At 42.8% G+C, this 124,509-nt stretch overlaps 2 protein-coding genes across 3 annotated transcripts; one reads left to right on the forward strand and one right to left on the reverse strand.

Annotated features, from left to right (window-relative positions):
* Positions 1 to 14,991: 14,991 nt before the first annotated feature.
* adgrl1a (adhesion G protein-coupled receptor L1a) lies at positions 14,992 to 111,876 on the forward strand. The gene is made up of 25 exons (XM_034143916.1): positions 14,992 to 15,413; positions 54,150 to 54,334; positions 66,305 to 66,518; positions 67,577 to 67,686; positions 82,699 to 82,906; positions 83,125 to 83,389; positions 84,585 to 84,912; positions 86,153 to 86,446; positions 87,752 to 87,855; positions 88,907 to 89,092; positions 89,285 to 89,323; positions 90,905 to 91,085; positions 91,689 to 91,811; positions 92,706 to 92,914; positions 93,448 to 93,621; positions 94,202 to 94,411; positions 94,869 to 95,089; positions 95,358 to 95,424; positions 95,601 to 95,692; positions 95,844 to 96,012; positions 96,958 to 97,113; positions 98,217 to 98,313; positions 103,732 to 103,854; positions 105,374 to 105,391; positions 105,535 to 111,876. Exons 2-25 carry the CDS (start codon positions 54,265 to 54,267, stop codon positions 106,437 to 106,439), a joined length of 4,563 nt encoding a protein of 1,520 aa, XP_033999807.1. The 5' UTR covers positions 14,992 to 15,413; positions 54,150 to 54,264; the 3' UTR covers positions 106,440 to 111,876.
* A 2,003-nt stretch (positions 111,877 to 113,879) lies between these two features.
* Positions 113,880 to 118,643, reverse strand: LOC117493412. Of its 2 annotated transcripts, XM_034143953.1 has the most exons (16): positions 118,480 to 118,643; positions 118,233 to 118,274; positions 118,010 to 118,110; positions 117,678 to 117,806; positions 117,511 to 117,556; positions 117,356 to 117,412; positions 117,201 to 117,261; positions 116,993 to 117,085; positions 116,657 to 116,731; positions 116,491 to 116,580; positions 116,265 to 116,351; positions 116,081 to 116,137; positions 115,916 to 115,972; positions 115,317 to 115,406; positions 115,015 to 115,123; positions 113,880 to 114,917 (listed from the first exon to the last, which is right to left on the reverse strand). In XM_034143953.1, exons 1-16 carry the CDS (start codon positions 118,541 to 118,543, stop codon positions 114,870 to 114,872), a joined length of 1,206 nt encoding a protein of 401 aa, XP_033999844.1. In that variant the 5' UTR covers positions 118,544 to 118,643; the 3' UTR covers positions 113,880 to 114,869. The 2 variants fall into 2 exon arrangements, with proteins under 2 accessions (XP_033999844.1, XP_033999845.1); XM_034143954.1 differs by lacking the exon at positions 116,491 to 116,580 and having other exon boundaries at positions 118,480 to 118,638.
* Between the last annotated feature and the right edge of the window lie 5,866 nt (positions 118,644 to 124,509).

Genomic DNA, 124,509 nt, shown 5'->3' on the forward strand with positions numbered 1-124,509 from the left:
TCCCTTCTGGCCTCCCCTCCCCCTTTCAGGGACGGCACTAATGCCATTAAGTGTGGGACAGATCTGTTCCATGTCTGCAGGCCTGCCAGTCTACTGGTCTGCCCCGAGACCACTCTCCATCTAATCCTATCCTCTCTCTTGCTCTATCCTCCGCCTCCCCTCCACGCCAGAGACAGGAAGAGGCGGCTGGGAGAAAAATCTAATAAATAAATGAGAGGATGCAAGAGGAAAAAAAAATATATAAATTAAGTTCTCCGTTCTCGTAAATCATGTTGCCAACTTCCAGTAGACAGGAGGGCGGAGCTTATGGGAGAGAGAGAGGGAGACCATAGGAGGAAGAAGGAGGGAGAGGCAGGGGGAGAGAGAGATCACGAGAGGGAGAAAACAGAGAGAGAGTGCGGGAAGCGTTTCTGTTCCACCCTCAACCTAGGCTCAGCTCTGGAGACTTGGCGGCGAGGTGTTTTTAATTGATTTTTGATTAGATAGACATGAGGACGGGGGGGTGTCCATTAGCATGTGGGGAATGAACCTCTGAGAGGAAGTGAGTGAGAGAGGACGGTACACTGAAGGAGAGAGAGAGAGAGATAAGAAGAGAAGAATTGTCAGAGACACTGTGGAGGGAATGACAAGTAAATAAATGCAAAATGCATATTTAATAAGTACCGATGGGAAAGAAAATGTTCCTATAATTCAAAGTGCGTTGCAGCTTAATTGACTAAATTATCTGCTTTAATTATACTTGATTACCGTAAGGTTTTCACTGATATTTAACATTTTCAAACCTGGAGTTGAATCAGGCCAGGTACAAAAACCAGAATTTACTTTAGGATTGTCCTGATAACTTTACAAAATTCAGGTTATTTTTATTCTCTTCGGCCCTTCCTTCTAAGAAATTCTCATTTATGTTATACAATCAAGTAAACATATATGTATACATTATGTAACCAGCCAGTGGCAACACCCACCTGTTTTCCTGCATCTAGAGAGGATGTGGTGGATATTTAAATGCAAGTTCACCGAGAAGGCTCCATGACTCCTGGTGTCCGAGAGCTTCACGGATAGAGTTACATTAACCATTGTTGATCCAGAGCGGACTTGACAGGTAGTGAGTCTGGGAGTCCAGCTAACCATGCTAATCATCGGATACGAGTCATCATATAACAGGGAGATCCGTGGGGAATTGTGGGATAATTATATCCGATAGTAGGAACGAATTTTCTTTTCAAAAAATAAAATGAGATTAACAATAAAGAACAAATGTAACCAAGAGTGTATTGCAAGTGAGTGCATTGGGCATGGACAACTACAAGCAGGCCTATGTTTAAACAAAAAGTCATTCTCGTATAAATGAAAAATTGATTTTAGCAACAAAAGAAAACCATCAACAATTCAATACCATATAGTTAGACACAATACCTAAACTAGATAAATCTACAAGCAAGGGTTGTGCCTTCTCCAGAGGTTGTATGATTACTCCCAAAAGTTATAATATTAAAATTGTTTAAATTATGTTTTGGATTAGATTATTGTCCACGTTTCTTCAATGTGTTACATTAAAGGTCACCTATTATGGAAATTCAATTTTTTCATGTCTTTTATACATAAACATGTGTCCCCTCTGTGTAAAGAGATTATGAAAGTTTCAGGAAAAAAGATTCTCTCTCTTTTTGTCCTGATCCATTTATATAAAAACCTGTCTGAAAATGAGCTGATCAGATTTTGGCCACTTTATGATGTCATAACGTTTTTTTGGCTTGTGTAACCATTAGCCAATCACCACCCAAGGTAACACCCCCCCACCTTATCACCTGAATCTCCTCCTAGAGCAACATTGTGTTCTTTTTAACCAAATATCTCTCAGAGGGGCGTGGGGAGTGGCTCCTTATTTTCATCTAAAGTAACAGACAGAGAATCAGCACTTTTGAAACAGGGCTGAAACAGAGGGGTTTATGGGATGCTACAATGATCTGTTTGGTATTTCGAGCCAAACACTTCAGAGACATGTTTTGTATCTGAGACCTATAATATATTGATGAAAAACAGTATAATAGGGGACCTTTAACTCTCCATATAATTGTTACACTGATCCGGAGTCTGCCATTTCCCCGCTGTATTCAAATGAGCTATTCATGGTTGTATTATTATCTGACTTGTTTATGTGGGTTCTTTTGGCTGTGAACACATTAGTGATTACTGATATGACCATGGCGTTGAAAAATCAATCTGAACTTTTTGGCTTATATTCATCAGCAATGATAAAAGGAAAAGGTATAAAAGAGAGCTTAACTATGTGATGCAAAGTGAGTCATTACCAATAAGAATATAAAGAGTCTGTAATCTGTACTTCAGTTTACACATGTCTGTTGGAAGTGGCTTGTCTGTAGTCAACTGTGAAAGCAAACTACTTTGCAAGCACTGTTAATAGAGAGAGTGTCTCCTTCGATCACATATTCAGCCCTCCCTCAGTCTCAGCATAGTTATTTGCTGTTATTTGGAGAGTGAATGCCATTGTTCTGGCCCATTTAAATGATAAATACAACGTTTCCACAGTTCCAACAGACCGCTACAAACATGTTTGGTGTGATCACACTCTAAGTGTCCCCTCATGGTGACTGCAATTGACTGAAAAACTCTTGCCTCAGTCTCTGATAACTGAGAAGAGGCTGAAGCGAAATCATGGCCACTGTATTTCATACAAATGATCCATATTCATGAGCAAAACACATTTTGCACACACACCTTTCATCCCTTTGTAGGTTCAAGGTTCTTTATTGTCAAACTGACATAGCTACAGAGTAATTATGTTGTTGAAAATCTTATGTCACAGGCTTCTCCAACAATGCAACATAATAACAATACAGATAGCAAGAGCAATACAAAAAGAAAAATAGTTATAAAAAAAAGTGAGCATGTGGAATAGTGCAGTACGAGTCTATATACAAGTTATTGGAATGATATATATTAGATATTAGATACATATTACCTGTCAATAGATTCACATTTTCACCCTTAGACACAATCTTATTGATATTTTTCGTATTTTCACAAACCTTAATATCTACTACTTTGATAGATAGAGATGGCCAAAGGTGCATGAAGGCTCATCAATCTGATGCATTTGACTGTCTCTTTCTGTATAGATGCAAACTTCCTTTGACCTGCCAAAGTTCCATCGCAGTGAGAATTATTACTAACCTTAAAAACGAATCAATATTTACTTCTAATTAATTGTTTCCCTCAGCAGTCATGTATCTTTTCATGTTCTCTTTAAAAGCACTTACATGCATGCTAATATGATGAAAGCAGGAGGGAATTTACTGTAGCTACAATACAAGAACTCTGTTGTCGTAAAAGAAGAACCGTCCTTGCATAGAAACAGGCACTGACAAATGACCTCTCATGTATTGATTGCTTTTTTCCCAGACCTTCACGCACAGCATAATAACAACCAACTGCGAGCACAGTAGCGTTGATATTTGTTATTCTTTCCATATTTCCTATTTGTCCTTAGGTTTAGTTTTAATGGCTAAGCAAACCAAGGAGAGAAACAACACAGTATTCTCTAACCATAAATTAGATTTGCACCTCCAGCAGCAAACTTTCACTTTTCTACTTGGTAACTTATCTCGGTTCTCATAAGTCTTCTAGTCTTCAGATGCCCCCTTCCTCCATCCCTCGCCAACTCTCATCCTCCTGGTCAGTGAAACCGGTCCCAGCTGCACTTAAACAGAAACCCAGAGCTGCGGACGTAGACACATTCACACACTCCCACTCCCTCACCGATTCCCTCTGAGGCACATAGGGTTAGAGTAATATCCAAAGTGCAGGTGGGACCTTGCTTTGGTAGCGAGGCTGAAAAAAGCAGGGCGAGAGCACGAGCCAAGTAATGGAGTGATGATCACTGCAGAGATTGAACAATCAAAGTGGGGAGGCCGTTGGTGGGGGCACTCATGGACTTAGGGAACTTGCACACTAATTGTATCTTATGACTAATTGGTAAATTAGTGAAACCTATTTCAAGGCGCTAGGCTTAGCTTTGGGGGACACCCACAGCTCATTATAGACTCATATTCTGGGCAGAGGAGGAGAAAAATAAAGGAAATTATACAATTGCTCAGGTGAGAATGGCAATTAAGCAAGTGCTTAAGAAGAGGAGGAAATGAAGCCTCATACACGCATAATTTACTATACTCTCTTGTGTCTGGCTTTAAATCACCGCCGAGCCAGGGCACATATTTATGACGGCATGGAGAGGCAACAAGCACTGTATGTGTTTATGTATGCAGGCAAACGTGCATGATTCTGTTTTCATATGGTGCAAGTCAAATGCATAATTATGATAATAACTCAGTTAGCTTTAAGGAAATAAGGCAAATTAGACTGAGTCAAAAAGACACATTACAGAAGTATGAGGCTCTAGCAGTTCAGCTATTGGGGAGTGAACGTTGGAGCAGTTGGGAAGCAGGTGGCGCAATAAAGAGCTAAGAAATGTGTAATGGAGTTATTTTTCTTAGACTTCAATGAAAAAGTGTGCTTTTTACACAATCACAGAATGTGTCCTCAAACGCTGAAGAGGTGAGAGCTAAAGAGTTGTTCTGGATGGGTTCTTAACCTTCAGCCAACCATCTTATCCCTTCCCTTTCACAGATCCCCTTAACACATTATCACTGCATGTTGAGTATTGCTTCACCTGGCCCTGCCTCCTCTTATGCTTTTGTTCCCTTTCTTCATCACTATTTGGAGGACATTTAGGATATTTCCACAAGGACACCATCGATCCCTCCAAAACCCCTCCAACCACCCTCCCTATCCAATTTGCCAGCAGTAAAACTAATATTGTCTTTAATCAGATGCAATTAGGCCTGCAAGTTAAGATCTCCTCCCAATTAAAACTCATTAGGCCCATAATGTCATCAGGGGAGTCTTGAGTAACCACTGCTTGCATAGGCGGCCCACTCATCACAAACAACAGCACCAGTCAGTATGTGGCCCACGTGAACTGCTTCTTAAAGGGCAGCACAAAAGATAGACTGTTTAGGTGGTTTAGTAAAGAAATGTCAAGGCAAGGCAAGGCAACAGTTCAACCGTCGATCTGCGAAAAGAGCTTACAACAATGGGAATGTTGGCTAAAGAAGCCGAAGAAGGGCATTATTTTCGTACAATGTGTCACCTTGTGATTATAAAATGAAGATATTAAGTGCAAAGACTGCATGATTCACATTCATTCAGGTATACAAATGGAAATGCTCTGGTAGTAACAGGTGACTGGGCTGTCTGCTGTTCATTACATATCATTCATGAAATACGAATTAAATGGGGTAAGTCTTTGTATATTCATATTCTCAATGCAGATTTTCACGTGATTGTTGCACATAGGTTATGGAAATCTCACAATCAAGAATAACATCATTAAGATACTTTAATAAACTGGTGTCATTTGAAGTACAACATTCCAGTGTTTATTAGTATTTCAACGGTGATGATTCTGTGAATTCATCATGGTGTTGGTCATATAAAATGATCTATTTAGATACACTGCTTTAAATAAATTATGCAAATAAAGTGCTGACACATGGGAACTGAGAGGGGTGCATTTTCTAAAGTTTAAGTAACCCAAGGTGACTCTAAATGAAGCTGTATTGAAGGAGTGTTTTGAATTATTACACATTTGCGGAAGTGTCATGACAAGATAGTAAATAAAACAAAATTAAACATCACATTAGTTAAGCATTGACCATCCCCTTATTTGAGAAACTGACTCGTATATAAATGAACCATAACTGTTAGTTGTCTCCATAATTCCTCAAAGAAAAAACAATCAATAACACTGTACACCATGTCACTCCTGTAACAACAGTATTAACATTAATTACAGCCTCCATAATAAAGACATAAATACATTACTGCATACACAACCTAAGTAAGCACAGATGCACAGCAAAATGAAAATATATGAAGTAACTGATTTTCTATTTTGCCTGAACTATCCTATATTAAGGTTAAAAAAACAAAACCGCTGAAGGTATATTGAATTTGCCGGTTTCTCTGTCGTGCTCAAAAGCAGTTTATCATTGATTCCTGTGCCTACTGCTGAAGAGTTTTCTAAAGCCTTGAGCCAGCACTACCTTGAAGTTAATGTGCTAAAGGCACACAGACATGGTGCTCTTGGTAGACAGAAATTCACACCATCTCAACACTCCCTTTGAAAGCTCTCACAGTACTTCATTTTCCTTGAGCATGTAAAGAAACCTTATAGCACATCATTATGCCATTCTGCAAACAAGCTACCCAAGCAGGAACCCATTTCAAATATACAGTATGCTGGTGATAAGGCATGAGTGTATGTACTGTATAGTTAAAAGGATATCTATCAGTACAAGGGTTACTGCTCTGTGGGTAGGGCCTGTAAAACGTCTGTGTGACACCAATCAGCACTAATTACCGTAGGGGTTTGAGTTTTCCTCCCGCCTCTAATTGGCCTTTGCTGTCAATCAACAAGTGATTTCTGCTCAGAATTGAACTAAGGGGAATGATAGAAGCAGCGATGGCGGGATAATTGAAAATAATTGAGCAAATTGCGGATTTGAGAAGTTGGCTTCATCAGCACTGCGGGGGCGGAATGAGCATGTGGAGAGAAGAGAGGTGAACAGAGAAAAAAGCCAGATCTTAATGATAATGAACAAAACACTCGCCTCCATTTTGCCTCCACTCCTGAGGATAGACCTGCTTATCGGAATAATCAGCCTGTACATGTCTCAATGTCACATGCATGGGAGATGATGAGCACCTTTTGATCTCTGCATCCTGAGCTTCAGCAGCTATTCACCAGCCTGAGGGCTTACATCCTGGCCCCAGTCTGAAAAGCCTCTCCAGCACAGAGGAAGTGTACCTCTGGTGCAACTGTGTTGGAGCCTCTGCATATAATTAAACGTGTGAATTCGGCACTGCATGTGTGAGCCTGAGAGTGTGCTTTTCCGTATATGGAATATTTGAACATGTCAATTTTCACAACTCTGAGAGTGTCCACTATAAATATAATATAAAGACTTATCTATCCGCTTTCACCCAAACCTTATTCTGTCTTCACTGTCTGTATATGTGCAGCAGTATAAAATCAACCCCAGTCTATTAGATCTTCTTCCGTGGGTGGATTTGTGTATCTGATAAAGTAGCAATACTGACAAGCTATTGGGACTAAAGGCGGTCCCTCAGTTTCAGTTGTTTGTCATCTCTTCCTTTTCTTCCTCCTACTCTCCCTATCCTCAAGAGCTGCTTACCTTCCACAGCTTTGGAAAGAAAAAAAAAACATTTTGCCTGCAATTTACATTTCCATATGCTGCCAGTGGCGCCAGAGAGAGTGGATAATTGGGTTGAAAGTGGTGACGGTGAGAGTAGGATAGAAAGGGATACAGAGAAGGCCAACTGAAAAAAAAAACACAAGCCATTACAGAATGGTTCTCTTTTTTTCCCCCCCTTCACTCGTCTTTTTGCCGTGCTGCTCTTAACCACTTGTGTAGCTGAAAAGATTTACCTTGGCCTCACATTCTCTCTCACTCACGCAGAATCACTCTGTACTTGCCTCCCCCAGAGCCTCGCTCCCGCCCTGCTTCTGCCTCATCCATATTCAGCTTGCGTATTCCTCTCTCTCTTTCTCTCTCTCTCTCGATCTCTCTCTCTCACTGTGTCACCCACAGCATGGCGTTAATACACCAATTAGTACTAAGAGCAGATAATGGACTATGTCATATTGCAAAAGGGAAAGTGAGACACAGAGACACAGCGAGTGAAAAAGAGGAAAAAGAGAGCAAGATTGAGAGGGTGAGTGAAAAAGGGAGAGAGAGAGAGAGAGGGGGGGGGGGGGTGGTTGGGGTGTCTTTATGGATGTGGTCTCTGAAATTGTTGAAATGCTGCATTTGCTGTGAACATCCATCCAATGGAAAGAGCATGATGGGAAAAGCGCTTCGGCGGTCACAGGGTTGCTATATAAAAGCTGAGGTGTTACACCAACGCTTTGCTGGCTCCGAATACTGACGTCTGTTTGGCTTTGTTGGACTTTTAAAACCTTTTCATTGGTTTCTTCCCTTTCACTACTGGAAATGCCGTACAGTTTCCTTTCCTGCCACTGCGTTCATACAGTATCTACGCCTACAGGACTTGTACTACACTACACTGTATGTGCGATACAGGGCTTGTATGAAAGTCCACAGAGACTCCCTCCAGTGATAATGGTTCTGTAGTAGTTTATTTCATTTGATCACAAATAAGATATAGGCGGCTGCATATATGAAAAAAAAACACATTACCCCATAAATTGCAACAAAACGGTTTCTTTACAGTTGTGTGTAGTATTAGGTGTCCCTAATAACATACTAAAAGTCTACCAAAATATGACCACTAGAGATTTTTAATTTTCAAGATGGCGTCCAAGAGGGCCCGAAAATTCCTTAAAATACCATAACTGGAAGGCTTCTCAATTCTCTAATTTCCCCTCCTCGACTCCTCGACTCCTCGGTCCTCCGGTAGTGACCCGGAAATGGATTTCAGCGCGCCATGTTGAAGGACATCTCATTTCTCTAAATCCACATCGAGGACCGAGCACCGAGCACCGAGCATCGAGGAGGCTCTCTGGAGGAGCTATAATCGAGGATACACTGATGGGTCCTCCACGGCTCCTCCGCGGATGTATTTCCGGCAACAGTGATGTTTCAAAGAGTCGTGACGCACGGCCGGACTGATCTCAGCCAATGACAGCTCTGCATGCATCCCCTGGATATTATTTTATTAACTGCTTTCATGCGACGCGATTTTTACAGTGAGAACAGCTGTGAGGTCCGTGCAGAACGCAGAGCAGTGTGTATAATATATATCACTCAGTATAACAGGCCTACTCTCTTTATTTGTATGCTTTAGTTTAATAGATAGGCCTATCTACAAACAAAGAGTCAGAAAAATCGCAATTAGATTATTTCCCGAAATCGTGCAGCCCCGTTGTACAGTGCGTAGATGCGCCAGACAGACAGGTCTCAGTTGGTTTGGTGTCCTATGCTTACTTTTAATACTTGTAAATAAAACTTTTGGACCGTAATTTCAATTCCCCATTTCAGCGACCAGAGAGGGGGGGGGGGGTGCTCTTATATTTGTTTGATTCTGAAATTGTATATATTTATATAAATATATGTGTGTGTATATGTCCGCATCTGTAGCCTGTTATTGTCTCATTACACCGCACTGTGACTGAATTAAAAGTAAATATATAAGTCGTCATGAACATCTGTCCATCAGACAGAGGGCTGCTGTGCCTCCTGTCATCATTAATGGACGTCTCTTTAAAATGACCGCTCAGAGGAGAGGAGTTCTCATTTCTCTAACCGCCTGCTGCTTCCCCTCCTCTCTCCTCGGTTCCCCTCCTCGACTCCTCCGCTCGCATCTCCTGTGGGCGGGACTAAGACACGAGGATAGGAGTCGAGGGGGGGAGTCGAGGAGGGGAGTCGAGGAGGGGAAATTAGCTAATTGAGAAGCCTTCCTGGTAAGTAATTTTTTGGTCTAAACTTATGGACATCTATTGGACTTGTTCAAATTGCAATAATATGATTACATAATTTTTAAATCCAATATTTTGGTTCGCCAGTAAGTTCCTTATAAGAGAAACCTTTTGTTGCAATTTTTTGGGGTCAAACCATATATGCAGCTGACTATTATCGATTTTTCTAAACCTTAATCTTCATCCATGATTCAACAGTTTAGAAATGTGTCGAAAACAAATGCAGGTATTTTGGCGAATAGTGTGCCACCTATATAATACAATCAAAGTGCATAAAAAGGATTTGTATGGAACTGAATGTTTTAAAGTTATGGATTTAGGTTTGAGTATACACATGGCCATTCATATCAGTCCAGTTACAATAACTGTATTCTAACTCAAAAAATATATTCGTTTTTAAAATATTCCAGTGATTATTTGATACGGTTCTTTCCCAACAAGGTCTCATTACAACAAAAATACTTTTTTATATTTTGTGTGATAGAAGATTACAACTGTGGAAATAGGAGCTATTTGCAAATAGGGCAAGGTGTTATGTAAATAATGGTGCTGCATAAACATGAGCTCTGACTAGAAAAAAATGGCATTAATCAAACATGAGCTAGAACAAATTAAAATATGCCAGCTGTATGACTCCATTTTCTCCTTTCGAAAATAATACGAGATATTCAGGCAACCAGGACCACTGATGCTTTGTTGATAATGTATGTGTTATCATGCAAGACATCGCTCTATTGAGAATATAAATGCAACATGGAACACAAGTGAACAAAACGAATTATTATCAACAATGACGGAAATGTTCACAGTCATGGTCGAGTCTGAATGAATTGATTCAGAACGTCCCTGCACACCAGCACACAACCACTACAAAGCTACACAGTCGCAGGCCACTATCTTAGACTTCATTCAATGTTTTCCCATCTTCTGCATTTTAACCACTGCATTTATCAATACTTATCTAGATGATCTTATTAAGGCGGAAGTAGGAAAGCAATTATGATGTAGTCTCAATTTTTTTTGAAAAAAGCAGGACTTTGATTCAGTATATCCTCTCCAAGACAATCTGTTTTTTTATTCATGTTTCTGGGTTGCATCCATTTATTTGAGAGCCTCTTCAGACAATACAACCATTCTGAATACTAAAATGAGGAGCAATTTAATGTCATCCTTAACTTTGACTTTGAATCACTTTATATCGTATTATGTGGCCTGCAAAGGGACAACTGAAGTCTGGAAAGGTAGATGATACTAATATCTAAGGAACTTTGCACAGTGACAATCCATATATTTGGAAATGCCTTCATGTACATTTTGTTTTCCCTAGGCCAAGTAACAGTTGACCTATAGTGTATTTGTATACATGTGTAGAGGTTTCCCAAAAAGATATTCATTGTTAAAACTACCATATATGCAAATATTTAGCCTGCATTACTCGAAAATATTACTTGAACAAGTTAGATGCCGCCTATCACAGCGCACTGAGACTTGTCACAAATTGTAAAGCACTTACACATCACTGTACCCTGTATGCCAAGGCAGGTTTGCCATCACTTACTGTACGGAGGCTCAGTCATTGGTACACGTTCATTTATAAAGCTTTGTTGGGTAAACTCCCGTATTATATCTGCTCTCTGATAACACAGAGAATTGCAAGCAGCTATTGTCTGAGATCGCATGATGTAGTATTGTTACATGTGCCAAGAGCAAGGACTGTCTTAGGTAAGACAGCTTTTATGTGCGCAGCTCCACTTGCTTGGAACAATCTTCAGCAAGAATTGAAACTGAGCAATCTCATTCCTCTGCATGTTTTTAAAGCTAGGCTAAATGAAATGCTCGTTGATACTATGGGCACTTGTAAATGTCGATAACTATGTAAATGTAACCTGTAAATATAATGTATGATGTCCTTTATTGTTTTATGTTTCATGTGGAACCTATTTGCTGCAGGTCTCCCTTGAAAAAGAGATCTATGATCTCAATGAGACCAATCTGGTTAAATAAAGGTTTGAAATGTCATTAATGTCATTTTATCCAGGTTTGATAAACCACATTCAAAGCTATATTTAGATTTTTCTTTGACCATTTGACTTTCTATGATTATATTATTTTGGAGTTGAATGATCAAGCAGTGCAGCGTGCAGCATTTGTAACAAGGGACCACTGTTTCTGTTGAGCTGGTCAATCAGCACTTAATTATGTGCATTCACTATTGTTGTTGCTAAGAGACCGGGGTGAACAACTGCTTAGACTGTGCAAAGAATGCCCTGATGCTGTAAATCTGTCCACATTTGGTTCTCAGTGGTCCTTTCTGGACAGCAGCGTTGATGATGTTTGCATACAGTCTTGCCCAAAGCACTGTGACTTTGCATTAATAACATCTGATCTTGAAAATGAAATCCTGATAGAGTGTATGACTGCAAGAGAGCACAAACTACATTATGCTGTTTATTGCCACAATGAGTCAGGCGATCCATGAAGGTCAATTGACTGAATTGGAGAACAGCATAACAGAGTGGGGACTGTGTGACAGAAGGCTAACATGTAAGGGCGTGTAGAGCCCAATATTAGCTATCATAATGGAAACTGACAAAGGCATTTACAGCGTGGAGAGAAAAGTTGCAACATGCACTACGGACTGGTGCAATCATTGCAAAGAATATGTAGGTTAGAGGATCTCATCTGGTAGTGTAGCCGACGCACATAGACCAAACACTGCTATAAATCCACAATATCTAGTACTCCTGGCAAGGAATGAGATTTCTTTATGTAGCAGCATATATATACCTGCAGCTTTTAACATTTACAGCAACTGTTACACTATGTTTTCATATAGTATTTAAGTCAGGCTACTAAAGGAGCTAGTGAAAATGTATAGTGATGAAGGCTTAAGGAAGAAAACTTTTAAATATGATCATAACTCTATATTTCTTCCTCCTGTTGCAACACATTCCTCTGTGCTGCGATGTTTATCTTTTAGGTAGGATAAGTAAGGGATAAAGTGCAGCGAGGCGTTCATTAAACGGCTACCTTCTAAATTAAACAATGACTCACAATATTGATTACAAATTATTTTATTGATTTAAAAATGATCGATTACTTCCGCTATAATAGTCTGTTCCACGGCGTACCAACATTTGGAACTGCGGCGACAGCAATGCAACTTAAAGTGATTCACTGATCAAGTTTCTCTGTAAAGGTCCTCTTCACATTTTCTTATCCATTAATCATTACTTTAAACATCGCCAGAGCCCACCGTGTTCCCGTTAGTGTTTACTTCCTGTTTATCTTCTTCTGCTGATTTCTCTAACTTCCTGTGCTCTGTCTTTTAACCTCGTTCCTGGGGACATTTTATCATGAGAATAAACCAACATGACGTTTTGTGCTCTCTACATTTATACCAAATCATATTCAAAAAGTAGTCTTATGTTTGTTGTCCACAGCTGATGTTAATTTTCCTGGAATTCTTTCTGCGGATTGATATGCTCATAGTCCCTTGATCATCCTTAGCAACGGTCTCTTCTTTTTTTAGCAGCGGTCTAAAAACAAAAATGTTCAACCTCTGGATTGTCCCAATTGACCAATCAGAATCTAGTATTCAACTAAGCGGTATAATAAAATGTGATACAATATATGGAATAAATTATGCAGTGGACATAAAGGATATGCAGTTTGTAGAATGGGTATATTTTATATTATTATGTGGTTGTACATGGCTGATGTACCTACTATGTATCACACATATAGCCTTTGATGTATCACTTAAATGGCAAGAGAAATAAGGCAAGGTCGCTAATTACAAACAAACACTGTACGTAAGTGATTTATTGATTTGTCAATTACTTTGTGCAGTATAATAGTACCGACCTCCTGCACTGCCACTGTTTCTTAACACACAGTAGAATAAGACTATGGCGTCTGGCCAGTTTTCTATTTATACCTCCAGGAGAAAAACTATGAGAAACCTGACTGCTTAGTGTGGTAGTTCAGCAGGCCTAGGAACAACATGTACTTTCAAGAGTTTTAACATGGCTCAAAACTGTTGCTGAGTGTCATCCCCTCTCACTCACTTCTTCCCCATAGAGTATTTTGTATGTGCTGTAGTCATTTTGACAGTTCCAGTAACAGGTTTTTATATTGTTCTTAACTTTGTGTTAGTCAGATTATTTACATTTGCATTCTCACCTGTGAGCATCCTGACGAGCTCCTGAACTGTTATGACATTCCTTCAGCCCGGTCATCTTGGTTCTTCAGCATCTTGTCTGTCAGTGGAAGTACCGGAAAAGTATAATCTTTAGAAAACCCCAACTGTGCACAGGGGCAACACACAATCTTAAAAGGATTGTATTCCCTCTCAGAATCATTCTTTTGACACGGTGTCTGTAGTGCTGTAAAACGAAGGAAAACAAATCTGGAAAGCCCATTGAGATGCTTTTAAATTCAACATGGTGCACTTAAGTGGATAATTCACAAGTCTCATAATAGAGATGAATTTTTTGTTGTTGTACAGGTGCATGTAAGATTAACGCAAAAATGTTATGACAGCTTTGTTTATCAAATAACTGAGCGTAGATGGATCCATATGAAAAGGGTACAGTCTTTTCTAGCAAATATTCATCACTCACCTAAAATATTCTCTGAAATACAATGTACAAAACTGAGGTCTCTGTCTTATGAAATTGTGTCTACTTTTTCTCCCATTGAAAAACATCTTAAAGCAATGCAGTGGATGCAAATGTAATATAAGTGAAGGCTATTTGATTGCAAAAACATATAAGAAACCATAGAACATTTAATTTGATAGGCACTTTATATATTTACTTTATGTATTTCTGTAGAATTACCCCAATGAATTAGGTGCAGGGAAACCACAAATGACCCTCACCCAACTTGGGAAATCACATGCGTTTGGAAACCTAAAAAAGGAGAAAGAACTTAGTGTTATAGAGAGGAAGCAATGTAGTGGGCGGGCTGAAGTGGCACATTTTCCCGCTTTACGTCTGGGTTGGTTATAAAAACTGTCTTGAAACTGTCTCTCGGCCACCAAACTGTCTGTGAAAGGCAATGATGAATGCGCTAGGTTGCAATAGGCCTGATGCAGAACTGCAGCGTTTGAAAAATACGGTGTAAATGGTCCTGATGAGAGTGTGCGCTGCTTGCCGACGAAGAGGGAAACTATAGACTAGTGATCCGCTCGGTGCGTCAGGACGCACAACATAACCGCTGATGGCCTGTGTAGACTATCCGACTTTGAACGGGTGATTTCCAACCGTTTAGCTTTTTTGAGACTACAGCAGCACATAAAGGTGAAGAATAGACGACAGTTTGAAAAAGGAAGCGTCCTGCGAGCAGATTCATAGCAGACCTCCAAGAGTCTGATTTATATTACGCAGACGTTTTGCGACGGTGGCACATTTGCTCACATGCTTACCGAAGGACGGACAACACGATAACAACTTCATTTGTGTTATTATTCCACCGCAGTTTGACATTTCCTTGACCACGTAACACCGTAGAAACTCCCATGTTATTACTGTTGTTAAGCAGGACAATGGTGTCGTCGCTTTTATTTATTTTAATGCCCACACAGGCGCATTTTCGCGAGAATCTGCTCTGTCCATGAGGATTTCCCCCTACTGCCTTTATCATATTTGAAGTCGGGAGGATTTTTCCCCTCTCTCGTTTTTCGTCGGTTTGTCTTTAAGATAGCAGGCTATTAATTTTTAATTCTTATGCATCCGCACGAAGACGGGACCTGAGAGGAGAAAACGAGTGATAACCAGAGGGGAAGAGAAGGGGAAGGAGTGAGGAGGGAAGCGAGAATGAATGAGACACACTGAGGCATCAAGAAAAGGAGATTGGAGGAATCAAGGTAGGAACGAAGCACCGTTTTATATGTTCTTAATACCAGAGCGACAATAATACCATGTAATGTGCACCACGCAGGCTTCCAGCATCAAGCTGCATGAGGTGTTCAGGCATGTAAGCCGATGTATTTATTAATATTTTATGCTTTGACAGATACGGAGTTCGTGTTTACGGTGCGTCAACAGCAGTCGCCTCATATTAAACATGCGTGCTTGATACCCTAAATTAGTTGGATTTAAGAGTAGGGCTCTAGTTTATGGGCCTGTGCATTTCACTGTCGCGTGAACAGTAAATCGTTCGTTTTTTTTGTCCCATAAAAGCAGAGCAGTGGAAGAAATGTTCGGTTTAGTAAATGATGTGAGAAGGTGACACTGAAAAAAAACAGCCGTATGTTGAGGTTGTTAAATAGCCAATAATAAGTGATTCATTTAATTGTTCACCAGAAAAAAAGGAATACAAAAAAAGAGATGTGCTGGGATGTGGACTACACATTTTTACAACAACCCTCTCCATGGTTATCCTTTTTTTCTATCCGAGCACAAGTTCCTTAGAGTAGAGATATAGAGAAAGAAATAGGTACTTAATTGATTATTCGATAAATAAAAGCATCAGAACGAAATGAACAGCCTTAAAGTGAACTATGCTGTGTAGTTCCCTATTTCCCTATTTGCAGCATTATTCCTGTAACTTACAAAATTATTACCTGTAGGCCATGTTCTCTAAAAGTGTCTGTGGAGCCCCAGGAGGAATTCAGGATAGTTTGAGTGTGTCCCCAACAAAATGAGACATGGTTTAATTCCCCTCAACTTTTAATAATTTGAAATCCCAATTAAAGAATGTGTAGAATTGGCCACCATGATGTCTTAAATAATAAATGTATCACCTCGCAACAGCAAAAAGGCACAGCAAGAAAAATCCTCTCGTATCAATAACCAAATTTAATCAAATGTGAGTCATATTTAGGGGTCATATGATCAAAACTGAGGCCCCCTTATATTAATACTATTCTGAAATAATTCCCAATTTAATAATAAAACATCTAATAAAAGGCATCACATTGTATGATGGATTTTTCCCCCTCATTTTTTCTTTGTATGTTATTATGATCAAATTAAACCTTAGGAGGCAGACAAGAAAGACCCTAAAAAAACAGTTATTTTCTGCTGGTAAGCCTTTTCCTCATTTCACCGGGGCGCATTGTGTTTGTCCTGCCAATTCTTAGGGAAAAATTGGCATGTCTACTATTCTGAAGGGGCTGAATGAAATTCAAATTCTTCAGGTGGTAAAACAGCAATATTGCAACTGTCTGATTGCGTTATCTGGGCATTCAAGAAGCCGGACTTGGAATTGGTTTACTGCCAAACACTCTCCCCGGGAAGACAGAAGGATTTATTTCCCCCTTGTCTGTGTGTCACATCACCATCAGAAAAATTATTCTCAGCTTTCAATGGGTCAATAATAGTCATACATTAGCATGGCATTAATGATAGTCAGACTTTTAATAAGTCACTAATCATAATTAGTCTCTTTTTACTTTATAGTTTTGGGAGGCTCTGCGATACTGTGGTCAGGATTTGACGAGCATATTATTTAGTTGAATGCACTAGTTGTGAAGGAAATACTGTCAATAGAAACCTGAATTATTTGTATTTGTCAACTGCATTTAGTTAAAAAATATATGAGTTTTTGTACAAATGCACAGACTCATGCTTTCATATACATTTGTATGCAACACACACCAGCACATGCGTACACACACAATAGTAGAGTGAGTACTCTTATGTTTTCTCTGCACTTTTTCTCTTCTTCATGCAATATGTATGTCACCCTATAGCTCTTTGACAAGGCTGACTTAATGAATATGTTAATAGCAAATAAGCAGAAACATACTGCTCTGCTATGAATTTCAAAAAATGACCTATGTTGTTTCACTCCCTCAAGACAGTTACATGTATTGCACATATGCTGGTTCAAAGAATAATGTGAGAATAAAATAACCGGATTAAAAAAAAATGCTGAGGGCTTAAGGTGTTACGATAACATTTGACAATGTCTCAGTTTTCCCCTGCATGGTTATTAATAACAGCAAGGGACACATATTGAATACTACATGTCAATAAAGGATTGTTGATTTTGACACCGCATGGAAATGTGTCCTTAACCTGTGAAGGACACGGACATCTTTGTATTTTCATGCATGGTCTGAAATGGAAATGAGCGTGTTTTTCAGCAATAGCACATTATTGTACAGATGCAATTGGCTTCAGGCTTGAAAAATAACATAATTCAAAAGGGAGAAAATAACTGATTATCTAGACCGCTCTGAGAATTCACCAAACCCACAATTTAAGTTTATTTTAAATTTTTGAGAATAAAATAGTCTTCAATTTAATATTTTCTGCCCCAGCTCCAGAGACAATCAAAATGGTGTCCTTTATTGTTACCTTATCTGTTTCGATATGTTACAAAAATAAGAGTATATGCAAAACCACTGTCTAACCCTAACCCTACAAAATGAAGAGATTGTCCAATGATCTACTAATTTCAGTCAACTCAATTGTACGTATTTCTAAAATTCTGTTGCCCAACCAGGCAAAACGTACATTTAGGGGAAAACATGCTGCTGTTGAATTTTAGTACACAATAAAAAAAGGGATGATGAATGAATATAAACCTGCTTACATTTAGCTAAACTTAACAGCACATAATACGTTTCCATTAGACTTTTTCTCTCATTGTGTTTCCCTTTTGTTCGTCCTGTGAGTAAACTTGAACGCGTAAACACCGTTTTGGCAGTTATCCTGTGTCTGTTTGAGAGTCAAGTAGATAAAACATTAAAAAAAAATGTGATGCAAAGGTAAAGTTGTCACACACCCATATATATTTATCATATCAAGATGGTTGCTGATGTAGTAACACACATTCTTAACACAGTCGTACACTATTACCTGCTGTACACACATGCTGCCACTGTTTGCCTGTTCAACCTCCAGGAGGGGATCATGGGAGAATCTTAAGTGACAATACAGAACAGGCTACCTCGATGCTGGCACGGCAGTATATTCTGATGATAAACTTAATCTCATCATTGCCTTTTGATGATAAAAAGCTCCCAGATATGATATCTGATTAGGACTAAAGTACAAGCCTTCCAAGCTTCTTTGCCGATTCCCGGCTTCTCGTGGTACAATTTATTTTGAATAATCACGTTCATAATCCATATTTGCAATAATAATCCATTCAAAACAACCATCTGCAACATTGAATTGTATCTGGAACGTATTTTTCTTTTCAAAATGTCATTTTGACATTTCACTCAAAATCATGTTGATAACTGGACGACTGGCTGCGACCTTTACCACAATAACTTTGGTACTGCATTTGTCCCGCCATCATTTCATATTTGCTGACATTTGAAACAAAATGGATACACTTTGGTTGATACTTTTATCAGAATGGGTTCTAGATTAAAATGTTCTAATATCGTTTCATTTGAGTGGGTGATCCGTGTGCAGAGTGGAGGGATCCGTGTGCAGAGTGGAGGGATCTGTGTGCAGAATGGGTGATCTGTGTACAGAGTGGAGGGATCCAGGGATAGATGTGGCGTGTGTTTCTAATATTTTCTAGTAGCTTTCCCTCTCTGCTTCCCTTCGTATGCAGCACTGTTTACCTGGCAGCTGCAGCTACTGTATGTGGTTGTCACAAGATGACAAGGCTTGTCCTTACAGGAAAGCCATTATGATTATAATGACAGTTATTGTTGATCAGTGTTTTACCACTGCCGACAAAACACAGTGGAAATGGCTTTCTGTTGTTGCACTAGTTATTGCAATCAAAAATTCCCTATTATATTTTCTAAGACTTTTTGTAATGTGTTTTCCACTTAAATGCTAGATTACATTTTGGGAGCATGAACAGCCATTAATACATTGGAAAGAGACAGATAATTGATGACAACAGAGAGAAAGAAAATAGAAAAAGGGTGAAGAGTACAGAGTGTATAGCAGTAGGGGAGAGCGATTGGTACGAAGCAGAAATTGTCTTTGCTGTGGCGCCGAGTTTTTATAATGTTGGGCAGTGTTCGTCCATTTTGCAGCATTCTGTAACTACATGTCACTGTGATCTCTGCTAAATCTGAAGAAAGACTGAAGGTGAGAGCTTTGAGAAGCCAATCTTATAGGAACCCTACCACACTCTAATTCAATTCAGTTGCTGCCAGCCTTGAGCACGTGTAGGCGCCTGCATGGCGAAAATGAGCACAAGCAACTAGAGCACATGAACAGAAAAAATCGATGAGGACTCTTTTTCATAAATGGAGTGGGTGTTAAATTAGCTGGATGGGCCCATGTAGCAACACATTGGATTGAGTGCCTGGTGTATTTGGGTTGTGTCTATCGACTGAAAGACGACTTGGTGCTCAGCAGTGAAAAGACTCAGTGATGCTCAATCAATGTGACCAATCAGCCTCACCAGCAATTCATTCGGTTTTACACAGATTTGTCAGGGGGAAGGGGACTCTGAATTGGTGTTTAAAAAGTTTGTCACTGCAGTTTTTTTATCTGTTAATTAAGGTCGGCTTTGCCCTTTTGATCCTGCCAGATTTGTATATTCATGTTGTTAAAAGCAACTTTAAATACAAGTTATCAGCTCACTACGTGTTTCCGATTTCATTTCTTAACATATTTTTAATGAGTGTTCAAGGCCTTGTGTCACGATACTATTTTGAAGGCGCTTGGTAATAGTGATCACAAATCAATATCATTTTGCCCTGCTTGTTGTCTGGCATTTTGGGGAATCAGAGATGGGAGGGACTTGATCTTTCTGCACCTGTAGCAGTATGAATACTGATGGTATATGCCATTAGAGATACAGGAAACACAAAAACATGTTCATAAGTTCTAGTAAAGAAGAACAACTCTATTTCTGCAGGATTATGGCATCTCTTGACACAAATGTTTTGCTACATTTACACACAAGGTTACTGAGGATTGGAAGGGAGTGAGTTAGAAAGGAAGCCTCACACACAAAGAGAACACTGCTGAGAAGGTCCATCAGGCCATCTTCGTTAAATCCTTGTCCTCAGGTAATTGGAGTAGCTTTCCAGATCCAATCTGTCCATCTGAAAAAGGAGAAGCACACAGATGAAAGGAAACAGGGATCAATTGACCTAATAGCTTGTCCAATCAATCCTTATGTTTTTCTGATAGCTTGACGCAGGGTGCAGACCAGAGTGGCGGATGAACCCCTCTAATTGGCTCGGCCAAAGCGGGCAGAGTGGGAGTCTGAGTAGTAATGGCAGGAGTAGTCGTCGCCCCTCCTCACACCTGGCACTCTCACTCTTCCAGCGTCAATACTGACACCTTTGTCCTCATTACCTTCAGCTTAGTGCCATGTACAGGCCTTTCATCTGCTGCTCCTGGACTCCCATGTTCCTTCATTACACCTCAGTTTACACGATCCATTTCTCGCTTTTTGTCACTGATCCCTCACACTCAATGACTAATATCGGAGTTACTCAACATCGTCTAGGCTATCAACACATTCAGTCATGCAGCAGAATCAGGAAAGACGTGTACATAAACAGCGACTCCGTCTCTGTGTGTTTGTGTGTAGGTGTGTGTCTGGCTGTCTGGCCCCTACAAGCAGTGATGATCACCTGAGACTCACCTGAGTCTTCCACAGAGGACAGCTCTGGTGGGTTCGTATTTGTGTCAGCTGTACTCCCCTTGGAGTATCTGGTGTTTCACTGTAGTGAGCATGTTTGTGTTTGTGCGTCTCAGTGTTTGTGCGCATGTGTTTCCGTGCTGTGAAAGAGGCAACACCAAGAAACAACACTGGCACCAAAGAAAACTGTTTGTTTGCCCGTCTGCCAATATGGGTGTTGGATGGTGGCAGGTAGCAAAAAAAAAGAGACGGGAGGGGAGGTAAGGGAGGTAAGGGAGATGAAGCTCCTACACAGAGGTGTCAAAGGGCACGTATATTCATAAACAGCTGCAAAAACACCTAGAGCATAATGCATGCAGTAAGCAGATGCCAGATGAGACAGAAAGGGGGGAGGTGCACCGTGATGGAAAAAGTCCATAAACACCTAGAGCAAGGAACTTCAGCGGCGAGAGAGAGAGGGAGAGAGGGAGAGAGAGGGAGAGGAGCGTATCCAGAGTGGATTAATTAAGGATTATAATTATGTTGGGACTTTGCATGTCTCACCTGAGACTGCCCTGTGCCACTCCTCTCCAATCCTCATGCCCTCTGCTCCTCTGCACATATGGACACAAACCACAGGAAAATACAACCCACACTTGTGGTATCATAGGTTCACCTCTCTGACACTGTGCAGAAAAAGAGAGAAACAGTGCATTAACCTTTTTTGCTGCTATTTTTAATCAATCCACTACAACACTGATTTTAGTCTTTGTGATCACGCTGTAAATGTGCCAAATTAATCGGTGTGCTGCAAAAGTGCTGAGTATAAAAATATGTTTATTTTTTTAGGTTCGTGACCATACAAACAATTGTTAAAATCCCCAAACATTTAAGGAAATCAGGTTAGTGGCTTATAAACAAACTGGTGTTAAAGAGCAATTACACACATTTCTTTTCAAACTTAAATTTTCAGCCAACAGGGGGCAGTTGAACAACCTTAATGTACAGCATTGACATATTATCAACTTGTAAAGTTGTTATGGTGAACCGGCATATTTACCCATTTATAAACACGATAGCATTTATCTGGAGACATGTTTCTGGCTTCGTGACTCATAAGCCTAATATGCAAACCTCTTTTAGCTCTGTTCTTGATTTCCTGTTTAAATGATCCATTATGTGCATTAGCTAGCTATTACCTTGTTTTCTCTGTCATTCAGAGCAGGTAGCGTGCAGTGGGTATGTCGAGATATTTTCACATGCAGCTGCAAATATTGCCATCAGAATTCTGGACAAAGACTTCTTTTTTGGTGCGCTGCTCATCGTTATCAATCGGATTAGCAACTCTTTGAGTTGAGAGGCAGTGGCTAGAACTGTATTATTTATACAACAGACAGTTTACAAGCAGATTTTAAGATAATAAAAACTAGAGATGTCCCGATCCGATCACGTGATCGGGGATCGGAGCCGATCACGTGATTTTCAAAAGATCGGAATCGGGAGAAAAAAATCGGGGATCGGAATTTTTTATTTATTTTTTTATTTTTAATAATTTTTTTTTAATAATTTTATTTAATGTTACAAAACAAAAATGACCATGTTCACATCTTAAAGTCATCCTGAGGCCTTAGTTTTGGTTTAAAATTACACAACATCATGTATGTGTTGCTTCTTTTGGGCTTGTTTTCATAGACCTGGTTGCTTATTTCTCTCAAATCTGGCAACAGAGTGGGCGCAGTGTCTAATAGTAGCAGTAAGCTAACAAGAGGCTACGTTCAGCTGGTGACTCGGGAGTCGGGACAGAGAAAATGTCAGGAGTTTGGAAGTATTATAAAATTGAAAGCGAAGGCAGTGTAACAGCCAGATGCAATGTTTGCAAGGCGGAGGTTCCGCGTGGTGGAAAGAACAGAGCTACGTTCAACACGACCAATCTAATACAAACACCAACAACAACACGACGAGTACACAGCGGCCACTCAGGTAACGGCACTGAAACAACCAACACTTTCAGAGACTTTTAAAAGGAAAGAGAAACTGCCCCAGAACAGTGAAAAGGCCAAAAAAATAACAGCCAAGATAGCTGAATTCATCGCGTTGGATGACCAGCCGTTATCTGTTACCTTTTTTTTCTCTTAATGCATTGCATAAAGATCGGATCGGGAAAAATCGGTATCGGCAGATTGTCAAAATCAAATGATCGGAATCGGATCGGGAGCAAAAAAAGGTGATCGGGACATCCCTAATAAAAACCTTATCTTTAGAAGATAGCCGAAGGGTTTCGAGATTGCATTCCAGCCAATAGGTTCTGCCTCTGTTGCTCTCCACACGGACTATTTACCTGCATTGAACCAAAGCCAGCTCAAACATGATTGTCCGATACTACTAAGACTAAAAACAAAAAACGCACCACTATATATGACTCTTATCCACTTTACGTTGTAGAATCAATGGCAGGGCACCCATCATTGTTGTGTTATCCCTAAATGTTTTACTACAAAAAACCAGGTTACATAAATATTTTAGTCAGTATGCTCTAGAATATTACTATCAGGCACATTCTCTATGACCTGTATTACCTGCATATACTAGTGAAAAACAAGATGGAAGAATGATTTCTCTGTCGTCAAATTGTCAGGACATCTTGGACCTCCCTTGGAGATCAGACTACTAAATATGAGATAAATAGAGCATGTGATTCAAGCCAGACCACAGCCTGACTCCGACCCTGCTGTAGAGACGGGCAGTGCTAGCAAGCTCTGGGGACAGAGGCAGCAGAGGGAATACGGTGTCAGATTTTCTCCGTAAAAACAGGATTGAGAATGTAATATTCCAATCCATTGAGGGGATGAAGCTGTGTTTTTTTCAACAACTAGCATCCAGGTGTACATTTAACAGTATCACTGAGAAGTAAGATGCTGCTAAAAATGACCATGCATGCTCAGCAAATCTTCACTGGCCTTTTTGAAGTTTGTTTTTTGTTTGGTTCTAAATAAAACCTGTGCAATGCAGCATTTTTGCCATCACAATTTGAAGCACGGCAAAAAAGGGATAATGTTTTATCAAAACATAATCTAAATGATAGGCAACATAAAAAGGCTACACGGATGGTGATGTCTGTCAGGATATGAATGCGCTTATAATCCAATACCGATTACTATCACACCACTTGCTCTCATCTTTTAGTGCTATTAGAGTATGAACATAAACCACACATCATATGTCATCTGACCACACAATACACTTTCCAGACCACAGCTTAACCTCTGGTCATCTGACAGCCCCAGGACAACACACACACACACACACACACCACACACACACACACACACACACACACACACACACACACACACACACACACACACACACACACACACACACACACACACACACACACACACACACACACACACACACACAGAAAGGAAAAGGATTTAATTGAGTCTTTGATCATTATAGAATTACCATGTGCCTTCTTGGCACCCTGGTTATTGTTTCATGGATTAATCATTTTCATTCCACAAATTGTGGAATCCACATAGCAAATCAGTGCTGCCTGCATGACATAGATATATGCAGTTGTAGCAAGGGAATTTTAATGTGTTCTTGGCCTCCAATTGGCTCAAGCTGTCCATGCGACTTGATTTATTTGAAAGATTGGTTTTATTGATTTACTGAATTAATGTGAGCCAGTTTAATCAGTGTGCTATGGAACTATGCAGAATTTGACATCTCTGTGAACTCAGATGAATTGAGCGCACAGTATTGATCTGGTTACCCCCAGTATTTATTTAGCTATTTGTCTTAGAGCTGATTAATTCAGTGTGTACGAAATGATGTAGGTACGTGTTTATGAGGCTGTGTGAGCGTTTGTCTCCCTATCTCTTTGTGTATTCTCGCAACTAGTAATTGCATATGGTATGGACTGCAGATTTTAGCCTTGTATTGAAATAGCAACATTTCAATTTCTACCTTTTCTTTTCTGCACATGCGAAATCATGCTGCCACTGAACGTTATAAAATTACAGATGACAAGCAGGCTCAGTACATGCCCGTTCAGCATTAATGCACATGCGAACATGCACGCATACATAAACACACGGCACATAAACGTACAGTATGGGTATATGTATGTCCAATAACTGCGCTTTGATGTGTGCAGTGTGTGAGGTATCGTTGTGTAACAGCAGTGTGCTCTATAATTGCAGGCTGTATAATGTAGGTCTGCAGCAGCGTCCAGCACCGGTGTGATGATTGAGCAGTATCTGTCAAATAGGGCCAGAGGAGAGAGAGTAGTTCTCCAATTAAAGCTAAGGATAGATATGGATGCTTTCTGACAGCTGTCTTATCTGATTCAGCTGTATGTGGAAGAAGAACATTTGTTTGAAGATGTTTGTTTAGGCTCATTATGGATAAAAGCAGAAGCATCACTCAGATCTTTTCCCCCCTTTTCCAAATTACTGCTGAGATTTTACACAGTAGAACATCTCAGTATTAATTCTGGCTGCACATATTCATAAAGACCTTTTGCTGTCCTACCTGTAATACTACAATAGTATTTAAGTACAAAGGGGTACAAATAAATGCCTGGAATTAGGAGATTGTCACAAAAGAAACTGATGACTTTCTGAAGCCTTTAAGTCTAGAGAAGCATCTTTATAGTGTATCTATTTTAAAACAAGTGTTATACAACCTGATAGATCCAACAATGCAGTGTTATGTTGTTACTGAAGGGTAAAGTCAGCCATGTTATAATATACTGTACTGCAGAAATGTTGACTCCTATGCTATGTGTTTATTTAATCATATAACATGCAGTGTTTCCCCTACCATTGTCTTGGAGGGGCGATGTGCCAACGGAGCCCCGCGCCCCCCCCTGAAATTCAAGGTGTTTAAAAAAAAAAAAAAAAATTATAATTTTTTTTTTTTTTTTGTAATCTATATCTACTGTCACTTTTCACATTGAACATGTGATCTTTTATTAAATAAACTAAATGCTTTCATTTGAAGTTGTGAGTTTAGTGTTTTTGACCCTAAGAAACACTGATGCATTAATCAATAACAATAATCCAAAGCTCCTCTCTCTGCTCCAGAAGATTTAATATATCCCAATGCCACCCCACCCCCCCCCACCCCACGCTCAGGCAGCACCCCCCCAAAGCAGTAAACCTAGGAGCTCAGGCCATGATCAACATGCAAGTTCAAATAAATGCAATACTCTGTTCTACCGGCATTTCTGCTGTGCATTATATTACAGTGTACATCATATAGTTAACGACTTAAGATACTAAAGTGATTATCCTTGGATTTATAAGAAACTTAGATACCGAGGTCTACCCATTTTGTAAGAAATATATTTAAGTTAAACGGATTATGTTTTGTATTGGCGGTGTAGCATTGCAAGAAATATACTCTTGTGGATGCCTGAAATTCTATATATGTAATTAAAGATACACAAGGAAACATTAACCTTCAGAACTGTGCAGCATTTTTACATAATTTATTTGATTATAAATGAATTATAACTACTTCAAAGGTGACATGCATGCCAATAACTTCATTATTACCACATTAAGGCAATACTCAAATAATTGCAGCAGTCATGTTAACGTGTTAACATGATTATCTCAGTAGAATTGAATGCAGATAACTCAATTGTTTGACTCCAAAATCAACCTTTTGCACTACTCTGGCATACATCTGTATTCGGAGTTTTATTCCGTGCAAAGCAGTGTTTTTGTACAAACACCGACATGGCTAGCGGTGTAAAACAAAGGCAGACAAAGGGGAATGTTGGGCTACAGCGGAGCGTCTTTTATGTTACAACCAACTCTGCAAGTGACAGAGCCTGTGTTACAGGGCTCTGTGAATTCATCATCACAATAAAACATAGACACACATTCCCTCCGGTTTTTGTTGTTGTTAAAAAAATGTTTTGCTCGACTACTTTGCATCAAACAAACCATGTAAACACTGGCTACCCAGCAAATCGAGTGTATGCAAATCATAATCGTACAATTGCCTTGAGGTGGTAAACAGGTTATAGTGTCTATTTAAACAAACAGTTCCACACAAATCTACTGAATATCTGCAAGACTTCATATCATAAAGCCCTCTCACCATAAACTCTTGTTTTTTGGTTTAATATGATCTACATTAACATATTTTCTGTGCTCTGTTCTGTCTGTAACTGTTTATTCTGCCCTCACAGATTGTCAACTAGTCTAAATTATGAAGTGACTTCAGCCCACATAAATACCTGTTTGCTTACCTACCATTTGCCATTTACAGACTAAATGTCTATGTGCTCACTAGTTCTCCCAATATGTGCCTGTTTACACTTTTTTGCCCCTGTACATGTTTCTGTGTGGACTCCCCTTCCTCTGTGAGTGTACTAACGTTTGCCCTACACTCACCTTCTTTCCTGCTCGCGTGCCCCCCTCACTCACCCTCTGATGCTAGCAGATATGGATGGAAATACAAATGACCTCTGATGAACCGAGATATTGAGCTGTTTTAAAGCTGGAGGCTTTAGACAATATCCCTTCCTTGCTCTGACGTGCTGCAGAAGGATGGGGCTTGTGTTTCTCACTACATGGGGATTTATGACCCCCGTCCCCAGCAGCTATCTCCCCCTCTACTTGCACTTCTCCCACTGGCTGGAATTAGCATGCGAGGAAAACAAACAAATTACAAGGAAACAAACACGCCAGTTAATAAGCATGTGGTGACATAAAGAGAACGTTTTCAGCTGGATGCAGACTGAGAGAGGGGGAGGGGAGGAAGGGCAGCATATAATCTTCTCTCCCTCACCTCTGTCTTCTGTTTTTGCATTTCCCCCTCATTTTTCCTCCTGCGACTCTGTCCCCTCCACCCTCTGGAACTCGCCGGTGGGGCTTTCCGACAGAGATCATCTCTGAGCATGGGCAGTATGAGACAGATGGGCGGATGATGGATCTGACGTGATAGACAGCAGGGTGATGGATGGCTGGCTGGCTGATAGGGGATTAATGCAGTGCTGAGGCCGCTGCAGCACAGTGGATGGCTTAGTGATAGATAGATAAAACTGACGAGCAGATAAACAAGAGACTGCTAATCCACGCCCCCTTGATGGACAGAAAATCAAAGTGAGGGAAAAGAACCACCAAATGAGAGGTGGACCTTTTTATATTTCCATCATAGGGTGTAGAGCTTTAATGGAAGGACGCAAGGTGAGAGGAGGTAGGGGCCTAAGGAGAGTTAATGAGGAGCATCGGGTTGTAGGACTGTCCTAGCATGGGTCAGTGATAGCACATGTCTGTCAAGCCAGGCTCGATGCTGGATATATTGGACGAGGGCGGGAGTTTTGGTGATATGGCGTAGAGGGCGACTGCGATAGCTGGTGATGTGCCATTTTAAGTGACGGGGAACAGTCTGACTGCAAAGGAGAGATTGGGCATTGCGGTAAATTGGTCGTAGTGGGAGGTGATGGGATGATTGGACAGCAGAGAGTGTGCTGGTTGGGGATTGAAGATAGAAGTGCTTGTTATGTCTGTTTTTTTAATGCACTTCCCGCAGTGCAACAGCTTAACCTTTCATGTAATGTAAGTAAATAAAGGGTTTTGAGTCTCTATTTTTATGCAATTCTGCAAACTGCCGGGTTGGAAAGGCCTGTCATGATGAGAAAAAAAAAAGTCTGGCGAGTTGAGGACAGGCCCAGGGAGAGCTCCTCTGAAATAGGGAGCAAGCGGCCTATTCCTGCATTATTATCGAACGCTAAGCTTTGTCTCTGTTCACCGTTTCAGGGGACCCCAGGGGTTCTGGCATCGATCCGGTGTGCTCAGAATGCACTTCGGTGTCACCTATTTAAACACAGTGAGCCGCTAGCCAACAGAGACAAGCCTTTATTTATCAAGCCTCTGATTTTGGCTGCACGGATGACAACCTGATTAGCACTTAAAGGAGCTCTTAAATCTTTTATTGGAATGGGTAGAGGCTATCTATACAGAGAGGGAGACAGGAGTCCCAGCTTGGGAGAGTTATGGAGGATGAACAGTGGGGCGAGGTGAGGGACTGTATCATCCAGGGGGTTAATGAAGAAGAGGGACAGATTGGATGTGCATTGTGTTATGGATATAGTGCGAGAGAAAGACAGTGAGAGAAAAAGTGCGTGACCGGGAACAATGGGTGAGAAGAAGAAGGATGGAGTGGGCGATAGCAAGAGCGAGCATGTGACTGAGAAGTGGTGGCAGAGATCGGGGGACCAGATGAGGGCACAAGTGGCTGTGACAATGAATGAATGTCGAATGAGTGGGTGAGAATATTGTGATCAAGTGACAGCCTGAGCAAATGAACAAATTGCTGAACAAACAAGCGAGTGATAGCTGTGTGTTTGTGTATGTTTCTGGAGATTGCGGGGGCGTTGGTGCGGGTCTGCGCGTGCGGGCAAGTGAATGAGTGAGGCTTGATGGAAGAGACTAAGTGAGCGAGTAATGGGGGTTAGTGATGGGTGTGTTGACAGAAAGTGTCAGCTTTAACCACACTGACCCGCGTTTACAGGCTGCATGCACAAGTGGCTAAATTTGAGTGCCAGCTTGGACGTGAACTGACTGTAAAATTGGATGTGAATTTCGAGTTGGATGTGAAATGAATGCAAATTTGTAAAGTAGGTGGATGGTGTTTGCGCATCTATCTATGTGTCAGTCTCCCGTCAGTTCTACATCATTTCAGATGAGCCCTGGACATGAGCAGCTTTCAGTGTCTTGGCTCATAAATATAGCTTTAGTTGAATGCCTCATTTCATATCCTGTGTAATATAGCGAGTGGGATAGCGCTGTATTTTTTTTTTCTTCCAGGGAGCATCCTCCATGAGGCCTTTTGTCTCCATTGCGCTACCAAAATAAAGGTTTGCATATTTAGTTCCGATTGAATTATATTAAAGAATCCCAAATTCCCTGGCACGCTGTACACAGGAACCATTTTGTTTCGTGTAACAGATGAGCATATTTACTCTCGAAGGGAGAGGAACGCTAAGTGATACCAGTGCTCGATTAGAGAGAGGCTGTTACTAGAGAGCGGCAACATCATTTATTCTTGTTCTCTTTCTCTTGGGATGCCAATGGCGATTCACTTTCAACGCCAAATAATGTGTATACGTTTGTTTATGTGTGTGACACTGGCGGCATGTTGATTTACATTTGGGACGAGGCTATTGTCTGTGTTGAAGCCTGTGCTACACTCAAATTCTTCCCCCCCGCTCACCCCATCTCTGTCAGTAATGGCAGCACCTAGACAATACTGCCTGTTTAATGTCAAGAGAATTAGCATAACATAAATGGAGACGGATTGTTTACCGTTCCCTCTTCTATCCCAGCCTTTCACTTTTTCTGCTCGCCTGTCTCTCTCACCTTCTTGTCCGGCAGGGCCTTGTCTCATGCCTTGTCCACCACCCTTGGCTGCAGCATGCTTGTCTGACCCTGTCCTAGTCTCCTTCAGGGCCTGTCTCTTGGTGATCAAGCTCCATTATTTATGCTGTATATCGTGTTTCACCATCAATTCCTGCAATGGAACAATTGAGACAGATTCCCTTGACTGTCACAATAGCAGTGAGACTCGGCAGAGGTTGGAAATAGGATTAGTCTTAAATGGAATTTATATTTTACCTTTTTGTGTGTGTGTGTGTGTGTGTGTGTGTGTGTGTGTGTGTGTGTGTGTGTGTGTGTGTGTGTGTGTGTGTGTGTGTGTGTGTGTGTGTGTGTGTGTGTGTGTGTGTGTGTGTGTGTGTGTGTGTGTGTGTGTGTGTGTGTGTGTGTGTGTGTGTGTGTGTGTGTGTGTGTGTGTGTGTGTGTGTGTGTGATTACTCAAGTGTGCTGCACAATGGCCAGACAGTAATGCGATGCACATGCGCAAAAGTTTATAGTTTTTTTTTATAGCACCGTAATGCATCTGTGCTTTAGTTTGGCTCATCTTTCTCTGAGAAAGTCTTACATTGACAACATACAGTTACGATTACAAGATGTCAACGCTTCAGTCCATAATATAGCAGGAGATGGAGAGTCCTTTGAAAAAAATGTTTCTTTTGATTGATGGCAAACTAGTACACAGCCTTCCGTGACAAACAAGAAACTTTGCTCAAATGTTTGTGACAAATAAGTGTGAAATAAAAAAAAAAAATCAATTACAAGACTCCAGCCTCAGCAGATGGCACTTCTTTGATGTGAAATGTATAAGTGATTGAATGAGTAAATAGATAAATGAATAAGTGCTATCGAAGTGTGAATCAATGTTTATGGATTGGCATAAAAAGACCTGCTGTGCTGCAGATGAAATGAATGTAGTGGTGGCTGTGTGTGTCAGTGTGTGTTTGTCAGTAAGATGCGCTGGGAGCTTGGCTGTATAGGTGTGTATTATGTGTTTGTCATTGGGAGTTAAGACATGAACAGTGTGCAACATTTCTGTTTCCTGAATGGCAATGGTAGCTGCTGTTTCTGATTAATTCTGTTTGGATTTTTTCTGACTTCCCTGCTCTCTTTTTCCTCACTTTGAACACAAACATGATCAATACTTGAATTAAAGTCTAAGTAATAGTCAAAACATGTCGCACTGGCCTTGCTGCCCCGCCCACACCCAACAGCCTCCACCACAGCTGGGAGAGAAGAGAAGTCAAGGGAGGAGTGCAGAGACAGAAAAAGCTACATAGCATGTGGAGGAAAAATAAATAAGTGTTCATTCATAATGAACACATTATAGGGCTACTGTATATATACATATTGGAATACATTCAGCCTTAGGAACCTTTTTGTTGCATGGTTATTTTTGAAACGAATTATTAGTTGAGAGGTAATTACGTCTTGCTGCATTGGTGATAATTATTGTCAAGGAAGGCAGCGGTGTGTTGAATGACGTGCATGTTCAAGTGTTGCAGAAGTATGGAATGCTGGGCATAAAGAGCAGCAAATACAGAATGGCTCGACAGGCTACAGGTGTGGGTGTCGTCTCAGGGAAGGGTGTGTGTCTGTGTAGAAGCGAGTTAGTGTGTATGTATGTGCAAGTGACAGGGAGTGAGGCTCAAGAGGCAGAATGGTGATTTGTGAGTATTGTATATTCCTGTAATCTGCTCTGATCAGATCAACCAGAGCCAATAATGCAACACTGAGCCTAATACCACACTGCTCTTTCTACATCTCTCACTTCTCTTTCTCTTTCTTTCAGTCCCTGCACTCCCACCCTCTCTATAGCTTTTTCCCTTTTTTTTTACTGCAGTGGGAGCCAGTGTTGCTGCAGAGGGAAAGATGGCGTAAAGATGGAGAGGGGGAGAAAGACAGACTAGAAAGAGTCAGGAAGATGGATGGTGGGAAACGGAGATAGGACTGAGAAAGACGCTCAGAGAACAGAGGAAGGTGGACGAGGATTGAACAGTAAACGATTCCTGCTGTGCTTGTGTGTGCTCCTGGTAGAGCCTGATACTGAATCAAACAGTGCTCTTTCTTTTTATTGACACACACACATAAACAGACACACATACAAGCACATACACTGGCCACAAGCATTTGAGTTTGTTTTTGGCCAGTGCTGGGTGGTGCTTGGCACAAGAAATTAAGCCAAACAACCGTGGCATCTGTCTCAGCAGCAGGAGAGTCCCGCCTCCCCACCCACACATGACCTGCCCTGCTTTCATTCACTGAGCGCCTGCTGCCAGCCTCAGGATGGGCCGCTGCCTCGTCCACTGCCCGCCACCCCCCCTCCGTCCCCGCCTCTTTGCACTGCCAACCACTCGGTGCCCGCGCCCATGTTTCCCCCCTCAAGCAACAACCAGGAGCCGAGCGATATGGCTGCTTCAAATATTCATAACAGCCACACTGCAACGCGAGGCTCTCTGCTCCGTGTGGCAGCCTCTCCATTTTGAGAGGCAGTTCTCAGGCTGCAGCTGCAGTTCGCCTGAACACAGTGCTCAGACTCAACTACTCTGTGGTTAGTGTGTATTAACAGTGCGTACTATAAGTATTAAGCAGGGCTTTGAATCTTTAGAGGCCTACCAACTGTATGGAGCTAAATATAAACTATGATCTTTTCTCTCTCCATCCACTTCCAACCATCCCCCTCTGTGCACAACCACCCGCCTGCTAAAGGGGTCTTGCTGCTTTACAGTACACTGAAACATAGCCTGAGCTTGGGAAGAGCAAACAAGCACACATGCAAGAAGGACACCAATGCTATACTTAGACCACTGGTACAGGCACACAACAGGCGCACATACTAGGCCAGTATGTAATACAAACTATTAAGAACAGTAATGTATGCAGATTTTTCTGCACACACAAACACACAGGCCCAAAGAGTGATGTCAGTGGCAGCTTCTGTGGAGAAAACTTCTACTATGTGTCTCCCAGGAAGCTACAGGCTGCATAAACATCCATGTGGAGAAGCAGCAGATGCCTCCGTCTCCCTCTAATGCTCCTTCCTCTCCACTCTCTTGCCCTCACATCCTACCACCTACTCACTCCCTCCTTCTCCAATCCTCCTATCTCCGTTTTCTGCCTCCTTTAATGAAGACCACCCCCCACTTGTTCTTCCCTTCCCTCTCAATCTCCCTTTCATTCAGCCACCTCGCCTTCCTTTACTCACTTCCTATGTTGCTCCAAATTCTCTTTTTCTCTCTCTATCTCTGGCCCTCTTTCTTTTATTCTCCCTCTCCTCTCATCATGCAGGCCGCCTGCTAGCCCTGGGCCCTACTGCTTATCCTCAGTATTCGCTCGTTGTATCTGTAGATTATTTCTCAGGGGGGCCTCCTATGTGTGCTCTCCACCATACTGTGTTATCTAGCTCATCAAGTGAGTTGGAGTGGATCAGGATGGGTGGGGGTTGAGGCTTGATGCTCTGGCTTATGGCAAACAGGTGGCTCAAAAGGAATGAGCACTAACAGCGATTAGTACGAAGGAAAGGGACAATTTCAGCGTTTCTATAGCAATCTTTTCTGAACTGGCATAGTTTCTAAACAAGAAGCAATTATTTGTTAAAGCAAGCCATCAATATCATGACGTTGTGAAGCTACACAGTGAGCCCACCAACTGCTAGTGAGCTACAAGATGGATGGGATGGCTGCTGGAACTAATGTGGCAGCTGAGTCTCAAAGCATGAGCTTGAATAATATCCGATTTAGAAGTTAAGTTCCTCAGCTTTCTCTTCTAGGGTTATTTTAACGATGCTATAGCACCTGCACATTGGCATTGATTATTGTTGGATGGCTGGCTTTTAACGACTGAGCCACTGTTTAATGTTCCTATCACGAAGGGTTATCATGTTACCTGTTCTCCTGTCTCCTGTCCCTGCACCTGCTAACTGGCAAGCCATCTTCTTAAGGAGAGAAAGGAAGAGAGAGCATGAAAAAGAGAGGGGTGCAGCATTGAGCCCTTATTAAAGCTGTCCTCCAAGTATGCCCTCTGACTGATTCCCCCTGTAAATCTCCCCTTTAATTGGAGAGGGCACAAGAAAAGATGTGCTATCCTCAACTACAAATGTATTCTGGGTCTCTAAGGATAGATGGGAGAGAGAGGGGAAGGCAGGCAGACAGAAAGACAGACAGAAAGACAGACAGACAGACAGACAGACTGACAGACAGAGAGGCAGGCAGGCAGGCAGACAGACAGACAGACAGACAGACAGACAGACAGACAGACAGACAGACAGACAGACAGACAGACAGACAGACAGACAGACAGACAGACAGACAGACAGACAGACAGAGGTCTTCAGAATGCGTGGTTGCAGAGCAAACACGGTGAGACATATAAACACAATGAGGTTTTGTGGCTCGAAATGACATATTTACATGTGCCTGGGCAGTGGGAGGCGGTAGGTGAGAAGATGAAAAGGTAGCAGGGTAATGGAGAGAGGCGGGCAGAGAGGTGCGCCAAGGGTGATGCAAGGATAGGAGGAGAAGGACAATGGGCGAGGAAGAGAAAGTAATGGAGGGAGACAAATAGAAATGGCTGGCAGTGAAAGAAAAGGAAGGTGTGTGTGTGAAAGAAAGAGAGAGAGGTAGAAGAGAGTCGGGCTGATTTCACCAGAGTTGCAGCCTGTGTCCTCCCTTAATGGGGTTGCCATGACAACGGTGTATAAGAGAGTCAGGCTCCAGCAGAGTGTGTGGTATGTGGATGTGTGTGCGCGTGCTCTGTTCCTCAAGTGATTGATTGTCTGTGAGACAATATACAGTACGATACCGTAACACAAGTGCACCTTGGGTATTTTTTGTAAAAAAGGAGGGGGGCAGTTTATTTCCTTCCACTGTTTGTTTGGTCTTATGTCCTTGTATGAATGACTGAGGAAGGGATGGTGGGAGGGAGACGGAAAGGAGCAGCTTCTCTGTCTGTGTCGTTGCCCTTCCTGGCAGAGCCAAGTGGGTGTGCAGTAGCTGCTGTGTAATGGCCATGTCCCTTGTACCATTGGCAGCCATGTTGAATCAGGGTTAGGTGATGTCATGCCGGTCAGGTGACGTTGTTTGCAGGGCCCAGCTGTCACGGAGCAGAGGCAGTCCCACAGGAGCGCCAATCTGTCATCATTATATTAATGACACGCATAGCACTGCTAGCAATGTCATCTCTTGTGTGTGCCAAAGCTAACGAGCAGCACCCTAATTGTAAAATTAATTGAAAAACATTTTGATTAAAGACCACCCTCCCCACCCCGGCCCTCCTCCGTCTTCATCAGCTCTCCTTTCACTCTGCACCGCTATCTTTCTATCCCCCTGGTTATGTCCTGAAGGCCTAGCAGCTCTCACATTCACACACTCTTCTCACTTTCTTGTTCTCCTCCCACATTTGCATTTCTCCCAACTTCATCTCTTCCCTGTTTCCTTTTCAACTTTTTCTAACCTACCAGCACGTTCCCTAGCACATCATTTTCTCCTCCCTTCAACATACTCGTTTTCCACTATCTGTCACTCTCCTCTTTCGTTAGGCAAATTACAACTCTTTTATGTGCTAGATCTCCCTCCTCATCCACCCTCCCTCCCCTCATGTTTGTCTTTTCCCATCAGGCTCCCCTCTGCGCTGCTGTCTCTCTCGTCTTTTCTCCTCATGTCTCTATTACTATGGGTTTTACGCACTCAGTATGTCTATGTATGCAACTATATATGGAGTTATAGATGTAAATGATTTAATAAGGTGGTCGTCTCTGCCCAGCGTCGCCTTTTCACTCCATCAGCTATTCCCCCTACGCACTTTGTAGCCTCACAGACCGGTCTGTCTCTTTTCCCCGACTCTCATTTACTTGCACCGTTCTCCTTCCCCTCTCACCGGTGAAGCTCCAGAGCCAGAGGGGAAGAAGGAAAAGTGATACGGGTAGTGTACCTCTCCACTGGTCTCTTATTCTCTAGCCTCCCCTCTCATCTCTCCTCTCCCACTGCTGCTCGTCTTACTCTCCATCTCTCCCCTGTGTGGACTGTGGTCCGGGTTTATCATTCTGCAGACTCCACAGCAAGAGTTCTGCTTTTCTAGGCTTTGTGAATATGTGTGAATATGAACCCACACGTCACACACGTCACACACACACACACATTCACACACAAACAGACACATACATGCACACGCTTATGTGTGATCTAATTAAGTAAATGACACATTACTGTAGGTATTGTACATCCCTCTGTGTGCCTGAGCGCTTATAGTACAGTATGTGTGAGTGCCAAATACAAGGTGTGAGAGAGTGAGAGTATATATAGGCTGGGATAATGAGAGCACAAGGGCTCATTAATGTCACCCGTTGCAAAAATGATACAGACAAGAAGGAGACATTGATCATCAACGAATGATCGAGAACGGCCCCTATCGATCGGAAACAACAGTTTGTCACCATGCTGATCGACGTCCCTGCAGGACAACCGGCTCCCTGGGGACGGTGTGACTCACAACCGGCTCTTATGTTCATTTAATAAAGAGGAAACATGGGCACAATTAGGTAAACATATCTCATATTCAATAAGAGAATGTAGTCATGAATGAAATCTTCCTTTGTGATTAACAAGGTCTGGTTATTGAATAGCACAGGAGCTTCCAACATTCTTCATGTTAGCCTTAATAGCTAAGTTCAGAGAGAGAACAAAAGCATTAGGGGGGAAAAAGAAATCAATATCAGGTGCGTACATGAGAGACCTGAGCCTGCCCTATTTTCTTGGCTTGCTTTCCAGAGTCCACTCCTGTAGGCCCTTGTTCACAGGACCCAGACTGTCTCGGAGAAAAAGCTGGCAGGGAAAGACAAGACGGCAAAGTGACTGTAACAACGGGCGGAGCGTTGCCATAGAAACGCAGCGTCACAGCTCCAAAGCAGATAACACATTCAGCGCCATTCCCTTCATCGCTTTTCCCACATCCAAGGATGAAGCGGGAACAGGTGTGATCAACAGCTTTCTTAAGTATTAGAAGGAAGGGGAGCGGGTGTTTGGCACCAGGAGGAACGCTTTCTCTCTGAATTTAGAGCGAAGCTTTCTCTGTTGTAATGACGACCTTGGGGAAAGAGCGCGAGATGGGTCTGAAGCCTCGCCAGCATGCATTAAAATACAAAGCAAGGCGGTGTATATGGAGGTGCAGTCGCGTTGTGGTCGTTTTCTAATTTGTTACTTCGTGTTTATAGCTATATTAAATCAAACCCTGTCTGTGCTTGCAAACTGTGGCGAACCCTCCTCATTCACCCTCCCTTTCTCCCTTCTTGCTTTTATAGTCTAGAGAAAAGAGGAAATGGCAATGTCGGACAAGATGTTGAATGTGTTCCTCTTCACGAGTGTGTGTGTGGGGCTGGCCCAAAGGCAGATCACCAAACAGCTGTGTGTTAGTGCCAGTGAGTAGACATTTGGTCCACTCGACCCATAGCGCTGGCACACAGTTTGGGGAACGGCGTCCAAGTCCTCCTCTCAAATCCTCGGTCCATCCGTCCGTCCCCTCTCATTGTCCCCGGGGCAGCAGGCAGCCCCAGCTAAAGACTGATCTGCTTGAACGGGCACAGGTGCAGCAGGGGGGTTTGTCCCACTGCCAAATGTTGTGCTTCTGTTTCCTTTAGGCTTACGAGAGGGTTGTGCAGCTCTCTCTTTTGCTTCTGGGCGGATTGAAAAGGCTGCAGATGCAAGTGTTTGATCAGCTTGCTGGTGCAACAGGAAACGGGCTAGAGAGTGAGACTAAAGTGGATAAAGAAAAACCGAAGATATTGAAATAACTGGAAAAAAATACTGAGGAGGATTATACATTATGGAAATAAGAAAGATCAGTGTGTGGTAGTTTCACATGTGTTGTGCAGCTCTTGGTCTCAGTAGTAGCGGAGTGAAGGTCTGGATGTAGGTACGGACACTGCAGTGTGCCTGCAGCTGTCCTCAGGGGACTGTTTTTGGTGCGGATGTGCGTGCCATGGGTATCTTTAGAGCAGCATGCTGCAGGCATCCCTTTGGGAACACAAGAAGGGGAGGGAATATAGAGGAGTTGCCTTCGGTTTCATGGCTTCAATCAGGAAGCTTCAGGCCGTGCCTCTCAAGTCTCAAGTAGAAGCTACGTCCATTTGTAGTTGTATTTAAAAGAGAATGTCTGGCACTCTTAAGGTCTACTTATTGCTTCCACATAGCCAACAGTGAGGAACAGTGAATGAAAGTAGATTTACATGTGTTTGTTAAAAAGCCTTTGGTACACTCAAGGACTGACCACATAGCGCACAGCAAACCTTCTGGTCTTTTGTCTCTCTCTCTCTATCTCTCTCTCATTCTCTCTCTCTCTCTCCTCTCTCTCTCTCTCTCATCTCATCTTCTCTTCTCTCTCTCATCTCTCTCTTCTCTCTCTGTCTCTGTCTCTGTCTCTGTCTCTCTCTCTCTCCCTCTCTCTCTCTTTTCGAATGCCCTTGCTTTCTCATTCGCTTTATGTCTCCCAGGACAGTGCTCAGAAATGTTGAAATGGGGCCTAACCCACGAAGCAAAGAGGTAGAGTCGTTTAAGCTAAGTTAAACAAGGGCACTTAGATTTTAAAGGGCCATAATCTTCAAAAAGGGGCGCTTTAAAATCAATTGACAAGACATATAAAAGGTAAAGACAAATTGAGAGGAAAAGAAGGTGTTGTTGGCAGTTAAGTGACTTATTCTTATGAATGAGCATGTTTAATTGAATGTCATTGATAGTTGTTCTGTTAGTGCGTCTTTACTTATGTGGCCATGTCTCAAAGTGTGGGCTCTATGTGTGTGTTTGCTGCGCTGCGCAGGTGGGCTGGATCAGTATCCAGAGCAGCACTGAGCCAGTGATTCAGCCCGCACAGTTTGGGCCAGAATCCAATCAGGGCAGCCATCTGGTGACCAATCAGGGCCCTGGCTGTGATGTCACAGCAACAGAGCTCTGGGTTCCATGGGAGCAGGGAGGGGTAAATACCATGAATCACATCAGACCTCTGTGCTGGTGAAGCGCGCTGGTTGTGGCACAGAACACACTATCAGGCTTTAGCTAGCAGCTGATTGGATGAAGCGGTGTGAGGGGGCGAACTGTGCTGCTGACCAGGATGCTGGGTCACTGAAACCAGGCTGTTGTGATTTGTGTGCCTGCTTTATGTGGGAAGCATTGTGTTTACGCTTCTTTACTGACAAGAAGGATCTGTTGGCCGGTACACAAGCTCCCTTTTATTCATGGTTGAACAGTCTCGTGCACAATTCTTTGCTTTTTGTGTGTTTACAGTACTGTAGATACTTTGAATCTCTGTGGTAGTTCCACGTTGCAGATTGTGGCATTGACAATGGAGCCCTCTCAGTAAGGGCATGAGGCAAATGCTGTATTCAACATGATTGACAGCTCTGTTAACTCTAATGTGTTTAATATCTCCTCCTTGCAAATGCCTCTATAATGTTAAATAGTCTCAAAGAGCGCAAGCCAGTTCTCCAACACCCAGTGAGTCACCCTGACTATTCACCCTGGCTAGGAACATTTTCCACCACTTGCGGTTAGCAGGCCAGAGGGGTGGAGAATGGCTGGGTGACAGAGGGAAGGAAGTCTCTGGAGAATGGCTGTCACTACCGAAAGGCCCTCTGCAGGGCACCAGAGGGGAAACAGGAAAAGGTGACAGTCTCAGTGAAAGTTGACCTTAAAAGGCTTCACAGCGCCAGATATTGCTGTAACACTCAAGTCTGTGAATATTTCATCAGCCCTTAAGCGAGTTGTAGAATATAGCAGGTTGTCGACGCTGGTGAAGCTATAGTAGTAATGCAATACTTTGGTGTTTCTAAGGCTACATAGAAAAAGGGGATAACATTTATATGGGAGCAGAACCAAAATACCGTACAATATTAATGCAAATACACCAGATGTACAGTAGCGTGCTAGAGGATGGGGGGGGGGGATGTTCTGTTGTGATTACTAAAACCAGTTAAATCCACCCTTCTTCCCTCTGGTGCTTATCTGATCAGTGGAGCAACCAGCTAGCCCCTCAGCTGGGATTTAATATCAAACACAGGCCATAAGCCGTGTTCAATAAGCATGACAAGGATAAACATCAGTAGGAACACGCAACAAACTGTATTGCTGGCCCTGCCTGTCTATATAAGGCCAGCGTCTTGACATCAGCACCCGCATAGGTAAACAGGGGAGAGCCAACAAGCCAGACCTCACATGTACTTCACACGGAGAGTGTGAGTGCAACAAAGAGAATAAAATGAGGGGAAAAAGAAAAGGAGAGGTGGAGGCATTCATGCAGAGAGAGACAAATCTAAACGCTGTGCGTGTGTGTGTGTGTGTGTGTGTGTGTGTGTGTGTGTGTGTGTGTGTGTGTGTGTGTGTGTGTGTGTGTGTGTGTGTGTGTGTGTGTGTGTGTGTGTGTGTGTGTGTGTGTGTGTGTGTGTGTGTGTGTGTGTGTGTGTGTGTGTGTGTGTGTGTGTGCGCTTTGCCGCCCTGGTGGCTTCAGGTGTTATCTTCTTAGCCTCCAGACTTGACAGTGAGATAATTAGAAATGTTAACACTCACTGGAGCTTGTACTTCTATGAATTTCTTTCTCTCTCTCTCTCTCTCTCTCTCTCTCTCTCATTAGCTCTTTCCAGTCTATCTTTCACACACACACACACACACACACACACACACACACAGACACACACAGACACACACACACACACACACCAACCACCCTAGGATTCTATTATCTCCCTTAGCCCGTGTTATGAATGACACACTTAAAGCCTGGAATGACTTGGCCATGCAGCAGTGGATCACAATTAATGTCAACTCTAGCATCTGCGGAAATAATTGTCACAGCTCAATTTAAAGTGCTGATGACCTGTTTTGCTACTTTTAATAAGAAATACTTATTTTTGTTCACATCTACTTGTACGCAGGATTATCATTTTTTTTCATTGCATTGGCTATTTCATTAGAATTGCAAGGATAAGTTATTAAAGACTGTATTTTGAAAAGGAACATGTGATGTAATGATAGGTGGAAACATAAGTACATTAACAGTTGGAATAATCGGACTGACCTTAGGTTAAGAATTAAGGGTGGGAAATTGTTGCATTGTAATTCCTTGAAACAACACAAACAATAGACGTTTATATTTGAGGCGGAAAACAAACAGAGGCCAGTTTACTGAAGCATTATGAGGACACTGTTGAACATCTGACAAATGTCTTGGCTCAAGGAAATGGAGAGAGAAACAGAGAAAGACATGCTCACTGGAGTGTTTCACATAGAAAAATGAATAGTGACAGAAAGCTGACGTTGGGATGACAGCCTTGTTTGTCCTTTGCTGGATGATCAACATGTGTTACGCGGATATGGGTCCCCAAGGTGGACATAGGGCAGCTGATACACAGTGATCTACGCTCCACTGGAATTCCCATGCCTTTAAATTAGCATCCTAACTTCGCTTACTCAGCTAGCAGCACAAGCTGTGGAGCAGTGTGTGAACACTGGCGATAATGAAACGGCACACCGTCGACATCATTAAAGATAATCTTCGCTCATTTTGTGCTGGGACACATAATCCTAGGAAGATACCATGAACAACAGGAAGAGATCATTTTGCCAGAGAAATGCACATAAACACCTTCCTATTATAATCTTGCTGGCTCTCACACCTCTTATGCTTTGTTGGTTGGGGGGGGGGGAAACAAGCATTGTAGGTTAGTTTGCAGGAAACAGATCCCAGGTCAAGGAAAAGGCTTGTCTGAAGGCGTCTCCAGCGTGTGTCTAATTGAGCGCTGTGTAGTTAATTGTTTGTGCGTGGGAGGGGAGAAATCAATCTGTTTTCCCACTGCCGTGACTTCTAGGCCCTGGGGTGAGAGACTGGAGCTGGCAGACACAGACCCACACATACACACTCGTGCGCAGCTCTGCCAAAAATCCCTAAAACCATGCCTTGGAAACACATGCAGACCCAAACCCTTCCCCTACTGGCACACACACTCACACACGTAAAACACTCACTCCTCCGAGGAAGAGGATGTGCATGAGGGGTTATTGAGTCAGGGTAAAGTCAGATCCATCTATCGATCGGCTGCTTGCTGAGAGAGGAGTCAGGAACGTGAGCCCTGCACAGGTCAGAGGGCCAAGAGACGGGAGGGGTGAGAGACAGTGAAAGAGAGAGAGAGAGAGAACCCTACAGCGCTTACAGCTAGAAGTGTTCTAGCCCCCCCCCCCCCCCCCCCCCACACCCATGCTTTCTAAATGCGGAGCCAGCGTTCTGCTTTGACGTGGATAATCAGAGAAGCTCTTCTCAGCTTCATGAACATTAGAATAAGATTTCTTCAATTTGTATCCTGGGTCAGTGCCATGTTAAATCAATGAGAGAGACATATATGTACCAGCAGCAACTAATTGCTATCCTTATCTTTTATCTGCAGCCATTGATATAGATTATTCTATACTTAAAGTACAACATATATATATGTTTATATTTAATTAATCTACAGCAAACCACTGTGTCAATTAACATATAAATGCAAATAATTAGCCAATTTGCATTTTCTACTAATCAGCTCATTTGCATGTGTTTAGTTATCTTTAAGGGTGTTTCAATTTATGACGGAGAGCTGTTGTCAATGAATGCCTATTTGCATTTTAAATGTTTCGCTGTGCTTCAGTGCACATGGTTGTGCTAGTTTAGGGGACATTTGCAGCAAAAGAGTGTCACCTGAATAATTTACTTTTCCTTTCATTGGGATCAGAGCAGCGACTTACATCTGATCTCATTTGAGCCACCAGCCCTCCTGTCCCATTGGCTGCCAGAAGCTGGTGGAATGTCCGTAAGCCCTTTGATTGGCTGAGAGTTATTTATTTTCACTCAGTCAACAACTCTTCCATTATTGATGGGAATGAGGCAATCTGGGATCTGATGATGAGATGTGAAAAAAGGATGAGAACTGCAGAGGGATAGAGGGAGCATGAGAGTACAAACCAGGGGTATGGAGGGGCAGAGACATGAAGCTGAAGAAAGATATGAAGGGGGGGAGGGGTGATAAGGTGGATGAGTACAAACAGTGCTATCCTTCACTTGGATAGCAGCAGCAGGCGCCAGGAGATGTCTGTTGATTCATCTCCTTTTATGCGCTTGGTTCCCTTTCTCTACCGTACCTTTTTACCAGAACAAAAGCAGACGGAGGGAGTGATTCAGAGTGACCAGACGTCCGAGACTCCCAGTACGATGGGGGAAAAGGTCACATGAAACAGGAGGCTCCATGGAGACCACCGACCAGAACGAAATGTGTCGATGAACTGATTTACTCAGGCCCCCAGGGACAGGAGGAGATGGAGGGAAACATGAGTATTTTAAAAGAAAGAAAAAAAAAATGTTGGGTCGAGACAGAGCTGTGTGTGTGTGTGTGTGTGCATATTTAAAGGTGTGTGTCAGGGTGTACAAACATGTCTCAAGGCATAATCATTACAACAACACCAAAATAAACATCTTCATGTGCATGGGATTATAGCATGTGTGTGTGTGTTCTTGCTTACTGTAGCTTGGCACTATGAGCAGTAGTGGTCTGCACAGGCCCTCTGGATCCTTTCCATGCACTAATGGGTGTTCACCTGGTGTGGATGGCGGCAAAGCGTTTCCCAGCATGGCGCTGTTGGTAATGAACAGAAGCAGGCAGTGGAAAGCAGCACCTGTTACAGCCTGACTGACTGAGGCCCTGAGCTCTGTGTCTCCCCCCGCTCCTCTTTAATCAGACCACCACCGCCCATCAGTCCTCCGAGACCTCACAGCATGGATGCATGCACTTGTGTGTGTTTGTGTGATTACTTGTGTTGTTCAAAAGCACACAAAAAGAGGCAGATTAAGAGGAGGTGGGAACAAAGGGGGAGAGATTCTACAATCATGTCAGTAGTAATAGTATTTCCTAACATAGCCTCAGGCTCTCTGTGGGGTTCCAATTGTTATTTCTAGCAAATGTGCATGCTAGTGTCAAACATATACCTGTCTGGTTCCTACAGCTGAGCACAGCCAAGTGCAACGGCTGCTGTCCGATGATTAAACTACCTCCCCAGACTATATTTGACCTTTCTAGTATGAACATGTCGGTGTTCTTTTATTCTTATCTTCTTTAGTTCAGACTTCTTAATACAAACACAAGCAATTATTCAGTTATTTCAAATTGAGGATATAGATAATTAAACAGGAGTTTTTAGCAGCTAGCTAAGATTTAGCTTATGGAAATGTTGCACGCTTGCTCTTCTGCACGCTCTCACTTTTTTTCCTGTTGTTCTTGAGTAGGTATGAAGGCTGCTGGGCTGTATGTGGGACAGTGTCAGTGTTCATTTATGCATGTGTGTATATATGTGTGTGTGTATGGGGGGGGGGGGGGGGGGGGGGGATTGCATATGTGTGTGTGACAAAGGTAGACAGAGTGAGGAAGCAAGAGAGGAAGTGAGTGACAGCGATGCTTTAGAATTGGGGCATGTCAGCCAGGCCTGCTGTGTCAGAATCTCCTGATGCCCAGCGTTTCCATCCTAAAGCTGGATAACCTTGGCAGGCAGATTGGGGTCACTACTATCAAATTAGATACATCACTCACCCACACAGGCAGACATAAACACAAACCGTTGCACAACACAAATCGGTTGGACATTTGGAAAAGGTAGACATGTTTTGCATCAAGATAAACAAGCAAGCTCCTCTGCTCTTTTGATGCTCGACAAAATCATCTGGATAACTCCAGACAGATACAGAGGGTCAAGGAAAATTCACTTAAATGTTGGCATTTTGCTGATTTGCTCAAATTACCATAAATTGGGCTCTCTAATGCCCAGCTGTCACGATAAGAGAATGCACTGGGTTGATCAAAATCCAGATACACTAATCTGGGGTTTAATTAATGTGCGCTCACATTAAAGACTAGAAGCATACGCTCATGAGGCGCTCTGATTGCAAACTGCTCTGTGACTGTGTATGTGAGTCATTTGCATAGTGTGAAGCTCTGACATTAGTGGTATTGCTAATAAACAGCACTCTCATGTTATCGTGCCAGAAATTCAAACCCTGAAAACAAACGTAAACCTGAAAAACGAATCAGTTAGTATAATTTATTTGCACAATTTAAAGTACCCGTACATAACAACAATGATGACAAATGATCAGTGCAGGAAGTGGCAGATGCCTCTCTTGAAACCTCGTAAATGATGTTAAAATTGCACAATGTTATAGAGAACACAATATTAAAATACAGAAAATAATATCACATCAATATAGTCAGATATTCAATAAAAAGGCAGCTCTCTACCATCTGGCTGCCAAGGAATCAGAATACCTTTACCACAGAGGGGACATTTGCAGTTTAACCCATCCTAGTGTTAGGAGCAGTGTGTAGGGAACGGTGCCTTGCTCAGGGACACCTCGGTAGCACTTGGTCTTGCCGGGACTTGAACTGGTGACTTTCCAGTTGCCAACCCAAGTCCCTATCCACTTCACCGCCACCGCCTCAAAACCTGAATGTCCTTACAAACACTGAACACACTACATCACAATAACAATGTCAGCTTCATGTTCCAACAGCCTGCAGCACACTCCTTAAATAAAATGAATTGAAAGGAATGAAGCATGTTTGAAACCAATAAGAAAAAGGTAGAAACAATTCATTTAAGTCGGACATATAACACAATATCAGTATCTACATGTAGATGCTCCAACTACTAAGCTCACTTTATACACTTTGGATATAAATTGTGATTGACAGTGACAATAAGGCATTTCGTTTTTGATCTGTTAAACCCTCCCGACTTCACTAGCTGCACTGCCACAACCTTGTATAGAGAGTGGATCCCTAAATGGGCAGGTTAAAGATGTGACAGAATAATTAGTTGATGGTTCCACTGATTCAAAAGAAGGATGCTTTCATTGTATGGGTCCCAGCAATGAGATGAAAAGAATGTCAACCTATTTTTAAATGCCACTGTCTCTTTTTGTTCTGAATCCCTGCTCTACTTTTTGCCACAGATCTAAACTGGGTCAACATCACATGTGGCGCCCCGGTGGGCCCTTCTGTGTGTGTACATTTGTGAGTGTGTGCATGTGTGTGAACATGTATGTGACTCAAGGCACGATTTGTGTTGCCGTACACCAACATCAACACTGAGGAGGGGCTTTACAGTTTGCCTCGAGTGAGTCCCAATGGTAGCTAAACAATTACGAGTTTTTTCCACACGTAATTATTGTCTATCATCCCCAATTACAGTAGAAGTGAGCGTGCATTATCAGCAAATTGTTTAAGTCTATTGCTGTGCTCATTACTAGAGAGAGCTGTGGATAGGCGGGAGTCTAAAAGGATTGTGTGTGTTTGTGTAAGTGCATACAAACTTTCCATGTGTCTGTCTGTGTGGCTTGCATCCGTATTGTGTTCCAACAATAGCGTATGCTTGGCTATGGTGTACCGTAGCGCAACAGTGAGGCAGGGGTTGCCCTGCTGGAGCTTCCAGATTAATAGACATTGATAATAACACACACAACTCACAGCGCTTCTGCCCGTAATGAAGATGGATCTAGCCGGGCCTGGCGGTGCACAGGCACTCAGGGTGGCAGGCTGCCAGTCACAGCCAAGTGACATCTGGGAACAGCTCAATGCAAAGGGCGGGAGGGAGCAAGATTCACCAGAGAGTACAATTTCATAACATTATCATGTTATATCATAATCCATTGTTGGTGGCTCATAAGATTAATGTCAGGGCCGGCAGTTATCACTCTTGTTATGTAGACTTAATGGTTACAGTGAATTATTCATTTCCTCCTATTGATTTGCAACGCAACTCATGCTGACAAAGTTGACAGCGCAGGTTGACTGATATGGAGTCTATCTAATTTGACTGTGAGGTTGGGACGTCGGGGGAAATGAAACGGAGGAGAAAGTGAGAGAGGACGAAGTAAACTGGCAGAAACAAGGTGGATGTGAACAAACTAGGCTGCTCAACTTTCTTTTAGTTGGTTTTTAAAACAGATGTCCATGTTTTTGGATGACGAAAATTACATTGCACATTTATCATTTCCGAATTACAATTTTCTGTCTGAATTAATGAATATTTGTTTTCACTGGTTAGGGATTTGTTAGACTGCCTGGGTCAGAGGTTTTATCCATGGAAGATATTAGATCCCATTAGAGCAGGGCCGCAGCCAGTGTAAGAAGACAGGTGGGTGCTGAGGTCACTTCCTCTGGCAGCTGCGGCGGGCATCACAGGGCAAGCATTGATGAGTGGTGGCATTGCCTCCTGTTGCATCAGTAATAATGAACAGTGACAAGCCCTCTGCCGCCACAATAAATCACAAACCAAACTGGAGACACAGAAGAGCGGGCCGGGGAACACACTCTCCGCTGTGCCGTGTCATCGCTGACGAACAGACTGACTGGCTGGCTTGGGGCAGACTATCTCTATCACTCATTCACACATGAAGCCCTGTTATCACACACACTCAACACCCTTCAGATACTTCTGCGCTCTGGTTAGCATGCACAACCATTACTTAGGAATATTGAACTCTTACTCAGGGCTCTATAGGCACTGAGGCATTTTATTTTATTTTTTACAACTACTTCTGTTTTGGAAACATATAATAGTTCAAGTGTAAACTCTAGAGATGAGGAGGGTTTGTAGAGAGCTTCAGCTGAGGGTGGATGCTGGAGCAAGAAAATATGGTACAGGAGTGTCTATTGAATAAAGTGGAAGCCCCCCCTTCCTTCTCCTTTACCTCTTTGACAGCCACACTAGCCCTGTTTGATACCCCTCCGCTGTGTTCTGCAGCTCTGCAGATTCCCTTGTCTCATTTGCATTCCCTTAAAGCACACTTCCATTAAAGTCTCTCCCTGTTTTTCGTCTCTTCCCTCCTTCCTTCTGTTTCTTCAAATCGTTTTTTTTTTTTTCCCTTGGTTGCTGTTTTGGAAGGAGCCTTATTCCCTGTTGACTACACAGCCCATCCCCGCTCTCCCTGAGTCAGTAATCAAACACATTGGCCCTAATACACAGGCCATTACAAGGGCTCTGATGTTCCATCTGCACACAGCCGGCACAATGGTGTCATTATATAAACAGCCCTGCTGCTGCAGCCAGCCAGATACTACCACACCAGAGCTCCGGCCTTAACTGACCCAGCCCAGTAAATGGGAAAGTGTTGGGATGATCTGACCTGAATGTGCTTGTGTAGTCGCTGCTAGCCTAACAACATTATCCCATCCCGAATGAATGCTCTATTGTTAACATTATAGTTCTCATAGGACAGAGACCTTGTGGGCTGTTTAGCGTCAGTGAAACTGTAATAGAATCAGGTTGTTGTGAAAGAATCATATCTAATGCTCTTATGTTGCCTTTGCTAGTGATAGCCTCACCAAAAAGGATTAGGGAGATTAGTGATAGGCCCAACTAGAAGATAAGAATAACAGGAGGGAGGGCAGTGGTTTATACAAGCTGGATTGCTTTCTGTTTTTTTGCAGTGACATTGATGCGATCTTGTTTTGCAATAAGTGTGCAGAGGTGGGATTGTAAAATGAGGAGAAAATAATGTTATTCTCTGAGTTTAGAGCTTTAGGGCATTAAATATTAAAAATACATACTTTATGTTGTTTTGATTTCTTAGATAATGGAGTCAGATTTTGCAAGCTGTTGCCCTCGATGTTACTTTTAGCACAGTGACTCGTTCTCGTTATCAAAGTTAACTGATCCCATGCACTGCGTTAATGGGGCCTTTTGAAACACACACACACATACATAAACACACATTCATACACACACACATGCACTGAGAGTGAAAGTGTGTCCAAATCATCACTTTGACAAATTTGAATAATCATTGAATTAAATTCGACTGTCATACCTCGGCATCCTGGAAGGCAGGTTTGACAGTGGAAAACACAGCCTCCCACTCAGCAGAGCTCCATTACAGATGGGGATGGTAATGATATTTCATGGTATGTCTGTAACGTTTCGAAAGGAAAGGTAGGGTAATTATATTCAGTTTGGAGAGTGATTAGTTTTATGGAGGTGAAGAAGTAATTAATGAATTCATCCTCATTTATTGTTACACTTCCGTGTATTGCTCCCTCCTGCTTAACTCCAGAAAGTACAAAAGAGTATCTAGTGTGACAAAGCTTCAGCACAGATGAGTCAGAGGGAGAATTACTTAGAGCCCCCCAGGCGAAGCATACGTTTTTGTCGTTCTCTGCAGTCTCATCAAACTGTAATACTACATAGCTCGCCTTCACTGAGTCTAGTGATACTTTCCTCTGAAATAGAGTGCCTTTCTCAGACCTGACTGGGACCAAATCCCAACACTGAGTAAAGAAACTACTGTTTATAGTTGATTCCAATCTAAGTGGATGTTGGAAGTTTATTTCAACTGAATCTTTACTTGATTACAAATATTGAAAGCAGCAGTTTTCATCACTTTCTGATTTGTAAGAGAGACGTGATTGCCATTCAGTTTTACACGCTCTACTGTGTCGGTTGCTAGGAGGCAATCATTTCCTTCATAGCGGGAGCTTTGCTACTGAACCAACTATTTGTTGTTGAAGCATCTGAGGCATAAACATCAATCCTAATAGCATGGGAAATGCTGGTGCTTCATCATAGGATGCAAAGACTTCTCTTTTCACGAAGCAACAGAATGACAGAAGTTATGAATCTTTAAATCAATCAAAAAGTGTTTTTCTAACCAAATAAATGTGGTTTTCTGTTTTCGAGTTCCCCTGCTTTGCTCCCCAATGGCCTGCATGATTTTCACTTGTTCATACAACATAGCTCATATTTGTATATATAATAATGCTAAGTACATGCAAATCCTTGGAAAGCTCTTTGTAGAACATATACTTGAAGATGCAGTGTTCAATCAGTTGCAAATATATAGCCCTTTGACTAGTAAAACACTTGCACAAATGCATGAGTGGACTCACTTATCATACTCTTCCACCTTGATATCAGATTCCCCTAGGAGGGGGAAAAAACAGAGGAGAGAAAGTCTGACGCTGTGGCAGCTCTGAGAGTTGCACCAGCTTTTCTAATTCTACATCAAAAACTGTCTATGTGAATTCTTTGTTCTGCCTCCTTTTGATTCTGGTTGGGTAATGTTCCTAAATGCCTCTTTCTTTTGTACAGAAATGATTGTGTGTGATTGGGTAAACATGAATGGTTCTCGTGGCAAACACACACACAGCTTTTAACAGTATCCCCCAACCCGTATAAAAAGGACTAGTGACACCTCTCGATGAGCATCTCTGCTAAAGCAAACAGATCGTAATGATCATGGTGATTATCCTAATGATCCAATGGAAGTGGATAATGAGGTTATTTGCTTTGGATCAAGGCAGAATGGAAATGAATAGCCGTACGTAACTGAGGGAAGCATCCCAAACAGTATGACTGAGCTGTGCACTTAAGTGTAACTCTGCTACTACAGTAGGGATGGGTACGGTGGCCCAGAAGGTCAATACACAACAGCATTTCACCAAAAAGTTTTCTCTCGGTTCCAACAATCACCAACTCTGGTTTGGTCGCAAAAAGGTTACATGTGAAATTGTGCCGGCTCGACCCTCTGTTTCCCCCGCTGTCTCTCTCTCTCTGCCCTCAGAACAGCAGCTCTCACTCGCTCTTCAGTGGCAAATCATCTGAATTAGTCAAATCAATTAACAAAAATGCCTTAGAAACCCACAACATATCCATAATTACTCATCAAATTATATATTTGTCCAATCCCCCATCCATATCTGCCACCGCTTCATTAGGACAGCTGCATGTCTGGGTTTTATTTTTATTTTAATACAACGGACTGTTAATCTGCCTTCCTGCCCTCGTCACCTTTTTCCCCAGTGCAGATAAATTGCTGTCCGTTCTCCCATTTTTTCGGGCTCCGGTCTCAGGGGTTTGATGTTGTGCTCTATTACAAGAGAAACAGTGATGATAATAATGGCGGATGTGATCAGTGCAGAAGGTCAGCATCTGGCCTCGGGCGCGTAACATTCTCCAAGTAGGGAGAGCACAGAGGGTGAAGATACCCTTCTCACACCCTCCAAAGACTCCTAAACTTCCCCCAACCCAGAGGCAGACTGACTCAACACAGGCAGAAGCAATGTTTTCTCCTTTGACATTACTTCCAGTTTTCTTACAATTCATTTGCTGTTCTCACTTGGCTATTTTCCCGCTGTTTCTCCCCCCACTCTTTCTTATTTTTTCTCGTTATACAGAAAGCCATCCTTCTCTTACTTTGCGCTATACTTCTTTGGCTCCTTCTGTTCCTTGTTTAATAGTCACTCAGACGGCATAAAGCATTCCTCTCTTTTTTCAGTTTTCCTTCATTTTTGACATCCTTCTTTTCTCTGTATGTACTCCTTGCTTACCACATTGAAATAGTGTTCTGTAATGCTAGCTTTTTTTCTTCTCACAAAATGAAATCAATTTATCCACCCTGCACTTTTTCTCTCCCTCCCTCCTTCAATCACGTACCAGCCCTCCCTCCTCTCTCCTCATCTTCTGAGACCACAGGAGAGCTATTGTTAAAAAGTACAGTCAGAGGAAAGGAGAGGAAAGACAGATTTTTCTTATTAAAACCACAAAAGTTAGAAATGGAAAAAAAAAGACGGCCGGTCACTACACGGGAGGGAATCGCTTTTTTTGACCATTGATAATAGAGCACCAATGGAAGCGGGGGGGGGGGGGGAAAGGCCATGAGAGGGAGCACTGACGCCAAGGCTTCTACAGTACCACATCACATGTCTATTGCTATTTGTTTACTGCTTTTCCACTCTTTCTTTGTCTCCCCTGCCCTCCCTCTGAGCGTGTCCTTTTTCTCTCAGCTTCTGGTCATAGAGGGTGGTCGCAAACAAACTCAAATTAAGGCTGCAGCAATAGTGAAGAGGTTGTGTGTTTGTGCACATAATATAAATAAATGCTGGTGTGAAGAACGGCTGCTGCGGATATGCTTTGTACAGTACTCTGTGTCCTGTTTGCATTCTTTCTCCCTTTTCACTGTTTGCCCTCTCCTCGCCCACTCGGTCTTACTCGTACTCTACGACATCCAACATACTAATCCACACAGCGACACCCAGGCAAGACAGTGGCTGCGGGCCGGGCGTTGCCACTAGGGAGAAGGGTAAATATCAGAGAAGGTCAGGAAGGGGAGGGGCTGGAGAGGTGGAGGGGAAGCCAAATCAGTGGTGATAAAGACAGGCGGAAGCCACCCAGTCACTCAGGAACGGCCATCTTGGCTGCAAGGTATTCTAACTGTATCATTTCAATTTGAGATATATTTCAAAATTAAGATTAGTTTAAGCCATTTACCTTATTGTCCAAAATACTTTCTTTATTCTGAGCTTGTGTGGTGCCAAAAAAGGCTCCAGCCAACCACTTTGTGCAGAAAGCTTTATCTATATTTATGATTATTTTTATTTTCTATGTATTACATTACAAAAACATTGAGTCCAAGCAAAGAGTGCAACTATATATAAATACTTCAAACCTTGACAAAGGCCCTGCATACCAAATACCAGTGGTTCTTACATTTCACAGAAAAAGCCTTAAATATAAAATATAGTCAGGAAAGTATTTTGCACTTTTGTGTTATTGATTTATGAGTGGGTGTAAAGGCCTTTAGATTTACTTTTCAACATATCCATTATTTGTAAGATGTCTAACATTTGATCACTTTGTGTTGCTGAAACATGATAATATGGAAACGTCTAGCGCTGACTCGAACCTGTGTTTGTCTGTTTGTGAAAGAGGGCATATATGCTGATGTAGCCCTTTTACAGAATATGTTGTTAGCATCCATCATATAAAGGGAATAAGGGTTAGAGACATCAAAGTTAATCCTTTAAACTCCCTCAAAATAAAAATAAAAATGTGTACACACAACAGAAGACACACGCACACAAAGATATAGACAGATGCAGTCCAATCTGTCTGTTTCATCAGCAAGCTCAGCAGGAGGAGTATTAGCTCGAACAATACCATCTCTACTGTTTTCTGTCTAGAACCCCCTGCAGGGAAGAGCAGTTTCTACTTTCAAAAGATCAGAACTATAGTTCCAGATTATGATTTATTTCATTAGGCAAATGAGATGTTTGAGCCCTACGGCACTGCTGACTGAGTCACCACTTTTTACCGTCTTGCTTTGAGTGCGCTTGCCTGTACGCAAAGCACACACACACACACGCACTTAGAAGGCATGTAATTTTCACATGTCTCATATAGCCCCTTAACTGCCTCAAAACATATGTAGTCTGATTCAATCAAGCGTTAAACACTGTGGAGTGATGAGCTGGTAGTGGTAACAGCTGTTGCTATGCCATCCTGCACAAAATGGCCTCAGATCTCCCCGTCTGATCATTATACCTGTCCACCACAGGGGGAGCCTCTCCTCTCCTCTTCTCTCCTCTCCTCTCCTCTCCTCTCCTCTTCTATTCCTCCCATCCCATTTGCCGGCTGTGATACCATTTAGTATGCTATACCACTTGTGAGTCACTCAGTTTTCTGCAGTTATTATCACATATTCCAGTGATTAATGCAGAATAGATTAGTCAACACTGTCTAATTCAAATGCCATATTGAGAGGGGGAAGAATGAAAAAGCAGCACAGTCGAACAATTCCTCTGCATGGATGTACAGTCACATTCAAATGTTTATGTGTCACTTACCTTTCTGAATCTCTTTTTCTTGCAGGACCACCCTCAGGGAGGGTGTAAGCTGAGGACCTGCCGCCCCGCTCACCTGTGCCTGCTGACCGCCTCTACGCTTTACCCCCGCCCTTCGCCTTGCCCCCTGCTCAGCCTCCACCATGGCTCTGGCAGTGTGGATCATCTTAGCTTGTGCTGTGGCTTTCAACAATGTCGCCCCTTCCTCACCAGGTGTGTAACAAATACACATTTTATTTTAATATTGCATTTCAAACTAGAATGGCACTCGGAGATGGCCGACCTCCGCCAAGCCAATGGTTCTCCTGGGATGTTCAGGAAGTTGCTCTCCTGATTTTGGTGTGTTTATGAGTTTTAGGTCGTAATGTGAAAACAACATTGTATACTAAAAGATGTTTTTTATCTTATTACTCAGAGCATATAACAACTTGTTTTCCTGATTATTCCATCACCACATGAATGCAGTAAATGCCCTATCTCGCAATGTTAACGAGAGTTACTTTTAATTTGTGTATTCCCTCCGTAATCCGGATCTGCTCCAAAATGTATTAATGCGTTTTTCCTTGGCTCAGGCTACACACAGGGGTGTCATTGTGGGGGGAATAGTAGCACTGAATACCCAGGGCACCAATTTTGGATAAAAATAAATAAATAGTGAAGGCTTTCTGAGGTCCCTCTCCCTTGTTACGACAGTCTCATAATGGATCAGTCCGTCCTTATGCACTAGGATTTGTCTCTAAACGCAGCCTAGTGACAGCTGATGCTGCCTGGAGCACTCCTTATGAACACTGCCCATGTCAAATAAATTGTTTTTTTTTCTACTGAAAGTTATTACAAAACAAGAGAATCCTTTCATATGGACGTCTCACGAACCTAAAAGACAGTCGACACATTTTTTGCGATATTATGCCTATTTTCTAGGAAACTAGCATTTCATGTTTACTATTGGATATATCACAATCTCAAGATTCATTATGTAACCAGTAGGTTTTCGCTTTCTTAAAAAGCTGAAGGGGGATACTTGTGTACAGAGCCCAGGATTTGGTGCAACACCCTTGGCTACACCCTTCCACTAAGTTTAATGAACATCGTGCTAGTTGTTTTTTTAGTAATCCATTTGAAAGTCAGACAAACAAGCCGAAAAACCTAACTTCCCTTGGCAGAAATTACAACCGGGGGCCAACCGGCGGCCTAACAGGGTTAATAATTAAATTCCTGTCTATCTGCATTAAGTATTTACTGTATTTTATGTGTACAGTTTTGATTTATATCTATAAAGTAAATAAATACAATATGTATGATTTCTATTGCTTCACTAAGCCAGCTTCTAATGAATAACATAAGCTCCTGAGGGTTGGCTGTGCTCTGTAACTGGCCTGACCAGGTTATTGCAAATGAGGATGTAATATTTATACGTTCGCTACGTGATCAAGGTTGTAAGTATACTGACTTGCTGACCAGGCTAGAAACACTGCACTTGATTAACCAAACTGTCTCTACAGGAGACGGAGAGAGGTTTTATGTGTGGTACAGCGTGTATGTGTGAATGTCAATAAAATCTCTTGTCATTTCGATGTTAGTCGGAGCGTGGCAAGAATATAAGGGGGAATCCGTGCATGTAATAGTGCCATATGTGTGACCTCCTTGAATGTGACATGTACCATAAGATATTACATGTCGTGTTTTACTGTGTGTGTGTGTGGTATGTGTGTGCTAGTCATTGTAAGCGTGGCAGCAGGTGACCTGGATGGGCTGAAGTGATGCTGGGGGTGTGTGGGGTGTGTGGTGTGTGTGTGTGTGTGGTGTGTGTGTGTGTGTGTGTGTGTGTGTGTGTGTGTGTGTGGTGTGTGTGTGTGTGTGTGTGTGTGTGTGTGTGTGTGTGTGTGTGTGGTGTGTGTGTGTGTGTGTGTGTGTGTGTGTGTGTGTGTGTGTGTGTGTGTGTGTGTGTGTGTGTGTGTGTGTGTGTGTGTGTGTGGTGTGTGTGTGTGTGTGTGTGTGTGTGTGTGTGTGTGTGTGTGTGTGTGTGTGTGTGTGTGTGTGTGTTGGAAGATGTGGAAAGGAAAGGAGCAGGGATTGCATGGGGAGGCAGAGGGCCGAGGGGGGAAGGAGGGGCTGCAGGTGTCCTGCTAGTGGCCTGCCACACAGACAGCAGCACACCATCTGCTCTATGCTCTCGGTCAGCTCTCTGCCAACGAGCCGCTGGGTGACGGACAGCAAGGACGAGCAGGGGGAGGAGCATCAGGGCCAGACACGGCCGTCACAGGGAGGGGCCAATGAGTGAGCAGGAGGAGCCAAAGAAACTGAGCGAGGGAGGTCAAAATGAAAATGTGTTGTGTATGCCTGTGTCAGCATTGGTTTTAGCTTTCCCTCTGTGTCAGCTCTGATTGGCCGGGTGCAGTTCTAATTTGAGTATGTTTTTTTTCCCATATTAAGTTCTCCTCTTTTATAACATTGAATTTGAGCAGCATACAACTTGTTACAATCGGACACAATTTGCCTTTGTCACCGTGTGGCTTTGGTTTTGCGTTACAATAATCCAACTATCTATGTGACCTGGCACCTGGGACTATTAATAATGCGTTAATAATCAATTGACTGTTATCTGTATTAAGCGCAACATTTTATCCGATGAAATTACGAAATGTTGTTCGATCAGGCATGCGCGTAAACACATGCTCATGTACACCAACACGGTTTTGGTGCGGTTCATTTTGCCCGCCAAAGTTTGGCTGAAGTGTTATTCTCTTTATTCTACCGTGGTGTAATCAGGGGAGCAGGACAAAAGAGAAAAGAGCAAAGGAGGGAGAACCGGAAAGAAGAGGGTAGGGTTTTTATGTGACGAGCTGCTGAAATCACTCTCAGGCTAATCAGAGCTCATTTGGAAACCTGCAGGATCATCACACATGGCTTCACAGTCTAATGTGTACCCTTGCTCCTTCGTGGTGTGCCAACGATCTGCCATGCTTTAACCTCACTTTACTTCTGGCTGCAGATTCTAATATTTATCCGTTAAACGTACACATTTATTCCTCGGTGGAACCAGCTCTTTAAATGCAAATGTTCCTAACCAGCATGAGCTCGGTACACATACTTTTTTCCAGCTCTGTCCCGCCAACCGCACTCACCTGCCTTATTATCTCTTAAAATAACTATGCAATTCTCCATGTCTCTTTGGCTGTGTTAAACTAAGACAGTCTTTCCATCGGTCTATGCAAACCCATACTTGCCTTGGCAAAAAAAGTAAAGTTTTCCTAGACGCATATTCAAAACCGCTTCACCAGCCTGGCACGGCAGGCTCTCTGACGGAGTGACATGCAAACCCTGACAAACTAAATGTCCCGCTGATTCCACAGAACGCTCAAAAATGTACAACCCTTCATATGCGGTGTTGTTGCACTGAAAGCCCATTAGGCTTGCTTAATGTGGCAGGCATTGCAGGCAGCTGCTCCGTACGTGATGAAGCCCTGACACAGAGCTTTCATTTAGCATAACGCAAGCATTGGCATCTGCATGTGTGTGTACTTGTGTTTGTATTTATGTGCATCAGTGGGGGAAGCCAGATCATAACAAGGCTACAGTATGTATGGGTCCTTTCAGTTTGTAATGCATGAGAGCTGTCTTAACTGTCTGTGTGTTTTTGTGTTTGCATTATTGTATTGTATGTGTTAGCATTTGATGTGAGTGTAGCTTGTATCACGACACCAGCAAACTGACTGGGGAAATCTCCCCTGTATTTAAGCCTTTGCTCTCAGATCAGTCGTGTGGAAAGGCCCCTGGTCCTAAAGCACACGCTGACATTTTTATCTGTCTTTCCCTTCTCAGCGTTACCTTTTCTTCTGTGCATTTCCCCCTGAACAGAAGTTATTATTTAAGGGTGCGGGCTAGATGTTTTTTACACATCTCCTCAACAAAGTGCTTTAGTCTCTCAACTGTCCTTGGATGGTGACAATGTGTAAATGGAGACTGATCTCAATGCAGTATTTTTCTTTCTATAATGCAGGGACGGGTAGTTATATTTCATGGGTTTCCACATGAAGAATTCTCTATGCCATTGCAGGCCAGATGCTTTTTTATAACAGAGCTCTCATAAATTGTTGGTCAAAGTGTTGAGTTAAGATATTAAAAGAACCTTGACCTGAAACCATATCCCATATTGAATTTTTCCACATACAGTAGATGCTTAGTCGCACAATACTATAATATTAAAATGATAATTTCAAAACGGCAACCTACTCACTAATTCATAAGAATTGATTCTTTGACAGCCTTGTAGCAATAAGATCTTTAGAGGAGGCAATAAAGCCATAGTGCCGCTAACCTTGCTATGTGCTCTCGGCTTATTGTTGTATAATTTGTAAAGCACATTGTTTAATGTGTGTGTTTTGTGAACTCTTTGCTCTAAACCTTTGCTGCTATCAGACAGCATATATCTGGCAGAGCACTTTGTTTCTTACTTCTCCAACTCTCATTTTGATCCAATCTCCCTGTTTTTTCTCCTCCAACAACTGAGCTGTTATTCCATCCTGCGTCGTGATGTCCTTCGCCCAAACCCTCCTCTTTTTGCTGCCCTCCCCTCTCTCTTCGTATTCCTTTTACCCCTTCAATTTTATTCCTGTCTTAGCACACTCTCTTTCACCTCTGTCCTCTTCAGCCTTGCTACATTTTCTATCCAGCCACCCTGCTCTGTTTCTCTTTTCTCACCCTCTGCCTAATATATGATAACCACGACATCTGTTTTGTTATCATTCCCTCCTTTCCTTTTCCTTTCACTCATCTTTTGCCTCTATGTGTCTTTCGGTTGTTTGCCACCTCCCCTGCTGCCTCCCCTGGTGCTGGGGGTTTCTGTGCTCTTCAAAGCCCTTGGCTGAGAGCAGTAGATCACAGAGAGGCCTGTGTGAGTGAAAGGTTAATGGATGGCCTTTGAACATATATTGGTAGTCGGGGGCGGGCAGGAGACGGAGGGAGAGGCCTGGGCGGAGTGGCGGTGTGTTCTTTCAAACCTTCCTTTGAAGATGACGCACACTGCTCTCGTGTGTCGGTGCCTGTATACGGGGCCTGTGCCTTTTTTGTTTATTCATTTGTTCACAGTGTTGGTGTACGCGTGTTTGTGAGTGTGTGAGCCCATTCCATTTGTGTTTGCTTGTAGTTGTGTGCGTCGGGGTATGTTCATTTGAGTACATTGATTTGTGTGCCGCAAACAACCTCCTACATTAAGGACTGGGGATTGTGTTCCTGTTTGTGCAGTCGTGTGATAGCTGCCTCTTTTCTCTCAGGGCCTAGCAGCGTCACTTTGAGGCTTTGTAGCCTAGTGTGTGTGTGTCTGCTTGTGCGTGTCTCTGTGTGTCTGTTTGCATGTGTCTGTGTTTGTGTGTATGTGTCAAGCATGTCATGTGCTCGAGATCTGTGTGCATTTGCCTTTTTCGTGTGTTTTGTGGACTGCAGATTTATAATTACCAGCAGCAGCTTACGGCTGGCAGCCAAGGGCAGTAGAGGGGGGGGATGAGAGGGGGGAGAGAAGGGAAAATAGAGAACCGCAGGGAGAGAGATGGATGAGTGGAGAGGCTCAAAAAAAACTGTGTGCGGGGATAAAGGAGGACTAAGGGATGGGAAGCGAAGGGCAGAAAACAGGAGGTGAAAGGTCAGGACAAGAGAAAAAAACAAGGGGAGAGTGAAGGAAGCAGGCGGGGAGGGTAAATGAGACAGTTTCCAGGTGGATGGAATTGGATGAGGGATTGTGGGATGTTGCTGAGGTAAAATAAAAACACACAGAGTGGAGGAAGCGTACAGTATAGGCCACAGGTGAACAAGGTGGCCTTTAAAGATAAGAGGATAACATTTGTGTTTTATAGCCAAATGAAATTGTAATTCATATGTGAGAAATAGTAGATACAGCAGCACCACAAATGAAGCACACTAGCTCCCCAACAGATAAATCAGCTCATAAACATGCACAGTAAAAATACACACAGACACACACTCAGTGCACACGTCCAAGCCTTAGCCTTAGCATATAGAAGAAGGTTAATTAAGTGTCTAATGCACTGGCAGGGCTGGGCTTTGACACTCATCTTTGCTAACTGCTCTCTGGATGTGACTTTGCAACTCTTCTGAATGCACACGCATCTTTCTGACAGGAAGCCTTGCATGGCACTCACTCCCTCAGTCCGCCCTCTCTCCTTCACACCTTTTTTTCTCACTCTCCCTCCTTTTTCTTACCACTTTCTTCTCTTCTGTATCTCAACATCTTACTCACTTTCCTCTCCACTTCTCCCTTCATCCCTGTGGCTGTTTTCCTGCATCACCTGTAGTTTTACTCCATCACAATGTTTATGTGAATCTAGGTCTGACTCACTGTCTGCTGCTGGAAACAGAGAACACAATAGAGTTGTGTTAGGCCTGCAGCACAGCTCCTACCCCTTGGGAGATTGAGGATATCTTACACCCGGGTGAATCTCCTCGTTTTTAGGCAGGCTGATTTTCATTTTGGGCTATGCCGTTTCCCCCCCGCTGAGGCGCTTTTATTGCATAATTAGGCGCCAGGGCTGGCAATGAAGTGGCTTGACAGTATGAGCACGTCCCGTCTCGCCTCCTTCCTAAAGTTTGTGTGTGTGTTGCTCTGTGTCTCTTGGCCCTTTTTCCGCCTGTCTTCATTTCTATGCTATGCCTGCTAGTTCCCCCCACAGCAAAGTTTGTCAACACACTGAGAGTTCTTGAGGTTGAGGGTGGATGAGGGTTAGTGCTTATTTGTTTCTGACGGCAATATCTTTGGGGTGATCATCGCAAATGCATGAGTACAGTAAGGGTTGCATGAGGGTCTGTGCATATCCCATTACCAATGGGGGCATGTTTAATTCTCCAGAAAATGATGTAATGTTATTAGATGTGCTGTAATTCAGTTCAGTTAGGGGACTGGGTCACTGAGGAGGGAGGCTACCCGTTCTGATTGGATGGGCACAAAAGGAGGTCTTTTTCCCCACAAATGTTTGTCTGTCTCACTCCTTTTATGTTGGTGACCTTGTGCTTTCAAAAAGAAGAGTTGTGATGTTGATCTTCTGCCAGCATCTAGTTTGATGGTTTCTTTTTCCATTGTAACCCTGTCTCACTTGCTCTGCCTTCCACTTGTATCGCTCTGTGTTAGCTTGACTTGGCTCTATCACAGTGGATGTGTGTCATTTTTTCGCTGCTTTGTGTTCTGACCGTATAGCTTGGCTGGTGACTCCCTATACAGTCGCTCCTCATCTCATCTCCTCCGTCTCCTTTGCCTTTAGGAGACAGGCGGAAGAGTCAGAAGAGATGAGATAGCATCCTAGCTTTGAGGCCGGCGTTACTGCCACCCATTTACACACACACACACACACACACACACACACACACACACACACACACACACACACACACACACACACACACACACACACACACACACACACACACACACACACACACACACACACACACACACACATTGTCCCACAAGCTCACTCACACAGCACGCATCCCCTGCACCCTCATGTTAGGCATTTAGGTTTGTCTCGGGATGTCACTTTGTCACAACTCTTCAGCTTGAAGGCTGCCTGGATGTGACAGTTCTGGCCGCACTGCCTCAGCTTGTCTGGGATGACAGGCCATGCTCCAGCGAGTCATTACGCTAACTCCAAATGCTAAATGAGACGATAAGAAGATACCGCGCTAAACTGATAAAGTTCTGGAGACATTGGTCGGTATTATTCTGTGTGGGAGATGGATTCCCATCACTGAGACCTCTCCGTTCTGTCCAATGACGGTACAATGACTTGTTCTTCTTTGCCAGATTTACCTGAAACTCACGAGGGAGATGACTCTACTGGCCATAGCTGAATTTGATGGCATATGTAGATGAATGCAGTATCCTTTTTAATATTCCACTGCTATCTTCAGGCAAAAAGAAGATATTTACCTATGAGCCTTAATGCCACTTAAAGTTCATTATAAAGACGGTGCTATAACAAGAATCCCACCTCGTCAGAAGCATGCCCAGTGTCTCAACTACCGTTTGGCAAGAATGTTCTCTGGCACCATGCTTCAGTGCTATGCTAATGTGTAGCATTAGGAGATGACTCCTGGAACAGACAGAGGGCTAAAAGGGGCTGATCACATTTCGGCCCCAGAAAGACAGTCAGCCATCCAGTTAATAAGTCAGCCTTAGGCCCACAGAGCTCCACAAGTATAATCTCTTATTGTGACTCAATTGCAAAGTCGCTATCACAGTCTCTGCTACCTGCAAGGCCAAGCCTTTTAAATCAATTATTTCTGAAAAAACACATTATAGAGTGTCTGCGATAACACAGTCCAAGGTCAAACTGTCAGAGACATTGAAATCAAAGTGCAGTTATGTTTGAAGGCATGCTGCAGTTGATGGAGCCTTTCGTTTCGGTAAAAATAAACATTTTACAGTATGGATACAACAAACAAGATTTACTTTTCACTTTCCTCAAGTGCTGGTCACAGCTCTTAGTTGCAGGTCACGTCTCCTCATCTCCAAATTATGGTTTATCTTGGCAAACATTTGTGCGTATATTTTTTTGTGTGAGCATACATGTGAAGACTCTTATTGGCAAATAAAGAACGAGTAAGTGTAAAGACTGGCTTAGCTTCTTCAAAATATGTTCTTGTCTGAGGGTCCAAGCCACGATCCACCCTCAGGCTTTAATTACTGTGTGAGGATAATGAGTCAAATCCAATCAGTTCTCTCTCTTGCTCTTAATTTGTATGGAACTTCTATTATGAAGCCAACCGCTTCAGCCCCTCACACCAGCTGCCCTGGAGTGACACCAGGCCGTGTGCATGTGCGTGTGTGTTTGTGTGTGTGTGTGTGTGTGTGTGTCTTGCACACTGCCACGTATATTCATATCAGCTTGTGTAATTATCAAATTGGCTCATACCATTATCAGTATGTGGGAGAATTGTTAACAATTTCTTGCGGATGAAATATATGAACACAGTTTTATATACCACGGGAGATAATTCATATTCTCACAGTGAGAAATTAGATCCACCTATACATATGGCGTCTGCTGAGAAAGACTCTTTGTCATCCAGCAATTATGAGTCTGACAGGCAAGACTAAATGGCCACGTGTGTGTCTGTGTTTGTTGGCCAAAGAAACCCTGAAACCTTAATGGATTCCTGCTGAGTGAAGGACAAACGTAGCCCATGGCCAGTCCAAGCTTATCCTCTGCTCATCTCAGCTCAAAGCCAGCCTCTGCTTCAGCTAGGCCTCAGGCCATCTGGCACACACACACACACACACACACACACACACACACACACACACACACACACACACACACACACACACACACACACACACACCCTGAAATTAGGTTCCACACTTGTTTGTGAATGCATCATTCAAAAATCTTGCCATGTATCGGTATATAAACTGCTGTATTTACCTTAAACCTGGAACTTGTCAAACATTGAAATATGTTGGGGTGAAATACGATACATTATGGCAGTAGTAGAGAGTTGCAGTGCTGCCAGAAATAGGCTAGTTATCATGCTAGTTATCGCTGTCACCATTGAAGTGTACTGGCTCAATAATGGCTGTGTTCAATTATGGCTAAATTCTAACAGTGGGCCAGAAAAAAAATAACCTGAAAAACATAATGGATTAAGGTTCATACATCATAATCTCTCTAAAATGTGACTTGTGAAATTGGATCATTTTGATTCAAAACACTAATGACATTTACTTTGAGCCTTTACTCCAAAACATATCTGTCTTTATAAGATCAAGTTCAGCTTGACTAAATAAAGTCTTGGCGTGTCAACATCTAGTCAGTGAGCTCCTTGCTAAATACCAGACATGACAGTCATGGTAACAAGCAGAAATTATCTGTACAAAGACAAGCTGATCAGCATAACCACCAGAAATGAAACAGCAAATTATCGCTCAAAAACAATGCAGAAATAATTGTTACTGTTGAAACAGACTCCTAATGAAACCAACAGCTCATAAATTAATTAAACTGCCCCCTATGGCTGTTTTCAAAGAGATGAACCCTTCCACTGTAGCTATTTCCATTAGCGTTCAGGGGGCACAGCATTACAAGGCCATGAATATTTGGGATTAGTTATTATATAAGGTATGTTTGGTATGTAAAGTATGTTTAACTTGTGGTCTGCCCCCTCTGATGGGGGCTAAGTGGACTGAGCTTGATCACTCCTGGTGGCCCCCTTCAGTTTTACACTCCTCTTGGCTCACTGTGTGGCTCTAATAGCTGGCCAGCTGTACGCTGCTGTGTACTTACACCACAGGGTAGTTAAAAGAACAAGGCCACACACTGACACTATGCACTGCCACTGTGGCTACAAGACACCGCGAGTGCATGCGTGTATGTATGCAACGCAAGTATGAACGCACACACTCGTCTGCCCAGTATGTCCGTGTATGAGCTAATTTGCTCTTGTGGGTTTTTGCATTTGTGTGTGGACCAACTTGTCCGGCCTCGCCTGCTGTTTGCATCTCCATGTGCTTTAATTAGTATGCGCTTTTGCATCAAGGCCTTTGTGATTTGGCACTGGCACTGCATGCTGGCGAGGCATGAAAGATTTGAAGTCTGTCTGTACTAGTCATTCGGCCTTAATGGCGTTAGTTACACAACTGAACTCAAGTCCCTGCTGCATCAATTGGTGGCATTTGGAAATATGAGCAAGTCTGATTGCAGTGAATCATGTAGCGCACCACTGCAGAGCATGTCGGGGATGACTGACATTGACATTGACATTGACCCAGATGGGCACTCCTCCTGAATGGACAGCGGCTGAAACCTAAGCAGTGCTAGCTCAGTCTCAGGAAGGGAAAACAGCCCCGCTCTGTGGGTTTCAGCACTAACAGAGGTGGGAGAGAGGGGCTGACTCAGTGCCCTTAGTCTGCTGCTGAGCCCGTCTGGCACTGTGCGAGAACGCCTCAGTTTATAAAGACCTGCTAAATTACAGCCTGATTAAGTGAACTACTCTGTTTAGATTTGACAGAATGCCCACCAGCCTAATACATGTCATGGCCTCTACACTGACAATGAAGAGGAGAGCTCAGTCAAAACACCACCCTCCTACAGGACAGCAGACAGCTCCACACCTACCAAGCTCCAACACTTGTTATTTTCCCAGAATAAGTTGTGTAGTTCAGGACCATGGACAGCAGCTCTCACAGCCACTGGCATAAGTCTCAGCACGGACAAACACTGGCTGTCCTTCAACACCACGTACACCCTCACTGCCAGATCACTCACTCTGTCTCCACCTACATTCTGTTTCTTTGTCCCTGCTTCCACCTGTGCTGTAGAGAAAGTCTGCTGCCATTTTGTATTGATTTTATTTTTTGCGTGAGACTGAATATAGAGGAGAAGTTGGATAGGTATGCAGTTATGGAGAGAGCTTGAAAGACAACAAGTGTCTCTCTCAGTGCCTCTTCGCAGCCCTCTTCCATGCCTCTCAGCCTGGCTCAGCGATTAACCCAGAGTACCCCGCTGTCCCTGCTGACCCTCCCCCACACAGAGCCCCCGCTGCTGGCCCCGGCAGTGCATTGACTTTCCTCTCAGACGGCTGATTAACAGCAGTGGGTGTGCAAATGGTGTACACACCAGGGGTGAAGGTGTACAAAGCCACTAGTTCTCTTTTCTTTGCTTGTTCGACCACGACTTCCTCTGTTATTCAGAGAGAATCTTAAGGTGCTGCTCTGACACCTCGCTGGGGTGGAAAACACTAAAGGATGCTTGGAAGGACACTCAGTTCTTCTCTGGTGAGTGGATGAGCATGAGAAGCTGATGCCTGGCTGTGTGTAGGAGTTTGTTAACGTTTGAAACTCTCACAGTTTATTTCACAAGTGCCGCAATATCTTATTGAAGAAACTGGTAATGGCTGCAATTCATCATGCCAATATTTGATCTGTGATGTTCCAATGTGAAAACTGCATTGCCAGGCATCAACAGATCTGACACATTACTGATCTGTGAAGGCGACTCATTAATAGCTTATTTGGGCTTTACATAAGGACACTAGGAACCACTTTCATTCCGCCTGCGTTTGTCAAACTACTACACATCATATTTACAATGTGGTCGAATAATAAAGTGCCTCCTAAAAGTATGAAGGTTCGTTGAATTATCAATAACTTTGCCTCTCTCCCTCTTTCCATTCCAGCCCTGAGCCGGTCAATGATGCCCTTCGGCTTGATGCGCCGAGAGCTGGCGTGTGAAGGCTACCCGATCGAGCTGCGCTGCCCTGGAAGCGATGTCATCATGATCGAAACGGCCAACTACGGCCGCACTGATGACAAGATCTGTGACGCAGACCCCTTCCAGATGGAGAATGTGCAGTGCTACTTGCCCGACGCCTTCAAGATAATGTCGCAAAGGTAACTATTGATCTGTTTGGATTTTCAGTGTGTGCCAGAGCCAGAGCCTGTTGTTGGCCAGGTAAACAAGATCCTTTCTCACAACAGAATTTCCTGCTTTTCCTCCCGTGGTGTTGATACCTTGGTGAAATACTGAAGTCCTTGTTGTGTGTGGAACACCACTGTGTCTGTGCATGTGTATGGTGGTGTATATGTGTGTGTTCATTTCGTGTACGTGAGTGCGAGTATGTGAATGCGGAGGTTTGGGGTTTTTGAGTGTTTGTTGGGCTTCCTACAGCTGCTCTGTGTTTGCGCTGAGCGCCTGCTTCCTCCAAGCTCAGATCAATAGAAGCCCTCTCCCAGCTATCCATCACGCACGTAATGGAGGCACAGGGTGCTAGCTTGGGGAGAGAGCTAAGGAGGGAGGGAAATGGCAGGGGGTGAGGGAGAGAATTGACGGGGTAAAGGAAAGAGACACTGCTAGAACGGATAGGATGAGTGAGTTAAGGAGTGAGAAACAGCACAGGGGCTGGATAAAGCTGGATAGAGATTATGTGTTGAGAATGAGTGAGTGCATGTGTGTGTGGACAGCATATCTTTCTTGTGTGTGTTTCCTGGTGTGAGACGGCATGCAGCGAGCGCTTTAGATTTAGGTATAATGTGCAAATGAGTGTTTTCCTTGTGTGTATAGTGTAGAGTATTTGCCTTAGCCCCTCTCGTCCTTCCCTGTTCTCTCACCTCTAATTGCTCCCACTCACAATCCCCCAAGAGAGTAGCCTCTTACGTCACTCGCCCTCTCTCTGCCTCTCCCCTTCCTCCTTCTTTCTCTCTACCCTTCACCCCACTCCGTTTCCCCGTCTCTTCCTGCCTCTCTGTTTCCCACCTCCCCTCGGGTGCAGCTGTCACATGATCTAGTCTAGTGTGAAATTACTCCCTTCCCAACCGTTCCTTCCATCTTTCAGAGCCTGAAGATGGGTTTTTTTGGACACACATTTTTCTATCACTTACTTCCTCTATTTTCTCTCTTTTTCTCCCTTTGCCCCCCCCCCCCCCCCCCCCCCAACTGTCTCCACTCGCAGGTGTAATAACCGCACCCAGTGTGTGGTGGTAGCGGGGTCCGACGTGTTCCCAGACCCCTGTCCAGGGACCTACAAGTACCTTGAGATCCAGTACGAGTGTGTCCCCTACAGTGAGTACTGAGATCCTTTCACTCCCTCCCACCTTCCCAACTCCCTCACCCCATTCATCGTCCCCTCCCTTCCCTCTCTTTACCCCCCCCCCCCTCCCCCCACCTGAACCTCCTACCCCCTTATCAACCCCCAAAAGCCCTCGACAAATGACATTCTCCCTCTGACACGTGCTCACCTGCTCCCTATGGCTTTTTTTCAACACAAACAAAACAACACACACAGTCATCCTCACCTGCTTTCTCTCTCTCTCTCTCTTTTCTTTCTCTCTCATACACTTGCAATGCACCGACACACACATGCATCCACACACACACACACACACACAAACACACACAGGCCTCTAAACCCTTTTTTTCTTCATCGACAGAGCAACGCAACAGTAGCTGAGAGGGATTTTCACATGGGGGAAGGAAGCACGGGGTCCGATAAGCACTTCACACACCCCCACTGCAAACATTGGGTCAGCCCTTATTGGCGATCACAGCAGTGTAACACACACCGCCCCTGCACTCATACACTGACTGACCCAGGGGCATGCCGCTGCCTTTATCAGGTGACAAACACCTTGGCTGTCCCTCTGATTTCCAATGAAAATTAAAATTGGGTGCAGTGAGACAAGCAGGCAGGGGGGTGCAGCGTGTGTGTGTGTGTGTGTGTGTGTGTGTGTGTGTGTGTGTGTGTGTGTGTGTGTGTGTGTGTGTGTGTGTGTGTGTGTGTGTGTGTGTGTGTGTGTGTGTGTGCGTGTGCGTGTGCGCGTGTGTGTGTGTGTGTGTGCGCGTGTGTGTGTGCGCTGCACCTGAAAATAGGAATGTTAACACAAAACAGCAAAAGGCTTATTTTAGACCACATGACCTGGAGCGGCACACATTTCAATGTCCCCATGGTAACGGCTGACTTCCTCACGGCACTGCTCAAAGCTCCATGGCAGGTGTGACATGCACACACGTCTGCATACACACTCAAGTTTACCTCACACTCGCAAAAGGGACACACACAGTTGCTCTCTTTCTCTCTCCCCCTGAGCAAGCATGCACACACGGACGTGAGCACAGTCACTCACGCGGCCAAAAGAAGCAGACACAGAAAGGATGATATCTTGCCGTGTTGATCCTTGTACATGTGAAAATCTCCGCTCAGCCTCCCCTCCTCCCTCTCATGAATTATTACTCTCAGCATTGATCCCCTCACTGTGCAGGAACGCTTGTCTGGAGGGGAGGGGCAGTGGCGCTCACCTCTACCAGACACAAGCAGAATTGGGGTCCAGGAAGAGGTGATAATGGGGGGGGTGGGATACATAGATCCTCTGGGGCTGATTGCATGAAGGGGGTGGGGAAACTGGGTGTTTTTCTCTGCTTTTTCCTCAGGCTCTGTTGAGGCGAGCCATGGATCTAAGTCATCGCCAAGATTCTAACCTCCTATGCTCTCTTCTTCTTCCTTCTCATCTCTTCTCTCGTCTTCCTCTGGCTTATTATCTCTCAAAGTCAAGATCACCTTTATTCATGTCTCTCTTTCTGTACTCTGCTCTCTTTCACATCTCATCTATAGTCGAATGTCTTCTTCCACCGGAGCATTGCTCTTATTCTTCTATTTTGACTCTCTGTCCATCACTCTGCCTCAGTATCTTACCACTCTCTTCAGTCTCTGCTGCTGTCTCTGTCATTTTTTTTCTTTTACAGGTCGGACACATATTCAAATATCCAACTATCCAGCCCAGATGGAGAGGTTCGGAGAAACTCAGGGACTTCCATGCACCTTTTTCAGTTTTTCGCCCTACCTCTGCTCTGTGATTTTTGCCCTTGGATTAGCTTTTGAGAGACTTTGTTGAGTCAGTTTGCTGCCACAGTCACAGATAAGCAGAAGTTAAGAGTTTCTCTATGGTGTCTTTTTTTCTTCAACGCTTTAAAAGTGGCGACAAATCTTTTTCTCGAGTCTCCTCTACCTTCTGTACAGTCCGTCTGTCATTTAATAATAATAATACATTTAATTTTTATAGCGCTTTTCTAAACCCAAAGACGCTTTGATTTGATGTTAGCTGCTGACAGACTGCCCCTCTCAAGGTGCGTGACTTTGTTAGTTATTCTCTAGAAGTTCTGGTGTCCCGTATTATAGTTCATAGAGGGTCGAGGTAACATTTCTAAGTCGTACCTGCCTTCCTCATGTATTCTAACCTTGTTTTCTCCCCCTCTGACTGCACAAGGGAGCTTACTCTCTCTCTCCAAAGCAATCAAAGGGATGATTAAATAGCTGCTGACTTGCATTTTTCCTCCTTGTGTTTGGAAAAAAGTTTGTTGATTGTGTGTAAAGTACGCCACGGCTTAGAAAATTGGAAGTTGATCCCTCTCTGATGAAAAGTGCTGCCTGTCTGAGGTGACAAAGAAGAGCTAATTACCCCTGTCCTCTGCCACTCTTCTCGGCTGGAGAACACGTCCACGCTACACATGAGCGTATGCAGACAACTTATACTGCGGGCCGTCTGCGTTTTTGTTCTGATCTGAAGTAAATACGACCTGACACATTCAGACTCAAAGCTGAAACTGTTCATCCCAAAACCTAGTCACCATCGCACCACACGTCACTCAACTAGGCCAATTTTAATTACCAGGAGAGGGGGCGCGCCGCTCTCTTCAGTCCTGCCTCAGCAGAGATTGTCAAGATTAATTGAATTTGCTGCTTCTAATCGCTCTGGTAATGCCCCATCGTTCACGTCTGGCTGGGAATGCTGGGCATCACCCAAGGCTGACGCATGTTTTCCATCGCCTGTCCCTACAAAAAGGTTAACAACAGAGAGATGATATGTTAAGGTTGTGTGTCAAAACAGTTGAGATTGTGTGTAGCCACATTGATGGCTCCTGTCTGACAGGGGCCTCTATGTGCATGTTACACAGACATCATGTTTCCAGTCACCTGAGACAGCGAGGTGACAGCCAGAGCAAAACTGACACACACAGGCTTTTGTCAGCTGAGCTCAAGCAGGGGTCCGGAACGTGTGTGTTTGTTGCTGCGCGTGGGATCACTTTAAAAAAGAAATACAAATCCGCCAACAAGTCAAATCATATCTCACCGAGCCAAAAAGCCCTGCGAGGCCTCCCTGCCACGTAGCATTGTTTTTGCCAGCCAGAACAGAGCAAGACAAAACAGCTCAACAGAACCCTCATTTTGCACTGTCACAGCCTGCTGTAGACGGCTGGGTTCCATTAAGACATAACAAATCCATGCACACAACTGCAGCATGTATTTACTGCAGTGGAAACCCTACACTGCAGTTTTAGCCCAGATGTACACTGAGTCAGAGTAAATCTGCCCTGTGAGAGAACTCTACCTGTCCCCCCTCCTTCCCCAGGACACAGTAGTACATCATTATTGACTCCTAATGCTCTTCATTCGGGCCATCCATGCTGGCCATGCAAGAGCCATTAGACCTGGTGTTGTGCTCTGCTACTTCATCAGCTGTGATTTATCTTGTTGATATGCACAGTGCTGTAAGCAGAAGAACTGCCTACCCTTTAACTACCAGACCAAGAAAAACACTATGGAAAAATTATTTGTTTGCATTTTTTAATCAAATGGGCCACAAATAACCACAAACTATTTTTATTTTTTTGACTGACCACACAGTTTTGTTTTTATGAGCCTCTACCAAATGGTCGAGCTGGCCTTTTATGGTAAAAGTGCATTTTCAACAATCATCATATACAGTACAGTATTTGTATGCATCAAACTCAAATAAAACACAAACTCAAATACATTTTTTTTTGTTTTATGGAAAATGAGCAATATATACAACCAGATATATTCATAAAAGATAATAAATAATAATTGTAATAAAAAAAAAAATGGAAAAAAGTAATGTTAAAGGTAGGGTAGGTAAATTTGAGAAACCGGCTCGAGATACACTTTCTGTTATATTCCATGGAATGCTCTTAACATCCCGATAGCTATGAATATCTTAAGTGCTTTGACAAAAAATACATAAAAAATTCATCTGTGGAAGCCGTAGTACTGTAAAAAGCACGACCAATCATTTTAGCCGGCCCGGCTAAAATAACTGGATGGCCTACCTGCCTGTCAGCCTTCCATCTGTGCACAAACTTATCTCGTGCCCTCATTGGTCATGTGCGCGTTCGTGTGTGTTGGAGGAGGGGCTCTGTAAGGAAGTGGCAGATTTTTTCCGGTTGTGTATTTTCAAATTCTAGCGCACTCGAGCTGGTTTCTCCAAAATTACCTACCCTACCTTTAAGTGTTTTTCATAATAAAAAAAAGACTTGCTCATCTTACTGTATATGCTGAATTGGCCTAGCAAGAAACCACTGGTGCTGAAGGGCATTCTGTTCGAACCACAGTGACATCTAGAGGTTGTTTTGTGCATAACATGTCAACCAAATGGTAGAGCTGGCTGAATCAGATGGAGTTAAACCTTTTTTTTTTTTTTTTCAACAAGATATCAAGACACAAAATGTGCTCTACCAAATGGTGGTGCTGGCTGTTAAATGGTTAAAATGGCCTACTCGGGCTGTACAGAAGTGATTCTGCAGAGCTTCTTAGGTAACACCAAATTCTCCACTTTTACATTCATATCTTGTGGCCCTGCCACTGTTTTACTTTATAAAATGGATTCCTCCCCACAAATGTATTCAGCACTGCCTTTTCATTACAAGACTTGGCGTCTTGGACACTAAGCCGCTGGAAATGATAGTTGACTTGTTGCGAGAGTTTGTCAGTAGAAGGAATAATGGCATTGTAATATGTGAAGTTTTCAAGGGGAAGAAAAGGAAAGACTTTGATGTAGCTGAAAATGAAATTATATTAATATGTTTAGGGGCACCATTAGACACGGGGCTCATAAATGTTTGGTGAATGAGAAGCAGCCGAATTTGCTCAGGTCTTGGAAAGGGATGACTTTTTACCGTGAAAAATGTAAATTGAGAGACGGAACAAGAGGGAAGGAAGGATGCAGAGGGACACACACACACACACACACATCTCTAGGCTGCTTAAAAGAGAAAGGAAGGCACGGTACTCCTGCAGTCTAGCGTGTGTGTGTGTGTGTGTGTGTGTGTGTGTGTGTGTGTGTGTGTGTGTGTGTGTGTGTGTGTGTGTGGTGTGTGTGTGGTGTGTGTGTGTGTGTGTGTGTGTGTGTGTGTGTGTGTGTGTGTGTGTGTGTGTGTGTGTGTGTGTGTGTGTGTGGTGTGTGTGTGTGTGTGTGTGTGTTTGACTAGCTGTACTCATTAGTGTGGGAGTAATTGATAGGGTTGTAGAGAGCGCTGAGCAGAGTGATTAAGGGGAGGGAGGGCAGCGGCTTATTTCTCCAAAGGGCCGTGAAACAGAAATGCTGAATGAATCAGACAAACAGCCAAGGTGGCCTTAAACTAACCTCCTGCTCACTGTGACGACAATCTTTGAATTTGTGTCTCTTTTCTCTGTGTTTATGCGTGTGTGTTTTTAGATGATCTGTGTGTGTCTGTAATTGGTGTCTATTTTTCAGGACAACCAAGAGCAGAAGAAAGGAAGTCAACCGTCTTCAACCGACCCTATTGTTCTTCTCCCTCTCCGCAGCATTGAAGAAGTTTTCTTTTTTCTCTCTCTATCTCTCTACATGTCACTGCTGTGCATCACACCCATCATTTTCCTCCTTTTTAGGAATAAATACACAAAAGTCCATTTATTACATTTCGAATACCATCTTTTGAGGATACACTCGGGCAAGCTCTGCTGACAGTAAATGTCAAAATAAGTCCATATGTTCGAGCTCTGCTGGATTTTGGTATCGTCATGCACTCCTGCCCCCCGTAGTTGTTTCAGTGAGGATGAAAGCTCTGATGCTCCCTGGTCCGTCTCCCCCTACCCTAACCTTGGAGTTAATGATTGCACACGCAGTTAGTTGGTGGCGGGGATGTAATGCTTTCTTGCCCCCTGCCCCAGCTTCACAGGACTCGCAGTCATAGCTTGCCATGTTTACTCCTCTAGGCTACCATTCCCCCGGTCTTCATAGAGGTTGTTTGTCCATTTTGATCTTGGCATTAGATGATAAATGATCAGTGTTGCTGCTGATCCTGTGCTGTATCGCTGCCAAGATGCAAGGCCACCCCCCCCGCACTCCCTCTCTCTCTCCCCCCTCCCTCTCTCTCTCTCACCTTTCTTTCTTTATTAATGGGCAACACCGCAAGTTGTCGTGACAATTTCTCCCGGAGCTCCCCGGGGACATCAGACTTGCGTGACACACACATGACAATCTCGCCCGCAGCAGGGATCCACCACAGCCATGTGCCATTTGACGTGTGTGGTCCCCGAGAGACATGGCGATGCGCTTCTGCCTCAGCAAGGCGTGTGGCAGCGCTGTGAGAATGACGAAGGCGGAGCTGAGATCCTCGCTATCTTCTCCTGGGGTCTCCAGCTGCTCACAGACCTCCCCAGTCATGGCGACACGAGCAGGTGCAAAACAGCGTCATGGATGTGGAGGGAGCTTACCTGCTGGAGTCAGCTGAGGCCTTGGTGTGACTCAACAACACACCAACCTATTGATTTGTGTGTGATGAGCCCGCTGCAGACATTTCTCTCATCTCTCTTTTGTCTCTACCCGTTTATTTTGTTCTCCCCTCCCCCCCCCCCCCCGAACCATGTCTCTTGGTTTCTTTCTGTGTTTCTGAGGCGTTCCACTCTGTCAAGCCCTCCCTTTCCCCTGTTGTTTGTTCTCTTCTTCTTTGATGAGCCAGCCTCGGCCAGGCATGCCAGCAGCTCCCCATTGATTGGACGGTCGATGGGTTGAGTGTTTACGCTGGCTTCTATAGCGAGCATCCTGACTCTGTAAATTGAGCAAAGCCAAAAGCACCGCTTTCCTTAGATCAAGGGGCCGCTCCTAATGTCAACACAGACTGTACTATGAGAGAGAATATCAACAATCGCTCCGGCAGACAACTAACTACAGATAGAGTCATCCTCATCTCCACCTTTCCATCTGCCATCCCCTCATCGCTTTCTCAATCTTTGTTTACTCCCACAGCTGAAGAGGACTACAGCACAAAGAGGCTCTCCTTCAGTTTCTCTCCAACAGGTTCCCCGGAGCCGCACGTTTGGGGGGCGTAAGGGAAAGACGGAGGAATGTGGCAATAAGAGGGGTTGAGGTGGGGTCGAGAGTATGTGGTTGGGGGAGGATTGTGTTGTTGGGGGATTATTGATGAAGCCGAAATGAAATGGAAATGGATTTAAACCCAAGTCAGGCCATTTTCCCCTCCTCATTTTCCATTTGAGCCATCCTTTCTCTGAGTAGCCAACCGTAACACAGACAGATAACTTGCTTTCAAAAGAGAGAGAGAGAGAGAGAGAAAGGACAGCTTTTTATTTAATCTCAATTTTCTCTTTTTTCCTGCACCTGTTTTTCTTTCGTTCTCTTCACTTTCCCTCTCTCTCTCTCTCTCTCTCTCTCTCTCTCTCTCTTCCTCTCTTCCGTACTGTCTTTCTCTTTTCTCTTTCTTTTTCCGATGCTTGAATAGAAGTGGATCAAAAAGGTAAAAACCACAATGAACATAACAACCACAGCTCGCCCCTTCCTCCCTTCTCCTCCTCCTCCCTTGTCTCCCTTCCTCCCCCCCATACACCCCCCTAACCCAGCACCTTGTGTAGTGGTCATGTTTGATGTTGATCTCCCTCCCTTTTTCTTTCTCAATCTCTAATCGCCTCCTCTGCCCTTTTCTTTCTATCTCTCTTTGAACTATAACCAAAACTCTAAAATCCTTTTAGATTTCCTCCTTGGTTCTGATGACACCAGCCTGACCTGCACGCACGCACGCACACACACACACACACACACACACACAAACAAACACACACAACACACACAAACACACACACACAAACACAACACCACACACACACACACGCACACACGCACCACACACACACACCACACACACACACACACACACCACCCACACACACACACACACACACACACACACACACACACACACACACACACACACACACGCACGCACACACGCACACACACACACACACACACACACACACACACACACACACACACACACACACACACACACACACACACACACACACACACACACACACACACACGTCAGTCCAGTATCCAAGAGAGATAAACGAGAACTAACTTCATTCCTTTCGTGTGCAAAGTAGCTCTGACTTACAGAACACATGTATTCATACTGTATCATCTCATGAATGGCAAATCTCCTCATTTTGCATCCCTTTCAAAAAATGTGTCACACTGTTGCATCACATACACCTGACAATTCACATTTGTCATTACATTTGTCAAATATATTCCAGCTCATTTGGCTATTGCGATTTATTTGTCCCTCCAGTTCTTTTTACTTTATTCAGCTGCTCCTTTTCTCCATGCTATATGCTCTCTTTTTTTGTTTTTCTCAGGACAGATTCGAAGTTTGTTGTTGCTGTAATCTTGAAGCAAACTTTGTGTTATAACACAGTACATCACCAAAGATGCTCTCAGTATCATTTTTACAATATCCCATTTCCAGGTGCTTCAGTGTCTTTCCCTCATTCTGTCTCTTCCCTTTCAAAGTAACCATTCTTCCATTGAACTCCTTTCCTCTCACTGTCTCCTGACTTCTTATGCTCCTCTGTTGTGTTTCTCATCCTCCCTTTCTCTGGTCCTCCTTCTTTCGCCTACTTCTGATTGGTTTATCTCTCAGATCACATCTGGTTATCACAAGCAGCTGCAGGCTCTTTTGAGCATCTCTTACACTCCTCTTCCTCTTCCTCCTCCTCTTCCTCCTCTTCCTCTCTTTCTACAGTTTGTCACTGCCAAGTCTCTGTTCTCTTTATTGCACTGTGAACTTGTGCCCCTCTCCCCATACCTATCCACATCAGTCAATCCTGGTTCCTTATGTGTTCAGTGAGGTTCCGGAGGGGGGGGGGGGGGGGGGGAAATGGGGAGGGAATGGGGAAGGGAGGTGTATCCCCTGTAGGGAGTACTTCAGCTTCTTGTAATGGCCTCTCTGATACAGCAGGGCCTCGTCACAAGCACTCCTAAAGAGCCACAATCAGCATGGCCAGGCACCTCAATCACTTCTTGAAGAGGAGAGATAGACCTTACCCATACCCAAGGTCAGGGTGAGAGTAGTGGCCATCAGTGCCAGAGTCCCAATGAGCCTTAACTCCCTCTCTCGGGCCCTCACCCTCCCTTACTCTCTCTGAACCCCCTTACATCTGTCTCGGCCTCAGCCATTTCCCCGTCTGGCTCCATGGCTGGATCCATATGTTGGAGGAATTAACTACTATAGAGTTTGCCATTAACTGGTTTATGGACCCTTTGTCCGTCGTCATGTCCATGGCTTTTCATTAACATGGATCATTGTCTCACATATTTCTCCCACCGCAAGCAGACATTTTACTGTAGCTAACTCTCTTGCTTGCCGTTGAATAGCAAGCTACAAAACCATCCTCCTCCTCCTCCTCCTCCGCCTCCACCTCCTCCTCCTCCACCTGCTACCATCTCACCCAACTGGTTATTTTTTTACTACTCTTCCTCCCACTAACACTAAGATGAATACCCCTTTCCTCTGTCTGCATTCCTGCCCTTTCCTACCTTAATCCATGACTCCACTGCTGCTGAACTCACTTTGTTTCTCTGTAAATGAAATTCCCGACTTGTGCGTTTTCAATCAAAAATATTCCTTACTGATTGATCAGCTGATAGAAATATTTCGAATGGGATGATGTGCACCCGCTCAGTGATGTCACATGTGGAAGATCCTGTTGAATGAATGTCCATCACTCAGTCAACCAACATACTGTTAGGCTATTTTAAGACTATGTTGGCGTCAGCCGCCTCTCCTTCTTCCCATCACTCCCTCTGTCCCTTTTCTCACCCTTCGCTGACAGTCTAGCACGAGTACATTCCACATCTTTACAGTATTCCTTTTATCACTGCTCACAGGATCACACTAGTGTCCTCCATATATTTCACACATCTAGACTGTTTGGCAAGGGAAGAATGCAGTGCAACCCCTGCGAACAATCCTGGTATTTCTATAAAGGGTGGGTAGATGGAGGGGGGGGGGGCAGACTCTACAAGGACACAGCCATCGCTCACACCAACAGAAAAGTGAGAGGGAATGAGTGAGAAACCACTGCATCGTGTGACAGGAGAACACAAAGAATGGCTGTGCATTGAGGAAGAGAGGGAGTGCGGTCGCTATAGAGACGATGAGTCAGGCAGCATTGCCTCATTAGGAATGACCCACCACACATGAGCACTGTCATGTGACCAAGGCAGTGCAGACACTATTCAGTGGCAAGGGGAGATAGGTAAGAGTGTGGGGATTGACTGAACATGCAGAACTCATTGCATTGTTAGAGCAAAAGAAACAGAGGTGAGTGAGTGAGGCTACTGGCCATGAATGTAAATCACAGGCCCTTTGTGGAGAGACAGCACATCTGGGACGCCTGATACAGAGTAGGAACAGGCAGGGCTGTGGTAGGCTAGGCTAGGCTAACGTTGCAGCGATGTAGGCCAACTGTTTCCCCATATCTCAACCCTCAGTCAGTATAGTCTACTCCTGTATCTGCAGCCTATAGCCTTTGTAGCCATGTCCTGACCAACTTCCCTGTCACTCAGTGTCAGCTCCACTCCTAAGCAGATAAGACTTTGCTTTCAATGGACGCCATCTCTAGCTGTTGCAAGCTTTTGGTCTCAGTGAAGGGTATTCTCTGGGGTGAATGTGTGGGTTGATAAGGGTGCAAGTTTGACACCTGCCTCTTCCACTGTCGGGACAGTGTATGTGTGTGCACTGTCTGAGAGTCTGTGTGTGTGTCCTAAGGTTGTATGTCTGTGTGTAAATGTCTGTGCACGGTTGTGTGTTTTGTATTGTGTATTTACTCCTACGACTTGACCCCCCTTGTAGTCTAAAAGGAAGCAGAAACTCAATGGGAGCCCCTACTGTCTCTGTCCTTATTCCTCTCTGCTCTCTGTCACTTTAAATGTCACTCCTCAGCAGATTAACTCCTAATTCTCATTTCACAGGAAATAACCTATTTACTCTCTGTTACTCCACTCCTTTCTCTCTTCTTGTTTGCACACAGAACACACTCACATCCTATTTCACGACTTCTCCTCTCTCCCTGCCTCTATGTCTCTCTGCACTGCACACATGGATGCCTACACACACAAACACACACACAGCTACACACACAGCTACACACATTAATGGGCTGATGAATGCACATCAACATACCATTAGAACACACTGCAGACACACTAACCCTTTAAGCCCATTAACTGTCCAGAATGGACGCGCGGTACCATGACATGCTCCATTCTGCCCCCTGCTGCATGCGTGCGGCACCTGCCAGTAACAGGTGTGGGATTCAATTACAGCAGCATGTTCTCAGCAGTCAATCCTGTGAGCAGGCCATCAATGAGGACTGGGCAAAGGCTTGGGGCAGCAGAGCCTTCAGATCCTCGTAGCATAAGATTAGAAAAAACCCAAACAACAAAAATGACGCCTCTTTAACAGCTGCCCACCATGACGCTGTCACATCAAGCGTAGAAACACCATGGATTGCGAAAGACAACCAAAATGAGGAGACTAAAATTAGCCTAAAGCTGTCAGCGCTCACTTTTAATTGCGATACCAGTCGATCAGACATTGCTGGAAGACACTAATGGGAGATATTTGCTGTCATTTTCAGGAAAGTACTGGCACTTTAATCATTGTATACTGCTGCTTCATATTGACAAGTAACAGCTGACCTGTGCCTGGGAAAGGGATTATGGTGATAAATAGTCAATTATTATAGCAGCATTTCCCTGTATGTGTGGCAGTAATTGGCAAGCTAGAGTGTGATAGCTACAGCCTGGGTCTTAATCCCTGATAAGGTAAATTTCATTCGCCATCTGGCTAGTTCGTAGGGTAAGGAAGTGTTTTGCCCGCGCTGACTTCACTGGGGTGATCATGACTGCAAGATTTCCATCCGCACCGAAACAGAAATTCATCTATTAATCTCACATAATCCCAGATGGCTCTTACTCCTGCTAACCTGCTCTAGCCAGACTAGAATAATGCCTAATCTCAAGATCTACGCTTAATGCCTATTGCCTAATACCTCATTCATATGGTGGTCATAATAGCCTATTGTACAGTAGACTCCTGTTAGGGCTCAGCTGCTCCGGCTTCCCACTGCTACAATCACCCTTCACAGTTAGCAGGAGATAGGGGGAGGCAAAGGAAAGGAAAGGAAGGGTGATCTCGTAAACAGGAAGGCAGTTGGGAAGGCTGGGGAGCGCAGGTCAGAGTTAATGAAGCCCCCTAGGCAGGGTTTGCAGGGTGTGAAGCGAGACCACTGTTTCGGTTTGGCCCATTGAGTATATGTGCATGTGTGTCTATACATGTATGTGTTCTAATGGAGTGTGTGTCCAATAGAGTACAGACTGCTACCAATGCAGGAAAGAGCCGGATGGTTAGGTGCAATAATGAACAAAATCATATAGTATTTTTGGGGGGACAATGTTGCGGGCAAAATGTAGTGCCAATAAGTTGTTTTGCAGGCAACAACCTATTTTGTTGCAGTGATAGATTGTAGTGCATTCTTGTCACTTACTTCCTATATAGTCATGACTCAGTACATTACCCCTCTTTTGAAGCTCCAGATCTAAATCTTAATGTTTACAATGGTTTATAATCTAGCATTTAAAAATGAAAGTAATACCACAATATTTACAGTGTTGTATCATAAAAAAATAGGAGGTTTTTTTTCTGCGTTGGCTTGAGGTTTTAAGGTACAGTTTGGTAAACACCACTACTATGTTTTATAGAGTATCTTCACACACTGAAACCAGCCACATAACTCATGCAGTATTACTGTACACTTTGGGCACATATCCTTCCGTGACACCCTTTATGATAAATCCAGCCAATCCCATCAGCCATAGGTTCCGTGTTCAGTCCAGTGGCACACCAACAGCTCATGTTTCTTTGTCTTTTATTCTACCTCGAGGCAGAGTTCCTGGCTTTGTTTATGGGTCACCTACATGGAGAGCCACTGCATGCTGTTTATTTAGCTATTTACAGTAGCATTGTACTTTTGAGGCAATGTCCTACTTTTAGTAGTTGTTTTTTGACTGTATTGCTTTTCTGCTAATCCTTTACGGCCTTTATTTGCAATGCGTTGGAGCACCACGTTCGGTTATTTTGCAGTGAAGTCACGCTGTGTCACAAATAATGAAAATATAATTTTATTGTGGCATGAGGGAGAGCTGGCATTGATGTATGTCAAGAAATTAATTGTGCAGCTGTCTGAAAGCGCCAGATTTAACTATTTCTCTGAACGTTATTTTGCATATTTCCGTCACCCAGGTTCATATTTGCAAAGCAAACACCTCAAGCGTCTCTGCCTTCGAGGGAGCTTTTTGGTTTGACAAAGGAGCATGACAAGCCTTCTCCTAGTGAAGATTATGTATTCAGAGTGTTTGATTAGATTCCTCTTTGGTGGCCAGTCTCAATCCCTGTTGGACCCCCTCAAACAAAAGAGGCTAATTCCATATTATCACCAGCTACTAACACAACAGCAACACGACAGACAGGCAGCAAAAAAAATATTTCCACAAGCCTGAAGCCTCTCCATCTCTCTATTGGGATTTTCCTCCTGACTCCATGCATTCACTCTAACATTCACTGTGTGTGTGTGTGTGTGTGTGTGTGTGTGTGTGTGTGTGTGTGTGTGTGTGTGTGTGTGTGTGTGTGTGTGTGTGTGTGTGTGTGTGTGTGTGTGTGTGTGTGTGTGTGTGTGTGTGTGTGTGTGTGGTGTGTGTGTGTGTGTGTGTGTGTGTGTGTGTGTGTGTGTGTGGGTGTGTGTGTGTGTTCGTGTGTGTGTGTGTGTGTGTGTTGTATGTCATCTGTGTCCAAATGCCCCTGCAGTGTCCAATTAGTTCAGAGATGCGTTCAATCACGAGGTGACCAGCAGGTGCCTGATTCTTTCGCAACCCCAAGCCAGAGAGCCACATAAATAAACTGGCAGAGGAGACTCCTCAGCTGTTTTATTCTGTAGTGCTTCCAACTCTCTCTCTCTCTGTCTTTTCTCTCTGTCTTTGTCGCCGGTACCCTTATGATGTCAGAGTGGCGAGGATGCCAGCAGCTTTCCTCATATATCACCTGACAAACCCAGTAGTCCCAGGCCACTCTGTGTGTCAGGCAGGGACACACTGCGTCAGACAGCCAATTTACATCAGTCCCCAGAGGATGCCCTCCACCTGCCTAAAGAAAGCATCCTGTGTGTGGACGCTTGTTTAGTTTACAGATTGTTTGTAAGGGTTCCCATGTATTTTTGTGTGTGTGCCTATGTCTGTTTGGAATGAGGACTGTTGTTTGTGTGTGTGAAGCCAAGAATCAGTTGCGAATGAAGGGGAGGCCCTGCCAAACTCGCATCTTTACCCCAGAATACTTTCTTCTTTCAAGCATTACTCTTGACTGAGAGCCAAATTTGAGTCCTAATAAAACAAGCTGTACAATTACTGTTTTACCACCCAGTGGCGGAGCAGAGAAGCAGAAGCCTTTGAAATATAAAATGCACAATCAAATACAAAGTAGGCCAAGATAAATTAGATTAGAGACTACATCTAAGCCGCGGCAGCAGCCAGAAATCTCCCATTTATCATATCCAGACGCTTTCCGGCCACAATGCTGATGTTCTACAAATGAGCTTTTATATTTTCCTTCATTTTAAATCTGATATTGTACCTCACCTCACTACCCACAATCCCCCTCTCTCCCATTCTCCTCCTACTCTTTGTCTCCTTTTCAATTCTCAACTTACTTGTATCTACTCACATCTTTCATCCGTCTCCTACATGTCTCTCTCCTAATCTATATTCCATAGTCTTTGGCCTTTTCCCATTTCCTCTCTCCCTCCCCTGCCATTTCCATGATATCTTTCATTTTTACAATGCTTTGTTTTCATTTTCAATCTCTTCCTTTTTTTCCCTCTTCTGCTCCAACACACCTCTTCTGCTCCAGTCTTTGTGTGTCCGGGGACACTTCTGCGGATTCAGACGGCCAGCTCTCTGCAGGAGGCTGAGCATCAGGCAGGCGCGTGGTGTAAGGACCCGCTGCAGTCTGGAGACCGTCTGTACATCATGCCCTGGACTCCCTATCGCACCGACATGCTGTTTGAGTATGCCTCCTGGGAAGACTTCAAACAGAACCGAGCCACCACCACCTACAAGTGAGGGCGCCTCCCACTGTCCTGGATGATCAAATAGCATCTGTTGCTATATTGATTTATTGGCTTTTCGTGTGTGTGTGTGTATATGGATCATGATAGCAGAATGATCCCACTGTGGTGTCAGGTGGCTCACAGTCAGGCCATCTTGTAGGATTGTGTCATGCAGAGTAGATGGATTGACTTGTTCTCCTGAATACCATGTGATTCTTTCTCTACAGGTTGCCCAACAGAGTTGACGGCACAGGGTTTGTTGTGTACGATGGTGCGGTATTTTACAACAAAGAACGCACACGAAACATTGTCAAGTATGACCTAAGGACGCGCATCAAGAGCGGCGAGGCCATTATCACAAACGCTAACTACCATGACACCTCGCCTTACCGCTGGGGAGGGAAATCGGACATCGACTTGGCTGTGGATGAGAGCGGCCTGTGGGTGATCTACGCCACCGAGTCCAACAACGGACGACTGGTGGTCAGCCAGGTAGGAGAGCAGCGGTGCACAGCAGGGGATGAGATGTGGATTATAAATGCAGATTATATCAAAATCACATGAGACTAGTCAGGGAAAAGGTCATATGTCACAAATTAGTTACTACAGAGATTACACACTTGTACTGAAAAATTAGATGTTGGCCAAAAAAAGTCGCATAAGAAAATGATCTGCAAAACGAAAAAAATATATATATATTTTTAAAATCCTGTCCTATCCAAAATCCCCTCTTCACTCGTAAACTAAATATTGCAGTTGTTTTTTTAGGTTCACAACCAGTGTCTTCCTGATTCTAACATTTGATGTATATGTCTTTTTAGTATATTAATTGTTTAGAATCATATATTGTGCATACTGTTAATCATATCACATTACTTTGCCATGCTTCCTTGAAAAACTTAAAGCACGATTTTAAAAGTTGCTTCTTTGTTTCTTAACAAACAAAACTGCAATCAGGCAGCAAGTTTCCAAACAAACAAGAGTTTGAATAATGTGCTGTTCGGATAGACGGGTCCCATTTATTATCACTATCTTGACCCAACCAGGAAATTGTTTTTCTAACTGTATAAGTTAAACTATCCATCTAAAATATCAAACCCTGCATGAGCAATGAGGGTGTAGAATAATGGAGCAACAAAGTAATAAATAAAAAAAGTGATCACTTTCATCATCAAGGAATTGTTTGGGTTCTGGGGAGTTTTATTATTTTAGAGTGCAACACACACCAAGGTTTCTATTATATATACAGTTTGGAGGTATAATGAGCAGAAGCAGCTTTGCATAAAAGCAACGAAATATCTCTTCTCCAGAGCTGAGAGTTTAATTACTTTTTCAATATGTTTTGAACTTCTTATAAATCTTTACATTATTGCACAGAAGTACCATTTGTGCCGCTGCGGGCTCATGTAAACATGGGTAATATGAAAAATGTTACATCAAATCATTTTCAAAGTTTAATGATAAATACAACTGCACACAGAGAAATAAAAATAGGATATCAGAAATCAAATAAAAGTAGACCTGCTTTTTTAGTCGTGAGGACATTTGAACTTTATCAACTTATAACTGTAAATCTAAGAATAAAATAAAATCCCTCTAAAACCAAACTGGCACTTCAAGCTTCTGAGAATGATCATTTATACCTAGGCCTTTCCCCAGTTCAACATTATTTCCTCCTTGCCTTTAGGTGAATCCTTACACCCTGCGCTTTGAAGGCACCTGGGAGACCACCTTTGACAAGAGGATGGCATCCAATGCCTTCATGGCGTGCGGTGTGCTGTACGCAGTGCGGTCCGTCTACCAGGACGATGACAGCGAGGCGGGCGGCGACCTGATCATGTACGCCTACAACACAAACCACGGCCGCGAGGAATCCGTCAACATGCCTTTCCCCAACCCCTATCAGTATATTTCCTCTGTGGACTACAACCCTCGGGACAACCAGCTCTATGTGTGGAACAACTATAACGTGCTGCGCTACTCGCTGGAGTTTGGACCCCCAGATCCCACCACAGGTCAGGAGCCATCCCACTCAAAGATATACAGAAACACAGCGTGGGAAAAAGCATCTTACAGATTTTGTGATTTGTTTTGCATTTGCTAATTGGTGAAAAAACTAATCACAAAAATGCATACCGATTTTTTTGCCAAGATTATACTTGAGATGTATAAATTGGTAATAAGGTATTATGGTAAATATAATTTATCGTACATTGTTTTAATGAATACTTGCTTTTGGTCAGTATAATACAAGTTAAAAAAGTATTATCTGAATAGACTCTCCAGACCTCACCATCTTCTCTTCCAGGATAAATTAATATGGTTTACAGATTTATTTATGTACTTGCAATGACTATAGTTTCCATTTATGCTTATTTCATATTCATATCCAAGAACCATTTGCAGTGGTTGGCAAATTATGTTTTTCCTGATCAAGGCACACTTTAAACCGCCCACGCAGAAAGGGTTTGTGACTACTTCTTGTCTGACATTTAGGAGCTTTAGATTTCAAATCATTGTATTTCCATCCCAGCCATAGTTACAGTAAAGAGCAGCCTCTCAGGTATGACTGCTAAAGCACTTCGTATCAACTTCTCTGTGTCATGGATAATGAAAACGTCATTCTGAAATGATAAGGGGGAGGATGAAATGAGAACCCCACACTGCCTTTTGGCCGTCCATCAATTTAAAAGGGAAGTTTGGATGTATTGTATATCTGAATAAAGGCCGGTATAAAGCTCGAATTAGGCCCAGAGAGAGAAGAGGCAGAGACACAGGGGCGCGGCAATCACAGTTTGCACGCTGCCTCTGCGTTTGATCAGCTAGGATTTTGTAGTTGTGATGTGATTCTTTTATCTTGGCATTAGGTTTGGTTGTTAGCGATGGTGACTTCTCTGATACATTTGATCAATTATTTACTTCTTCCTGACTTGTGTCGATGCGTTCTCTCCATCTCTTCAATCGCATCTCTCATCTCTTAGGAGAGCACGCTTTGAGGGGCTCCAAAAAGTATTTGTCACCCCAATTATTGTCAGGCAAACTTTTGAACTCAACTTCGGAGAGACATATTTAATTCACATGCTTATGTACTTCACTCTCTTGATCTCTGTTTCTGGCTTCTGCCGCCGCCTCTGCTGCTCTCTAACAAATCCCTTACATCCTTTATAACTCTCTAAATGTCTCTCACTCACTCTGGGTCTCATTGGTGGCCTCTCACTCTTCTGTTCTCTCTCTTTTACTCTTGTGTTTCCTCAGGCCCTCTGACCACCCCCCAAGTGGCCACCACTCTTCCAGCCAGGCCCTCCTCTTCCAGTGCCAGCCCCTCTACGGCTCGCCCTCTGGCCCCCACCTCGCGCCCAATCGGCTCAATCAACAAGCACCCTGATCTTCGACCAATCACAGCCACTGTGCCTGTCACCCGCCGGCCCCCCCTCCCTCCTCAAGACCTGGAGCCACATGTCTGCGAGTCCAAGCTGGTGCGAGGTGTCCAGTGGCCCACCACCCAGAGAGGAGAAACTGTAGACCGCCCATGCCCCAAAGGGTCTCTCGGTGAGGACAGGTCCATGTGTTTATATTTAAACGTGTTTGCATTTTTTCCTCTTCATGAAACAAACAGGGGCGTTTCATGTTGAAGCAGGGGTGTCCTCCATGCATGTGGGTGTTTGTGCATGCAATGTATCTTTCAGCATGTAGCCAAGTGATGAGCATGTTTGTGCTCTCACGCTTGTTTTTTTCCACTGTTGTCTTCTTCTGTCCCTGCGTTGATCCCTCCAGCAGGCACATTCCCTGTGGACTCACAGATGAAAGCACGTCCTCCCCATATGAAAGGCTCATCTCCCATGGAAACAGAGCTGATTGAAAGTAGCGAATAATGAAATGAAAGGCTAGACAGCACAGGCTTTACCTCCCTTCATGCTAGTTTCTATACCTCCAAACATGTAGCGCACTTTTGTCACAAAAAAGGTCTTCCTCCATTCTCTTACGCCTTTCAGGATTTCTGTATGTTCTCTCTGTGAACGGCAGAAACATTAAATTAGCAGCTAGCTTAATTGCCGCGTCTTGGCAGAGCTATCAAACCCAATCTGCGGTCAGTGGAGGAGAGTACTGTATAGAGAAAAGAGGGAGAGACGGGAAAACAATCGGTGGGAGAGCGAGAAGAAGCGGTTATAAAATGCCACGCCACATCTGCTCTGATCCTTCTACAACTGTGAAGCGCTGCTGCAGTGTTTCTGTCATCTCTGTTTTTCGCCTCCCTCTGCTGTCCCTCTCTCTCTATCTGTCGTCTCTCTTCTCATTTCCTCGTCTCTTTGACATGACGTTGGTTATTTGTGTTAGCAGCAGTATATAGACCACTCTCTCGTTATATCCCTGCATGGTGTCCTTCCTCTGAACCCAAAACCTAGCTAGAAATGAGAGTTCCTTTTATTTTAAAAATGACTCATCTAACCTGAAGTCTTTAGTCTGTGAGCACAAGGTAAATTGTATGTGGTACGTCTGAATGTATTCCTTTGTAAATGGTTCATTCAGAGCATGAAAGCCTGTTCCATCCCTGCCGTCTTCTTCCTTACTTCCTCTTGCCTCACTTTCTCACTGCCCGTTCCTCCATTATTGAACCTTTTCCACTTCTGACCCATTTTTACTCTACCTCCTCCCTCCGTCTTCCCACTCACCTTCAAACACTTTGCGTATTACATTTTTAAAATTCATTTTATTCCGTTTTTCTTGGGTTGAGAACATTTTTAGTGCTCATCCCTCTCCTGCACACTTCCCCCCTTTAATTGCAGACACCTAATGCTTATTATCTCTCCACTGCTCCCCCCTCCTCTGTTTCCTCTTCCTTTTGCTCGTCTCCAGGCATCGCTTCGTTCCAGTGCTTGGCGGAGCAGGTCATGTGGAACCCGCGGGGTCCTGACCTGAGTAACTGCACCTCCCCGTGGGTCAACCAGGTGGCCCAGAAGGTGAGACCTGGAGCCGTACCCCCTGGCCGCTGGACCGTCCCCTTGCTCTGCCCCGCTGCCCCGACCCTCCTCCCTGTCCACCTCCACACACATTAACATATCTCCAAGGCTGACCTGATTAAAATACAGACTCATTTCAACTGGCCCTTCATTACAAGGCATCTGCTCTTGATACTTAATTAACTCAGTAAATTATTTTCAGTAATATACTTTAATCACAGCTAGGTTGAATCATTTAAAAAAAATCAGGCTTAGTGCCTCTCAGCTTGCAAAGTACTCCGCCAGTTCAATTTCTCCACCTCAGTTTTATATAAGGCATTATGCCTTTCCGGTAGCTAAACATCATGGTCTTTAGATGAGGCACGATTTTTACTAAGCTCACTGCTATTTAAATCTCTAAACTGTGTTATTATATACACTGTAGTGATCGGATCAACCCTGATTTGGGTAGTAGAGATTGGGTAGTAGATTTCAGTCCATATCAATTTGAATTATAAGTAACCTGCTAAACCCAGATACAATACTAAATGTGAGTGATAGATTTGAAAAAGAAGGATAGATGGGCTTACACGTGTAAAGGTATCGCAGGCCGGATTCAAACATGTGTTCGCCGCAGCATGGACTCAGCCTCCACCGTCTCTACAAACTGAGCTAATATATGCAGAGGCCCCTGATTGGCTTTCTTAAAGGGTTTTAAGTGTGTGCCTGGGTGGGAAAGCAGCATCCCAGTGAATAGTTACATCATTGGAAAAATCTATTATACCTTCTCCTTTTGGCAAAAATCAATTGCAATTGCAAAGTGGTTGCTAAGGGTGTGATTTGCAAGTGAAACAGCACTAGGGAGAAAATCTGCTCTACAAGGTCCGTCTTTGTTTACCACGATGTAAGAAGGGCTGATTATTAAGATCCTTAAGACTTTTTGTTACTATTGAGACTAATTCAAAACATGAGGTTTCTGTTTTCTAAACACTTAAAATAGGGTTCAACTAATTAGAGCAGATCTGTTTTATCATACTTTCACTTAATTGTGTTTGCATGTGTTCACGTGCAGATAAAGAGCGGGGAGAATGCTGCCAACATAGCAGGAGAGCTGGTGAACCACACGCGCAGCCGGATCCAGGCGGGCGATGTCAGCTCGTCCGTGCGGCTGATCGAGCAACTACTGGACATCCTGGACGCCCAGCTCCAGGCCCTGAGGCCCGGAAACAAGGAGTCAGCTGCACGGAACTACAACAAGGTAGAACGAAGCATAAACACACGCACAAGCACACACACATGCCCAAGTATTCATTTGATTCAAGCATAAGAAAAGGATGCTAAGGTTAATGCGATTTTACCCCCTTAGTGCACATGCAAGGATGAATGAGTTTTTAATTTGCAGCTGTTTTGTTTGGCTGCTTAACGCCATGCTTTGTTTTCTCCCTTCCAGCTCCAGAAGCGAGAGCGGACCTGTCGGGCCTACATCCAGGTAGCTTTTCTCTTTTATCTGCCTGCTTTACATGCCTGTGGAGTAGGACTGCTCTGCGACTTAGAATAACTGAGGGAAGATAAATCCTTGAGCAGACTAGGACTGTGGATGAGATTCTTTGGCTCAATGCTCTGTAAAATGATTTATTTGGCCTTCGGAATAATCACTTATAGAATTTCTGGGTCTTTTTTGAAGAGCAGTGCGATTTTTTTGGTATATCTCCTGGCAGACGTTGTATTTCCCACAGCAGGGAAAACTCATTTGTAATTTTTAAATTGCTCATGGTGTGTACGCGTTTGAAATATGGGTTTAGCAAATGTGGAAGTCATCGGGCTTGACGTAATCTTAGTTGTGTTGGACTGTGATTGAGCCTAAGTGTGTAATATTGCCCTTGCCCTCATTGTGTTGCACAATAAGATACTATATCTGCGGCTCTAAAATTTAATTTGACGATAGTACTGTATGAAAGGCAACAGTTTGTCGTACTACACCCTTCTGTTCTTTTCCAATATTTGTGCAATATCTCTGCTTCTGAGAAAGCTGTAATCTAATATCATAAAAAGGCCTTGTGTACGCTTCTCTGTAATGATGAAATGCGGCACTCTGCAGCACACAGTCTTTTGTGTATCTCGACCTGTCTGCAGCATACTGTAATATGACGCCACATCTTCTGATCTCTGCTGGTGCAAGATGAATTTAAAGGCTGCTGTGTCGCATGTAACCGACCACTATATTTTGTGACTAGTTGCAAGTTACCGCAGGACTGTTGAAGAAGATGATCCAACAAAGACACCCTTAGTCTTTTTTTCTCTTAGTAGCGCATGGAGTGCATTGTGATGGTAAATTCATTCTGTTAACGGCGATGCTCTTTATTCCACACAGCAGTCAATCCTTCATTTTGAGAGGCCTGAGCAAGAGAATTACATGATTCATCAAGCAGGCTACTCCAATAAATTGGATAGCTGATACAACCATCAAAATTGCCATTAAATGAATTGTAAGTGTGAAATAGAAAGGTAATAAGTCTGACATAGCTCAGTAATAAAAGGCAGTGCAGGAGAGTGGTGAGTTTCTAAGAAATGATAGTTGAATCCTATTGGTTTAAAGTGGTCAAGTAATATGTTGGAACAAGATGAATTACCAACGAACAGGTTATAAAGAAATTAAGAACTTACTTATCATTACTTAATAGCTAATACATAAATAATAGTTGCTACTGAAGATGAACAATCTACATATTTACTTCCCAAACATTAGAAACATGTGATTGTGTCCCCCCTCATGTGCAGTACTCAATGGTTAACTTACGGCTAACATATGTTTGTGTCTTTGGCTTCTAATAACAAAGAAGGAATGAGCTGGTACATCTAGAGCCGAGAAATAATACTCTAAATACTCAAATAATATATCATAAGCATTTATTTGTACTCATATATTTACATTAAAGCTGTGACTTCCTACGAGTGATTCATCCATTATTAGTTCTTGATTTGTTTGTTACCCGTTACTTAACTACTCAGTGTTTTGTGCATCTTGTTGTGAAGTTTTCTCCGTTATAGTAATGAATGCTTTGTTTTCCAGGCGGTGGTGCAGACGGTGGACAACCTGCTGCGTCCCGAAGCCCTGGAGTCGTGGCAGGACATGAACACCACAGAGCAGGCGCACACGGCCACCATGCTACTGGACGTCCTGGAGAAGGGAGCTTTCCTATTGGCCAACAACATGTACGGGTTACGCTTTTCTGATCGAGCGCCCAGCATTGGTAAGACAACAGTATTGATGGTGTTAATTATGATTGATGTATGGTAGGGCGTGTCACGATTATTAATGTTGTTGGACGATTAATTGTCCCTGAAATAAATGCGAAAAAATTGTATTATGCGATTTTAAGACCATTTTATGCCACTGTTTTAATGATAATATAAGAGCATAATTTAAATGAGCAATATACTTCTATTTATTTTAATAATGAATATTCAGACATTGCAATTGGATTGTGCAAGTTCTCTAAAACATGTATTAAAAACCACACAACCAAAACAATAGATTACATTTTTTGTGTACTAGGGAAATCCTGCTATTTATTCTAGCATTATGTAGACTCAAATGTTGATGTCATTCTGATACGAACAAACATGCATATATACAACAATCAATATCAGGTCAAATGTAAGAACAAATGTCCGAAAAAAATAATCAAGGTCATTATTTTGTGCATTACATGTATTGCGTTAATGTCAGTCAATAACGTCATTATTATGACTTGCTGTATCTATTGATAAACCACCGTGTTTTGGACTAATATTGTTATTTATTGCATCTTTGACAAAGGTTTTCATATATTTTGTGCGGCTGTGTGTTTCAGATCTGGAGGTGCATGTTTTAAACACAGAGATGGACCAGCAGGACTTATCCTTCCCACAGAACTACGCCAGCGACAGCACCATCCAGCTCTCAGCCTCCACCATCAAACAGTACAGCCGCAACGGTCAGCAGCCCCCCTTCCTCACCCCATCCTCACCCCGAGGCCTGAAGAATGTTACTGTCCTGTGCAGGCCCGCTCTTATGTCTCCGTTTGCATTTCCACGCACGCTTAAAACAATCTGCATGCAGTTGACTAAGTTATTGGTTCATAATAATAGGCTAATCAGATTAACAAAAGTGCTGAGACAATTTCTTTTCTTGATGGTTTCTTAACAGCAGTCTTAATAGAATAGCTGGGGAGGCGTGTAGATTACAATCGGCCCCAGTCTGACAGAGCAATCTCAGCACTCCCTCTCTCCCCCATTCCATTCCCTCGCACCGTCTCTTTGCCATCTTATCCCCCTCTCTCATCTCTCTTGTTTCTACCCCCCCTCTCTGTCATCCCCCTCTCCATCGCTCCCCTCCTCCCTTCATGGCCCCTCATCCCATTCCCTTTTCTGTTTTCTGTCTCCGCTCGGCTCTGCATCGGGAACGAGATTAGAATGATTGAAACAAACGCACATGAAATATTCATATGGAATAATAAGAGATCTGTGAATGCTTGAGGGATGAATGTTCCATTGCCCTCCACATTAAATCTCGCTCTCTTCCACCAGTCAAAATGAAACGGTCCTTACCATCATTCTAACCTTCACTAACTCTCTCTCTCTGTCTCCCTCTCGCTCACCCTGTCACTCCCCACCCTCTATCTCTGCCACTCGTGCTGCCTAAACCATATTATGCTCCCATTTCTGTATTTCCTTTTTTTCCAAGCATCCTCCTCCTCCCCCCTTTATCGCTCCGTCTGCCTTTTTATTTTTGTTGCTTTCTTTCTTTCTTTTTGCTCTTGTTCTGACATTCTCCCTCTTTTATTCTCTACCTCTTCATCTCACAATGTATTTCTCCTCTTCATGTGCAGGACAAGTCAAGGTGGTGTTCATCTTATATAAAAACGTGGGATCCTTCCTGTCCACGGAGAACGCCACAGTGAAGATGGAGGTGGATGGGCTGAGCCACGATAAGAAGCGCCTGGCAGTCAACTCCCATGTGATCGCTGCCTCCATCAACAAAGAGTCCAGCCGAGTGTTTCTCATTGAGCCCGTTGTCTTCACGCTCAAACACCTACAGGTGACCTCATTTAGGCGCTATCATGCTTATTACACATTCTGACACGGAGACTTCTGTTGGGAAAATACTGAATGTACTCTTCCAATATCAGAGTAGCACATGATAACAAAGGCCCTACGTAGCTGTGTACGTAACCAGATGTATGATTACCTAGAAGAGCGTCAGGACTGTTTTAGGCATATGATAGCTATGTGACAACGATTAACCTCAGCCTCTATGGAGATAGACATATGACAAGTATGATCATTTCTGAAGTGGGTCTTAGAAAAACTAAACATTGTATACTGCTTTGAACCAGTATTCCTCCATCTTGTGACTGTGTAACACCCTCTCTTGTATACAAAGCATGTGAAGGACACTGTTCAGGAACTAGTTGTACCATATGCTCTGTATGTGATGACTACTTCCATTCTTGTAAGGATAATAAAAACATGTATCCTGATTATTGAAGCTCAAGCCGGTGACGAGAGATATTTTCTAACAACTTCCCATCAACATTATCTGTCATTCCTCTCTTTGTTGTTTCTCCGCAGTTGGACAATTATTACTCTCCAAATTGCTCCTTCTGGAACTACTCTGAGCGCTCCATGACGGGCCAGTGGTCGTCGCAGGGCTGCAAGCTGCTGGACACCAACAGCACACACACCACCTGCTCCTGCAGCCACCTCACCAACTTCGCCGTGCTTATGGCTCATCACGAGCCCGATGTGAGTAAACCAGGGCGTGGCAGACTCGCGCTTAAAACAGAAGCTGTTTAATTTATGCAGACGTTCGTTCGTGCGAGCATTAGCGCTCACTCTCTCTGTCACACACCCTCACACACACACATGCACATTAATGTACCCACTCAAGGCTGACAAGCTCTTTGTTTTGAATTTTCTCTTTTCCTCCTTTCACTCCGACATTCTGGGAGGCACATGCTTACAAATTCATGTCCTGCTACTTGGAGCTGACATTCACATGAATTTGAATGTCATCAATTTTTTTTCAGGACGTCTTGTCTCTTGTCTCTACACTTTAGCTCCTTGCATATATTTACAAATAATAAACAAAACAATTTTGCTCTTTTCTCCCCTCCCCCTTGTTTTGTATATCTATCGCCCTATTGTTCTCATCTATCTCCGTACTCCTCATCTCCCCCATACCCCTGTCTTGTCCAATATTTTCCCCTTTTTATTTGTCTGATTCTGTTGTGTATCTGTGTCCTTCTGCCTTCTGTTTTCATCCTGTCCCCCTCCACACTCCCAACCCGCCATTTTTGTTTCTGTGCCACCACCCGGACCTCAGTACCAGGGGCGAATGCATGAACTGATCCTGTTTGTGATCACCTGGGTTGGGATTGTCATCTCCCTAGTGTGTCTAGCCATCTGCATCTCCACCTTCTGCTTCCTGCGAGGCCTGCAGACCGACCGCAACACCATCCACAAGAACCTCTGCATCAACCTCTTCATCGCAGAGCTGCTCTTCCTCATCGGCATCGACAAGACAGAATACCAGGTGGGTTAATAGCCACAATTCAGTCCGATACATGCTGACTTTGAAAAAAGGAATTGCATTACATCTCCCTTATAAAAGTGAATCACAAGATCCGGTGGAAGTCTTTCATATTTTCCAACTTGAAAATGACAGAGAGGTAAAGAATAATACAAAAATGTTTTTATTATATTAATAGTGACTGTAAAAGTACAATTGACATAGTGTCTCATTACGTTACTCTATGAAACATACCCTGCACTGAGTAATCTCTGAGTAATGAATTACCACTCACAGAGACAATCACTCAGGGGGCTGCTTATAGTTTTTCCTCTATAAATGTCCACTTCCTAATACTCTGGACTGTCCTCTGCTGTTTTTCAGTCAGTTACATGTCTGGATCTTAACTATTTCTTCTCCTTCATTTTAATGTTTCCACATCTTTTTCTTCTCCTTCTCCCTCCCTTGCTACTGTCCTCAGATTGCCTGTCCCATCTTTGCTGGCCTTCTGCATTTCTTCTTCTTGGCTGCCTTCTCCTGGATGTGTCTGGAGGGTGTGCAACTCTATCTCATGCTGGTGGAAGTCTTTGAAAGCGAATACTCCCGCAAAAAGTACTACTATCTGTGCGGCTACTGCTTCCCCGCACTAGTGGTGGGCATCTCTGCGGCCATAGACTACAGGAGCTACGGGACCAAGAAAGCGTACGTGTGAAGACAGATCTTTTGCACCTGCAGATTGAGAAGGAGGATTATGCTATTCCCCCAGCTGGAAATGTAATATGCAGTGCTGTGTGAACAGCTCTTGCACCTCCCTGCGGACTGGCTTTTCTGAACACACTTAGCCAAAGCCTGATGATTAGCCTTCATAAGATAATCCGCTGAGACAGGGAAATATTGTGTGTGTGTGTGTGTGTGTGTGTGTGTGTGTGTGTGTGTGTGTAACTCCCTCTTCTCCTTTGTGCCACTCCAGATGCTGGCTGCGAGTGGATAACTACTTCATCTGGAGCTTCATTGGACCTGTTTCATTTGTTATTATGGTATTAGCATTACTGTCAGACAGTATTATTCCCCTCATCATTTTTGATTTAACCCAGACGAACCAAAAATATTTCACCACACTTGATGAGGTTATTCACAGTGCAAAGTCAGTATTTTGGTACAGACTGTAAAATTCACAACACGTTTTATTTATCCTCCTATCTTCTGTCCCTAGCTCAACCTCATTTTCCTCATGATCACTTTACACAAGATGGTACGCAACTCTTCAGCACTCAAACCTGACTCCAGCCGCCTGGATAACATTAGGTGAGTTCAAAATCTTTAAATGGGAGTCATACTCCTGGAAATAAATGTTGTTTTTTTCTGAAAGCATAAGCTTATGATTACTAAACTACACTGCTGGATGCATTTCTAAATTGATTCTGTTTTTTTTAATTTTATTTTCCACTGCCATCAGGTCATGGGCTCTGGGGGCCATTGCTCTGCTGTTCCTGCTGGGGATGACGTGGGCGTTCGGCCTCCTCTTCATCAATGAAAACACAGTTATTATGGCTTACCTCTTTACCACCTTCAACGCCTTTCAGGGCATGTTCATCTTCATCTTCCACTGTGCCCTGCAAAAGAAGGTAACAACACAATGCCAGTCTTTAAGACCTACTTCAAATCATAGATGTAATATATATGACTAAGCAGATGTATTTTTGAGGAGATAAATAGATTGATTTGCATGCGTTGTTAAAGGTCTCCTATCATGCAAAATGCACTTTTTTTTACACGCTTTTCCTCCGTACCCAAATCTCTAAAAACGGGGGTACAACGGAGCTGATCCAGATTTGCTGCCGATAGGACGTAATATCGGAAATGTGGGCTGGCTTTACACCCAAGGCCCTTTCAGAAACATCACTATCAGAAACAATGCGCAACGTGTTTTGGACGTAATATGGTCTTTGTTTACATTAGCAAGCATCGCTAACACTCAGAGCTACCCTTTGCTGGAGAGAGTATGTGTAAAAAAGCAGGATATAAAAAAGTACTCACCCACCTTGTGGTCAACCCGCAAGAGAAAACGCATTTGAGCTCCATACTGTTTCAGAAATAATCCTTGATGTGGTTTTGAACATGATATGGCGTTTCATCACGGCAGCATTTAGCTGAGTATCTGGGTAGAATTCTGAGCAGGCACAAGCTCCCCCCCCCCCCACTTTTTTTTTCTCTTTTCAAATATATATATTTTTTAAAGCTACGGACCCAGAATCAGCGCTTCTCTAACAGGGCGGAAATAGAGGGGTATGAGGCAGGGCTAGAATGGGTGATCTGTTTGGTATTTTGAGCAAAACACTTCATAGACATGTTTTTTATATATTTTATATATCTGAGACCAATAATATATGCCTAAAAATAGTATAATAGGAGACCTTTAATATTCAGCATAAAGTGCTTGAATCTTTATGTTGCCGTGTTTTAAAAGCTTGTGCCGCTCTACATTGGGTCCAGGCTGTTGAATCTAAGTGTTTGTGTTTATGAGTGGCTTTGAAACCTGCCGCTGTGCCGTTGGTGTTATTTCTTAACAGGTCCATAAGGAGTACAGTAAGTGTCTGCGTCACTCCTACTGCTGCAGCCGTACCTCCACCACCAGCTCCCACGGCTCCCTGAAGAACTCGGGCCTGCGTGCCAACAACCGCTACTACAGCGGCAGCCAAGCCCGCCACGCAGCGGCCCACCGACAGGTGCGAACAGGACAGACCCACACATAGAGGATGGCACATGCAAAACAGTACCCTTAGATGCAGGCTCACTTGTTTGTTTATCTTTACACAACAACTAGACCACTGATGAATTTAAAAATAGTATTTTTCTTCAAACAAATGAAGAGTAAATCTGCCTTAGCTTTCGGTGAAAATCTGCTTGTTTCGGTGGAATGAAACAAAAAATCAATTTTCTTGAATCAAATGACTCCCTTGGTACTATCTGAACACTTTCAAAAAGAGTGTCAAAACAAAATGAATAGCTTTGGAAACAAGGGACATTTTAAAAGCTCTGTTATGTAACATTCTAGAGTACAAAATGAGAGCGTCTGTGAGGATTTGACTGCTAATCAATAACAATGATTCAGCGATTACTTTGCAAAGCTTTGAATTGATTTACTAACTTACTGACAGTCATGTTTCTTTCTTTTGCCCTGAAAAAAAAATTGTGAAGTGAAACACCGGTGTTACAATACATTTTGTTCTCAGTGACAGATCAGGATAAGAGTGTGTTACATCATGATATATGAGGCGTTCATTAGTCGTGGCAAAGCTGCTCTAATCATCTGCCGTGCTCACCTCTCTTGTGAAGTTTTTACTTTCATGTTTCCATACATTACTGCCAGGCCTATGCTTACTAGAATGACTCATTAATACATATTTCCTTTGAAGTCCATGTGCTATATTTAAACAAGGCACCCAAAAATGCTGTGCATGCTGGTATATTCACTGTCACAGACACATACTGTACACACATTGACAGTCTACACAATCAACAAACCAGCTTTCCCACACTGTAATGAGAGGCTTCTTAATAACAATAGTATCAGCTACTGCAATCATGTTCTACACAGCTCCAGATTATTAGCCCCCCTCATGATTACATGACATAGCACTGTGCCTCTTTACCCCACGCCTCTCTGTCATTGTCTGCCATGTTTGCCTATTGTTCTTTACGGATTAGATCGAGCCCCACCGTTTTGATTACAGGAGCCCCACTGAGATACAAAGTCTACCCGTCGTGTTTCTATATTTAACTTGTTGTCTGTTTGCTGCCACTCACTGAGCTCTGCTCCTTCTTCCAGAGTCGGATCCGCAGGATGTGGAACGACACGGTTCGAAAGCAGACGGAATCTTCTTTCATGGCGGGAGATATCAATAACACCCCAACACTCAACCGCGGTGAGGCCTCCCTCTATCACTGCTCTGCTCCCCCTCTGTTACGATATGCATGCTCTGATGCACACAAACATATAGACTACAGCTAGGGATGGGTATCGTTAAGGTTTCAACGGTACTACTACTTTTATCGATACCGCTTATCGATCCCCTCTTTTAACGGTACTCTTATCGGTTCTTTTGGAGAAAAAAATAAGGTAAACTAACTAAACAAATTGTGAACAAAATTAACATTGCTTTTTATTTAAATAAATAATATTTCACATCAAAAGAAACAACAGTGTTTTAACAAATCGTATTAAATAATGTGATGACAGAATTGTAAACAGAATAGCTGAAACTTTAACAACATAAATAACTCAGTTCCCTCTAATCATTAACCCATGTTTGTATCATTGAGTTAACTCCGTGTGTTCCTGCTAGCATACATAACACCTGACGTGGAAACGTTACTCGTGGATGGGGCTACAGAGCTACTAGAAAGACAGTTGAAAACGGTGCATTTCTCCGTCTGAATGTGGGGCACTTTTGCAAGATGTTTAGACTAGGGCTGTCAAGTTAACGCGTTAATAACGCGTTAACGCAAAAAAAAATTAACGCCACTAATTATTTTAACGCGATTAACGCATGTGTATTTTTTGTCCTCGGCCGCCGTAGTTTCAGAGCGCATCGAGTTTAAAATACCATCTACAAGCTGATGCTGACAGCCCCGCTCCTGCTGCCCGCTTGTGGCAGATCACACTTCCACGCTCACCGGCAGGCCCGGACTGGCCATCGGGAGGACCGGGAGGGTGTGTGTATGTGTGGCGCGAGCGAAGCACACCTTACGTGTTGTTGTTAGCATCTGGTGCTAGCTAGCTGAGCTAACGGATATAAGGAGCTGTTTCAATGAAAACAGAGGAGCGACATTTCGCCGACAACTGCGCCGAGCACTTGACTTTATGCAGGTAGCCAGACAGCACACTCAGCACGGATAGTGCCGCAACACAGCTCATACACACAGGCATATATGCCTTGAGCTGCACATAGCTCCAACGATCCATCACAGTGTCTCCACATTCTCACACACACACACACACACACACACACACACACACACACACACACACACACACACACACACACACACACACACACACACACACACACACACACACAGTATTGTATGAGAGAGGTTCTAGGTTGAATTGAGGTGAATATTTGTAATGTTCAGGTTGTTGTGTTTAATATTCATGAGAATATTTGTCATTGTTCAAATGATAATAAACAAACATATAAAGCATATTTGTCCACTCATATGTTGATAAGAGTATTAAAAACTTGAAAGATATCCCTCTAAGGTACATTTAGAACAGATAAAAAATGTGCGATTAATTTGCGATTAATCGCGATTAACTATGGACAATCATGCGATTAATCGCGATTAAATATTTTAATCGACTGACAGCCCTAGTTTAGACAAATTGCTCGTGTTACCGCCCTTACATGCAAAACTCTTATTGCACTTTTGGTAACAAGCTTTGTCCACATCGAGACGGGTAACATTTAACCACACCTTGGAGCGCTTTCTCTCCGCCATCTCCTCCGTGTGTGTGTGTTGCTGCATGTAGCAGCTGCGTGTGTGTAAACTGCCCCGCCCCCTCGCACACAGACAGGAGAGAGAGAGATCTCTCGTCTGGATTGGAAAGATCGAAAATACTAAAAATAATCATAGACGCATTTTGTAGTCTTATTGCATATTAGAAACGGAGTTGGCGACACTAAAACTGCAATATAATGTTTGTGTAGCATAATATATATGACATCTTTTTTTAGATGTCTCCAGTACCGATAAAAAGACGGATAACGTCGGAGCTTAACGGTACCACGGTCTTTAATAATTCAGCCCCGGGGCCCGTTTAATACCGGGGCTCGGTACCCACCCCTAACTATAGCACACACATTTAGATAAACTCCACAGAAATAACTAAAGCAAAGGGAAGGGTGGACATAGCCAAGGCAAGGTGCTGTTACCCAGCAGGATATGTGCACATGTGACAGTATACAAGATGTTGAAATACATGCCTGGTGTACAAAGGTTACCTAATGATTCACATCGCCCTGCAGCTACTGGCAAATAGCTGTCAGAGCAGTAATAGCGTACATTTAATAACATACAGTTGATGTCTGGTTGGTGAATTTCAGTTTGCAGTGCAGTGGCAGCCGCTGGTCTTTAAAAGCACTTCTACCCAATATATGAAGCTCAACCCATTTAATATGTGAATCTGTGTGTGGGTTGGTCGCAATTAACTCCTCTTACTGTTATTAAGCTGATTTGAGTGTATCTTTACTACTTTAGTATACAGAAAATAGTCAGTAATATTTTACTTGAGCCCAGGGGTAGGGTAGCTACTTCATCACATCATAAATCACTTCTTGAACAGAGTTTAAAGCTTTGAATAACTGTTTGCAGTCAGCTGCTGTGAAATATTTAATAATGTTAGAATAGTCATCCGTCTTTGCTTTATTTGTTCATTTTGTTTCCTGATTTCCAGTTTTAAATTAAATAAAAAATGTATTTGAGCAAGGATGGAGACGAATATAACAATATCAGGTAAACACCAAACCAGACAGTTTATAAAAACTAATAAACCTATAAAACTAATATGGTTTTGCCTTTTCGTTTTTTTATAATCTTCCACATTAATTACAAAGAGGTCTTGACATGGCAATATATCACGGAGATGCATGTGTTGAGATCCCATTATTATAACCCGTGAACATTAATGCGATAATGCTTGAGATTAATCTGGAAACCTAAATGCGTTAAACCTTTTTAACAAAAAGTAATCCCTTTACACAGTTACCCTAAGTTGCTCCCATCCAGTGCCGAGGTTTTCGATAAACCAAAAGTAGTAAAAAGACAAAGAAAGCCGTGGAATTATCCGGAGAGACGTGTATAGCACTGGCAGGAGATTGATGGACATCAGTAAGAGCCCTAAAGGCACAACTGCACTTGTTTGCTTTACAGTAGGTGTGGTGAAAATAGAGGAAAGGCATTTTACTGAAGCATGAGCCAGTGTCTTGAAGTTGCACATGAGTGGGAGTAGCGTCAGAGATAATAAGCTCTTAGTAGAGGAAATGCACAGCGGCTCTTTGTGCCTTTGTCGAGGCTTTAGCTAAATGTCGGAGAATTGTAGGACGGCAATTTTTCTGAAATCTTGTTATTATAAAGTATAAACCCTCTGATTTCTCTTTCCAGTGAATACTTGTATTTGAAACGTGTGATTAATAATATGATGAGGAGTATTACTGTGATGCACTGTGTGTGATTCTTTTAATCGATTGAGAAAACTTGAAAGAAACCTATTGTAAAAACTGCTAGATGACCTCAGAATCCTTTTTATAGAGTCATCGGATCGATTGCACCCACATTTCTTGGATGCAGTGACGCATGCTGTCCCCTCTGAACTCCACACAGCACTTAGAGGTTATTTAAAAAGTCAAACAAATGCATTGAGTCACTGATTATCTCAGCCTCAGCAACTGGTGGCGTCACCGCTGCAGCCGTCAGTAACACGGAGACGACGGAGGTTGGCTCAGGTTTAGATTGAGAGGGGTGTGGTGTTGATGATGACAACAGAGGCAGTTGCTAAATCAGCCGTCACTCTGTATGCTAATTTCATCCATTTTGTTTTTAATGAACTGATTAGCGTGTGAGCGAACAGGGGGTAATTATTCTAATTGAGGAGAGTGACAGGAGGAATGCAGGGGGTGAGGAAGAGGGTGCTACGAGTGAGCTGCATGGATGAGAGGTTTGTGTGTGTGTGTGTGTGTGTGTGTGTGTGTGTGTGTGTGTGTGTGTGTGTGTGTGTGTGTGTGTGTGTGTGTGTGTGTGTGTGTGTGTGTGTGTGTGTGTGTGTGTGTGTGTGTGTGTGTGTGTGTGTGTGTGTGTGTGTGTGTGTGTGTGTGTGTGTGTGTGTGTGTGTGTGTGTGTGTGTGTGTGTGTGTGTGTGTGTGTGAGATCGGCGGGCGGACAGGCGGCTCAGGGGGCTTTTTTTCACGACAGACTTATCACCAAGGCTGTTGGAGACACATAATGTAGATCATTCCATGATGCACTGTCACACACAAACAACTGTGCTGGGAAACCTTTAGTTTCTGTGCCTCCAAGTGAAGTTTGTCAGTTGGCAGAAAATGAAAGACAAAAGGAGAGTGGGAGCGGAAAAAGTGTGAGTCATGAAGGAGTAATTAAAGAGGCCAAATCTGCAGAAAAGACGCTGCAGCCTTATCACTGGCATCTCGGATTTCTTTGATTTCACCACTTAATTTCTTTATGAACCTAACTCTCATACTAAAGCACAATAGTAATGTGCTGCACACACACACACCCACACACACACACACACAGACACACACACCACACACACACACACACACACACACACACACACACACACACACACACACACACACACACACACACACACACACACACACACACACAGCCTCCCATGATTCCTCTTGCCCTACTTTATCTCACCACTTAAAGCTTACTTCCTTCTCCACAGGATATTCCTATGAGGTACACACACATATCTAATCCCAGCTAATTTGGTGTTGTTTGTTAAATTCTGGCGTGAGCAACTGTGGAAATGTGGTTGAGTAAAGACACAGCAGAACAAGCCAGAAAATAGAGGGAGAGGGGTTTGTGTGGCATGCCAAATAGATGGACGGGACGAGAAAGAGGAGGGAAAATGACAAATAAAAAGCTGTGTGTGAGGTGCATATTTTACTTTTTTTGAATTCCCTGCTCCCTTGCTGTGTGATGAACGGCGGGCGTGAGACCTGAAGGTTGTGCTTTGCCTTGGACTACTCTCCGTCATGCTGTCCTATTTTTAATTTCATGGCATTTCTGTTTGAGGTGCCTCAGGCTGGAGCCATACATGGGCATTATACAACATTCTCTCTGCCATTTCTTTGAATTATATTTGTCTTGTAGTGGCATTCACATTGCACTGGGAAATTAAGTGTGTTTCAATGGCTGCACCCCTCGACTACATAATGACATGCATTACTGTTCTACCCCATCTGACTACATTGTCAGGAGCCAAAATAAAAAATAAATAATGGCAATGCTCCAAACAGTTCCTTTCCCATGCAATTGTATTTTTACTCAAAGGTTACAATCAGTAGTCATAAACATTGAGGAGAACTGTGAAATGCATTACTCCGTAAAGCACCGGCATAACAAAAATAACCCCATCTGAATAAACAGTAAATATTTTTATGATTCCAGATGTTATTACTGAGTCTGGAAATGTGAATTTCAGAGCGCTACACCTATCGTGTGCAGTGTTCTCGCTTGTGATTGCTTTGCATACATTTGAGGAGAAGATAAGAGCCCATGTGTGATTCTGTTTATTTTTTAAATGTTTACAGCGACCATGGGCAACCACCTTTTGACGAACCCAGTTTTACAGACTCGCACTGGCACCTCTCCTTACAACACGCTGCTGGCCGAGAGCTTCACCCCCCCCTCACCTGGCGTCTTCAACTCTACTGGTTAGCTCCTCTTTAATACTCTGTGTGTGCAGTGATGTCAGCACATGTGTCGTATTCAGTATTCAAGCAGCTTGCTGTCACCATTTAGACGAGGTTTACACCAACTCATTCATGTTTTTGAATGATTTTGCACATGTGTGTGGTTTGTTCAGACTTTCTATCCTTCAGACATATTCACAAAGCTGAACAGGAACGAGCCAAACAGTGCTTACAGCCTAACCAGCCATCTGGTCAGATCTTAAATCTTCACGAGAACAGCCACAAACTGATTTAGAAGTTTAGCTACAGCTGTGACTGCCAGAAATCGACAGGACCGTTTTCCTATTTTCAAAGTAGAGAAAGTAGTCGGCTTGAATCATGACGGCCGTAGAAAAAGGGGATCCGACAGCTCGGTGGCCAGGGGACGTTCCATCTGGCTTTTGGATGGTCAGGTGTGAGTGTCAGTGTGTGTTTGTATACTTAATCAAACTGTAGGTATATTAAAACATTTACATTTACAGTTTGATGCATACAGCTGCTGTATTAGACATGTTGATTGATTGATTGATTGATTGATTGATTGATTGATTGATTGATTGATACATTGATACATTTATTTCGAACAAGTAAAATAAATCAAAACAAAACAAATGTTGCAGTGCATAGTCATGTAAGAGAAATCAAAACAAATGTCAGGTTGTTCAGATTGTTGCTCCACTGCAGTATCAATATTCACTTGGTAAGTGACTGAGTGTGTCTCCTTGCCGACTGAGTGTGCATTCGCAGAGTATCAGGCCTCGTGTCTGAGGACTGAAATTTAAAGCGGCGTTTCTATTAAATATTTTAAAGCCTTTCCGCACAATACGTCAAGCCTGATGGCCACAGGCCTGGCAGCCGAGACATTTTTAGAAGAGTGTGGGAGAGGAAGTAGGGAGAGCACTTCATTAGAATGTCTAATTACCCACACCACCACCGAAGAACGTTGATTAAAGTCACACTAAGCATTACATTTAAAAAATGAACATTTCACATTTTGAGATACTGCGGCTTTTGCTTTGTTCCTTGATGTTTTTTTTCGGGAAAAATCCCAACATCTGTGCTGTGTGGACGGAAAGTAGTAAAATAAAAATTGTGGCTGCTGTGCAAAGTTTTATATGAATTATGTATGTATCCAGGTATCAGTGACAGTAGTAAACAAATATCCAGTATTTTATGTGGCTTAGAAGTAAATGTAGGAGGAACATGATGTCAAACCAACAGGACCAAGTCTGCATAAATCAGAGTTAATTTGACGTGCTGTGTGTGTGTGTGTTTGTGTGTGTGTGTGTGGGAGGGGTTGAGGGTTCAATGTTGAGTCTGAGAGAGACGGAGAGAAAATAAAAACAGTTCGATGGACAAGGATTTAATTTATTCTGTTATCGCTCCTCTTTCAAATGTCTTAAAAATAATGCAACAAGTGAATGTTGCACCATTAAAGAACGCTTACTGACGAGTGTCTTTCATTTTATTCACTCCACATGACTTTCTCTGGGACTCACAGGAACCTTCCGCGACCCGAGTAAGTATAATTCACCTCAGTTCACATCATTTTACCATCTGATATTTATTGTTCTTCTGTATCTTGCGCTTTAATCTAAGTGTATGATAATAATACCAAACCCCTCTGTCCCCTGTGTCTCTTCTCTTTGTGTTATGGTCCAGAAAGCACGTTATCAAAGGCCCGCGATCCCTGTGGGATGGAAACCCTGCCCTTGAATGGTAACTTCAACAACAGCTACTCCCTGCGCAGCGGCCCAGGGGGTGTAGGCGGGGGCAGCTGTGACTTCCTTGGTGGTGGGGGAGGAGAAAGTTCCCCACCCCTCCTCAATCCTCGCAGCTCAGAGGCCCTTGGAGGCGGGGGCATACGACGAAACCTCTCCGATGCCGCGGCCTTCGAGAAAATGATCATCTCTGAGCTTGTGCACAACAACCTGAGAGGGAGTGGAGGAGGATGCGACGTAGGGGACAGGGTGTGTGGCAGCCTGGCCAGGGGACGTCCTCATGGAGGGGTCGGTCGGGGGACAACAGGGGCCGGGCCAGAGCCATCTATCAGCATGGATGAAGAGGAGGACTATATGAGAGAGGGGCGGCAGCGCACCCCACAGGATGTGGAGCTGCTCTACAAAGCTCTGGAGGAGCCCCTGCTGTTGCAGCGCGCGCAGTCCGTCCTCTACCAGAGCGACCCCGAGGAGTCCGAGAGCTACACGGCCGACCTCACCGAGAGCCTGGGCCACAGCGGCCACAGCGGCCAGAGTGCTGGGGGGCAGACGGGCAGCAGAGCGCCAGACTCCCCCGCCCGTGACTCCCTGTACACCAGCATCACCAACCTGCGAGACTCTCCATACCCCGACAGCAGCCCCGAACCCCTGGAGGTGGTCTCCCGCTCAGCCCAGCCCCCCGAGGAGCTGTACTACAGCTCTGGGAGGCCCGCCCTGGGCTCCCGCGGGGCCCCAATGCAGACCTTCTACCAGGCCACACACCGGAGACCGAGTGGGGAGGGACACCAGGGTCAAGAGCCCGCCCATAATGAGGGAGACGGACAGATGCAGCTGGTCACCAGCCTGTGACTGGAGGCTGAAGGAGGAAGTTGGAGACATATGTGATGGCCAAAGCCGCCTCCTAGCCTGCCTCGTTTTGCGTCTCTCCACTTTCTGCTTGTTTGGTTGCCTTTCTTTCACTTGACTTTTATTTAGCTAACAGATGAGCAAACAGAGTGCCCTTCATGGGGGAGTCATGGCTGAGTCAGCCTTTATCTTAAACCCTCCCCAGTCTTCTGGAGATGAGTGATGGGAGTTTTGTCGCAGAGCATTCGTTATGCTTTCTTTAACTCTGTTCCCCCCCAAAGTTCTTTTGTGACCCTAAGGCCAAGTCCAGCACTCTGAATGTACCACAATCTACCCCGTTTACCTTCAGATATTTCAGAAACTTTAAAACTTTGTAAAAGTTTTTTTTATTGTTATTACTCATCAGACCTGCCTCCGGAGATGGGAATATTATTTTGTATTTTATCTCATTTCCCTTTCGTAACATCCATTGGTCTTTTTTTATGTCATCAATTGATAGGAGTAGCTAGCTGTGGAGACAGGGAATATAATACACTATTATAACCTAAAAAGAAGTCTCACAGAAAGCTCTTCATTGTTGCCAAAAATATATTTTATTGAGCCAGAACAGAAACTAGAACATTCACATACACATTCACATATATGCTCACTTATCCAGAAGTGCTCATTACTGAACATCAAAAGTCAAAATCGTACTTCATCTAAGTAAAGGGAACACGCTTTTGTTCCAAGCAGGCAGTGGGAGCTGATTCAGTTGCCTTCATTTTCTCTTGCTGTGAATCGACGACTATGTACAGAAGTGGAGTAAAAGCAGAGACTGAAACGCTGCCCCTCCCCCCCCCCCCCCCCCCCCTCCAGAGCAGAAGAATCTGCATCCGAAAGACTGGCCACTCCTCTCCACTGTTCTCTCTGGTTGTTTGCTTTAGGCATTTGAAAAGTTAAATGACTGCCTTGCTATTGTTTTTATGAGAGTATTCAATTTCTTGACTTTTGGTCTGCATCCTTTGGGTGCTGCGAGGGCCCCCTGTACTTTGCTATTAGAGCCTAGCCAGTTGAAGTGGACTTGTTTCCTGTGTGTGGTTGTGACAAGCAAGACTATAAACACCGCGAAAGCACTGGTCGACCAATTGGTATAGCCGTGTACATAGGAACCACACATGAATCTACTTTATTCCTACTATGTAAATAGACACAACAGATGATCAAAAGCAACAAAATTAACAAATACTATGAAAAATGACTTCTTGTACTGCAACAAACCAACGAAAGAAAAAAATAAAATGTTTTGGAGTTTGTGAACTGAATGATAATGGTCTCTCTCCCCGGTAGCGTGATCTATTGCTTTTCTGTGCCATTCAGTGACAAATCTAGGGATCCAATGGAGATGTAAATGCAGAGAGAGAGACAGATTATAATGTCTAGTAGATTTTATTTATATATAAATATATGAAAAACGGAAAACGAAAAAATCCTGGCACCATTTTAATGTAATATAATACACCCAGGTTGTTAATGTTTGACCTTTGACATTCCCAGGGTGGGATTGCCAAAGGCAGCGGGAGGTGTGAGGGAAGCGAGATAGATGTTGCCAAATGTCATTCTGTGCCTCAAGGGCACGATAAAGCATTGTGAGTAACGGCAGCATCCATAAAGTGATTTTGTTTGTATTATTTGGAAGATGTAACCAGATAACACTTACTTACGACATGGGTTTTAGCATGTATGATAATGACATTTGTTTCGCTATCTGGAAAAATTGCATTTAGCTGTTTCTTAAAGGTAGTTTCAGCACTTCTCAAAAGCTTAATGTGACAATTCATCGATTACCTGTGTGCATGTGTTTGTGTGCATGTGTGTAATTATGAATGCGTCTGAATGGCTGGTTGTGTGTGTCCGGTGTGTGTGTCTGTGAGTGTGTGTGAGTCCCGTGCACCAGACTTTTGTGCACAAACATTTGAAAAGCTATTTTTCCGTGACATGACTTGCACATTAGACAAGGGGGATACTCATCTCCAAGAGCGACCTTAACTTCCTCGCCTCAAATAGGAGTTTATGTTGCTATGGTGTTGAGGCACAAGGAGGACAGGAGAAATCAGACCGCCTCGGGAGACGTGAGATAACCATACACCATGAAAATGACAAGCAGGGTTGACTGATCGGAAGGAACATGTTTCCAATATGCCACCTTATGCAAGCTATACATTTGAGAAATTAGCTGTCAAGAGAGAGCTGCTCATGAGGCTCCTTTCATCCAGCTGAAATCTGTCTGACCTTTAAAAATACTGAGAATTCGCCTTCTCAAATGCTGTATTTATAGGTATTTATTATGGTTTATTTATCAGTTTTTATGTATGTTTTTGGAATATTTATTCATGGCATTGTCATTTATTTTATTTATTTCAAATGTCCTCCTTGTAAACCTGTGACGAGCGAGAGAGTGTGCTGTGAGGACAGAACGTGAGCAGAAAACAGATGCATCCACTGCAGTGTGACATTTGGCTGGGCCCGACTGTCCCACTTCTAAAGAGAGAACCCAAAGGACAGCTTTTAGCGGTGTCTCCTGGGGCTGAAAGAGAGAGAGGGTTAAAGACTGATAAGGGAGAGGGATTACAAGGATTTACCACCATTTATTCTTGTTATTCAAATCACTTTTGTAAGTATCATTGTAAAGGCTGCAGAGCGCGATGAGGCTCAGAACGAAGGCCCCCCGGAATCATCACTTGAGCCATAGAGGGAACATGTGCAATACTGCTGATGGTACATGACTTAGATGTGAACCTGGGAGCTGCCTGTGTTTACAAATGAAAGACAACATGCTCATGTTTTGCGGCGCTGCTGGACAATGTGAAGCACAGATCTAATGGCTTGATGATTGGGCACCGTACTCAGGCAGCACCCATTGGTCAACTGAGGACAACTGAATGTACTTTAACAAACACGACTGAAGATAAAACAATTCACTCCAGGGCGGAACTGTTAATAGGAAACACAAGTCGGCCATCATCATCTTAATCTCCATCATTCTCATCACCATCATCATTAGCTCCATGCCTCCCTCATTGAATTTGATATAATGTGCTGATGCTGATCTTTGCCAGGGGAAAAGCAGTGTTCAGACAGGCCTTCCCCATGAGGGGGGGAATGTGCGTCACCTTGGGCCTGCTTCTCTCCTTTCCAGCACCTCCTACCTCCTTTTCTTTTCCTCCCTATCTCTCCCATCTCATCCACATTTTAATATCAATCTCAATGGACTCCTTTAGTGCAGCACTTCTTTGAGAGTGTTAATTTGTTTTGTCAAAAGCTTTGTTTATCCCAGATTAATATCTCAATAAACAGAGTGCAGTACTGTGGTAAATGATGGTGATTATACAGTAGAAGGTCCGCAGCCCATGCTGTGGGACGGAGGCTCACACAACAGGAGTTTCTCCGCCATTCAAAGTCCTCTCAACCTGTGATTACAATAATAACACGGTGGCTTCTAATTCGCTGCAGCGGACTGGCTTCGCTCTCTTCTTTTCTACTTTCTTTTTCCATCTCCGTGTGTTTCACAACATTTATCTTCTGTGCCAGTTGCAACCTAACATGCATGTGCTCCAGTTGTTTAAAAGGTGGGATGCCCGACCTTTGACCCAGTAGTGGCGCACCCTTTGTCCGCTTTGTGTCAGTGGAGAGTGAACTATTGCTCGGTCTATCATTAAACAGCGGAGGTCCCAGCAGGCCTACAGTCAGTTTACTCACAGTCCACACTTTAACACACAGACCTTTCTTCTTTTTTTTTTTTTAACCGGTGATTTGTGAGGCCAATATCACACCAGGAGGGTGGAAGGGAAAGGGGGAGGGGAGGATGGGAAGGGGAGTACTGGTGTGTGAGTTCAACAGCAGCAGAGGAGCAGGGGGTCATTATTGTATGTCTTTATAAACTGACCCAAGAGGGGGCATAGTGGGGACAACTTCGGCATACATGTCCCTGATGTCACAAATTCATAGCCATAAGCAGTCATTGCGAGAGAGAGGGGGAAGGGGGGATGGTGGGGGAGGCAGTGAGACTGTGCAGGGCTGGATCTGGAGATGAGGAGAAGGATGTGCTGCTTTGTGAGAGCCTTTTCTGTTTGTGGTTTGAAGTCCAGAGCTTATCACTTTATTTGTTTTATTTGATCAAGCTGGCATGTCATATTTTGAGTTTGTTCATTGAATAAAACGATTCTGCCTGTAGAGGAAGATAGATGACGTGATTGTTTTTTGGTCTAATGGATGCTTCCATAAATAAATGTGAAAAAAATGAATCCACTGCCGGATTTTTAGAGTGCTAACAAACGCAAGATGATTTTCCTATACAGATTTTTTAAAAGCAAATGTTAACACTGATAAAGTAGTACTATTTTGTTATTGGTCTCTTGTTGTGTGTCCACATGACTACTGAATACAGTACTTATAGAGTAGTTTGAACAGTATGTAGGGGTATGGCATAAACCCAGTGATGAGGATTGTGCTGTTTCTCTTTGGTGTCGAATATGTGTTCGTGGAGCTGTGCCAGCAATTCGGGCCATCTTTGATGCACAGGGTGGGACCAACATCAGAGGGGCTTTGTGTGGGATGAGCTTCTCCAAATGTTAAACCTGTGAGGCACATTCTACATAGAAACCCCCAGGTCCAAACAAACATATCTTTTGACACACATATAATAACCATCTTCAATCAGGTTAGGTAGTTTTATACACTGAAGTGAAGACTTGTATCAGCTGTTTACTTGTTAACATTTATACACATACAGCAGGAGCAGCTTGATCTGTAGGCATGTTTTTTTCTATGTCTTCCTCTTCCTCCAATGAGTCTCTGAAAGTAGGGAGGGGCTGAACTGTGCCTGCATGTGGCTGTCCACGGCTGTAGTGATATCCATCCCATGATCGTCTACGGGACGAGTCAGTAAATGTTGCCCAAGATGATCTGTCTCCATCATCAGAGGAAGAATAGCTGGCTATAGCAGGCGTGAATGGGATATTCTGAGTATCAGCTAATGGCTGTATTATTAACTCAGTACAATGGAACCTGGTCAGTATTGGACATCCCTGAAATGCTTTTGTTTCTGGGAATAAGTTATTGAGTGCTAATGGTTTTACATAACAGGCTGTAGGCATTGAAAGAACTGTCATTGTGCCATGTTGGGCTCTACATATAGCACCATTTCCAGAGCTTTCTGTGATTTTTCTATAAAATAAATAATTTGTCATGTACCACTGAAACATTTGTAAACTGAGGATATATAACACCTTGATACTGTTTCTATTTTGTTTGAAGGATAATGTTCTTCTTGTTTATTTTCTCAAGACCACTGCTTTGACAGCTGTCCGGCCAAAGGGGATGATTTTCTGTGTGTGTTTGCATCATCGCAGGTCAGAGCGACCTTGTATCAGCACATATTAATAAAAAACTATTGAAAATATACACTGTTCATGCTTCAGGCTTTCTCTGGCAACATCTTAAAGAGGCTCAATTGTTTTGTGGTTGTATGCGTGTGCAGCATAATTGCTTATGTGCTTATGCATGTGTCGGTGCAATAAAAGCATAACTGCGCACAGAGATTATTAAAAAATCAATCTTTCGCTGTGCCATATGCATATTAACTCCAATATACCTACGCTGGGATTCAAACTGGAAATGAAAAGACATCTTTAAGCAGTAATACAGTGGTTATGTTTTATTCATGGGGTGCCCTGCAGGTTACAAGAGCATTGTGCTGCTCCTCTGTATACCATGGGAAGCAGGGGACAGAAGCCAAGCAACCAAGCCCCTTCCTGAGTCACCGCCCCTTTGAACCACACACTGTACTGTAGTATGCATATGCAGATGAGTCAAAGACTGTCCAAAGCATACCACACAAAGTGATCAAAGAGATTCAGTAAAACGCAAGTTGTCACTTTAGGAGGGAAAACCCAAAAATCTTGGTGTTTTGACAGGGGCTAAAGAGCTTTACGCGCGTTTCACTCGAGTAACCCTGAGTCAGTATGACGAGACCCGCTACAATGGTGCTTTCAACCATCTCATATGTTGTATGTACATGCAGACCTGTTGGCATACTTGCTCAGCTGGATTCTCCTTTACCAAGCATCAGTCAAGGTTAATTAATCATACAGTGTAGTGTGATCCCTGATGTAATCTTTTAATAACTGCCACGTGAGTGCAGCTTACTGGCTTCCGATTGAAGCACTGTTTGATGCTGTCTGTAAAGCTGCAGCGGCACACAACTGTTTGCGACCTTTAGTACGCTCCAGAGTAAGCGTAAAGATTGTGATCAACTAGAGATCAGTTAGGGATAACACAACTAAGCGTCAGGCCTGGGTTGTTGCAGCACATCTAGCTTCCCTTAAGCCTTCTTATCCCTGATGTGGGCTGATCAGTGTTCCACCCACTTTTGTTTCCTTGACTGCTCATAATACCGTTCAATGAGGAGTGTGATTGGTAACTAATTAGCTGATTTCTAATTATTATGTGCATCAGAGCATTCAGCCATAATTACAGCCTCTCCCATGTCCTTTTCCCCCGTGTCACACTGTACAGTGTACATGTATGATGGCATGTATTGAGCCGCCCCCTACTCATCGACCTCGCTCATGTCCCCTCAGTGAAACTCCCTGAGAGGGGAGGCTCTGAAGCCATGACCATTCAATCACCCTGTTTTCACTGGTAGTAGAGTAACACTTTAACACACTAACACACCAAAAATGAATAACAAAGCCTCTAACCCCTGACACAATTTCTTCTTCGTACTCAGCCCATCTGAGAGGTAAAAAGGGGTCTCTTTCAAGGTCATTGAACATTTAGGGAAGCTTAAAATAGAATCAGACATTGACTAACAGCAACTATCAGCAGATCCTAAGAGATAGAGAAAAGAGATGGATTATATTCAGCCTGAACCCCCGTGTGTAACCGTGATTACTACCATACATCAAGCCTTGCAGGCAACACATCTTTTAAATACTGTAAGATACATTTAAATGAACAAGTACTGTGTAATTTATTTACTGTTTATTCATTGGTTGATTAATAGATGGAAATGGTATACTGGAAAATAGAGATCAACTGAAACATAGCCACTAATTGCAAAAGGGAGTCACACAATAGTCAATCAGCTGCTCTATAAGGGCGGACTTGGTTTATTTAAAAAAAACAAAAGCCTTTTATCCCCACTCATAATGGTTCATCACAGAAATACAGCATATGAATGTATATTTTGTGGGTGAAGATACAATCATGAATTTTGAAGCTATTGCCATGTATACGTAAATACAAGTTAATCGCTTAACTAAAGTAATAAGAGGTGTAATTATGTTTCCTGTATACCTCGGTGGTAGAAACCGATGACCATTTACTGCCCCCTTGTGGTAAAAAAAGGATACTTCCAATAGTTTAGAAAGCAAGTTCTAACAAAAAGACCAGGCAGTGAAATCCAGGGTGGATATAGCATTTTATTTAAAAGACAAAAATTCATAATTTGTAATGCACTTACAATTGTATTCTTTCTCATTTATATATAAATTGATTAATAATAAAAGCACGTAAGCAAGAAAAGAACAATCTCAATATAATCTGAATTTGCATATGCGGAGTAAAATGCTTTAAAATGACAAAATAGTGAAGGCACTTGAATAAATGTTATATGATAAACAAGAATTAATAGCAGACTTACTTATAACAGAATGGATACATACGATATTACAACTCCAATAAAAAAGAGGAAACATTCTTTATAATGTTTTTTCATTTCATTTCAAACCTTTATTTAACCAGATTGGTCCCATTGAGATCATAGATCTCTTTTTCAAGGGAGACCTGCAGCATATACAGTAGGTTCCACATGAAACATAAAACAATAAAGGACATCATACATTATATGTATATGTTTTCCATTCATGTCTCATTAAAATGAAATATTTTAACAAGTCATTGTATAATATGATATATCTATAGCTTATACAAATGTATTTCATCCGTAGATTATAAACATAGTATAAGTATTATTATATTTTTTAGTCTCGCAGCTGAGAATGTGGTACATTTTCTGATATTTGGTTCACCCATACTTTGGTCAAGCCATGCACTATGTATCTCAATAACAAAGCACACGCGTGTCTTTGTGTTTGTTGCTGTAATAACTAATATTAGTTTAAATGTAATAAGCCAAATTAAGATGTATCCATCTGTGACTGATCACATATGTCAACAGAATGATTTGAATAGGATGCAATTGTATACAATTTGGTAGAGAGGGCTTTTAGATGATGATGAAAGTTTTGATTTAAATGAAAGTGCTGGGCTTGATTACAAAGAAGCTGCCAGTAAATGTACCACATACCTTGTGAGACATATAGTTATAGTGTATATATATATATATATATATATATATATATGTTATTATTTTATCTATAATAATAGTTATCAATATTGATAGTTCCCCATGTTGGTGGTTGACTTCACGCCATTTTCCTGAAGCAAAGAAAACAAACAATGACCATGTTAAACGAAAACAAAATAATACAAGCATTTAAACAGAAAATATATACAGTAGAAAGCTTTTACTTACCGGTGCAGTAGAGCACATTCTGGGCTGGTTTGACTCAAAGCCGGCCTTGTTCACCAAAGCTCTGGCTTCATCCGTCATGTCAGGAGGTTGGAGGGCTTGCCTGTCAGCGCTGGAGACAGAAACAAGGAATGGCGATATAAGCCTCTGGACAGAAATAGTATAACTTGGTAATGCTCACTTTCCAAGCAGACAACACACAAGTTCTGCTGTTGAAAAGCAGACTGGAAATTGCAGAGCGACAGAGATTTGTCTTTGGGCTCAGTTCTGAGTGCAGAGTGTCTGAGAGCAGGAAGAAGTCTCACCTCTCAGGAGGCAGCAGGCGGTGTCCTTCATTCTCACAAGCTTCAGGACCCCCACAACCAGGAGCACATCCATTGTGCGTTTCCTCGTTCCTAGAGAAGTATTCACAGATGGGGATAGAAAAACCTGAGGGTGAGTACTTCCCCTCATTTGTTATTTTCACTGCTGCATTGCATTTCTTTGCACTGTTTACACGATTAAAGTTTATTATTAATATATAGTCATCACAGTTTTGCCTGTCAGCTATTATATGTGATAAATAAGTCCTTATATGCATGCTGTTTAACAAGCTCTATATTACTGTATGTTTTTATTAATCTTCTTGTTTTTATCATATTGTATCACTGGATATTTGTTCACTTTATTTGATTTTTGTTTAATAATTTTGCGAACATTCAATACATCACCTAACATCACAGTACTTTACTTGCTGTAAATGATTATATTTAATGCAATTAACAAATTCTGTATTTCCTTCTAAGCTAATAAGAAGTGATTAGCCCCTTCTTGGCATAAAGTATAACAAGGTAAACATAAAACATTTTCAAGATATAATTACAGTATATCTACGAATATCTAAATTGTTAGAATACAGACTTACCTCACGAAGTGTTCTCCATTGTTGTCATTAATTCCTCCTGGATCATCCCTCACACTTCTGAAGCAAACAAACACAACAGTTGTTAAATAACAGTGCTGACTGAACTTTAAAAAGAAAAAAATAATAATAAACACACTGACAATCCATCCAACACCAAAAGCTTACCCGTTCATAGCTCGATGATTGGGGTCTTTAATTACGACAGGTGCATGTATGTTCCCACTGCAAAACACAATTCAAATAAAATGGCATTGAATCTCACCTGAGGAATGTTATTCAAAACCTGCTCAAGCCATAAAAGGAAAGTAAGCAACAGGCGCAAGAAAAAGTTAACAACCCTCATTCTCACTTTTTAGTGGGCTGGACACCCTCGCAGCTCAAATTGTGGTCCAGACTAGAGACTGGAGCAGACCTGCCATCAGCTTCACGATCAATACTATGGAGACAATGGTAGCTTTTAGCAAATGATAGTCTAGACTTCCAATTGCTATTTAAAAAAACACTTTAACGGTTTTGACAAAGGCTAAACAGAGATCTGTGGATGAAGATGTTATATTGATAACATGACAACTAAGCTGGGAACATGCACACTTTCAAGTGTTTTATCGTACTCTATATCATTTTCAACGCTTCCATCTAGATCGGTGGCAGCTATTTCACACAGCCTGTAATAACAAAGAAAAGATGGAAATCTATTCAACTTCACTTATCTCTGGTAAAAGTATTCTAATGTAAGCTTACCTTATATCACCGTTGAGTTGTTGTCCTTCCAAATCACCAGCTATGTTCTCCTGGAATCCACTTCCTGCAGGGTGTCTTAAAGAGACATTCAAACATAGAATTACATTCAGCAGCACTAAATAAGCACAAAGAAGTAGACCTAATGTGTTGAATGGAGCAAGACGATTATTATTATTTATATATACTGTATATTTTATACTTTAATTCACCCTTTCTCTCTGGCAACATTTGACTTTGACCAACTTTTTGTTTGTGTTTAACCATTTGAAACGTAATGCCAGAAGTGTATTTAAGTGCAGCGGTGCCAGCTGTAATGTATTTGGAAGAAATACATACCTAGTTACCTGTGCTCCTTCCCTCTTTGTTATTCTGAGACAAGAGCATAGGTACGTTGAAAACTGCGACACTTTACGTGCACAGTATTGCTTCCTGATACAAGAAACAAACCACAAACAAATGTTTCTCAGTTCATGCAGGATACTGTGTTAGTAAATGTGTATTAAAACTAACCGTAAATTGTTAGTGCAAATAGAATATAACTCACTTGTTCCAACAGAGCAGCACCACAATGATCACAATTAGCCCCACAACAACACAAAGTCCAACTGTACAACAAACCAAAAAATAACATGTTATGATCAAATATTAACTTGAGTTATTTTACAACAGATGAATTCCATCAGAAAAACGTCCACTTACCAATACGTTTCTTTGGGGGAAATGTAGGATCAGGCTCATCCTGCTTCTCTGGCTCCTCTGTTTGAAGGTAAAAAGGTACACATTTGTGCAATGTATATGTGATATATATATATATTTGTGTGTTTGTTTATAAATCAAACATTTTATTGACTTACCGGTAACTTTATAATCCACACAGATTTCGGTAAGGTACTTATTCTCCTGAAAAGTAAAATAAAAGTCTATATTATGAGGGTATTTTTACATTTTCTCTATTTACATCATTATATATCAATATATTACTTTTATTGATTTAATAAATGACAGATAGAGGGAGACTCACTCCGGTAAAAAAGCATTGTATGTAGAGGTCTCTGCAGTGTCTTGTAGTGACTGAATCAGACGTCATGTTCTTCACTTCATCCGAATAATCAAAAGGTCGAGGCCCATCAAGAGAAACAGCAATTTTAGACTGTTGAGAAATAATAAAAAGTTCACCTTAAATGACCTCAAGTTAAACAAAAAACATCAACATCAGTGTCGAACTCGCACTTCCTCTTTGTCCCGTCACCTTGAATGTATATTTCTTTTTTACATAGGCCTAGTTAAGGATAAGCAAACATGTTATAAAGAAAACATTTGACTACCAGAGTGTGTAAAAGTAAATAAAAATACCTTATTTTGATATACGTGAACTTCTCCTTCCGCAGGACACGAGAATGGGAAAGTGTATCCCGCCATTGTTGAGTTACAGGAAATGTTCCTATGGAGGCACTCTGAGTGACGATAGATATAAAATGTATCACAATACACTTTGAGCTCTCTATAAACATCCTACAGGGCTCATACATTGTAGAAAAATACATTATCATGTAGAATAACTACAGAATAAACTTACTGATAAGTGAGGACATTTTGGGAGCAGGCTCATCCGGCTTCCCTGTTTAAAGTAAATAGTTGGGATACATCATGCTTTAAAATGATATACGATTTATACATGTACCATAACAAACGTTAAGCTTTCTTTAAACCTCATAAAATAGCAACAGGAAGGGCGTAACAGAAACAAGCTTACGCGAACAAAAAGTATCGAATAACTAATTAAACTATACAAAAATACATAATCACAATGCTCAGTCTCTTACCTAATGTTTTTCCGATATACATATACATGTAGCACAACGTGAAAACTATAGCGAATTGGTACATTTCGTCGAAGACAGCCACCACGGAGATACAAAAATAACTGCGCACTTGGTTAGTTGGAGAAACAAAAAGTGATAAAGAGGGTGCAGGGTTGCCAACTCTCACGCATCTGGCGTGTGACACACGCTTTCACTCTCAATCTCACGCTCTCACGCTGCCCAAACTATTCTCACGCCAAAAACAATAATACCGAAGACTAGAAACGGTTTTGAAAACTTTTGTCACGTAGTGATCGTCTTCTCAATAGAACATCTTTGATAATGTCTTCTGGCCAATCAGAATCACGATAACGGCGTGTGTGTTGTTGCAGGAAGTCCCGACGGAGAATACTTTTGCGGTAGTACATCTCTATACATCAATACAACATTACGTGTTGATAGAAATCAACACGTAATGAAATAAGACCCCACGGTTTGATGATTGATAGGTGTGTGGGCTGTCTTTCATTTTGACACACAGAACAATGGGGGCTATCCACCCTTATCCACAATGTAAAGTAATTCACACAGCCTCTTCCCTCTTCTCTCTGTGAGGAGCAGCAGGTTCAGCTTTCAGAACAAAGTAACAAAAAACAAAAATGGCATTAATTTTTTTTAAATATGTCGTGTAGTAATAGATTTATTTATTTTTCTTCTCAAGAGAGTACCAGAATGTGTATTTTATGTTAGTATTTTAAAAAATCTCCTGGGGGAGAATCCCCCCAGACCTCCCTGCAGGGGTTGGGTTTTCAGCATGTCAACTCTTTCACCTGTGGGGAAATTGCAGGATTGGCTCCAGGTCGCCCTTTTTATTTACTACAAGACAAATGTTCCTTTTTATTTCATACAGTTCAATTTGGATTGAGACAGGGAAATAATCTAAACCTCACGCGTGGCGTTTCACTGTCGGGGGGAGCGTGTATGTAATTACATTGCAAATACTGACTTGAGCCCCACCACTGTATGGGTTAGCCCCAGTGGCGGCCGGTGGCCTTTTTTTTTGGTGGGGCTCTTGACGTACCGTAAGTGACCTACCCGGGGGGTCCGGGGGGTTTTCCCCCCGGAAACTTTTTTAGAGAAATGACCCCTTAAATGATGACTTCTGGTGATGTTAGAGGGGGGGGGGGAAAGGAGAAATCGAGGCTTAAAAATATGAGAAGACTGATCAATACCTCCATAATCTTCAGTGTGGAAAATATTATTTATCAACCTGAACATCTACTACTTTACCAGGAATTTGTGTTCTCAGAACTGGTCTGTTTTTTTCTTTCTTAAAACTGTTCATGTTTTATGAACCAACACCTTCACCAAGTAGCTTTACAGTGAACTGCATGTGAGATATAAAATTAATAGCATCTTTTCAGTAGCATTAATTATAAATATTTAAGTGGTTCAATACAAGTCACTACAGCATTTCAAACTGAACTGTGAATAAATGCAATTTAAAAAAAAATAACCACAGCACAAAATGTCATAAATTGTGTTTTTTCTTTGTTTCTCTGAGGATTATTTACAAACAGGCTTATTTACATATAGCAATAACTCAGAAATGAAAAAGCTACATCGTCTAACACGAACAACCAGTTAGCATAATGATAATATATGTGTTATGTACAATGTAACTGGCAAGGCTAGAGCAAGAAAGAACATAAAGTTTGCAAAAGGTTTTAAATAACTTCAAGTATCTGTCTTCAGATTACGTGGAGGTTTTAGTCCGATGGGAAGCAGATTTTAAGCGACACCGAAGATAAACCAAAAATGTGGTGGAGCTGCAAACCGTGTAGTGTTGCTGGGACAGAACAGGAGCTATAACCGTTGGAAAATACATCACAGACAATGCAACAAACGTGGAGACAGAACAATCACTTCTGTGATAAATGCCCACTTATTAATAAACTTCTAACAACCATGGGAAACCTCCTCTCTACATATAAAGTGATATCCAAGCATGGGAAACAAAAGACAGCATTTACCTGTTTGCATCCAGCTAGCCAAGCCTTTCTTGTGTACCAGCTACTTGTGAAGCCTCGTGTATAAATGTTGTCTTTTTCACGAGATTGCTGCGATATATTCAAATCGGGTTGGTCCGGTGGCAAGGTCTTTAAGCAACAATTTATCTGCCAAACTTCTCCTTTCGAAAGGATTGGAGATTAGCTCTTGAACAGAATTAGGCGGGGACCGAGGTCCGGAGACTCCACCTGCACACGAAGCCATCCTCATCAACTACTTGCGTCAACCGGATACGAGTCACTGTCCAAACTACTCACAGACTGCACTGGGCGCTGACATTGGCGCCCGGTGACCGTCATCTTTGACGACGCTGATTGGCTGAAATTATATTTTCGCGGCATAGTTTACACGTTACAGATAGCAACAGTCAGCTGCTGGTGGCTGCTGCTGCACTGGTTGAAGGCTCCTCTCTTAGCGCCCAGACGAGAGAAGGTACACGGGCAAGGCCAGGCAGGAAACATGTGACTTATCAGTAACTTTAGACATCGTAACACAATTTTAAACGAGATTTTATTGTAGATTATACATTTTACTGATACCAATTATATAATATTTACCTTGTTCATTAAAAATAAAAATAAAAACATATATATTTTTTTAAACATATATTTTTTTTTTTATTTTAATTTTAATTATTATTATTTTTTTTTTTTTTCAATATGGGAAGAGGTGGGGCGGCGCCCCTAGCGCCCCTATGGACCGGCCGCCACTGGTTAGCCCCTATATACAGTCTATGGTTAGCCCTACCATAGATTACGCAACAAAAATACTCTGGAGCCGCAACTGCCGACCCGTATTGCGCATGCGCAGATCTAAGATCCAGTAGAAATGATAAAAAAGTAAAAGTCTGCTGCTTATTGTTCTATTAGGCGATAAACGATAATATTGTCGGCACCGTTGTATGACCATTTTAGACCACTGACATAATGATAATATATAATAATAATTCAAGTACATCCTTTCAAACTGCTAGTCACATCCTCATGTAAATGGCAATTTATCAAGGTCAGAAAAGTTATGGAGTTCATTATTATTTATCGTACGATAAGTCAATTAATTGTTTATCGCGACAGGCACACAATAAAACAGTGGAAACAAACATGTTTGACTTTCATTAGTGAATGAAACTGTGTGCCCTTTATAGTCTGTGTCCATTATTGTGTATTTGTATATATTGTATATATATATCCTATATGCTAAGGTCCCGCTGCTGACACGATAGCAGTCATTTCGTGCGCATATGTGTAATTAAACTGAATTAAACCCATGATATCAAAATCTCACTCCAGCCAGGTACCCAAAGTTGGCAACCCTGGGGTGTATGAGGCTATTTGCTTCCGTTCGTATGGGAAGTAATACCCATGGAAAGGTCATGACTATGAGATAGAAAAGTCGAAATTATAAGATATAAAGTTATTATTTTTAGATAAAAAGTCAATGCAAAGAAATGCAAAATCATGGTAACAAATTTGGGGATAAAAAGTCGTATTTATGACGGCAAAAGACGAAACCATGACATTAAAATTCCTAATGAAGAAATACTTAACATACTGTACAACATCAAATCTGGCAGCTTTTTGGGGTAAATGTTCCTATTTATCTTTCACAGAAGTGCATTGTGAGAACATTGAGGGCTATTGAGGACTACATTTACTACAGATTTGCTTTCACATGGGTTAATACTTAATAGGCTATTAACGCACCATTGAAAGAATTTGAAGCAAAAAGCATCTTTGGCATAGAAAAGATTCAAAGTTGCACCGTCTGTGGAGATGGTGCAGGCTTGCAATGAATGTGTCTAAGTACATTTTGCTATAATATTTAACAAAACGTTTAGCTAGAGTGCTAGACCTATTGACTAACTGAGAGAAGTTGACTATTTCTCTAACAACTCTTTGGACAATTCATTGATTCAGTTGTCATTTCTTCAACCAATACACTTAACACATTCTGAAAAAAAGAACAGATGATTGTACTGAATATTTTTTAAAGCAACAAATGACCATGTGTGAAAATAAGTCGTTTCCTGTTTTGTGTGCTGGGTAATACGTTCTTAGTTCTGGTATGTCAATAATAGGAACATTGTTAAATAATGCCCAATTTTTTGTAGTCGCCCTTTAAGTTTGTTTTCAGCATTAGGAAAGGTAATCAAATACAAACTTACTTTCATGGTAATAACCTGAACACTCATTTTCTACATTGCAGACCTTGCCTTTCTACATGCAACGCTATGACGCAAATGAAGGATGACTCGAAAAGTGAACAAGACAATAGGAAGTTAGTGGGTGCAGTATTATTAGATTTTAGTTCTGCTTTTGGTGTTATTAATCATTCTTTGTTGTTACACAAGCTGGAACAATATGGTTTTACTTTGAATGCACTAAGGGGTAAAGAAAGTTACATGAAACATCCAAGGCAAACTATTTTCTTAAATGGAAGTTTGTCAAAGATTAGGAAAATTGCATGTGGAGTACCTGTACCTCAAGGTAGTTGTTTGTTACCGCTTTTGTTTTCTGTATACATAAATGACTTCCCATTAGTAGGCCACAATTGTAATGTATGCCAATGATTCGACAATATATGCAGCAGTGCCATCAACAGAAAGCTGAGTTACTTTCTTAATAGGGACTTGGGTAACAAGTTATTACTTGTTGGAAAAACCAAATCTGTTGGCTCCCTCTTTAAAAATAGGATAAAATCCTAAATTGAAAGCTGAATCAAAATTGCATTTAAATATAAACCATATACCAATTGAACAGGTACTGTATAAGAGACATAACTGCTAGGTGTATTACAGTGCTCTTATAGAAAAAGTGTAACAGACATGCATGAAAAAGTAAGCTGTCAGGCAGAGATCCTCATCCACCTATGCTTTGTGGAATTTTGCCAGAAATGTTACAGTGACGTACTATTAGACTTTTCTCGCAGTTTGCCAAACATAATTATAAATCACAACATGCAATATAAAGAAGGTTCATGTTACCTAAATCTAATATGATTCAGAAATAAAGAAGTGAATGGTTGAACAACGGTTTCCTCCTCATTTGTAGTTTCCACAGCCAACACAAGGGGAGGCCCTCGTCCTACAGGTCAGATACACACATTGAGGACACTCCCCTCTTCACACTGTTGTGTAGAAAAACAAAATACCCACAGGGTTTTAATTATGTTCTAGATTTAAATATCAAAATCAGTGAATTATAAGATAAGCACATCCTGCAGTGCAGTAATGACTCTGTATTGCGGCATGATCTTTTTACCTCTCAGGTAGTTCAATTGTATTAATCCCTGTTCATGTTTGCGGTATATCCTCCAGTTTTCTTTGGAGATAGGTCGTAGACAGAGGGTGGCAATGCCCCTGAAATATTCGAACTATGAGAGGATAGAACAGATGCAACTGAGTACTCAAAGAGGCCTCTGTCATTTCCCTTTCACACACACACACACACACACACACACACACACACACACACACACACACACACACACACACACACACACACACACACACACACACACACACACACACACACACACACACACACACACACACACACACACACACACACGGTGCAAGGATGAAGCAGAAGCCGCCATGCTGCTGCACGCTTCATTTGCACTGCATCTTCTCTGGTCCACCGAGAAAACACAGACCATCGCCTGTGTCACTCAATATGGGCCCCTCTCTATCTCTACAACTCCATCTACTTCCTCTCTGTCCCTCTCTGCCTCTCCTTTGCCCTTCCCCTTCTCTCTTACATTGCAACCGTTTACCAGAGTAGTGAGTAAAAAAAATGTGCCTCCCAAACATACTCTCAAGTTTCCACCTTAATTATCACATTGGCATGAGGAAAGGCATTAATGACAAGTAGATTTATTTATAACTAATGCGGTGTGACTAACCAGTTAACCTTTGAATCAGTCATGATTGCTTCCTCACTACTTGGCGAGAACCGTAATGAATAAAAATGACAGCATCAC

This window comes from Trematomus bernacchii, unplaced genomic scaffold, assembly GCF_902827165.1.
Source record: "Trematomus bernacchii unplaced genomic scaffold, fTreBer1.1, whole genome shotgun sequence".
Lineage (NCBI taxonomy): Eukaryota > Metazoa > Chordata > Actinopteri > Perciformes > Nototheniidae > Trematomus > Trematomus bernacchii.

Bases quoted from the DNA above. Each gene is read 5' to 3' on its own strand.
- LOC117493412 (XM_034143953.1), bottom strand. From the start codon at position 118,543: ATGTACCAATTCGCTATAGTTTTCACGTTGTGCTACATGTATATGTAT. The intron at 116,581-116,656 runs GTAAGCTTACAT...TTGTTATTACAG, and splicing joins CAACTCAACGGTGATATAAG to GCTGTGTGAAATAGCTGCCA. The intron at 115,973-116,080 runs GTAAGCTTTTGG...TGTTTGCTTCAG, and splicing joins AATCATCGAGCTATGAACGG to AAGTGTGAGGGATGATCCAG.
- adgrl1a (XM_034143916.1), top strand. From the start codon at position 54,265: ATGGCTCTGGCAGTGTGGATCATCTTAGCTTGTGCTGTGGCTTTCAAC. The intron at 87,856-88,906 runs GTGAGACCTGGA...GTTCACGTGCAG, and splicing joins TCAACCAGGTGGCCCAGAAG to ATAAAGAGCGGGGAGAATGC. The intron at 94,412-94,868 runs GTGGGTTAATAG...TACTGTCCTCAG, and splicing joins TCGACAAGACAGAATACCAG to ATTGCCTGTCCCATCTTTGC.